This window comes from Doryrhamphus excisus, linkage group LG10 (assembly GCF_037039965.1).
Source record: "Doryrhamphus excisus strain RoL-2023G ecotype Guam linkage group LG10, RoL_Dexc_Guam_v1.1, whole genome shotgun sequence".
Taxonomy (NCBI): domain Eukaryota; kingdom Metazoa; phylum Chordata; class Actinopteri; order Syngnathiformes; family Syngnathidae; genus Doryrhamphus; species Doryrhamphus excisus.
The window spans coordinates 2,629,897-2,774,075 of record NC_136366.1 but is presented as its reverse complement, the minus strand read 5'-3'; the positions used below and the strand labels follow the sequence as shown (position 1 = coordinate 2,774,075).

Below are 144,179 nucleotides of genomic sequence, written 5' to 3'. Positions count from 1 at the left end.
GAAGGGGTGCGGGGAATTTTTCTCAACCAGAGCATATATCCTTGGCATTGCATTAGTGCCAAACCAAATTACCCTCCTGCCCATCTGCTGCCCTCCACCAAAACCACACACACTCACACGCATGCGTACACACTCATAAACAACAACAGTGATGATGAAATACTTTGACAGTCTAGCATGCCCTCTACCCCAAAACCATTTTCTGTCCACTCCACAACGTGCTTTCCTTTCTTATTTAAAAAAAAACTTTTTCAAGCACTCATTTGCATTTGCTTATTATGTTGCCTTTTTATAATAATTGTATCAAAAACAAAGTACATGTGTTAAAGGGTACTACACGTACTTATAGGCTCATTTGCTTTTATGATGACTCTAATTTTTGCTTAAATGACCACCTGTACTTGCTGATGGGACACTGGTGCCCCCATACAAATGTTTACAATGATGAAAGAATCCCCTCTAATCTTGTGACCTTTTGGATGTGTAGAAGAACATAGGTCATTAATTAACATTAGATCCTGACTGATCTTGTCGTTGTGTCAGGAGGCATAAATAATCAATGATGGTATGCCGCTGTGCTTCATGTGTAAATTTACACAGCTACACTTTCAAAGTATCATTGCTCCTCATTTCTGCTGCATTTGTTTATGAGGTATACGGATGCAAAATGGACAAAAATATTATTACTGATGATGGCTATTATTATTTTTGAAAGACATTATCATATTGCTACAAGAGGGCAATACATGACAAACACTCGGTTTTACACTTCAGCAAACCAATTCCCATATTAAGCTATGATTGCTATGACTTGAACATGAACATAAAAGTGAACATTGCATCTTCAGAGGATGAGTGTAATCATAACATTTCAGTCAATAAATGTATATCACCTATCCTGTTCAGGGTTACAGTTGAAGTGACGGTGTACACCCTGGAGTGGTCTGAAGTCAATCACATTGCGCATACTGAAAAGACAAACTCCCATTCATACCTATGGGAAATTTAGAATCAGTGATTAACCAAACCTGGTTTTACAGCACCTGCTGACCTCAATTGTTTATTTATATTCTAGGATTATCAATTTGTTCAAAAGATTTTTCTTGGTATGACTCCTGGTCTTAGCCACAGAGACAGGGTAAGGAGTCCGGACAAAGGGAAGCTGCTGCAGGTGCACCCAACTGGTAGGAGACCCCAGACAGAGTTAGAACACACTAGAGGGATTATATGGCTCATCTGGCCTATAGGAGCATCCCCATGGAGGGGTTGGATGGCTTTGCAGGGGAGAAGGACATTTGGGTTGCCTTACTCAGGCTGCCGGTCCCAGATAAGTAGTGGTAAATGGATGGCTAATGGCAGAGTGGGTGGCACGGGATGTATTAGGCTGCATTTACATTGCAGGTCCAATTTGATGCCGTAAGTATATATATATTTTTTTAAATATTTACTTTCTGCATTTCCTGTTTGATTTTTGACAATTCATTTCTGTCAGTTTAGTCTTTCTATCCCTTTTTGTGTTGACAGAGAGGAGCAATAAAGCTATCTGGACATGGTCAGCAATTAGCTCCCATCTTAAGTCCCGTGTCCACACCAGGAAGAAAGCACTTTTACACTTCTAAATCGTGTGTTGTGTTTTCTCTCGATCAGACTTCGCTCCTTAAATCTTTTATCTTTTCCCGTTCCAGTTGTTATTGATTGCATCATTAGTTTTTGATATTCACCAAGCCTTTGTAGTAGAAGGATGCTCCGATCGATCGACTACCGTCTAGTATTGGCTGATTCCCGTAAAAAGAATGTGATTGTGATAGCTGATCTCAAAAAAAAAAACAATCGCTGTACGCCGTCATGACAACACAAACATGACATGAATGTGCAAGTGTGCCGTCTCACGTAGGGTTGCCAACACCCGTATTCAGAGGACAAGGTACCGTGTTATTGAGAGAAACAACACTAGTCAGTAAAACCTCATTGGCTTCATTTTGACAGTTAGGCTGACATTTTGTTTTTAAAACAAATAAGCACTGTGGTTAGTTTGGAGCTTGTTTTTGTCCCACAGGGAAGTGGATATCACACTCATGGAGTACTACTAATTTTTTCAAGCCTTACTGAAAAAAATTGGTTTCTTGTTATTATACTAATTATGTCTTGTCCTCAAAACACAATTTGTGTGTTGTATGTTTAATGGTGATTTTGAATATCTCACAAAGGGCCAAATAATATTTTGTACTAATCTTTTAGTATTTTTTTTTTATACAGTGCAGTGTACTCGCTCATCCCTAGTTCTTACTCTACAGGTGTGTGAGGACCATTCATGAGATGGCGTCATCTGTGGGGCGGTTCTGCTGATACGTGTACTGATGAGGATCCACAGTGATGCGGATGGACTCTTTGATGTGGGCCATTATCAGCCCCCGTCTCCCACACGCAGCTAAAATAGCTGTGATTGGATATATTCCTAACTTGTCCCAACTGTCTGCAAGACAAAATTAGGTATGATTGGATTTCATTTCTGTCAACATCATTGTCTCATTTTTATTCAAAAAACTTTGCGCTTTGTCTCACAGTTTTCACTTTTTTATATCAGTACCACAGTCTCTGAGCATTGAACTACTTGGGTTGAACTCACCGTCTGCTTTTCTCTGAGTTGTCTCGATGTCCTCTAAGTCCACCATTGGTGGCGAGCAGGGTGAGGGTAGAGCAGGGGTCGGGAACCTTTTTGGCGAAGAGAGCCATGAAGGCCAGATATTTTAAAATGTGTATCTGTGAGAGCCATATGCATTTTTTTTAAACATTGAATGCAATAAAATGTGTGCATTTTTATGTAAGACCAACAGTTTTAGATAATGGGCTCTAATTACGTAGACCAGGCACACTACCCCACGCCAATGGGGTGTGGCCAGCACACTTTCGTGAGCAGCGCAGTGTCTAATAATAAATCAAATACTTGTTGCCATTAATACAACTTCTGCTGCTGCATAGTTTTGCACCGTACTCCGTAGACGTATTTCATTCTTTTGGCCATCTTCGTCAGAAGGCTTGGTTCTGCAGCTTTAGCTATTTGACTAAAGGAGGAAAGTTTACATTTACATGTTTTTTTGACATCTCAATGACCGAGGTAGACTACAGCATTACCCAGTAATAATCAAGTTTTTGGTGTTTGACCTGGAAAATATCATCAGGAATGTGATGGTTTACTTTAAAATGTTAGCAAAAATTTTTTTTTATTGTGGTAAGAAATGCTTGAGAGCCAGATACAGTCATCAAAAGAGCCCTACCTGGCTCCCGAGCCATAGGTTCCCTACCTCTGGGGTAGAGCATACCTTTCTTCTTTCCCCGTAACTTTCACTTATCTGGTTATCTGTACCGATCATCGTTCCCTGTATAGCAACTTTAAGTAGCATCATGTGATGTGTAATGGCTTAACCTGCATACAATCGAATACCGTGAACTGATCAACCAGTACTTTTGAAATATTGGATGGTGTCCGTGTCCAGACTCGGACCACCAGTTAGTGATCCCTGACATAGGGTACCCCAGTAGCTACCACAGAATGACAGGACCGTCCCTGTTCCACATAAAAAGAGACAACAGCATGTTAGCATCATAAATGGGGACGCATGTGGCCCCCTTAGCATCATCCACTGTATTATTCAACAAACTAAGCCCTCCTTCTGTGTAAAACTGGTCCCTGACCTTTTCATATGAGCCTCTTATGATCAAAATAACTGTGATTCACAAAGGCATAGGGCTTTACAGTCAGAGCGATGATTTGATCTGATCTTTCAGCCACACCGGAAGAATAGCTCCAGGGAGGACAATGTCACACAGTTGGTCAAGTATTTGGATTCAGACTGATATCTGCCAACAACTATTAGAGGGACTGATATAATATTTTGTCTCTAGATAATAAATGCTTACTTGCTGAGTGACTATGGGATTACTCTTTGTGTTCTGGTCCCAAAAATTAGTCTTGCCAAATTTATTATTTTTTGATTGCATCTTGTTTTGGCATATTTTCCCTGTTTATCCGTGGACTGTTTTACAGTGCATTTTCCTTACAAAGTCCAGAAAGTGAACCTCCAAATTTATATAGCACATTTTTTTCAGGTTTTCATCATTCCCTATTTACATGATACAAGTGTTCGGCCCTTTTGTTTGTAAAAATGTACCATTTTGATGTTAATTTTTAATGCCTAATGGAAACTAATGAATTAACCATAAACTACCGTAAAGGTGAAGTTCAAAATGTCGAAAAATGCAATAGCAAAAACATGAATGGGAGAAATTTCTGTTTACATAGATCAAGTCGACACCAAAATAGATAAATGTGTGTGGCTCTATGAAGTTGTCCCTGACACCCAGAAGCCTCATCATCCACTATGATCCAGACTCTGATGCATCGACCTGTGAGTCTGAGCCTCACGTCAATAAATCCATCCCATCTCCTCCTACTCTTCTCCATTCTTCTTTTTTTTCTCCCTCTCCTGTGACCAGAGAGGTGAGAGGTGTCCTGAAAAAGAGGAATGAACACACCCGCAGTCTATCATGGCAAGGTCAGACTGTGTCCAAAACTCTGGGACAAACTGACTCAGGGATTGGTGGAGTGAAAAATGAGAGGTGTGAGGATAAAAATAAAGACAGAAGATGGATGGATGGACAGATTTGATAGTTATGCTAGAAAAGCAATGTTGGTCTCATGGCTGTGCCGTAATTAAACAACAACTCTCCCCAAAGCTTATTTTAAAACCAGGAAGATTTATTTGTTGCAAAAATTTGAGGTCAGGTATTTCTTTTCGTTGGAACCACAGTATCGTACACCTAATTAACGATTTTGGTTCACTGCTCTTTATTATTCCACTACAAATGTCTCCTCCACAGATGAACATCCATTAAGGTCCAGAGATTGTCCTGCCACTGCGGGTCTTAATGTACTTCTTTTGGAGCCACTCCTTTGTTGCTTTGGCAAATGTTTTGGGTGATTGCCAAGCTGGAAGACCAACAATGACTGTCAGGAGGTGACGCCAGAAGGTTTTCATCCAAGATTCTACAGTAAAATGTCTAGTTCAAAGTGCTGAAGTATTCCTGTACCGTTATAAGTAAAACAGCCCCAAAGTAGAATATTTCCAGGTTTTTCATTGTCATTCCCAACATTGGGTTTGCTATCACCAAGCTTCTTGCTGAAGGGCTAGTGCTCAGTTGCGTGCTTAATGTGCACATCAATGTGGTTGTTGGGTTTATAGACCCCCGCCCTTAATTTGTTCGCTTTAATGCTTGATACAACTAAAGGAACATTTGATTGGACAGATACAGCATAATGATGATAATGACGATAACAGATGTTATTTAGCAACTTCCATGATTTTCTTGATTTTTCCCCAAAATATACTTGTGAGCTATTTTTGTTGCCATCAAACAACTGTACCGTTAGTTGTACCAGGCAATAAAATGAACAAGAAACTGAAGAAACAGTGGTCTCATATTTTTATCTTACTGTATGTACTGTATATATATATATAAATGAAACATTTTATTATTAAAAATTGGGGTTCCAAACCTTTCAGAAGTGGAATTGCTGGTTGGATCGTTGTCCTCCTGCAGAACCCAACTCCTGCCGGACATTAGCCTTCAGGATTCTTTGGTAGACTGCAGAATTCATGGTTCCATTCATCACAGCAATTCTTCCAGGTCCTGAAACAGGCCCAAACCATCACACTACCTCCACCATATTTTACTGTTGGTATGGTGTTCTTTTTCTGAAATGCTGGCTAACTTCTATGTCAGGTGTAATGGGACACACACCCTCCAAAAAAGTTTTCATCTTGTCAGTATTTTCCCAGAGGTCTTGGGGATCATGAAGATGTTTTCTAATAAAATTGAAACGATCATTAAGGTTTACATTGGTAAACCTTGTATGCCAATGTTCCATGTTGTTGCCATTTGTGGATAATGTCTGTCACTGTAGTTCACTGGAGTCCAAACGCTTTATGTATGCCTTTATAACCTTTTCCACACTGATAGACCTCAATCCATCTCTGTTGTGCTTTAACAGAGGCAATCACTTTTTCACACAAGGCCAAGTCGGTTTGGATTTTTTTTCTCTCCTTTAATAATAATCTACACATATACATATATGTGTGTATATGTACATACTGTATATATATACACATATATGTATATACAGACATACTATATGTGTATATATTTATACAAACACACACACACAAACTGGACATAAGGAAGGGGCTTAGCCAGTTACCCTGACTGAGCTTGAGCTCCAGACCGGGTCTTAATATTCTGTTGGAGTGGCAGACCCATTCTTCTGCACGACCAATCCCATCGTCAAGTCAAATTTGCATTAGCAAATGGGAAAGTAGCGACGGTCTATTTGTTAATCTGATCTTTGTTTACCCAACACTCTTGTAATCCACTTTTAATTAAATAGCTGCCCAAATATGTGCGAGCAGCAGTTTGACTTTGTCTGTGCCGACACAACCAGACTGACGCTGAAAGAAGAAAGACTGAAAGAAAGAAAAAAAAAGAAAGAAAGAAGGAATAGAAATCACCTCTCTCTCTCCGTCTCTCTCTCTCTCTCTCTCACTCACACACATATCATAAGCACAACATCCATAAAGCATTCCATTGAGCAATACAGTCTACACACACATACAGGGGTCACTTCTGGAGATGGAGCATATCCCATTGTCTGGTCAAATATGTAATTCTAACTTCACAATAGATTTGTACACACTATCTGTCCTAAAGCATGCGCTGAGTAGTTAGAATAAATCATACAATGCACAAAGTCACACATACCTGTCAGTGCAAACATAGTATCAAAAACACTTGCTAGTATTATCACCCACTACCCACACAACACCCCCACACAGACAGCACACAATATGGCTGCATAATGTCCTTTATCTATTTATAGTTTATGCCATTCGAGGCCTGATAATGCAAGCAGATATCATGTAGGCAATTACATCTTTATGATTTATTCTGAAATAAAAATTCACTGGTAATAGAAAAAAAATGGTACATAACGCAATTGAATGGATGAAGCTGGGCTGGCCGAGGCTACACGTTCCCAATAAGTTGGGCTATCCTGACACAAACCACATTGTCATTCATAGTATGTGTCTGCTCTGCTGTTTTTAGCTGTAAAGGAGAGGTGAATGCCAGCATGCTGTATCTCTATCTGAGTGTTAGAGGTGGCATCACATTATCCATGTGTGCAACACAGATCTAAATAACTTGTTTTGGGGATATTTATGAGCCATCCTCTGAGGCACTGGATTCATACACATGCGGCGGAAATAATTAATTTATCTCCTGCTCAGTTTTCCACCTTACAAGGTATTAGTTTTTTTTTTATGGTGGGTTTATTTAAATTGGGGGACACAGAATATCAACAGAGAAATCCAGAAAAAAAAACATTACATAAAGCTTTTGTATTTGGATTTGATTATTTCTCTGATTTTTTTATATGAGCTGATGTTGGGGAGATAAAGTTCCGACAAGTTCCAAACAATGCACAACGATGAGCCAATTCAAGAAACAATACAAGCAGTTGATGTTTGCTAAATACAAGGATGAAGAGTCTTGAACCAGTCATGATGTGCTATATATATCACTATATTGACACTTACTATGGTACCCATTATGTCATTGGATGCTCATATCACCTCGTACTTCGGTATGAGGTACATTATTAAAAAAAAACAACAACCTTAAACTGTATTATGGAAAGCAGGAAGTGAACAAATGTAACAGTTGGGGTTCAATATCAGTCTACAACCACAGCAGCTCGTGTTAGGGATTATAGTGCCTGTTGTGACATCATTCAAAATTGAAATACACGCCTGTTGTTCTGGTGCTTGTGTGTCTTTGTATTTTACTTCATTCTGCCTTTTGTATTCGAGAATATGTTTATGGTAGAATTTATGAAATATGCATATTTTCATGACTTATTAATATATTTTCTTAAAAATATGTATAGAGTTATTATTAAAAATAATTTTAATTTAATTTATCATTAAAAAAAGCTTAAACTGTATTATGGAAAGCAGGAAGTGAACAAATGTCAAGTCAAGTCAAGTCAAGTTTATTTATATAGCCCTTAATCACAAAAGAGCCTCAAAGGGCTTAACAAGCAGGCAACAGTAGAAGACAGACAATAGACGACAGACGACATCCCCTGATCTGAACCCCCATCAGGGCAAGGAAAAACTCAAAAACCCATTAGGGAAAAAGAAACCTTGAGAAGGGACCGCAGATGGGGGAATCCCCCTTCTAGGATGACCAGGCTGCAATGGATGTGGAGAGGTTTACATGTGACAGTTAAATAAAAACATAGAGTATAATAGTCCAGGTCCAAGATGTGATGCCATTAGGACAGTTGGGCAGCCATGGGTCTTGAGATGATCACTATCCCTCTGCTGCAGCGCCTCCAAGGTAGGCCACGTCCGATGTCCAATTTCGTCAAGGCAAACTTCCAAAACAGCCTCTCCTGGACCCGCCCCCTCAGCCGGAGGGGCGGTATGGGAGAGAGAAGGAGCGGCAGTCAAAGCAGGCGGGGAATATTTTTAACAAAACGCTAAAGTATAGAAATGAGTCTTAAGTCGGGACTTGAACATTTCTACTGAGGTAGCAGCTCTAATATTAACAGGTAGATCATTCCACAACGTTGGGGCCCGAATGGAAAAGGCTCTAGAGCCTGCATACTTCTTTCTGGCTCTCGGGATAGTCAAAAGACCGGCGTGTTGTGAGCGTAGGTTTCTAGACGGAGCATAGGGTACAATTAGGTCCACCAGATAAAAAGGTGCCAACCCGTGTAATATTTTGTAAACCAGAAGCAGTACCTTAAAGTCACATCTTAAGTGAACTGGGAGCCAGTGCAGGTTGGCTAGTATTGGTGAAATATGGTCACACTTACGTGTCCTTGTAAGAAGTCGCGCTGCAGCATTTTGTACTAACTGTAAGCTTTTGAGACTCGCCATTGGAAGACCAGAAAGCAGTACATTACAGTAGTCAAGGCGAGACGTGACAAATGCATGGACTAGGGTCTCTGCATCAGAAGTTGATAGAATAGGTCGTATCTTTGCAATATTGCGAAGATGAAAAAATGCTGTTTTAGTAACATTCTTAATGTGTTTATGAAAGGATAAAGTCGGGTCCAATATCACACCCAGATTTTTTACAGAGTCACTTTGGGAAATTATACTATTATCAAAACTCAGAGTGGTGTCCTTAAACAGGCGGCTCTGTTTAGCAGGGCCGATAATCACCATCTCAGTTTTATCAGAGTTCAGGAGTAAAAAGTTACAGGACATCCAATGTTTAATATCAATGAGGCAAGCCTCCAAATTAGAGCAGTCGTGCGGGTCAGTTAACTTTAGTGGGACATAAAGCTGAGTGTCATCAGCATAAGAGTGAAAGCTAATCTTATGTTTGCGAATGATGTCGCCAAGCGGTAACATGTAAATGTTAAATAAAAGAGGGCCGAGCACTGAACCTTGTGGAACTCCACAAGTGACATCACAGAACTCTGAAGTCATATCATCACAGACGACACGATGCGTCCGATCCTCAAGATAAGATCTAAACCAAGAGAGTACCGGACCAGTAATACCAATATATGTTTGAAGGCGTTCCAGTAGGATAGAGTGATCGACAGTGTCGAAAGCAGCACTGAGATCAAGTAATAACAATATTGTAGATGTGTCACAGTCCATAGAAAGAAGAAGATCATTTGTCACTTTTGCAAGGGCTGATTCAGTGGAATGGTTTCCCCTGAAACCAGACTGAAAAGGTTCAAAAAGATCACCCAGAGCCATGTGGTCATTGAGCTGTTGTGCTACAATTCTTTCAAGGATCTTGGACAGAAATGGGAGGTTAGACACCGGCCTATAGTGGGAAATACTCCCGGGGTCGAGGGTTGGTTTCTTCAGCATGGGTCGAATCACTGCAGTCTTGAAAGCTGCAGGCACAGTGCCAGATGAGAGTGATAGATTAATTATATTTAAGAGTGAGGGGGCTAAAATTGGGAACAGCTCTTTAACAAGTTTCCCAGGAAGCGGGTCAAGCAGACATGTTGTCTGCTTTGCTGCGCTGACAAGTTTTGTAAGCTCATCCAGAGATACTTCCTCAAAGTAGGAGAAACTAGTGGGACAGAGGCTGGAAGTAGTCCCAGCAGCGGTCATGGCGGTTGACATGTTAAGCCCATCTGGCGGTAGGGTGTCCTTTATTTCCTTCCTGATGAGCTCAACTTTATTTGCGAAGAATCGCAAGAACTCGTCGGCTGAGAAGGGGGAACTACTAGGAGAGGTCCTCTTCTGGGTTAGCAATGCAACTGTGTTGAATAAGTATTTAGGGTTATTTTTATGGAGGTCAATTAGTCTAGAAAAATAGTTGTTTTTTGCCGCAACAAGAGCCTGTTTATATTTAGTCAGACTATCTCCCCATGCCTGTCGGAAGACCTCAAGTTTAGTTGCACGCCATCTGCGCTCCAATCTCCGACAAAATTGTTTCAGCCTTCGAGTTTCAGCTGTAAACCAGGGAGTAAGTCTTTTGGCATGACACTTAAATCTCAAAGGTGCAACAGTATCAAGAGCTTTACATAACACCTTGTTGAAATCATTTGTAAGGTTGTCTATAGGACCCTTATAGGAAGGGAAGGAGGAGACCACTGAGGGCAGTAACTCAGCAAGTGCAGTAGCAGTCGAAGAACTAATATTACGACTGCTAGAGCACTGGTTCCGGTCCAAGCGCTGGCATTGGGTCAAGATTTCAAATGTTATAAAGTAATGGTCAGACACAGTGGTTATGTAAGGGAGGACTGTTACGTTGGAGGTCCTAATACCTCGAATTAAAACCAGATCCAGGGTATTACCACTGATGTGAGTTGGCTCATTAATTAATTGAACAAAACCAAAGGTATCGATTATTGTCTGAAAAGCCACACTAAGGGACTCTTCAGGAGAATTGACATGGATATTGAAATCACCCATGAGTACAATATTGTCTGCGTGGGTTACCAGGTCTGCAATAAATTCAGAAAATTCATCCAAGAAGCCCGAGTACGGACCAGGAGGACGATAGAGAAGAGCTAGATAAAATGGTAATGATGCGGTCGATCGCAAAACGAGGACCTCAAATGTTTTAATTTCAGATTTTGACCACGTGCTGAGGTTAAGAGCAGATTCATGGATGAGGGCAACACCCCCACCTTTCCTATTAGGACGTGAAACCTGAGAACTCAAAAAATTAGGTGGAGATGCCTCATTAAGGGATATAAAATCGTTTGGTTTTAACCAGGTCTCGCAAAGACCGATTATGTTGAGATTATGATCTCTTATCAGATCATTAATGAGCACAGCCTTTGAGGAGAGCGATCTAATATTCATAAGACCAATTTTCGTAAAGGTTGGCTGACTGAGGCAGTTCACTCCCAAAGAATTAATAGTAGTAATATTAACAAGATTGCTCCGTCTAGAACCCATGCCATATTTTGACTTGTTGTACACACGATAAGAAGTCAATACCATAGGGGTCTGATAGTTGTTTGTTGACTCATCACTAGTACAAGAGGGAGGTTCAAGTTTATCACGAGGCCCTACCTCAGTAGAAGGCAAGACAGACTGTGGTGCATTTATGGGTTGTGAATCTGTATGCATAATATGTCGCTTTATTCTACAGAAAGGGCTATGTGTATTGTTCAAGTCCGGCATAGCGCCAGTTAGCCATAACCTTACAGACTCCACACCCATTCTAACAGGCTCGCTAATCACCTGTCCCCCGACTTGTTCTAGTGCAGGATGTCATGTGGGACTTAAACAGTAATCTATATTTCTGGAAAGGGTAAGAGCACCTTCCCTATTAGGGTGAAGGCCATCTCTACCAAACAGTCGGGGGTTCCTCCAGAAGGAAGGCCAGTTATCTACAAACTGAAAACCCTGTTCGTTACAGAAGCCAGCCAGCCACCGGTTTAGCGAGAATAATCTACTATACCTCTCATCATTGCCTCTCGCAGGCAAGGGACCAGAGACAACTACTCGATGCCGACACATCTTTCTAGCAAGATTACAAGTCCTTGCTATGTTCCTTTTTGTAATCTCTGATTGCCTCATCCTAGTGTCATTGGAGCCGACGTGTATCACTATATCAGAGAAACTAGTGTTGTTTGCTTTATGTCGGTGTTTGGACCTGTTGCGAGTCAGCTCCCTAAGGCTAGCTTCAATATCGGGTGCTCTGGCCCCAGGAATACACATTACGGTGGCTGGGTTCTTGAGCTTAATGTTACGGGTGATGGAGTCACCTATAACTAATGTGCGGGAGCCAGTAGACTGTGACATAGTGGGGCTTTCTAAGGGAGTAAAACTGTTATGCGTCTGAATTGGCTCACCGCGGTTAGCCGGCCGCTTAGGGCTAATGCTAACCAGACTAGTAGGTTGGCTACAACCTACGCTATCCGGTGTGCCCGCCACATCTATCGTTACGAAATTACTCTGCTCTAGTTGGCGGACACGTTCCTCCAGCAGGGAAAGCCTCTCAAGGAGGAGGGAGCAGGAGTTGCAAGAAGCCATACTCACGTTTCTTGTTGATCGGCGAGTTAGTAGGAAACTTGAAGAGCAACTCCGGTGACACCGCTGGAAGTCCAACTCAACGAGCAAGCTTGGTCGAGTCAGTCGTTTTAGTTTATAAAAGAAGAAAACTAAAATATTGTTTGAGAAAAACAAGTCTAGAAGAAAAGATCTGTTGAAGATCGGAATGAACGGAGCTAGCTTAAACCAACGAGCGCGCGCGCGAGCGGTCTGTCAACACAGGAAGTGACCAATGTAACAGTTACTGATTATAAAAGTACCAGATGGAGGGGTAGGATTTAATAAGCTTTGCTTCTTCCTACTCCTTTTGGACATGTGGAACTGTGAACTGATTATGTGATGCATTCAATTGTAATCTGATGCATTTTCAAATGAAATAAAACCATTACCATTACCATTACATGAGTTGCTACATGAGTTGGATTGGACAAAATACACATTTGCTCTCTGAAGTGTCATAGAACAATCTATCCATCTTTTTCCACTTAATCGAGGCTGGGCAGCCTAAGGTGAGAGGACCACTCTTCTCTTTCTCCGGCCGCTTTGTACAGCTCCTCTCAGTGGATCTCGAGTCGTTCCTGGGCTAGTGGAAATACATAAATACATACGCAAACTCTGTGTGAAACACAATCATACAAAACACAATGTCACATACATTTGGTGTCGTGTACTCGTCATGTTTACAGAAGCAAGCATGGTTCCAATTTGCAATCTCAGTCCTGGTGCTTCTGTGGCAATTTGAAGGATTTTGTGGAACTGGAGTCACCGTTTTTACAGAGGAGATGAAGAAGGAGGAGAGCAACACTTTTGTCTATGGAAGTCTTCTGTTCTGAAGAGCGTGTGGTTGAGGAGTCTGAGCCAAGAGCGGTGGGACATTGATGTGAGCCACTTCATAACACAGATTTTAAAAATAATTTGACAATGACATGTATAACTTCCCTACATCTGTGAGTGCCTTTCCCTTACACTTGAATGGCACACCTTTTGATGACATCCAGGTTCCGAAATGTTCCGATTGTAGGAGCATTGAGTACATGCTGTATGTGATTTATGTCCACATACATAAGAGGCCCTGGGTCACATTTGAAAAATGTTCACACTGACGTGAAGAAATCAGTTACAGGTTACATATGCAACGTGAACGTAGCCAAGACTGCTGCCTTGGCACTGTCGAGTTTCATTTGAGCACAAGTCGTAATGAATAATACACAAAACCAACATTACCATCAAATATTATTGGTCAGATATTAGCTTTATTGCCAATAAACGATATCCCAATATTGCCCAACTCTCAGTTTTCGATACCGATATCGTAACAGGACACTCACCTGTGGTGGAATGAACACATGTATTGTGACACAAATGGCAAGTATCAGCAATTAATATTGTACAAAATACTTGCCATTGGGCTGAGGCTGTAACATTTATTATGAAAGTCAACAGGGTAGCCATTTAATTTGTTTTTGACCATCAAAAAGTCCAGGGATGAAAATCAAATTTCATCATTTTCATGTAGGCTGAGCACTATGTGCAGCAGCAGTGGCGGAGCCATACGTTTTTCATTGAGGTGGCCAAGGTGAGACCATTACTCACTTACAGTCAAGGAAAAAAAATATCTGTCAACGGCATTTCACACTGGACTGTTTTGTGAACATGGGCCAGTATGCAGATGGACTAGCTGACAATCTTGCTGAAGCCTGACGTCTTTCCAATGTTACTTGGTCGTGTGGAAGAGTCAGAAGGGCAAGCAGTAAGTAACAATTTATCACTGTTGGAATTGTGTTTTTTTTGTGTAAGTCATGGAGCAAAAGCGCTTGCATACAGGGAGTGTCCACATTCGGTTATCGATGTTGTAGAAAACCTAACGCTAAACTGTTAACGCTACTTACCATCAACAAACGCGTTGAAGTAACCTCTTTTCTTGAGAAACTTTGTACTGTCCAGTCCTGACTTCCGGATCAGATTCGGGATCCAACACTTAAAGTTGTATGCTAAATGCCGATATTTTAAAAAGATAAAGTGCAGTTTATTATGAACTCCTATCCCGTACGCTAACGACACAAACCGGAACTCCTTTTAAGTACTCGCTAGTGTGACAAACCACACCGGAGTTAGAGTTCCTGGAGGCGGGCCGTGGCTGGAATACATTAAACCAGACTATTTTCGCGGGAACCCGAAATTCAAAGACATTAAGCTGGAATAGGTGCAGATCCTGGAAGAAATATAAAGCTTTCTGTGCTGGTTATTGTGTGTAGCTGCTCTGTAGGAGTCCATAACTCAATACAAAGGGATGAAAAATGAGCAAAAAAGGCCCCCTTTAATCATTTTATGAATTACAGCAATCCCTCCTTTATGGCGGTTAATTGGTTCCAGACCCGACTGCAATAAGTACATTTCCATTAAGTAGGATTCAATATTAATAAACAGAATATTTTTGTGTTTAGAGCTTATAATTAGAGCTCTTTAGACATGACATATCACCGCTATCATCACCTTTGCACTCCTACAGTGTTATTCTTTGTTTACGTCCCATTGCGCAGGCTACGGGATCACGGCAGGGACATAGCAGAAGGTCGCCATTGGCATAGCTATTTAGCTATTGCGGTAACCAGTTAGCCTCTCCAATGTACTTATTTAAAAATTAGGAAAGTGTTTCAAACGGAGTGTGGAAGAAGGAAAAAGTAAGAAGTCAAAAACTTACCACTTCCACACTGAATGAGAGAACCTTTGTTCACTCAATCTCAGCCGTGGCATGTTGGCTCAGCTCTGCTGACTCAGTATCCAGTCTCCATGCTGTGTGAAAGGTAATTTATACAGTAGGTCTCATGACATTACTGATGCCTTGTGATCAAAATGTTACATATAACTTGTTTTTCAGTCATTTTTGATGAATAATTTAGGTTTAAAAAAAATAAAATAACGAGACCTCACAAATTTCTGTGCTTTACTTTCTCCGACGTTGTATTAATGCATGTCTATAGTTGTGTGTGTGATGATGCATCATCCCCTCATGACGTCGCAGCCATCTTGTTTACATATTTGTTCCACAGCTGATGAAGATTTGAGGGTCCCAGCCATTTTCACGTGTGTAATCAATCTTTTTTTTTTTTTTGGCCTGCCTCTTGCTGCTTGAGATAAAGTGAGATGACATACCACAATTAAATAACCATGTTTATATAACTAACCTATTGCTATTTCAGAAAAAAAAAAGGCTGTGCCCAAATGATTTATGACATGGAGAAAAAAAAATGACCAAGGACTTCCATTTCTTTTTGACCTTTATATCCGTGGTCAATGACGGACAATGACATTTACATTTATTGCGCCATACCAATAATAATAAAACTATCATTAGCATGGTCATGGGAGCCCAGCTGTTCTCATATATTTCTTTTATCTTTGTGTTCATGAATTATTCACATCAACAATGTTATGCTGGAGTTATTTTACTGTTCCCAGAAATATTGCTAACCCCGAGTCAGTTGTTTGGTTTTGAAAAACACCTTCCATTCTCACTGTTAAAAGAAACTGTTTGTAATAAGTATTTAGTGCCACTGAGCCATGAATATTCATTGGTGGTTCACTTTTCTCATAATGCTGCAGTCATAAAGGAGGAGCGGGCCTCTAATATACCCATCATTCCACGGAGAGAGTATTAAGGAGAGATTTAATAGAGCCGTGAGTATGGACAGACTCATTATCTTTCTATTAGCCCTGTCGCTGTACGTTCTCTGCCAGCGGGGTTATACCAACTTCTATTAGGTTAGCGGTCAGACACACACTTTTACACACATATTAACACAAAAAACAAACGTCCAATATTAGCCCATTTGATAGGCTGCACTGCCCCGCAGAAATTGTCCAAGCAAATGGTGGTCCTTTATGGGTCTTGATTTATGATATGATATTTTATGTTATTTGTCTCAGCAAGAATTCTCTCTCTTTATTTTTTTAGATCAAATAGGTGGCTTCTTAGGGCTAAAAAAAGACATAACATAACACACAACTGTATTAGGTCACAGTTACCTCTTGTCACGTGCAACCAAGTTGTGTACTTAATCGTCAATTTGAGACATTCTGCACTACCTCACTCTCTCATTCAATCTCATGTTCACTACGATAATTGGTCATTGATTCCGCACATGAAAGTTAGCTTTGTGAACATTATACTACCAACTGCACCTACACTCAAAAAATGTATTGTTAGATGTTAATACACCTTTAAATTCTGTCTGTTTACGTTTTCAAGCTAATAGCTTCTCATTGAAGGCCTTTCTCTCTCTCTCTCTCTCTATCTCACACACACTCACATAGCACAATCAAAGTTGTGCAACACTTAGATATGACTCGTAAAAAAATGCTTGGAGACACACGACACATGCATTGTTTTCTGTCACACAAGCTTAGCTCTCATTTAGGCATGGGCCGGTATGAGATTCTGATGGTGCGACGACCTTGGGCAAAAGTATCGTGGTTAAAGATACACAAATTATATACCATCAAAGGTTCTCCTATTTGGCGATAACAGAGCAGGAATGCAGGTAGATCGCAGGCATTATGTCTAGATTAGCCTGCTGCTGTGTTTAATGTAATTGTCACTTAATTTTGTGACAATTACACACGTGTAAAGGGGATTTATCCTCAACAAAAAAATATATATATTTGTTTTGTATTTATCCATTTTCTTACCACTCATGCTCTTCAGCATCTGAAGGCTTTCCCAGCTGATTTTGGATTAAAGGCAGCCTCGGACACCCTGGATTGGTCACCAGTCAATCTTTCGCTAGTGGTGTGACAGTCAGCCGAGTGAACCACAAAAAACATTTTTTAACCATTTGTTTTTATTTTGTTGGATTAACTTAAACGGTAGCTTAACTTCCACAAAAGAAGATACTGGTTTAGGACCCGAACAAAAATAAAATCAAATGAAACACAATGGCTTCATTCTGTAAATATTACTCAGAGTATGCATGACTTGGGCTCCATCGCGATTGTTTTGTCTTTATTCAGCTTGATTACGAATTGATTTGTTTGTGTTTTTTGTGATTTTGACATCTTTTCCTGCTCCTCCTCCTCCTTTTTTTTGCATTGACTCTTGATATTGTCAGTGTGCTTTTCATATATATTTTTTCGTTTTATGATTTTTTTTGTTGTTGTTTTGTTTTGCATTTGAGTCCATCCTCCTTTTCTCTCCCTCGTCTTTGTGACACCGATCCTTGGCAAAACATGACGGCCATTTTATCTTCAACATGATCCCACTTTTAGCTTAGGTGTATCTTTTGAGGTTGAGGTTCTCAATGATCACACCATTAAAAAATGTTGAATTGTATTAACAAAATGATAGCCATATATTTGGTTACTGGGATAGACTCCATCATCAACAAGGATAAAAGCACACAGAATTTAAAGTAGTTGCTTCAACCCTCTATAAAGTGAAACTTAAGCTTGTGTGCCTGGAAAGTGAAATTTAAGTTTGTGTGACAGTGAGCGTTAAGGTGGTGCGGTGGATCACATGAATGTGCTGCTCAACTCTAATTGTGGTATATGTGTGTGTGTGTATTTGTATGAGAAGCAGTTAAACTGCCAATGCTTTGAGCTATTACATAACTGTATAATTTAAACACATCCAAGATCATGACTTGAGCCTTACTGCATGGTGTTGGTATGGTTGTAAAATGTTTGGTTTCATACCCGCACACGACACCGGGGATGTGCACCGCCTTTCTTTCTATACGGTGTGCTCAAGCTTCCATCGCAAGCGTAATAGCCCAATACAGATATATTACAAAGCACTTAGATCTTAAAGCTTACACAGTGAAGGCCCTCTTATACATCCTGACCGTGATTCTCCTGCCCTCCTAATTGAATCATAAATGCATGTATATGTATATTACACATTAATAAATAAAGACACCATTTTTTATTAATGAAGTGGAAAATGTGGTGTGGTGAGACATCAATCATTTAGCATAAAAAACGTGGGTATTAGTGGGGTGATATGGTTCCGAGGGATAAAATTAGACACGTTAAATAGGGAGCTCTGTGCGTTAGTGTGAGTTTTTACATAAGCAATTATGGAAGCCTTCAATGTTAATTTATGTGTGATCAGTGAACAAGAAGAGGGAGGGAGATGGTCATGTAAGTGGGTGAGATAAATAGATGGAAATAAGAGCAAATGGGGAGGAATTGTGCAGCCGGTTGCGCGACAGAAAGGGAAGTGAGAAGACGGTGCGAGTAGTCGTACAGGATGGACGGAATGCATTAGCGAGGAGACGTGGGAAGATTGTGTGAACAACAAGCATATTAATGAGGCAATATGAATCACACTGATTACTCAACAATTAGGGATCAGTAGTCTTCCTGCCTGTGCGTGCAGAAGAAGTCGGAAGAAGAAAGCATTCAGGAGATTGTCAGTTGGGGGACAAAAATGCAGGTGCACCAGAGGTCTTGTCATACAGACCTGAACAGTCTTCACAAGGGAAGCAGATTTGGTGTATTGATCCAAAGAGGATGTGCACCAACCCAAAGTTGAATTGGTTGAACAAGTGTGAAAGCACTAATGACACATTGAAACTGAAGATGTAATCAAGCTCATTGTAGAAGGTGGAACTTCGGAGCTCAAAGCTGGTGACCATGCAGTTCAAAATTCTGGGACTCATTTTTTTTTATTATTTCCCAGATTAAAGCATTCTGGCAAAAGGTGGGACGTTACATAAATAAGTACTTCTGACAATGTAAAATCGATAATAAACAGTATATGTTGGAGACTAGACAAAGTGAATGAATGAATGTATAGAATGTTCTTCTTTGTGACTCAAACAGGATATGTCCTATTCAGTGTGTGACCTGCAGATGTTCCTCTGCCGCACACTGGTCATGTACTTAAAAGGCTCAAATGCTGCCCTGCCATCTTTTTTTCTGTCTGCGAATTCATTACCACAAAACACACACACACACAAAATAACCATTGGGTCTATTTAATACACTTGGTGTGTAGTATGATGAATTTCAATGCCAGTCAATGACTGTTTTGATCAGTGTGTGTGTTTTGTGTATCCCGCTCAGCAGGATGTGTGCAGTAATCTAATTCGGCAGTAACTTGGCCTGCCCTGACCTTTGTAACTGTGGCGAGACCCTGCTGCCGTGCCCCTGATCACAAAGAGCCTCGTCTGTTCTAAACACCCTTGTTCACATACTCGGATTGACAGACGAAATAGATACACTTTTAGGCAGAAATAATAGACAGCATTTACAGAAAGATAAGAATAATCCCTCGCAATTTTGCAATTTGATTATTGTTCCCGCACTATACAGTATATGGTTTTATAAATGGTTGCTGTTTTGTGGTATACTATGGTCTATTATTAATCAAAACAAGTGATGTGTAGTATTCCGGTCACTGGTGGCATTAACGACACAAACATTAGCTTACATTACATTACCTTAACATTGAATTAAGTCATAAAGTCAGCTATTATTGCATGTCTGATGTGATAGAGTGAAAAAAGTTATTCTCCCATTCTGTGTGTAAGTGGTATTTTTAATTTTTTTTTGCTTTTTTAGTTTAGAAGAAATAAACTCAAGGCTAACTGGTTTGCTCGCTAATTTGCTCGATTTGAAAATTATCCAAACACGACAATGATTGATTAATTTCTGCAATATAGGATTCAATGTTAATAAATGGAATCTTCATTTTTACAGCATAAAAAACATGTTTATGACTTTATAAATACAAATTTTAACATTATTAGAGCCCTGTAAACATGAAACAACGCACCTATACTCCTAGTATTCATTGTTCAGTGTGGTCACTGATGGTCAAGTGTAGCCACTGTGGGTTCAGACCGCACTTTAGCCCAGAATCATCTGGGATGCGCTCCGCTCCCCCGCAACTCTGAACGGGATAAGCGCTAGAAAATGGATGGATGGATGTGTGTTTGTTTTGTGTCTCTCTAGGGCGCACAAAGTGAGGGACACATCTGTCTGAAATCATCACTGGGGCAGAGAATAACCTGGGGTCTTGTAGACCTTCATCCACAACTCACCACGCACACACATGGACACACACAAAAGTACATGTATACACGCGGAAACACATTTAAACACATGCCCAGAAAGAAAAAAAACACTCATAGTGGAAGTATGGTGTAGAGAACAGCCTTGGGAACTCACTGGCCTTAAAATATATTTTGTCAACGTGACTTATTATTTGGCTACAGTACTTTGCATTTTCATTCTTGAACACTTATTACATATTACACAAATTCCAAGTACAGTAAATATTCGGCTTTGAACCAGAGAAGTATTTAATGATCACACAAGGTGAAAGGCTTTGAAATAAGGTTGTATAGAAGTGAGAGTTAAGCTTGTATAAGTGAGAACAATGCATCTATTGTGTTTCCATCATAAGTATTGCACAATTCTGATTGTGATTGTGCTATGTGAGTGTGTGTGTCAAGAAAACCTTCCATTAGCCTAACAATGCACAGAGGTATTCGACCGAATCTAAAGTTTGAAGACCCTGAATATAAGATGTCTGAGAAAAAAAAAAGAATACAAAATCAAAGACAGAATGAATCATACGGTCAATATCAGTAAAACATATTATATTACTTGGATTTCTCAGATGCTCGACTTCTCCACCTAACACTTAACATTTGATTCGTTTGAGTGCACTGATTTGTGCCCACTTTTCCTCTTTTGGCTCGACTGGAAGAGGTAGGCCATTGCATGTACTTGATTGCATGCACTGATGATCCTAAAGACCACTGATCAACATCACAAGTCATTTCATCAATTTGATCACTCCTCTTGCAAGTAACCTTCCACGGTACAAATAATCCGAATCGCAATCAAAATAAGTGAAATTAAACGGTACAATATTAGTGATAGGACAAGTAAACCAGAAGTGTCTCGATTGTACAAATGTGAATACAAGGTCTATGAAAAAAAGTATGAGTACCTCTGACTGGCCTTTGACAGCTTTACATTGATAAGGGGGTCTCAAATTTAATTTATGTTGAGGTAGGGTCCATTGTGTGTTTACTTACCTGTTATATCACGATTGTAGCTAGTGTTCTTTCTAGTGCCCCCCCCCCCCCCCCCCCCCCGTTCGTTTCCATTTGTGAGAAGCTTACTGTTAGTTCATTGGTGGTGTATACTCCCTTGTTATGAATAATATTAGTCAAGCCCAGATCTTGTGTGCCGCATTCACACTAATCATCCATGTCAATTCTCGGACCGCAATATACGTATGATCAAGCGACCTGTTAGTTTGGGACCCAGTCGTATGATGCATGTAATCATTTGTTTTAACAGTCATGATTAGTTTTGTTAGATTAATTTGTCCAAAGCAATTTTTCCTTGTCCAGTATCCGCCATCTGCTGTTGAAATTGCAATCTTTTTTTTTATGTCTTTTCAATTACATAAGATTTAAGAGAACAATCTATACCATCACCGATACAGAATTAAAATTGTAAAAAAAAATGAAAACACAAATTTAGGAATGGTATCCATAAAAAACTGTGGCCTGGGTTGTATACATAAATACAGTAAAGTCTCGTTATATCGATATTCTCGGGAGTCGAGAAAAATACCGATATAACCGGACTATCCATATATCCGATCCTGCGCCGAACTGCATTAAAAGTGGGCGGATCTTTGATATGGCATGTAATTTTCTCCTTGAGTTCATGGATTGCGTATCTAGCATGCTTTTGTACTACAATAAATTTTGTACTACAGTAAATAAAAATAAACTTACGCTGTAGTGATTACCGGTTACCGGGACATAATTCACCCCGGAACTATCAATAGGGAAGGTGTTGCCACCCGGAGGGGTAGGCGTGAGGGACGGGTGTTTTCCGCTGTGTGTGCTGCACTCTGGTGGTGGAAGTGTGAAAAATAAAGTTGACTGGAAGCAGCCGTTCGCCGTGTTCTTTTTTGGTATTGAAATCCTTAAGCAAAGATTGATTTAAGCTGCTTTTGTATCGATATAAGCAGACCAAATTGGCTGGCGGGAGATGAAAAGGGCATCGTAGTAACCGGATTATCATAATAACCGTGTATCGTACTAACGGAGCTAATTATATCATAAAAGACTAGAAATTTGCCGGGAAATGAAAATAGTATCGTAATAAGTAGTAATTGGTTTTAACCGATATCGATATAACGAGACTTTACTGTAATCTTTACGGACAAACAACTTTAACAATTTTATCACATTTTCTTTACGCTGACTGAATAGTTGACAAATACAAACAAAACACTCAATCTCAGTGCAGAGAAATCCAATACTAATGTACTGGTTAATAATCATTTTTTTCTAGTATTTAGAATTTCTCGGTCTGTGTGCATGACAGCGTCCTCAAGGCTTACAGTTCCAAATATATTTTTACAGCCATCTGCGCCAGTTGGCTATTCTTAATCTGCATGTGTGTTTGTGTCTGCGAGTGTATGTGTGATTTTTACCAACCTTACATACTGCAGTGGATGAAGAGAGTCATCAGCAAGACTTGGCTCAGGCACTGTGCCTCTGTGGTATACATAGTGATGCCAACATAAATGCCATTGGAGCAGTGTAAATGTCAGTCATGCACGCACAGACACACATGCAGACTTTTTGAGGGATAGTCTTGATGCAGTAGCATGGGGTCCTTGGCACAGACTCTTGCCCAGACTGGTATGTGGTCTGGGGTAAGTGGGGAGGCGTTAGCTGAGCTGACACACTACCAGACGTGACATACTGCACTATATTCTCTCGTTTTTGGACTGTTGTTCTATCTCTTGTTTACTTAATATAAGCGTCAAATCAGAGAAAATAAAAAGAACCAAATCCCCGCTGAGGATACATAGAAATGTAAATATGCATTGTATTGTACAAAGATATTTAAGATGCGGTTTGATACTTAGTGTGCTGCAGTAAAATGCTTCCAAACGGAACTAATGTTCTGCACCACAGAGCCACGTTTGTCACAATTGTGCTCCAGCCGTGGGGGTGGCCACTGGAGAGTGACCAAGGCTAAAGTCCACCCTTTACAGCGGTGGACTCTATCATCAATGAGGAAGATCGAGGATGGACCCAGAATGAAAGTCCACAGTCTGTATAGCAATTTCTGCCCAAGAGAAGGAACAATGCACCTGTTGTGTGTTTGCCTCTTTTCCCAGTATTTTTCCAAGAGTCATATCTAAGTGTTGTGTAACTATGATGTGCTTTTAAGTAGTTAATTGTGTCACCTACTGTAAGTTCTCGCTGAAGGCCCGGCTGCAAAATGCACTGCTGTATCAAAAGTGTCCCAGAGTCAAGTAGATCTTAAAAGAGAGTACTAAATGAAGAGATGTTTTGATGTCCTATTTGGAAGACATGACAGACTGAAATAAGATGACTGATAAAAACCTGTGCCTACTTGTTTGAGTTTGAACCAAGAGAGACAAATGTTAAGCAGTCCAATGGCTGTTGAACTGTAAGCCTGTCTCTCCATGATTACCTAGCCTGCTGTCCAGCCCTTCCCTCAGATGAATTAGTTATATTAGAGGGATATAGTGTTTGGCATAAGGGAGCTGTTACCAGAACCCTGTGATGAAACTGCCAATTTAGCCAAGGTCCTTTGTGTCTCTCCATTCAAGCCGAGCCCATTGGGCCATGCCAGGCTCAGCCACCCTGGCACTGCTCCCAGCTTGGCCAGTGGATTACGGACAGCTACCAGTGATTGGAGGCGGATAAAGTGGGGGGAGGAGAAAAGATAAAATATGCAGACAAAGTAAAGAATAAAACCATGAATTGGGGGATAAAAGACACGTGTGATCAAAATGAAGGCAGTACAAAATGCAAGGGTACGATGGAAGTCAAGAAACACAAAACCCTCTCTCTTTCTTAAAGAATTAAGTACAGATATGTTTTAGATTTCCTAAAAAGCAGCCATCCAGTCTTTTTCTATGCGACTTGAACACAGGTCAACACTAACTAACACTCAAACTTATCTATGCGCTAGAATGTAACGTTGGAAAGACGTAGGGCTTCAGCAAGTTTGTCGGCTAGTTCAGCTGCACATTACACATTACCGATGCTAAAATGCAAAGCTACTGACCACTGAGAGACGTCTTGAAGCAACCTCCTTGGCGTGCCTGGAGGCGGGCCGTGGGTGGAATACATTAAAACTGACCGTTTTCGTGGGAACCACGAAATCCAAAGAAATACAGCTGAAATAGGTGCAGATTCTGGAAGATCTAGAAAGCTTTCTGTGCTGGTTATTGTTTGTAGCATCAGAATTTTTGTTTTGCAGTTAAAAATGAAAAGTCCTAAAATGTAGACATCATTGAGATGTAGCTCATGAATTAAAATAATGAATTAAAATTTATTTTTCAGCACCCTCCAGTTTTAACCCTGTCTTTCCACCATAAAGGCTGTAGAAACTTCTGGTAGAAACCAGAATTGTCCTTATTAAAAAAAAATAAATATACATATATAACCCTCATTTAAGAATGCAAATGTTGACAGACATGGGTTGGCCATCTGTCAAATTGAAGATACGGGACTTCACATCGAAATGTAGAAAATTTATTTCAGGAATCTGACTGTTGGTGCATGTAAATGTGGTGGCTGTCACTATTCAAATATCTCAAAATGCCAAATATATACACTGCCATTTTTGAGGAATCAGAATTCTTTGTCCAGTTGTCTTGGAGGGCACAATCTTTCAGCATGCAACATTTGCAAAGAGGGCTAACACGTTCTGACACCAAAGAGGCAGCACCGTTTGGACCCTGTGGCATTAATGCATGCCTTCAACTTTAATGGTCTGAATGACCATGACGATCCTCACAAAGTCGTCTTGAGCTTCAGCCAAAGGGGAAAAAAAAACAAAACTAAAAAGTTGTTTTGACACTCAGGACTTAATGAGGGGGATTACAAAAAATATTTCATCTTTTTGCTTTTGCAGTTCCAAATGGTCATCATCTTTCAGTTTGCAGAAGTGATAAAAAAGCTGTTGGAGACTTCTGACCATATTTAGTTTCAGAGGCTCATCCAAAATTGAGAAAGACAAATGGTGTTAATGAGAGGTGGGAGGTGGCACTGTGATAGAGAATGATATCAAGTGGGATTTTCAACTTCACACACAACCTCAGCTTTTGCAAATACAAAATGGCAAGGGTGCTCTTGCGAAGCAACTTGGGTATTCAGTATATGTGCCAAGTGTACAGTACATGTGTCATCTCTGTTATTTTGGATAAATGGATCTGCCAATATTGTATCTGCTTACAGCATTGTCCATTATTTACTCTTAATGAAACTTTTAAACTCGTCGCCTTTTATACTTAACATTTTATGATGTTTACTTAAGTTATTTCCATTAATAAAGAAATAAAAAATTCGAATTTGAAGCAGGGAGGCTGTATTTTCAAAAACAAACAAAAAACTTTCCTAACCAATAGCAACCTGTTTGGCAAAAATTGTCAATATCATAAGTATTTGATTCTGATACTGCAACCTTTTTCCAAAACCTCCAATTTTTAAGGACAAAAACATAAGTTTGTGTGTGGCTTCGAGGCCTCAATGCAAAGAAAAATATGCATTTTTGTGTATAGTACAGAGTCCAGTATTGAAATAATGATGTCATAAAGCCCATCTGTGGTCACTCCCAAGAGGACGACACTTTCTTGTGTAAATTCATGATTTCATTGAGATTTCGGCAGCAATCTTGTGTTAAATAGGACCAGTCGGTCTATATAGTTGGAAGATGCAAAGCGCACCTGGCTCCTAAATTCCTAAATAAGCATTTTTGATGCTTACCTTGTCCTATTACGTCTCTTTAATGGGAAAATATTTACAATATTTATTGTTTCAGATACATCCAAAAATGACATCATTTTGACTCACTTGTTGTTGCGTCTTATCAGCTCTTTTTGTGCTCTGTGTGGTTGCTGTTAGTGTGGCGTCTCCATGTAGACGGGGGAATCTTCTTAGTATTTGCCAAAGTCGGTCGCCAGCTGTAGAAGTGGGCTTTGAGTTGGCCTGTAAAGTCATATTCCATAGAATTGTTGAGTTCTTGTTCTTGTGCATTTCTAAGCATTCCATTATCCAAAAGCATGGCACTGAGACACAGACTTTCTTGTCGTCAGTCCAGGAAATGCAGAGGTTGGTCTGTGGCAAACCTCCCATCAATGCCTGTTTAACCATGCCATGTCATTTGAACATGAACATGACACATAACCATTATATTTGCTATCTTTCACATTTCTTTGATACTGTTACTTTCAAATGACTATTAAGGAGGACCACCACTCGCTGAGTGTGTTAACACACACACACCTAAATGACGATAATGTCTTGATTAAGGATGTGTATGTATTTTGTCCAGGTCCTCTGTACTCTGTACTCTGTGGGGAAGCGTTCCATTAAAGTTGGCAAGAGGTTTTCATAGGGCTCTTGTTCACCCTGCCCTCATGCAGCGCTTGTTCTTACTGTGTGATGAAAAACTCGCCCCACATTAAATGACCGGATTCCCACTGTTTACGTGGCATACAGAACATAATGTAGGAAAGGAAAAATGTGAAATACTCCCCATGTACATGAGACAAAAGGTACAAATTTAACATGAATAAAAAAGTGTATTCAGTATCCATAACCCAGCCTGGCTTCTTCCTTAATCATTTTGTCGATTATTATACTATTATTATTATTATACGCTCATCTGTTGTTATCACAAAACCTCAAATCTTTCAGTTCTCTCAAGGAGGTCAATGCATTCCTGCACCGACATTATATTGTCATGCTTTTTGGTGTAACCGCTTACTTTGATGATATTATTGTTTGGATGACCTGGTTAAGGTTTTGGGCAGTGCTATGGTTTAACCTGCACTAGCCAAAATTTAGAATATTTCCGGTTCCATCTACATGGCATGAACTGCAGCGGCTCTTGGGGATGAAGCGTTGTTATTGCAACCCTATAAATGGACACGTGATCATCAGCATAGTTTTGGATCATTCAAAAGCCTCCTTGAGCATGCATCGATCCTGCTTGCGCCAGGGAACAAGCATCCATTTAAGTTGGATGTTGACGCAAGTGACGCAGGAACAGATGCAGTTTTGATGTTTGTAACCCCAAGAAAAATATTCAAGCATTGTGAAGGGAGCCACAATAAAAGGCCTGAAGATCCACATTCAGCTCCCGAGCCTCGGGTTGCCAACACCTGCCTTGAGACCATGCGCATATTCTGCCAATTTGAATGTGGGATAAAGTATGCTGTACTTTAACAGCATCATAAGCTTGGTAAAAAGCTATTGTGTTACCAGACTGCTTATGATCTCAAGGAGCATAAGGTAGCTCCTGTTTTTTATTTTATTTTATTTTATTTTATTTTATTTTATTTTATTTTATTTTATTTTATTTTATTTTATTTTATTTTATTTTATTTTATTTTTTATTTTATTTTTTATTTTATTTTATTTTATTTTATTTTATTTTATTTTATTTTAGTTTAGTTTAGTTTAGTTTAGTTTAGTTTAGTTTAGTTTACTTTAGTTTAGTTTAGTTTAGTTTAGTTTAGTTTAGTGTCCCGTCCAGCCACTGGGGCAGATTGTATTGTTGATCTAAATGCCCTTACATGCTAAACATATTTGCTCTGTGTCAGGAAAGGTGCAAGATACAACTTCCCTGTACTATGAAATTTTATTTGCCGTTATTTGATGTTTTTGTTACCGGACCGGTAGCATAAGCTTGGTAAAAAGCTATTGTGTTACCAGACTGCTTATTATCTCAAGGAGCATAAGGTAGCTCCTGTTTTCTAACTTCCTCAATATCGGTTCAAGTTTGTCTCATATAAAGATTTTTTTCTCAGTTAGAAATCCTAGCTGGTATCTTGCACTCAGTGTTCCATCATTTTTTATTTATTTTTTGTTGGCTGGTTTATGAGCTCCGTATGTCTTTCACTCCCCCAAGGCTGTGTGAAACCCCCACGGAGATGCCGGCGGTCAGTTACACACCTGATCTCACATAAACCTTGTTCATGTTGGTCTTTTGAACCGCAAATCACTATCAAACATTCACAAGCAATGTGACAGTTGTGCCTTTGAGGTGATGTCAGCTCGAAAAAGGTTGGAAATGTTGAGCTTGCGTTTGAAATGTGTGTGAAAATGTGAAAGGAGAGTCCGTTTTTTTTTTTTTCCCCTTATTGACCTTGCTTAATTTTTCAACCTGCACTCCGTGATGTCATAAAAAACAAATGTGAATACTTTTGAGCACACATTTGTGTCCATTTGCGTGTGTCTCAAGTCATGCGTACGTGTTTGTTTTAGGTGTATTGACATTGCGCCCTGTCACAGGCGATTTGAGGCCAGTTCAGTCACTGTCACGGCCGAGGCCAACCGGGTTGTGAGGTGTCTGTGTTTATCAGCTCTGTTAGATGCTGTCATCCACCAGGCTGCAAGCAGTGCACAGGGGGGTGATCGTCATCTCCTTCAGCAGGTAAAGAACATTAAAGTGACAGGAAGGCACCTCCAGCCACGTTTACATGTGCACACATAAAACATACCACTCTGTCCGAATACATGCCTGTGCCAGGAAAGAGGCCTTCTATGGACTTGTTTCACCTAAACTTTGATATATATTGTGTGGATAAGTGGATGGGGAGCTTCACTATGTGGCTAACATTGTATTTGCAGCTTATAACAAGGTGCACTTAATGCTCTTGACCTATACACGGTCATACAGCCTTGGCACACCTCTTGAATGTGATAATGAGATGGTTGCTCTTAAATAACATCATTTTAGTGGCATAAAGTTGACATGTGTTATTTTCTTTCAAAGCCCTCTTAAAAAAGAAACAAACGGAACAACATAGTTGGATTTTTTTTAAATTATATTGCGGAAAAGGTTATGCAATGAAGAAAAAGTCAAAATATTATGGGAATAAAATCATAATTATCGGAAAGAAATGTAGAAAAAGAAAGTTAAATGTATATTTTTTTAAAACAGCAGCAAAAATGGAAAAATAACTTATTTTACAAGATGAAAGACAAAATATTAAAAGGGAACTATTATGTTTTTTTCCACTTTTATGACCTATAAATGTAGTTAGAATGTTGTAATCCTATAATGTATAAATCCTATAATAAATTAAAAAGCGGGGTTCATTCATAGTGAGGAAGCACTTTGGGTGTGTGACCAATCACAGCAGAGTGGGTGTGTCTGGAGGCGGGCTGTGGGTGGGATAAATTAAAGCAGATTCTGGAAGATCTAGAAAGCTTTCTGTGCAGATTATTGTGTGTAGCTGCTCTATAGGAGTCCACAACTCAATACAAAGGGTCAAAAAATGAGGTCCCCTTTAAGAGAAAAAAAATGTCATTTTGGTAGATTAAAGTTGAAAAATTAAAAAAAAAATGATGGATGGATGTTCTCTTGAAAAAATAAGTCCAAATGAAGGAGATTTTAAGGTTTGGACATCCCTGTGTTGGAACACAATAATTTTTATTTTTGCAAATATTTTTTCAAAATGTAACATTTACAGTTTAATATAACATTCGAGAATGTAGTCCACGTTAGAGTAAAGCCAAAAATAAAATAGACATTATGAGAAAAAAGAATGAAATGAGTAATATGGAGAAAAAGGAAGTAGCTGTAGCGGTCAGGATAATTACTGTGGACAGGTCCAGAGGAGCAGAACACCAAGCCGTGAGTTCCCCACTAATAGGATTAAGAAGGATGAAATTCTCCCTGGAGGACTAGACACACACACACACCAGTGAGCGGTGAAAAGAGCGACATCCTTGCCTCACCTGGTAATACATCCTCAGTTTGTATGAGTGTGTGTGTGTGTGTGTGTCTGGTGGAGAAAGATGTAAGGAACAGAATATTCTCACATTAGTAGAAATATGGTAAAATAAGCTCATCCTCCAGTGAGAGAAGAGGACTTTTCATAGAATGATTTTCAGTTTTTATGTTTAGTGCTAAGACACGCTTATATGTATGTAATACGTACATACATTTATACAGTGGTCGCAAAATATGTTAGTGAGCATTGAGCACTGAACACAGGTTGCAAATTAGACAAACTCAGATTATATACTCCTTTCTAAATCAATGCGCCCAGGAAGGAAGTTCCGCTAATGCTTACAATGACCAAAATACGGCAAAATACAAATATAACATGTGCTTGCAGCATGTATATAAAATCATTAAAACATTAGTGGAGGTTTTTTGTAGGCATTTTAATATCAGGCTTTGTGAGCAGAATAGGTGTGGCCCATTATGTGCATTAATTACCTGTCTCTTTATAACTTTTTTATATATTTCTTAAAATTCGGAAAAATGTGCAGTTTTTCTTTAAAGTACTGTGGATTGCCGTACTTTTACAATTCAGCATTCATGGCCCTGTTGATGACTCTGTTGATAAAATTGGATTTTGTTGTATAAATTATCCTGAGGTCTGTAAAGGTTACATGAATTGTGATTTTTTTTTTTTTCTCACCTACAGGTATGATTTCGTGGATGGACTTCGGCTCCGACGCTTGGCTATGTCAGCTCACTACCTCGCTTGCTTATTAGCTCACTAGCTAGCAGTCGTCTCGAGTACCTGCAGCAATAAGAGTTGTGCAATAGGTTGTTAATAAAGAATGAAAGATCGCCTGTGAATATTCTCGTTAATCCAGGTCACTGTATTCTCAGGGCAAGAATTCAACGCATTGTAAATGCAATGATTTTCTGTCAATCACATGACAGAATGCAAAGAACCAATGAAGCTGAGAAAATTGCTACTAAGTATAAATAAACTGATATAACCATGCGTCTTGTATTGAACTAAAACTATATGATCCGTGATGCCTTGAGTGCAGTTTCAGTGAGTAGTGACGTGGGAGTGATCTCTGACATATTGTCAAACTTAAGTAAGTTTGATCAAGGGTGAAAAGGAAAAGGATAACTCAGGCTAAATGGCCAAACGACAAAGAGTGGTAATGAAAGCAAGAGAGAGGCTGACAAAGTGTGTGACAAAAGAATTGATGATGGTTGTGATGGTTCGTGTAGACAATTTGAGTAGTTTTAGTTTCTAGGAGGAGGAGGAAGAGGGGAGTGATGAATGGATTTTCTGCACATTTTTCATCAACTTTTTTAAAAAAATATTTCTGTCATATTGTATTTTATGATGTGGACAGGTGCACTCTATAGTTCTAAATTTTATATTCTACTATTCTACTTATTACAGCAATATCAAATGGCTCACTATTGATATTAAAAAAAATAAATAAATACATGTTTGGGTTGATAAAAACACCAAGTCAACACAAAAAAACGTGTTTTCATCAGAGGAGAGCTCATTTTGGTGTCCTTGTTTCAGCTTCCAACATTTATGACAACTGGAATCAAACCGGTCCAAATTGCGACTGCAAGACAGCCATGTGGTAGACCTCATACTTTTTTACACCATTTTGCTCTATTTGATCACCCCTCTTGAAGGAGAGAAAAAGCAAGAAGGGCGGGAGGAAGAGAAACACAGGACTTTGGTGTGATTGCGAGTAATGGTGACATGAAGAGCTGCCTGGGAGCCTCTTCACAGCTCGGTCTGCAACATCACAGCTAGAAGACAGCCAGAGCCCTGCAACCGTTCTCTACAAACACACACACACACACACACACCTGTGCTACTATATTTTCATTTAAGAAGTCACAAACACAGAAGTCTATTCAACATTCTGACTGAAGCAAAATTAGTTTTCCGTAAAATGATGTGTGTGTGACTGTGGAAATTGTGGTGGTACGGTTTGTGCATAACAAAATATCAACAAAGAAATGTAAAATGGGTGTAAAAAAAATTGAAATAAAAGTTATAGATTGATGTGTATTTGGTTGAGTAAAATACCGGAAGTATTTGGTCACCAAATAAAACGTGGGTCGTTACTCCTGTTTGTTTATTCTGCAGTGTTGGACAACTTCTTGGGGTTTAAATTAATGTTTACATGCTTCTTCTTGAGTCACATCTTTATTAACCAGTCATATGTTTTGGTCACTGTCGTGCATAAGACCCGTGTATGACCTAGTGTTCTGCCTAAGGCTATGATGTCGTAACTACCAAATTTTACAGTGGTGAAATCGTCCTGTATTCTTAGCAGAGAAACAGCCCCAAAGTACTGCATGTTTCCATCACCACAGATATTCATGGGTATTAGGGTTGAGCGAGTACACCTGACTATCTGGATCTGTTTACCCATCTAAATTATCTGTATCCATCTCTCTACTTGTGTGGATAACCATAAATGGTCAACATGTATTGATGAGAAGTTCCTATATATATTGTTTATTGACCAGTTATATGTGTACTGGGTATGTGTAAAAGTGATCTGTCAGACTTTTTAGGTTTTAGTATCAACTCTTCTACAACTTTCATTTCTTTCATAGTTACTTTTTCTACAAAGTGGCGTTCACAGGCGCATAAAAATCCTGGTTTACAAGTCGCACACACAAGGTTGCGGTGCGCTTCGTTGGCAAGCCTCTTGTTAGGATTACAGAGTTTGCTTGATGAAAGAAACACTTAATCTCTTCCTCTTTTAATGTGTGTTGTGTGGGAAGTTACGATGCATACATACAAACTCTTTTTAACAGACGAGTGGGACAGCACTGATATCATCCCTAGTATCGACTGACACTTAGAATACCATTCCCATAAGGGAATATCTGGAACGGATATTCATCTATAACCAGCATCCGGCTCATCCCTAGTATTTACTGACACTCAGAATACCATTCACAAACAACCGTCACTAGGTCACTACATAGTAATCGGGTCCAGACCTGACTTGTTTATGACTGGAATAGTTTTGTAGCTAGAACATAGAAAACCTGTTTATGGTTTTTAGCATTATTACAGCCTTCAAGACATGATATAACACCCCTATATTCATATTTACACCCCTACTACCCAATATAGTGGACAGAAAAAAAGAAGAAAAAAATATTTTGGACTTTTGCATGTTGTTGTATATGGGTTAGGGTCCTTGGGGGAGGTCTGTGAAGGGAGGACAAGAAGTGACGTCAGGATTCAGATTCAAATTTTAACTTGAAACCTCAAACCTGCAATAAAGGCCTGTTGTTCCAGAGATCAAGTCGAGTGCTTCATTTTAAGCCATGTTTATTGACTGCCAATTTTGCAGGCCACGCCCAGATTTAATTATCAATCGGCATTATTGCGATAGAGATTTTAATTTTTTCACCTGTTAAATATTATTGCACAATTCAGTCTAAAAGCTCAGTGCATTTTCCGTCCAATTATCTTCTCATAGAAGGCTTTCTTGAGACTCACATAGCACAATCAGAGTTGTGCAACACTTAGACATGACTCATGGAAAAATATTTGGAGATGCAGACACTCAATAAATTAATTGTTCTTAACTTCTCACACAAACTTAAAGGGATGGTTCAGATTGTTTGACAATGAAGTTTTATGACATCCCCATCAGCAATTCGGTAAATCAACTATGACGTAACCCCCACTTGTTACCGTGAGTCCAGTTTGGGTCAGAGTTCCTTGACAATAAACAAAATTCCATCTTCATCCCATATACAAGAATGAACAGGCAACACAGGGATTCAGACGGAGACACTTATAACAGACACAGAGACGGAACTACTGTGTGTTCATTGTCACGGAAATCCAACCAGAACTGAACTCATGTGACCAAGCAGGTGGGGGGTGGGAAGCAGGAAATAAAATACCGACCATGACATATTGAACATTTTAATTGCAGCAGATTCAATTTGTATTTGCAGAGAGCATGACATTTGGCTCTCACAAAAATAACAGTACAAATTGACAAACATTTAGATGCACACGGCCTGTGGGTGCTATGTTCAAAGAACCCTTCAGCGCTAAACTTAGGGAACATATGCTGGGTGCTGGGTCGCTCTGTCTTCTGGTGCCCGTGGGTCTGAGGTACCCTGCCTGCCTCGTCTTCCTCTTTATGACCAGAGCCAAGTGGACAGGACTGACGGATTGGCCCCTGAAGCAAGGGGCACGCAAGGAAGAAGGGAGCGGAGGGTGTTTGTTTTGGGGGGATGTTTGCACTCATTCCTGGGCAATTAGAGAGAAAGAGTGTGCAAAGAGTGTGTGTGCACGTATTGTGTCGCGGGCAGACATGGTGTGAGTTGGACTTCCCTAATCCATTATCAGTGGGCCTCGCTCCAGGTGGCGTTATGTCGACATGCTGAATGGCGAGTGTGTTGTGATGTGACAGGTTGGGTGTAGGCATGATCCACGGAGGCATCTGATGCGCGGTAATTGCTTCCCTCTCAGTTAACAGTTACAGATTGTCTTGAGAGGGGAAACTTGGTCGAGTCAAGCCACATTTTCTCACCACTGCTGCCAAGCTCAACTTTTTTCTTTAGGGGATATTCAGGCTGGAGAAAAAATGGGTAGCGAAGAGAGAAGAGTCAATATCCCTGCTTTGCAGTGGTCTCACCATCAAGAAATACATGCTGCGTTTATCCATTTCTTTGACTCATTTGGATGACACAATCACTTATCTTATGTCAGATATTTTGACATTTTAGGAAATCAGCATATCTACCTGCTTACATAATAAAAAATCAAAGCGATGACGCATGGTTACCTCTGCAAGTTCCCAAGGACCTTGTTACTTTGTGAAATTGTACCATATCATATCGGATTGCATTGATTTGAACTAAATGATTATCGCATTGTGTCACATCGTATCGTGCATCGAGATGTGTATCGAGTCGTCGTGCGGACCAAATTGCACGTAGGAGCACATGCATCGGGGATGTAAAAACCGCTTCAGGCAGGATGATCCGTCACAGAAACACTATGGCTGCCACCGATGCCTCACGGAAAGAAATATGGTTGAAGAAAAACAAAGCATAAACAAGCTAAGAAAATAACTCACCATTGTTATCCAGGTTGTTATTATGATGGCATATTTAAAAACATGAATTAATAAATGAAAACATCTGTCAAGCAGCACTAAATTTACATTTGTGTCATGTTGTATTAATTATTTAGCCGTATATCCCATTAATTTGATGCCACTCAAGGCCAAAGCACTGATGAATGTGAAAAAAACATACATACATTGTAAATTAACGTCAGTACGACCGATAATCATGTCGAATTAAACAGGTTGCTCTAGTTTAAATTCATATTTGTTTGGCAAAATGTCATGTGCACATGCAGTAACTATCATTTAATGAAAAATGTATGGTTGAGCTCATTAATGAGAATAGGATTATTATATGCTGTACCCGACAGTGACGTGCAGAATGTTGCACATGACATGTTTTACAGCGTGAGGTTGGTAATCAGTTTTAAACATATTGGACATGATGTTCCTCATAAATGTACGGCGCTGAAGTGAGTGCTTTTGTGTGTGTTGTTTCATAGAGACTATGTATAGGAGGTGTGGTAATTATATGTCCATGTAATTAGGTCACCAATTGAAATAAATAAGAGTGTGTGTTTTACCGTTTGTGATAAAGTAGTCCTTAGTGGCCCATATCTGTCACTAGGAAGGTTGTTCTTCCATTAGTTAACCCAGCAATACATTTTTCACATACGCACACACACTTATACATCTCCTATACTGCAACAGACTCATTTAGTATTCATGCAAGGGTGCGTGCCTTCAACAAAACATTTGACATTATGGAAAAAAATGGAAATGGACATTCTTACCGTGCACAGTACATTTAAAACAGAACGCAATAATGCACACACATACCTACACACGCAAATAAGAGTTGTCAGATTTAAACATGCCCACGACATGCTCATACTTCTGCCCGTGATCGGCGAGCCACAGATCAGAAACACACTTACACACTCAAACAGGCACAGCTCCCACTGCTTCTGGGCCTTCAGAAGGTATTTTCACTCTCTCTGCCTCATCAGGCCCCGTAGCAAAGGGCAGGCAGTAGCTAATAATAGGTATTGACTGGTTCAACGTGGGATGAGCAAGGTTCAACCGCTGGATCTCCAAATGCGCCCGGGGGTCACTCGCACAGCGAACAAGTCTCCCCGGACCAGGCTGAAAGAAAAGGCATTTTAAACTTTCATGACTTCTCTGAAATCACGGCTGTTTCGCCTTTCAGGCCTTAACTCTTTGTACTCAAAGCGCTCGGCCCAATCGATATCCGCGAAGGCGAGCGAGAAGAGGAGAGAAAGTGAGGAGGGGATGGATATCAGACGTCTTTATTTCAGAGTCTAAAAGTGTTGTGTTCAAAAAACGCAGGCCATGGGTTGCTTGGTCACGGCTGGGGTGAACTTTGTGGGCACGTTTGCTGTATTTGCAGTCAATACAGCGATGTTCATTTGGAAACGGACACTTTGCTTGCAAAACCTTCTTACTGAAACAAAAACGCTCCCGGTCTTCGATCTGCATGCTGCTGATTATGCCATTTTTTTCTTGATTGATGTATCTCTAGCATGGAGTATTAATGATGTAGTGGCATGCGGTCGTGAAGGCAGGTCACCCAGAACCTCACATGTCATGAGGAAAAATAATAATGATAATAACAATAATATTCAATTGAACTGTATTCGAAATATTTGCTGTATGATTCCAATGACATTCATTCATTTTCTACCACTTGTCCTCACAAGGGTCGCGGGGGAGGGGGTGGGGCTATCCCAGATGTCTTCGGGCAAGAGGCGGGGTACACCCTGGACTGGTCGCCAGCCAATCACAGGGCACATATAGACAAACAACCATTCACACTCACATTCATACCTATGGACAATTTGGAGTCGCTAATTAACCTAGCATGTTTTTGGAATGTGGGTGCTGTGAGGTCTGCGCGCTAACCACACGACCACCGTGCAGAAAAATAATAATGGTAATAATAATTATATTCAATTGAACTGTATTCTAAATGTATTTTCAGTATGATTCCAATGACATTCATTCATTTTCTACTGCTTGTACTCACAAGGGTCGCGGGGGGGTGCTGGAGCTTATCCCAGCTGTCTTTGGGCGAGAGGCGGGGTACACCCTGGAATGGTGGCCAGCCAATCACAGGGCACATATAGACAAACAACCATTCACACTCACATTCATACCTATGGACAATTTGGAGTCGCCAATTAACCTAGCATGTTTTTGGAATGTGGGAGGAAACCGGAGTACCCGGAGAAAACCCACACATGCACAGGGAGAACATGCAAACTCCACACAGAGCTGGCCGAGGGTGGAATTGAACTCCGGTCTCCTACCTGTGAGGAATTCATGGAAACCACTTGACCGCCGTGCAGCCTGATACTGTATAATGGAAAAAATATTAATATTTATTTTATTATTTGCTATAATTTTCGACTGTTTAGCGGTTGACTCTCACCTATTATTAGTCAAAAAATACATATTTAAGTAAATGAAGTATTGGCGGGCGGCACGGTGGTCGAGTGGTTAGCGCTCAGATCAGTCCAGGGTGTACCCCGCCTCTCGCCCGAAGACAGCTGGGATAGGCTCCAGCACCCCCGCGACCCTCGTGAGGAAAAAGCGGTAGAAAATGAATGAATGAATGAAGTATTGGCCGAAATGAAGTATTGTCAAACATAAAAATGCTCAAAATTAACAAAATATACTTTCTAATGCGTTGTTGACTGTACACTCCAACTAGTTCAAACCAGGTGAACTACTGAAATGCAACACAAGACAGTGTTGGCTCTGTGTACTATATTTGTGTGTGCATGCATGTGTGTGTGATGCCTTCAGGTACAATGGGTTTTTCACCACAGAGTGATTCCAGCTGCTATAGAAATAGAAGTTAATACCCAGGGCAGAGGGGAACATGGGAGTGTATTTGTGTGTGTACAAAGGGCAGTACAGCTGTGGCTTCCGCAGATCAGTGTGGCCACGAGTGTTCAGCTCACAGTCATATGTACTGTAAATGTCGATGTTGGTATCGAAATATACAGTATGCTGCCTTAAAAAGGTTAATGCTTCTATGGTATGCATGCATTTTCTTGTTTATTTTGTATTTTGTAACAAGTAAACACTGCCTTTGTGTCATTTTATCAATGTGTCATGTTTTATGGAGAAAATATATAGAATCCTGATTAGAAACTACAAACGCACATTGAAGTCTTTAATATGTCATGTCATGTTAAAACTGATTCATTCATGCATTGCAGTTATCATTGCCATTACAATAATATATCATTGTATTCATTGATATAAATGAAACTAAACTACTTTAAACTATTTCCAGATTACAGGCCTTCAGAGTCGAGTCTAGTCTAGGTGCTTACAGTATATATTAAGCTTGATTAATATTTACATAATCAAACCTGCCATTAGCAGTAAAAACACCCAACTTTGATTGCTACAACCAGTTTGTTTTTCTCCCAGCACATCTGCTGATTTGTTTTAAAAGTCAACAGCCCAAAAGGTCAAGAATTATCTTTTGTTTCGTTTTGTTTTGTCTTTTAACTCTCGGTACCTGATAACAGAAACCCCAGCAGACAGTTTCTCTTTACGTGGGTCCAACACATATACGCCCAGTGTGGGCTCTGACCCCTTCAACTGTTGACAATAAGTTGATGGGCTAAAGCCTCCAGTAAACATCTCTGGTGCCACATCCACCCAGATGGAGATACTTATCGAGAACACACACACCCTCACTTGCGCTCTCGTTCACACACACACACACACACACACTTTCCAGGGCTGTGTTTCATTAGTCAGTGTGTTTATGTCTGCGTTCATGTGGGCAGGCTGAGAAAACTCCCTTTTTCAAGGCTCTCATTGGTTGCCTCTGCAGGGTTTTTACTTTGAGCAGAAACCAGAGGGAGTGACCACAGTCACGGGTCGGCATTTCAAGCTGTCCGGTTGTGTGTGTTTGTGTGTGTGTGTCTATTTGTATGCAATTGCACCCGGTCACCTTTGATGTTAAAACACGCGGTACATGCTGTTCTTGTTTCTGATCCCACCCTTCTAACCATGCTGACATTGCCGTCCAGCCACACCGGGGCAGATGGCACCCCAATCTGTGTGTGTTGGTACTTATGCCTGTGTGTGTGTGTGTACATTTCAACATTGCGAGGAAGCAGATGACCCACGGGTCATCGGCCCTAGACAGGCTTAATTTTTCAACAATTAATCTCTTTCAGCCAGGAAGGACCGAATGAGTTTAAAAACTCTGTCACACACCATCTGACAAACGCAGTCACATACACACGCTTGCTATGACAGCCTTCAAACCGCTGTGTGTGCGCGTACATGCGCGGGTGCACGTTAATCTGAGAGGTGAATATGAGGAGATTAGATGGACCCGGGGATTAAAATCTGGCCTTCACCCCAGAGGATCCATTCCAGCAGGGACAGCATCATGGACACACAATGCGTACACAAACACATTTTAAGGTCCAAAGAGCAAGACAAGACATTTTTTAATCACAACAACCCAAGTGAAATCATATTCAATTAATTGCTAGAACATAAAATGAAGAAAATGAAGAAAAATTCAGAAGTCATAGTCACTCACCTACTCCCAATAAGTAAACACTGATGCAGTTCTGGGCATGCACAGTGAGTTTGCCTTCGATTTTTAAAACCTCCTCACTGGGTTGGAAAATAACTTCTGATGCTCTGTTTATCAATGAGGACTCACATACGCATCAACATACAAATAAAGTGGGAGAAATCATTATTTATCTCCTGCTGATTTATAACTCCAACCCCTTAACCCAGGGGTGTCCAAATGTTTTTCCAGTGAGGTCCACATACTGAAGAAATGGAAGGATGCAAGAGCCACTTTTCTGCAATATCTAAAAGTATTTTTTGTAATATTATGACTTCATGCACATAGTATTGTAACTTTTTCCAAAATTTCAAAAAAATGTATTTCTCATAATATTACAACTTAAAAAAAACATGTTTTGCAATATTTTATTTAATTTTTATTACTAAAGTAATATTTTTTCATAATATTACAAGGTTATTCTCTGAAAATGTTGTCTCTTTTTCTCTTTGTACTGCGATTTTATTCTCGTAAAAAAAATTTTCCCTTGCTGCTTTTTTTAATTTTCCAAATATTTCAACTTTCTTTTTGTAAATGTTCTTATTGTAATTCAGACTTTATTATGTTCAAAATATCATCATTTTTCCCCCAATCTAATTTTCCAAAATGCACAACTTTATTGTTGTGTTGTTCCCTCATACTAGTTTTTCAGATAAGTTTATTTTCATAAAATTGCGACTTTTTTTCCTCATAATATTTTGACTTTATTCTTATTAAATTGGGACTTTTTCTCTTAATATTTTGACTTTATTGTGGTAAATTTACAGATATTCTTTTTTCAATTTCTGTTGTTTTTTTTTAGATTTTCCAACATTTTCAGCTCTGGTACATTTTTTTCTCATGATTACGACTTTATTCCTATAATATTTTGATTTTATTGTCTTTTTCTGCAACCTAATTTTCTTTGTTTTTTGTTTTTCATATTACATTAAAAAAACATCTACTCTTTAATATTTCAATGCTGTATGCTCCATTTTATTATTACAATGTTATTCTCATAACATTAGTTTTTCTCAGATTAAAACTTTTCCTCTTAATACAGTATTTTGACTTTATTCTTCTAAAATCACTGCAAATATTTCTAATTTTCTTACTACATGAAATTAATTTAAAAAAATAGCCCCAGGGCTGCACTTTGGACACCCCTATTTCACAACAACACTGACAGCTTAGTCCATTGCAGGTTTGCTTTAACAGGCAAAATATCAGGGAAAAACCATTAAATAGAGTTTTCAATTAATTTGTATTTGAGTCTGACCTCCACAGGCTGGCTTTGTGCCCATGAAGCACACAAATTAGTCCTTGTCCCTTCAATAAGAAGCTTGGTGAGAAAGCAGACTGTTGGCGGGATAATTAGAAAATGGAACAAATACAAGATAACAAGTCAATCACCCTCACTGTGGAGCGCCATGCAAGAGCTCAACCCGTGGGGTAAGGGTGATTCTGAGAAAGGTGAGGGACCAGCCCACAATTACACATAAGGCACTTGTTAATGATCTCTAGGGATGTGCGACCACAGTCAGCAAGAAAATCATTGGTAACACATTTTTTCGTAATGGATTGAGATCCTGCATTGCCTGCAAGCTCAGGGAGACAGCTGTTCATGCCTGCCTGAAGTGTTATAATGAACATCTGAATGATTCAGAAAAAGCTTGGGAGAATACGACGTGGTCAGATGAGAGACAAATGAGCTCTGGATGTTGAATATGACTCCCAAAACACCATACCCACTGTCAAACATGGAGGTGGAAACAATGACTGGGGCCATAAACCAAAGAACAATGAGTCCTAGCCTAAGAGAGAACACTGAAGAAGTCTTCCAGTATGACAATGACCTGTAATTTCTGATTACTCGCATTTTACAAATCAATTAATCATGATTAATCAACATTTGGGGCTGCACAGGGGTCAAGTGGTTAGCGCGCAGACCTCACAGCTAGGAGTCAAGGGTTCAATTCCGCCCTCTGCTATCTTTTTGTGGAGTTTGCATGTTCTCCCCGTGCATGCGTGGGTTTTCTCCGGGTACTCCGGTTTCCTCCCACATTCCAAAAACATGCTAGGTTAATTAGCGACTCCAAATTGTCCATCGGTATGAATGTGAGTGTGAATGGTTGTTTGTCAAGATGTGCCCTGTGATTGGCTGGCGACCAGTCCAGGGTGTACCCCGCCTCTTGCCTCCAGCACCCCCGCCCTTGTGAGGGAAAGCGGTAGATAATGAATGAATGAATGAATGAATAATCAACATTTTCATCTATATGTCTGAAATAGGCTAATCTCCTCGTTTATCTTAGTGAATTGGTTCCAGACCCAACTATGATAAGTCAATTTAATAAGTAGGATTTCTTATTTATGAATGGAAAAAATATTCAAAAATATGCATGTTAAGTTATTGGCGAGTGAGGGTGAAACATTGATTGCAATTGGCTGGCAACCAGCCCAAAGTCAGCTGGGATAGGTTCCAACATAACTCCATGACCATAACTCAGCATGGACTAAGTGCCATAGAAAATGAATGAATGAATATTTTCATAGTTTTTGCATAGAAAACCTGATTTGAACTATAGAAATGTGTGTTTTAACATTGTTAGAGCCCTGTGAATATTAAATAACACCACTATAGTCACCCTTACATGTCTATTACTGAATATAGTAGACCTAATATGAGAAAATATGACAGAAATAAGACCTGTGTGTTGCTGTGAATATGTCCCGGTGCTGAGTGCTGGGAGCTGAGTGACGTCAAGAGTTCAAAGTTTAGTTTTAATTTGGCACGAGTTACGACCGCAGTGGTAGCCCGTGTTGGGCATTCAAACCTGCCATAAAAGTCAAATTATCAGAGTCTTTGACTACTGATAGTGCCGTATTCAAGCACAAAACAGCAGGATTTATTGATATATATTTTTTAAAAAACGTGATTGTGCAGCCAAGGTGCTTCAAAGAACCACTAATGACCATCAAGGGATGCGATGCCCTTGAGAGAAGAAAACAGAGCTCATTGAGCAGGCGGAAACAAAACCACGGAATGTAATGCCATGTACGGAGGATAAAGCCAGTGGTGGGTAGGGAAGCTGTGAAATAAATGAACAATGCAACGGTTCTCTTTGTGAAGGAACACAAACAATCTACACATACTGATCTTGATGAGTGGTGGATGTTGTCAGGATGTTGACTTCATTTGCTGTCAACGCTGCAAACGGAGCTTAAATGCGGTTTTGAGCATCAGCATGTTGGATTGGTGGCTCCCCCAGCAAGACATTGCAAAGCACAATGTGTCCACTTGTTTTTAGGTCAAAAGAAGACATTACTAAGAAAAGTCACGTAAGTTGTTGCTGCAGGGTTGATGAACCGGAAATAAACAAATTACTTAACCTCATTATTTGACACTAATGGACTACTGGATGGCTCATTCAACCGGCAAATTTCTCTTTTTGAAACTTTGCAGCAACTAAGGTTTTTCTTTGAATTTGTATGGAAACTGTAAAAATATGCAGATGTAGTATGCATTAAAAGTCCTCTTGTCTCATACTGGTAATTGGGACTTAAGCTAGTTTAGACAATGACTTGTATGGAAAGTCAACAAAAGAAGAAGGTGCGGATTTTCTTGTGATCAAGGCTGCAAAACAAGCCAAAATTGAATCAAAGACAGTGCCAACATTTCGAATAAGAAGAGACACTACCTAAGGCTGCACAATGGTTGAGTGGTGAGCGCGCAGGCCACATAGCTTGGAGATCCAAGTTTGATTCCACCCTCGGGCATCTCTTTTTGGAGTTTGCATGTTCTCCCTGTGCATTTGTGGGTTTTCTCCGGGTTCTCCGGTTTCCTCCCACATTCCAAAAACATGCTAGGTCAATTGGTGGCTCCAAATTGTCCATAGGTATGAATGTGAATCCTCTTGCCCAAAGACAGCTGGGATAGGCTCCAGCACACCTGCGACCCTCGTGAGGATAAGCGGTAGAAAATGAATGAATCATGAAATTAATGAATGAAAGAATGAAGAAACACTACCTAACTCAAGAAATAACTCAGCAAAACACCAAGGTGGTGTCTGTTTTTGTGTCTGTGCGGTGTCTTGTCAGCCGGTTTCTGTGGCCAGATCCTTTTTTTTTTTTTGTTCTGTTACATTTATTCAATCAATATTTTTACCTGCACTTGAGTACCATCACTACATCCCGAGGTCGTCACCACAAAACACCATGCACGTTCCTGTTTCCATTTATGAGCAAGCTAATGGACTGTTGACACAAACATGTTGTGTTAAAAATACATTCAGAACACAGTTGGAACATGACAAGATTGTACGCTAATCAAAAAATGTATGCAAACCAAGGCGTACATTTTTGGCTTTAACCAAACAGCACATCACAAGAGCGTTCACTAACCGAGACCGTATTTAGTAATAAGCTTTGTTATGAGAAAGTAGAAGCATGAAACCACTAAACATTTTGAAAAAGTAACATGCCTTCCCTGTTTTATTAATAATATGGTGAAAAAATATGAAACTTTGTTCATTTCCTGTCACTTGTCGAGATCATGGCTCAGCTGAAGCCTGTTTCAATCTGACTTTCAGCTGTCAGCGGTGTACACACCTAACAGGTAACTAGTCAATGACAGGGCACATATAGCCAAGATTCAAACCCAGAACCTTCCCACTGTGGGTCAGATGTGCAACATGGGGGGTGAGAGTCGGGGTACATCCTGGGTACACCCTGGACTGGTCGCCAGCCAATCACAGGGCACATATAGACAAACAACCATTCACACTCACATTCATACCTATGGACAATTTGGAGTTGCTAATTAACCTAGCATGTTTTTGGAATGTGGGAGGAAACCGGAGTACCCAGAGAAAAACCACGCATGCACGGGGAGAACATGCGAACACCACACAGAGATGGCCGAGGGTGGAATTGAACCCTGGTCTCCTAGCTGTGAGGTCTGCACGCTAACCACACGACCACCCTCTTCTAATATCATTAATCACAATTAAAATGAATAGCACACAAATGATTGGCATTGTTAGAATAATAGACCTTTTTGAATTTGATATATATTATTTTATTTTTTGTACGGTATGTGTGTATTATGCAGTATGTGTGTCCAGTCAGTGTCAAGCCGGGCTACAGGAGGAGACAGGGAGCATGTTGGAGCTGACAAGGCCTGTAGGGTCAACATCAAGCCAAATCAACTGTAGTCGGGATCAACCACTGCTCCGGGTCTGTCAAATTAGGGCACCACGCCAACACACACAAACACACACGGACATGCACATAAACAGCTGTCAGGCACACACACACTCGTGACTGCCCACTGCCCTGGAAACATCAGAGCACATCTCTGCCCTGAGGTGAGAATTGCAGTTTGTGTGTGTGTGTGTGTGTGTGTGTGTGTGGGCAGTCACAAGGTCTGTGTGGTGATTGCTTTGCTGGAACATAGAGCCTAAGCAGGAAGAGATTTCTGTTCGTTTGCGAATGTGTGTGTGCATGACAGGGGACATTTTTGTGGAAATTAAGTGTTAAGTGCTGTTTGGACTTCGGTGAGTCATCCCCTACCAACGGGCGTTCACTGTGCATCAGCAATTATACAAAGAATAGCGTCACAGCTGTTTGTGTGTGTGTGTGTGCACATGGTTGTGTCTATGTGCTTAATTCTATATATTTGGGTATTAAGCGTACTGTATGTTTATGTGCTATATTGTTTGTGTGTCAGTGTTATGCCCCGAGGGTGTCATCTGCAGGGCAGTAAATGGGCATCTGTGCATGGTCCAGTGAAAGCCAGCCGTTTAACTGGGCTAACTGGGCCACCTCTGCCGGCTTTTGCCAGCTGTGTCACCGAATGTCAGCTCTACACTTCAAACATCAGTTATTCTCCAAACAGCCTACCTGCCATGACTAAAACAACATGCATCTAGTTCAATTCTTTAAGTACCTTCTCGTATGTGTAAAACCTTTTTCAGTTGAGTCTCTGTGAAACCGGTGCATCAGTGACGTAACATGAGCGCTGCAATTTCTTCATATCATATCTTCTTCCCATATCTGTAACTCCCATGATCCCAAAATTCAAAGTGTGGTGACGTTCATGCCACCATCTGGTGTGACGGACACAGTAATAGTTTTATTTCATTTGAACATGCATCAGATTACAATTGAATGCATCCCATAATCAGTTCACAGTTCCACATGTCCAAAAGGAGTAGGAAGAAGCAAAGCTTATTAAATCCTACCCCTCCATCTGGTACTTTTACAATCAGTAACTGTTACATTTGTTCACTTCCTGCTTTCCATAATACAGTACTTGTAAGACAGCATTGCTCTGAACAGAAAAGGTCCCGGTAAGGCGACATACCTTTCACAATGCATCTACGGGATAATTTTGACTCTGTGTCAGATCTTTTTACACTGACCTGCAAACCAGCCCACTTTCAGCTTTAATCAGTAGTGCGAAATTGACTTAAAATTGACTTAAAACGACTTCTTCGGTTCAGACTTTTGAAACCAATTCTTGTCATTTTAGCTAGTATTCAGTCAGTTAAAATTGAGACATTAGAACAGAGTCATTGAAGGGATTTTAATGTACTACTGTAGAAAAAAAGGAAGTTAATAATTAAAGTTGGATCTCTCCCATCCAATAGAGATCCAATGCATGAGCAGGGATGCGTACTGAAAAGTATGTATCAGAGTGGCACCAGTGTCGACATAAACCATAGCAATCAGAGTGAAAAACTAATTGGCTATAAGTGCCTCACTTGGGTGCTAAATTAATGCAGACTACCACAAGTGCTTGAAAGGTGGTTGCTCATAGCATGGAGACGACGTGCTACTGACCTCGAGATATGGTTCACCGGTGGAGGGAATTCTTCCAAGACCTCCTCAAGCCAACCAACAGGTCTTCCGATGATGAAGCAATGCCTGAGGAAGAAACAGTGGACTCTACGTCTGGGGCTTTTGTTGCCAAAATGGTGAAAAAACTTCTTGGTGACAAGGCCTCAAGCATGAATGAGATCTGCCAAGAGTTCCTTAAGACCCTGAATGCTGTGGGGCTGTCTTCGTTGACAGGGGTGGTGCCTCTGGATTGGCAGCCCGGGGTGGTGGTCCCCATTTGTGTCCCAACTTAGCCTTTTTGGTAAGGTCTATTAGAGGGTTGTGGAGAGGACGGTCCACAGGATAGTTGAGCAGTGTGGCTTTCTACCTGGTTCTGCAACTGTGGACCAACTCTACACTCTCCACACGACCATTGAGGGTACGTGGGAGTTTTCCCAAAAAGATGCGGTTTGAGGACTTTCCTCAAGGGATCCTTCCTCAAGGGTACAGGACTCGCTTCCTGTATGACCGCTGTCAGAGATTGTTACACATTGCCGGCAATAAGTTTGACTCGTTGCCAGTGAAGATTGGACTCCGCCAAGGTTCCCCTTTGTCACTGATGTCATTTGAATTTCCAGGTGAATCCAGGAAATTGAGGGGATCCGGTTTGGTGGTTGCAGGGTTGGATTTCTGCTTTGTACAAGTGATGTCGTCTTTCCGGCTTCATTGGTCCGTGATCTTCAGCTCACACTGGATCAGTTTACAGGAACGTGAAGCAACTGCGATTAGAACCAGCACCTCCAGGTCACATTCTCGTTGAAAAGGGTGCCATTTCTGGACTGGGGATAAGATCCTAATCCTGTCCACAAGTGAAGGTAGGCCGGAACGCAAGATTGACATAACCAATTCCCGAAAACACCTCCCTTCCCTGACCTCACTTCAGAGATGTAGTTTGGGGGGAAGTGGAAATTGAGTGACAAGTTCGGTCAGAAAGTAGTCAGGTGGTGTTGCTTCCAGACCAGGATCGCACTACCTGGTCTTACACATGATATTGACAAAATATCATTATAATTAATGAAAAACTGAAATACTGTATGTCGGATACTATTCATGGCAATAGGTCACTGTGATGCAAGTGGTGTGTGCGTATTTCAGCCACTGCATTTGTGGTTTTGTGTGTGTGTCAGTGTGTATTGAGTGGTCTGGCTGCCAGGGCCTTATGACAGATCAGGGCATTCAGGCCAGTGACACTCCTCTCGAGCCCCAGATGCATCATGGGGCAGCGGTGTGAAAAATGCTAGTCGGCCTGATCCACTCAATTGTAGATGAATGGAGCACTAGGTGCACTCACCCGTAGATGAATGGAGCAATTTGTCTTGTCAGCAGAGGTCGACCAAGAGGTTACAGTATCCGGCGTATATACAGTACCTGTGTTTGCTGACTCTGGAAAGAAGCTTGAATACAGCACGCATACTTTTTGAGAGTAATACAAATGAAACCACAAAAATATAAATAAAAAAGATGGTCATATGTAGTACAGTTCAGTACATTATAGGGTATAAATATTTTCTTATAGGCCTTTACCTTAATATCGATTGACACATGAAATGGTATTATAACTATATACAGCAACCATCCTTCCAAAATCACTTATATTCTTACACAAATAACTATAACATTGTACTTCCAAAAAAATTTACTCTTATGAGCTATTTTTGTTGTCATCATTATATTTAATGTAATGTAATATAAAAAAATACAACAAAAAAACAACAAAAAAAGAAAAAAACCTTAAACTGTATTATGGAAAGCAGGAAGTGAACAAATGTAACAGTTACTGATTGTAAAAGTACCAGATGGAGGGGTAGGATTTAATAAGCTTTGCTTCTGTGTACTTCTTTTGGACATGTGGAACTGTGAACTGATTATGTGATGCACTCAATCGTAATCTGATGCATGTTCAAATTATCTTTATTATCACATATTACCGACCTTTGACAAATGCAAGGTGTTTTCTGCAGAAATAAACATTTTCTGACCAAGAACGAACAAATCTGCAGTAGATAAATGCTGAATTGTGAAATTCCAGGGCGCCACTAAACACAGTTATTGTGCATGGTATGTGTGGAATATGCATGAAACAACATTGGTTGGATATAAACGCCACCTCATTTGTGTTCAGACCAAAAGAGTTGCAAAAATTGCCTACTTCAATGAAATAGTAATTTGCTTCAGAAGAGGATATGACTCGCAAAGATGTGTTTTGGCCAAATGACCTTAGCTCTGTCTATTCAATACCTGTTCCACAATAAACAAAAACTATTGAGTGATATCAAACCAAGCAGTGGTGCTGCTTTAGCGATCTAATTCGTCCAATGATGCATCAGCCCAGAAGTGACTGAACAACAGCCAGAGGTTCAAGACAACAGCCAGAGGTTGAAGACACTAATCTGAACATTGCTTGGATTGACAAACCGATGTTACTCAACGTCCCACACATGGTTGCTTGAGTAAACAAATGGAATTGTCACGATATGGGCGTTACCCTGTCGTGACAGCTCTTTTAGGTTCCTTATTTGCCGCTGTTCCTGTGTCCATGCCCTTATTGTGTCAGTACTTTCTTTGTTGTTCCCTTTTGAGTTTAGTTTCTACTTGAATGCTCTTATTTTGTATTCACTTCCTGTCTTGCCTGGTTTCCGTTTCCTATCTTCCACACCTGTTTTAGTTCACACCTATTTAGTTCAGGTGTGTGCTCCCTCCATTTCATTTGTTGGTTCTTTGTCGTTTACCTTGCTTGGCCAGTTGGTGTGTTTTCTGCTTATCTGCAATCATTTTTAAAACTAATGCTTTTTACCTGCTGTATGTTCCTGTCTGCATCCTGGGGTCACAATCACGCCAAGACATAACGGGAATAAACAGATTAGCTTCCAAAATAGTTAATCCTGTACATCACAATGGAGTTCATATACTGTATATATATATATATATATATATATATATATATAGACACACTTGCATTCCGTGCACAGACACACACAAATAGCCAGACCATCTCCTCAGACAGAGCTCAGCCGCCCCGAGCAGTGGCTTTGACACGTCTATATGTTTTTTTCCATCTGACCTTTTGCCGTCCTTTCTGCCATAGCCCGTAAACCATTAGCTGATATATGAAGGCAATTTTTAGTGGTGCCACTTGTATCTGAGTGATTGCGTACACTTTGGGGTGCCTGCCATCTTGCCACCCCACCTCCATGTGAGCTTACTATTTTGAAGAGCAGTGGTTTGAGATGGGTCGCAGAAAGGTAGACCGCCAGGCAATGAAAAAAGGCTAAAGGTAATAGCAAATACACAAATCTGCCTTTTAGTAGCTGTGTTGTAGACTCCTGTAGACTTTTAAAACTGCCCTCAGGGGAATGAATATGAATACCAAAATTTTCATATGGGGTGAGTTGGAGGACGGAAATTGGCAATTGTGACATCATTATTAACCCTTAAATACATAAGTGGGTCAAAAATGACCCGGTCAGGTTGTTTTCTTGAAATATTTTCGTAATGAAAATTTTTTATCATTTCATATTCCAGGTATTCCTCAAAAAACACATTTTTGATATCATGCCTTTCACATTTTTAACTTACCTTTTATACATTTTAAGATTTTTTTGTTTTTATGTTACTACCCCAACCTTCCATAAGTGGGTCAAAAATGACCCGGTCAGGGTGTTTTCTTGAAATATCTTTGTAATGAAAATTTTTTATCATTTCATATTCCTGGTATTCCTCAAAAACACATTTTTGATATCATGCCATTCACGTTTTTAACTTTTATACATTTTAGGAATTTTTTGTTTTTGTGTTACTACCCCAATCTTCCATAAGTGGGTCAAAAATGACCTGCATGCATTTTCTATGGAATCCAATAGATTTGATTCTTATCAACTTATCAACTCCTAAATATAATACTAAATATCATACAATTGATTATTTCTGACCAAAATGGCAAAATTGGCATAAAAACGCATTGATTCTAGTATGGGTCATTTTTGACCCACTTATGGAAGAGTGTAGGGTCCAGTCACTCATGCATCTCAGGGTTAAAATAATTAAAACAAATCTGTGACAATGTGTGATCAGTGGGATGTCAATATTTCATGTTAAAACAACAATTTGTAAGGTTCCAGACAAATGTTTATGGACGTTTTGTTGGCATTGACAGCAACATATAGCTCCTCAGCATTGACCACATTTTTATACTGGGTCTTACTGGTGATGAGTTTGGTGCGGCAAGCAAAAGTTCATGTTCCAGTAATGGACTGAGGCAGCAGCTCGTTAGCATTTTAACTCATGTTTGAATAGGCTGCAATGTGCCCCTTTAGGCCGTTATCACAGCAGCAGATTGAGCTCATTAGCTTGTTACCATGAACTTATGCTATGGGAGCTATATGGCATGAGGCCATGTTACATTACAGCAACGCAATGACACTTGTTAGCTTATTAGCATAACCCTCCATTGAATGGACAGAGAGGGAGCAGTGCATTAGTCCATGCAAGAGTAATGGAAAGACTTTCTTGGCTTATTAGCATGCAAAACAGGTTGAGTCTGCAGTTGGTAGCATAGCCTGTGTGAGAGGAGAAAAATTGGCATTCTCAAAATCTTCCAGTGTGTGTCAAGCAGGGGCGTCACAGTGGGGGGAAACATTGAAATGATATACCAGGCCCCCGAGAAAAGGGGGCTCGTGAGTTTGTAGATTTCAGACAGTAAATGCTAAGATGAAATAAATGTTGCTGTGAAAGTTCTATAATAAGTCTGAGATAACTAAACTATTGTATCATAAAAAAAATTGCAGATGCAGCAGTGGCCTCAGTTCGCTCTCCTAAGCAGCCCACCACCACAGCTTCAAAAATTGCTGTTCAAAATGCTGTTCAAAAATTGCTACAAAGAAAACAGACGTAAAAAAAAACACTGTTAGTGACTGATGCACAACCGTGCCCGCTGTCTTGTGAAAAACAGTGTGTATTTAATGAAACATGTTTAAGATAGCAAGATGTATTCTGCATCATTTTCAGAGGGATGTAATATTTTAGTACGTTTAGGATGCTTGATGCCGTCTTTGTGCAAATGTGTACCTAATGCTGTGGCCTATTAATTCAGGTCTGCACAGCACTGTGCACCGCGCATGTTACGGAAAAAGAAAACCCAAGCATGCACAGGGAGAACATGCAAACTCCACACAGAAATGGCCCAGGGTGGAATCGAACTCGGGTGTCCTAGCTGCGCGCTAACCACTCGTCCACCGTGCAGCCCGTATCACATTATGTTACATTAAATACACCTCACCTCCAAGCTGTATTTCATGCAACATTACTAACGCATGCCTGCCACCCCAGTCCCACGCCACCAATTTTGGCATTTTCTGTTATGTCAACCGCTTTAATAAACAATTGTTTGTGATCCACAATGGAATCAATCTCGCCTGGTGCCTGGGAACCCCACCTTGTCCTCCTGTGCAACCTTTCACAAATTCCCCATGCTTTTCAATTATGAATGGCTGGGGTGTGGGCTTACCTTTCTACAGTGGGAATATTTAATCTCACTGAGGACAGACAGCACAATGCAGATGCCTTTATGAAAACTTCATTATGAGAGAGGATAATAAATATGTCATTAATGATGTACTTGCTTGCAGTTTAAATAATTGAGATGCGCAACTTTTGATGTGTTGATATCGAGATAATTTCATCATCACCAAGACCCTGTAAATTAGATACAGTATATGCGTCAACATGAATTACTGGGTTTCTATATAAACCAGCTTTTTATTAGAAATGCTCAGAGCTTGGATCAGAGGCTTGTCAATTATTGGTCCAGAATTAAATCAAATGCATCCTTTTAGGTCATTTACCTACAATCACACCAATTACAGTGCAAAGCCCTTTGTGTGTAATTTGTGTGAGATAGTTTGAGTGATGGCTTTTTACTGTCAACAACTGTGTACTTCAATACTAAAATAAGATTCAGTATATAAGTTCTTAGCCTATCTACATGTGTAGCCTTAACAAAAGTAAAAGTGGCCCTTGCGCCCTTTCATTTTTCAGGATGTGGCCTTTGTTGGAAAAAGTTTGGACACCCCTGGTTTAGGATAAGTACTGCACACAACATGCAACTGTGATTGCCAGTGCGTAGCAAACCATGCATTCTGGAGGGACCATATTTTGAGCGAATTTTATGAGTCTCTAACGTTTTTGACTGGCCGTCACATGTGGAGGGAATATGGGCATATCAAAGTAGTTCAGAGGAGGAAAAGGAGTCGGTGTTAATATGTTAATATGTATGTATGTCCAGTGGGCAACATACAGTATGACACAATGAATTATATACAAAGAAAATTCAAATTGCCTGACAGTCCAGTTCCTAGATGTAGTGCCATCAGGAGAGTTGGTCAGCCGCGGGTCTTGGGATGATCATCAGCCAGGCCCTCCGTTGCAGCGCCTTCAAGAGGTGGACCACATCCTGGAGGTGCGTCCCATCTGCAACCACTTCTGACTCTATCAGCACTCGAGAGTCAGTTTCGGCACATCCCCAGTTTGGCTGTCCAATGAGTGCACATAGTTCATTTCAACCACTTGTACCTGCGATCTTGTACTTGTACCTGTAATCCTTTCGGTCACTACCCAAAGTTTATGACCATAGTTAGGTAGATCGACGGGAATTGGCTTTGCCTTTTGGCTGAACTCTCTGTTCACGACAACGGACCGATGTAGAGTCTGCATCACTGTAGATGCCGCACCAATTTGTCTGTCAATCTTGCATTACAATCCCAGGATATTTGGTGTAATTGGCTTGCCCTTGGAATCTTCACACCGACAGTTGTATGTCTCTCTTGTACAACTGTGCGCCCATGGCTGTGAAAGCTTTGCTGCTTGGCATCCTTGGATGAGACCAGGCGTGATTTGTGGTTGTTTCTGGGGTATCTTTGAAATATTTGGCATGTTGAAGGTCCAAGTTCAGTGTTTGCCCTTTGATTGACTGCCGACCAGTCCAGTGTGTACCTAATTTGCATAAACCCCAGAATCTAGAGACATAGCCAGGTACAAATAATTTCATCTGCCAAGCAGGTTTTGGTGGTGTGGGCGTGTTACTCGCATACCTCAATAAATGAGGTCAGGCACTCAATAAGTGTAAAACTGAACCTATTTCCAGCATTTTGCTGTCAATTCTAGATAGAGGGTCAATGTTTTTTTTTCTTAAATATATACAGTAATTTATTAAGCCCATCTTGCTAGCAGAGCAGGGATTTATAAAGTAGAGGCCAGTATATTACTCCAGCTAGAAAATATGTGGCTTTTTGTGTACCCTCATACAACCACATTGCCATTGTATTGTAAATATTCTATTATGCTTTGAATTTTGTACATGCAAAATAGTATTTTACAGTGAGGCAACAACATTCATTTAATTTATGAATTACACATCTGTGTCTTAATTCCAATACTTATTTATTCTGTCTATATATGTTTATTTTATTTTCATTCATTTTCTACCGCTTTTCCTCAAGAGGGTCGCAGGGGTTGCTGGAGCCTATCCCAGCTGTCCCTGGACTGGTGGCCAGCCAATCACAGGGCACATATAGACAAACAACCATTCACACTCACATTCATACCTATGGACAATTTGGAGTCGCCAATTAACCTAGCATGTTTTTGGAATGTGGGAGGAAACCGGAGTACCCGGAGAAAACTCACGCATGCACGAGGAGAACATGCAAACTCCATACAGAGATGGCTGAGAGTGGAATTGAACCCAGGTCTCCTAGCTGTGAGGTCTGCACGCTAACCACTCGTCCGCCGTGCAGCCCTATTTTATTTTTGAACGTTTAATAAATATATTCACTCCTATTTCATTCACTGTTATTATTCAATTAAGAATTGTGATTTATTTTTTTTGTCAAATTAATTGTGCAGTAGCATATTTCTAGTCCAAAATAACGATTCCGGTATTTCAAAATAAAGGACAATGATATCTTAAATAGTTTTCAAACTATTTGTGGTCAATATGTGCATAAATAATAATCTATATATGTATCTATATGGCATGTGAAGTATATACATATACGGGTTTATTGTGTATTATGTAGCGGAAACCCTGAAAACCTTGGATGAAGCTTTAGTTTTGTTTTTGTTACCTGATTTATGATAATATTCTGGAAAATCAACATTGTTCCTCAAGTGATGTGTGAGAGTATTTTTGTATGGGCGGATAGGTCACAGCTGTTGGACATGGGCCAAGGTCACGTGGTTCTAAACTAGCCTTTGGGTTACTGTACCTCTCACACTAAACAGGTCATTGCTTGCTCAAAGCCTTCACCTGGCTCCACATACACTCGGAAAAAAACACACACGGACTCCCTGACAAATGTGCCAAAATGTATTGTTTATTTACTTCCTTTTTTCTAGGTCTTCATCTACACACAGATGAATCCATGGTATTTTATTTAATCTCACCTCCTCTTGCACACACACACACACACACACACACACACTTCAAGATGTGTGTGTGTGTGTTACCACTGTAAAAAATGCAAATATATCACCACATTTTTTTATAGTAACTTAATTAGTGAGGAAGAGGAACCTCATGATGAGCTTAATTACAGGCATGTCTATGACCAACAGGAGCTATTTTCTCCTGACTCAACCTAATCATCGGAATATCAATATCCTCATCACGGCCCTCCTCTACACACCTCCACATACCCACCAGGCTCAGAACAGATGAGGCTCTGTGAACAACATGCATGTACAAGTTAGCACCCAAGCCGACGTTTGCTCTGAATGAGGCTCTCCAAGATGTGACTCAGGGATGTGAAATGGTTAAAACAGGGGTGGGGTGGTGATGGGGGATTGTCGAGGAATAATTGCCTTGAGACGGTGCAGAAATAAGCCCTAATGGTCAGTAATCCAAGCCTGGAGAGGCCCTCTCCACAGTGTTCCACTGAATGTCGGTAATGGGCTTCCAGCTCTGTCACTTACATATGCATAGATCTTTCTCCATTAAAGCTTGTTTGAATGACAAATATGGGTGAGTGTAAAAAAATAAAAAAGAAAAAAGTAGAGGGAAAATGAGGGTGGAAAAAGAGAGAAGGAGATGAGTGAAGATTTTATCTTGGCTGGCAGTAATTTGGCAACCGCTCAGGCCTCCATCCTTGAATCTCATTAGCCAATTGTTCGCATGATGCTGCCTGGGTGAAGCACAGGGGCAGGAGATGCAGTTAAGAGTGGGTTGGTGGATATTTGCACCTGGCATTTCTTTTTTTTTTTATCTGTGTCTGACAATGTGAGAGACATTGAATGCTGACACCAGTATTGACGCTATTGCTTAACTGTGCTAGTGAACAGAAATTACTAATTTGACTTTGTCGTATTATGTAAATTCTTCATAGTTGTGAATGTTTTTTTTTATTTTAACGGTATGTTCTAAATGCAGACTTACAATCTAAAAGATGGAAGGAACTTACTAATTATGAACTGACTTCCACAAGTCACTCACCGCAGAAATCAACAAGGCTGTGCACCAACGCTTGCTAGAAACCTTGAATTATCTTTCAAAAATTAAATACACATATTAAAAAAAGGTTGCCATGGGTGAAAAAACTCTAATGCAGGAGACTTGTGTCGGGTGAAGTGCTCTATTGTTGGGTTGATCCACATGACACAGAAGCACTTCTGGTGTTCACTTGGAGGACAGGCTGTCAATACACCGTTGATCAGTTCAATCTGAATTTAATGGAGGAGTTTTCACACACAGAGAATTAAAGAATTATTTATGGAGACATGTAGTAACATCTTTGCATAATGTTGTGTCTATGAATTAGACATAACGGCCAAGAAAGACAATATTGGATTTACTAGTGCATGGGTAAGTACTTGAGATGCTCCAATCATTCAATTTTCGTGAAAACCCAAAACAAACTTGTCTACTTTATTGAACTTCAGTGCCATTTCCGAGTGTGATGATCAATCAAAAAGCAGCCAAAATGCTGGACAACACTTGCTTGTCTGTGCAAATAGAAAAATAATTCAATTCTTTGGACAAGTTGATCAGCCTCTTATCGGTGGAAGACACCAGGTTTGCTGAGTACACTGCTGCATTATACTTGGGCGTTTTGCTAAAACGCCATCAAACACAGATGCTGTCTGATGTTTACTGGACTGCACTCGTCCATCAGTAGCAATCTTCATTTGTCCCGATCCTCGGCATTTCACTTTTTTGTTCCGTAACCCTCAAGATCTTTAATGGAGTTTCAAATGACACATCTGCAAATTCATATATTATGTGCGGAGTTCCCCAGGGGTCAATACTGGGGCCAAAATTGTTCAACTTTTACATCAATGATATCTCCAAAGTTACGGAAGACTTAAAGCTGGTATTATTTGCGGATGATACCATTGCTTTTTGTTCTGGAGGGAGTACAGACAAAATCAGTACAAAGGTCAGAGAAGAAATGGTCACACTAAAAAGATGGTTTTGATGATAATAGATTGTCCTTGAACCTAAGTAAAACTAAAATCATGCTGTTTGGTAACAGCAGAAAGGACACGCACCAGCAAATACAAATAGACAGTGTGGATATTGAAAAGGTGAACGAAAATAAATTTCTGGGGATCACAATAGATGAAAATATGAGCTGGAAACCTCATATTACAAATAAACAACATAAGGTGGCCAGAAATATTTCAGTATTTTCCATTACCATTACTGTCTTACGGCACCTCAGCAGCAAAGACACGTCGCGAGAGGCCTTGCTTATGCAAAAACAATGTGAAAGCATTCAAACAGAAAAAGCCCCTTTTCCTTTGCCATCGAGAGATCATGACTGTGAATATCTGACATAAAATGACATTAAAACTCCATTTTTGTACAGATTTTTTTTTTGGCTCCAAATCATACAGCAGACATGGTCCCTGCATGCAAACTAATCCTTCATCATCAACACACACATTTACACACACGAAAAAATATGATCAAAGAAAATGTATTTAATTCAAAAGTGTTCATGAATTCTATAATTGAATTGGCAATGTGCCTGTTTCAAGATGGTGCATCAAGATGCTTTAATGGGAATGAAATCTTCATTTTATTGAATAGAATGGATAGTTATTTTCAATAATTATTCATTGAAACTTTTTCACCCTCAAGAAGCCTATAAGTAGGCTCTCTACAAAGTGCATTATTTTGATAATGGGTGCTGCCGTGGTGAAGCAGGTTGCTACCACGCAATGGAAAAGGGACTGTAGTCAAGTAGGAAGGCTACCTGCGGTAGAAAATGAAGCGATGAATGATGCAACTCCCCAAAGAACATAGCAAAATGCGATCATGAGCTTAACCTTTGAAAGCAAAGCTGGTCAAATGTTTATTCTTGTAGTGCAGGTGGTCCTTATCTGGCTGACTGCCGTGACCCTTCTCCCCTGGCACCTTCAGTGATACAGAAGACAACACTGATGCAAACACCACATTCGCACATCAGCAGGTCAGGCAGATAGCATCACATAATTCTCTCAGTCTGAGAGACTCTGTGTCCAGTCTATACAGGGCTAATGATACTCATATGGGCTGGTACTGGTACTCTGTGAAGTACAAATACTAGATGATATGACACGTTAAATTGTTTTATATACAAGAGGGGTGACACATACTGAAAAATGAACACTGAGAAACCGACTGTATGCTAAAAAATATGAATTACTAAAAAATTTATTATTATTATGGCATTCAGTTTGCAATTATTTTCTCTATTTTTTGCAGATTTTTAACTTTTTAAATTTTCTTCTCATAATATTGGGTTTATTCCAATGATATTTTTATTTTATTCTCATAATAAACTTTTTCCACAAACTAATTTCCGGAAATTTACAACCAATTTTGTTTTGTTTGTTTTACGACTTCGAAAAATAAAGTGTTTTGTATAATTTCTTTCTCAAAATATTACGCGTTCATTCTCGTAAAATTTTGCTTTTTTTCTCTTGTTTGAATACAACTTTTCTTGATATTTATAATTTATTTTCATGAAATCGGGTTTATTCCATTGATATTTTAATTTTATTCTCATAATAAACTTTTTCCACAAACTAATTTACCAAAATTTACCAACAATTTTGTTTTTTTTTGTCATTTTACAACTTCAAAAAATAAAGTGTTTTTTATTATTTCTTTCTGAAAATATTACGAGTTCATTCTCGTAAAATGTAGCTTTTTTTCTCTTGTTTGAATACTACTTTTTCTTGATATTTTTAATTTATTCTTAGAAAAATTACACCTTTGTTTTTCCCAACTACAGTATTTTAACTTTGTTTTTGTAAATATAATATCACAATACTGTATTACAACTTTATACCATGATACTCTATATACGTATTAATAATCATGCCATACTGAATATATGTAGACTTTAAGAAAATAACATAATTTTCTTTAATGTTTCACCTTAATGTTACTAAAATAGATGGTTTTATTTCATTGATGTCGTTTTTATAAAATTACTGCTGATTTCTGCTGAACACTCAACACAAATAAAATAAAATGCACTGCACTGTTTCTGTGGCTTTGAGTGATTACCTTTTTGACAAGTTTTGTGGACCTACGATAAACTTGCTGGGCCATACCCATCATGTTGTGCCCCCCTCCTGGGAATTCCATGCAGTGAAGCCAACTTGCTCCTGTGTGTCTACAGGATCAATTCCACTTAAATGATAGCATTTACTGACCAGGTGGCATTTTTGCGCAGTGGTGAGCATTGTCAACACACAGCAAGAAGTTTTTGTGTGCAATCCTTTTCACTCTCTGGGTCCTCCAGCTTCCTCCCACACACCAAAAACATGCAGTAAGGTTAATTGATGGGCATAGTTTTCTGTCTCTAGGTGTCGGCCCTGCGATTGCCTGGCAATCTGTCCAGGATGTATCCCAATGGTATCCAGCTGTATAGATAATGGATGGATATTTACCCTCCATCACTGGTCCTCGCGGCCCAAAAACGAGAACCATTAGCCACACCAGGCCTGCCCTCAGCTCAATACCAAAAAATGTCCTTCAGCTTTTGTTCCCCCGAGGAACTCTAGAAACAAGAGTGTTCCTTTTCTGTATGAAGAACTCATCTCACTGTCTGCTTCAGAAAGCAGGTAGCAGTCGTACATTTTTATATTTCGTGATTCTATATTGTGACATCTTATTCATCTCCCAGCCTTTCATCCACACGGAAACAGCATTCTCCGTGCCTGAAATTGTATTTTTTCAAAACAGCTTCCAGAGTAGGAAAACTTCATTGTATGGGCAGAAGTGAGTAAGAAGACGATGGACCCTGTGTGCATGCATTCGTTTTTCTATAGTTTTGGTTTTGGTTTTCATTTGGTACACTTTTTATTTGCGTATGTATGGATCGGTTTAACACTCGACTCCAAAAACTGATACCATTCATTTAAAATACGTGTAATGACCACATGAAACTTTGGGCTGTCCAGTCTGTACTTCTGGATCGGATTCAGGACATTTTCAAAATATACATCAAAGTTTATTATCAACTCTGATACCGCTTATCCTATTAAGTTGAGTTCGGCAGCTATCCGGAAGTCCTCCGGAGCACTTCAGGGAAGTCCAAAGAAATACAGCTGGCATAGGTGCAGATTCTGGAAGATATAGAAAGCTTTTTGTACTGGTAATTGTTCTATTGTAGTCCATAACACAATACAATTTTTTTTAAATAAATTATTTACATTTATATATTTTTATTTATTATTAAAAATATTATTAAAAATTATAAAAATATTATCAATATTTGAATATTTTAATTGGTATAAAAATATACCAATTCAAACAAATCCAAAATCAAAATGTTCAGCTACCAATTCCAACATTTATAATTTTATATTTTCTGTGAAAATTTTCCCATGAAAAATGAATGAGTAATTTACATGGCGCCCCCCGCTGGTGAAAAGTCACTTAAAATTTTCCATTACTGAATCACTTTGTCCTTTTGACAGTGAGGGCATGGCTTGGTTGATAAATACGTGCTTCCCAATCCAAGGTACATGGTTCGAGTCCCGCTTCCCAATTTCCTCATTATTGTTGTGCACAGTTTACACCAGACAGAAATCATTGTCGTCTTATCACTGCCATCAAGTAAATGGGGCAATGGCTAAACTGACGTGACAACTGATTTCCTGATAACATTAATTCGTGATTGCAATCATTGAATTGACTTTTTGGATTTTGGATTGCATAGGCACACCAACAAAATGTTGTCCACACTGTATTCCACCTTTTTCTTCATTCTTCATGTACTCTTACTTTCATTCTACGTTTTAGCGCATTTCCACAGCATTTCAGTCCAGCTTCAGCTTCCAAACTCATATGTTCATTTTAAATTTAGATTTTCACACCATATCAAAGCGTTGCAGTTTTGCTTCAGCTTTTCAGCATTGCTGACATTGCATCATCTCGTTCTACTTGGTCTGGTCATTTTAGGAAATAGACTCAAACTGTACATTGAATCTATAATGTGATCTATTATTTTGTTCTTATGTGGATCCAGTTAAAGTGTCCACATACGAGCATATTTTTGGATTGAATCCAAACTTTGAACATTCCGATGGTAGTGATCTATATAAACAATTTATTAATACATTTTTGCTTTTGTCTTTACATATTAAAATCATTTACATTCCAAAGTGTTATCAATAGTTAATGGCATTGTCTTTACTATTTTGTGGCTCAGATGTTGGTCCAAGTACACAGTCACTATTCCTACTTTTCTGTTATTCCTGTCAATGCAGTTAATTTCATAGCCAGTCGTGATTTATTTTGTCTTTCGGACAGGACAATAAAGTAAAAGAACTAATTTAAGGCAATAATTATTCTAGAAAAAATTGCAACCATCATGGTCGTATTTAAACTATTAATTGCTGTGCTTAAGTAAGCTGAACAATGTTGGTTTTGTCTTTCTTTTACTAAAAAAAAACAAGTCACATGACTCCAAGCAGACAGCGTTGTGTGGAGTTCACACTCTTGCGCCTGACGACAAATGGTAATGGAGTGGAAGTAGGTGAACAATAGCAGGCCCGTTTTGCAGCATATGTCTATCTGGCTTTGTGTGAGTGTGTGTGTCTTGAGGGGGTAAGGGATACAGAGGTCTACTGGGGTTGTAGAGGGGGGCGGAGGAGCCATCATAACGGGAAGCCCCCCCAGCTTCCTCATCCTCCTGAGCTGCCAGATGGCACATACTCATACCCCTCTGGAGGGAAGTGCATACACACACTTACATACACACACACGCACAGTCACAGCCATCATGCAACCCCCCCGAACACAGGTACACAGGTGCATAAAGACTCTAGAAACATTTTAAAGTCATTTATAACCTGTAAAGCAACCACAAATCAAGTGAAGAGAACATGTAAAGAAATTGCCTCATCATTACAGAAGTCAGTGTCATGTCATCATTATTTCACGGCTCTTCACCAAATATGCTGCCGGTTATTTCCTCCCTGATATCAGCAGGTCTGCACGCCGTCATTGAAACGTGCCACGATATGGACACAGGGACACTTTGGAAATGCATCACTTTGTGACGTTTTTTTTCTCGCTCGCTCTCTTAGTTCTATTTCGAGACCAAATGTGTCACTCTTTGAGACCATAAAATGGGAATATGGACTGAGTGCTAGTTGTGTGTGTGTGTGTGTGTGTGTGTGTGTGATGCAGAAGTTCAAGGACATACGCCCCGACATGCAGGGATGAATGTACCTGGATTGAGAGATAAAAAGGTTCATATTTCACAATTGCGTCTCTAAGTGCCCCTGACTTTAATAGGAAAGATGGTTTTATATGATATAAATATGAGAATATGAGTGACAAGTTATTTTTTGGGGGGGTGGGGGCTGCATGCTGTTTGAAACCCTATTGGGATGTGTGTAAGTGTAAATGTGTTTGGATGAGAAATTTGTTCTTGAAGACATTTGTGTGCAACCTTTTGCTTGGATATCTCACGCACACACACATTCACACACACACACACACACACACACACACACACACACACACACACACACATACACGCACAGTACCAGCAGATATCCAATAGCTGGGAGCTGTGGAAGGGTCTCGCTACATCTGTCAACGCTGCCTGGCAAAGGCGCAGCAAGTTCAGATGTTATCTGTACAAACGGCTGCATCAAAAGATTTTGTGTCCTTACCATCACTCCCACCCTGAGGTGGACTATGCGGCGGCGTCTGCCGGGCAACACAACAAGAAGGAGGGGGCGGGGAGAAGAAAGACGGCAGGCAGGGGACAGATAAGAGGGAAGCGACAGCAATATCAGCCAGGGGGTGTGAGGTGGAGGACATAAGAAGGGGTGGGTGGGGGACTAGAGGTGGTGGCAGAAACCGAGAGAAGAGGTTCTCCTTTTTCATGAGCCCTACTCGAGAGACATACACTTTTAATAGTCTTTATATTCCTCTGTCATGTGGTTGTAATGACAGTCGATTCGGATATCCATCCTTGGTTGATGTACAGTATACATACACTACTTAAACCAAGACCAACAATGCAGACTAGACAATGGACAGTTCACTGAGTAATTTCTTTTCTGAGTAATTTCTTTATTATTTATTACTTTATGGGGATTTATGCACAGGGGCCCAGTCATGTTGGCACTTATAAGGCCCGATTATTGAATTAAGACTTGTGTCCCTCAGTGAAGATGGAGAAATGAACTTCTGCTATATGTTTCTAATGGAGGTTTCTGAGGTAGCAACTACCAGATATTGGCCTTACTTATTACAGAGATGTTTACATGGTGTGATTTCTCTACTGGCAAAACAGATGTCATAAATGTGTTATCACTGTTCAAACTTGTCATGTAAATTACAGTTTGTTGATATGTAATTCTATGTTACTTCTAACAAACCAACAAATTATAATTTAGAGCCAAACCACGCAAATTACAAAGATTTTGTTACAAGAATATCACTACATGTTTTGGTTATTTTGATCATTCATTCATTCATTTTGTACCGCTTATCCTTAAGAGGGTCGTGGGAGGTGCTGGAGCCTATCACAGCTGTGTTCGGGCGAGAAGCAGGGTACACCCTGGACTGGTGGCCAGCCAATCAAAGGGCACATATAGACAAACAACCATTCACACTCACATTCATACCTATGGACAATTTGGAGTCGCCAATTAAGCTAGCATTTTTTGGAATGTGGGAGGAAACCGGAGTACCTGAAGAAAACCCGTGCATGCGGGTACTCTGGTTTCCTCCCACCTTCCAAAAACATGCTAGGTTAATTGGTGACTCCAAATTGTCCATAGGTATGAATGTGAACATGCAAATTCCACAGAGATGGCCGAGGGTGAAATTGAACCCGGATCTCCTCGCTGTGAGGTCGGCGCGCTAACCACATGACCGCCGTGCAGCAAGTTATTTTGATCAATTTATAGTCAATTTTGTCACAGTATGTTAGTTGATGTTGGTCTTATGGATATCTACAGAACACTACATTATATCAAAAAATGTATTAAGTAGGGCGGCATGGCGGTCGAGTGGTTAGCTAGGAGACTAGGGTTCAATTCCACCCTCGGCCATCTCTGTGTGGAGTTTGCATGTTCTCCCCATGCCTGCGTGGGTTTTCTCCGGGTACTCCGGTTTCCTCCCACATTCCAAAAACATGCTAGGTTAATTAGCGACTCCAAATTGTCCATAGGTATGAATGTGAGTGTGAATGGTTGTTTGTCTATATGTGCCCTGTGATTGGCTGGCCACCATTTCAGGGTGTACCCCGCCTCTCGCCCGAAGACAGCTGGGATAGGCTCCAGCACCCCCACGATCCTCGTGAGGAAAAGCGGTAGAAAATGAATGTATTAAGTAGAATTAGTCATTAGTGTTTCATCACTTCATCACAGTGTTTCGGTTAAAAAATACAATGCATAGATGACATGTATACTGCATAGAAAGCTTATGAGCTTTTACATAACCATCTTTCCCAGTGTAGCTTGAGGTTACATTTATTTGGTAGTTAGCCTTTTGTTATGATCCTTTTTTAAACTTGACTTATCAAGCAAAAAAAACCCTTTTGGCTGTGCATGCAATTTATATTGACTTGGCACGAACGTGGGGACTGGGACTCAAAGAAGGGGAGGTGTGCTTCTCATTTCTCTCCCTTTGGGTCAGCCGCTAATCACAACTCTCCAGAGACCCCACTTGCCCCACATCCCCTCCGAGCACACACACACACACACACATCTGAGACACAGAATTTGCTCTTGAATAACCTCACCGGGGTTGAGTGACGATGTCGGGAAATGGGGCAAAATCACCCTCCCTATTTTTGCGAGTGAGGCAGGGTGTGTCGTTTGAAGCTTTCCTCACTTTACTGCCACACCGCTACGAGGCTGTCAGCTCGTGGAGGATTTCTCCTGGATGTGTGCGTTGAAAGACCTTCCCATGGAGAGAGGGAGGGAGAGAGCCGCAGACCTGATTAAATGCTGGAGCCGTCATGCCTGCGAGCCAGCCAGGAGATTAATATCGGCGTAACCTGTTACTTAATTCATTATGGGGATACAGGCTAATTTGATTTGATATTATTTTAATAAAGTTCTGTGATATCCAAGATTGTTTCAGGCTATCAAAATAATTTTCCAGTTATTACAGTTCGTCAGGCAGGTCCCTTTGATAGCAGTGGTTAGCCAGGCCTGTCCTGAATACATTACTGCGTCCCCCCACCCCCAACTCCCATTTACATAGTTCTTTCGTTCCTGAAACTCAATCTCTCTCTCTCGCTCTCTCATACACACACACACTTAAACTCTTGTGCTTCTTAGGAATATCACAGTAATTTCTGATATATGCTGTTCCGTTTTCCATATTCCAAAAACACAGCCATTGCTGTTATGCCTTTTTCAGCTCTTTCTAACAACAACGCCATGGTTGTAATACAAGCCCTAACCTATCCCAACTGTCTTGGGGCAAGAGGAGGGGTACACCCTGGACCGGTCGCCAGCCAATCACAGGGCACATATAGACAAACGACCATTCACACTCACATTCATAACTATGGACAATTTGGAGTCGCCAATTAACTTAATTTTTGGAATGTGGGAGGAAACCGGAGAATCCTGAGAAAACCCAAGCACACTCCAGAGATGCCCAAGAGAATCCAACTCAAATCTTCCCAATTTCCTGACTGTGTGGCCAACGTGCTAACCACTTGTCCACAATGCGACCCCTCAGTACAACTCATAATGAACAAATATTGTACCAATAAAATAATTTTGCTTTGTAAATAATAATCTATGAGATAGATGGTGATAACACCATGGCAATGACACAACAAATATATATAATATATTAATAAATCAAGCTGTTTTATGGTTGAATACGGCCTATTATTAGTTACATTTGTATTTCTAAGCAAATGTCATGGATTTGTTTCCCAAATTTCGAACATTTGTACGTTTATATATACATAAGTATTTTTATTTGTATTTATTTTGGTTGGTTTGTTTTGCTTTGGATGTTTTTCATGTTCGAAATAAAAAAGGAAGAAAAAAAACAAAACAAAATTAATAATTTTCAAGCATAAAAATGACTAAATGGAGTAAAATACCAAAATACACAAATTTCTACACTTGTCACTAGTTGTCAGTAATGTTACGGTAATGTTGGGTGAGACACACAAGCACCTGAGCATCGCAACGATAGACTTTTATTCCAAATTTGAATAATTAATATAATAATAATATTAACATAATCAATAATAATCAGAAAAAATATAATTGCAGACCTAATCCACTCCAGGGTTAAACTTATCTCTGAACCCCTGATCTGACTACTTGTTCTCCTCATATCCAGAACACACATTATTGTAACACAAACGTCTTATTTGGGGCTGCACGGTGGTCGTGGTTAGCGCGCACGATTCCACCCTCGGCCATCTCTGTGGAGTTTGCATGTTCTCCCCGTGCATGCATGGGTTTTCTCCGGTTTCCTCCCACATTCCAAAAACATGCTAGGTTAATTGGCGACTGCAAATTGTCCACAGGTATGAATGTGAGTGTGAATGGTTGTTTGTCTATATGTGTGCCCTGTGATTGGCTGTATATATATATATATATATATATATATATATATATATAAAATCAGCTTTAATTAAATATCTCACTTTCTCTCGAGCTTCCTCCATGCTTCACTTTTTCCCATCACCAGCATCATCCATTCATTATTAAAGCTCCCCTCGCCTCATCTCTCCTGTGTTCTGCTCTATTATAAACCCTTGTATCAACTGCTCCGGGCCATAGAAGGACAGAGGAAAGAGGGAAAAAAATAAAATGAAGACATGTTCAGTTCTTTGCAGGGGGCGTGTAAGTCGCCTGTCAGGCTGTAATCACTGTGTCCACGACTCTGTATGCTAATGTATCCCTCCATACTGCTGACTAGGACATGTAATATAAATGAAGTTTGTTGGACTGCACAAGGGCTGACTTGAATAAAAGATCAGGGTCCTGAGGAGATTCAGGGCTGTTATTAGCCATGTGGAACTTCACAACCCAACCACCAAAGACCTAATGTTATAATAAACGCTTTGTACATGGAAACTTGCATCTTTATCCCTGTCAGATTGGGATTAGGAATGATGGTGATAAGTACGAGACCTGCGTAACTAATGCATTAAATTCTGAAAGGATGCGGTACACTCACTATCAATGCATCATGGGGACGCACCTCATTTTCTCCATGAAAAACGATTCATTGTGAACAGCAACTTGTGTTTAAAATCAACTTAATACAATATTTTGCCCTTTTACGCTTACGCTTGTACAGTTTGCTGCCCTCCAGGTGCACAATTCCTCACAATCAGTTGTGTCTAAAAGCAATTTGTATTAACTCCGCTCATGTTGCTGTTTTGTTTTTGGTCATTTAAACTTTCATTCATTCATTCATTTTCTACCGCTTTTCCTCACGGGTCGCTGAAGCCTATCCCAGCTGTCTTTGGGCGAGAGGCAGGGTACACCCTGGACTGGTGGCCAGCCAATCACAGGGCACATATAGACAAACAACCATTCACACTCACATTCATACCTATGGACAATTTGGAGTCGCTAATTAACCTAGCATGTTTTTGGAATGTGGGAGGAAACCGGAGTACCCGGAGAAAACCCACGCAGGCATGGGGAGAACATGCAAACTCCACACAGAGATGGCCGAGGGTGGAATTGAACCCTGGTCTCCTAACTGTGAGGTCTGCGCGCTAACCACTCGACCACCGTGCAGCCCATTTAAACTTTCTTCTCAAATAATCTTCATACATTTTCTTCTTGTAAGATTATGACTTTGTGCTGGAGCCTATCCCAGCTGGCTTCGAGCGAGAGGAGGGATACACCCTTGAGTGGTGGCCAGGGATTATGACTTCTAGCATGTTATAAGTTTTTACACTACCTAATTTCCTAAAATACATCTTTTACTTGGTTTGGTTGGATTCTCATAATATTGTGACTTTTTTCTGTAATATTTTAACGCTATGCCATTAAGAATGACATTGTTCTTTTTTTGCCATTTTTGTAGTTTTCTTGTTAAAATTTATTTTTAGAATGTGCTGCAAGCCAATTAAAAAAAAGTGCAACGGGCAGCAAATGTTTCTCAAGCCGCACTTTGGAAAACCCCTTGATTAAGCTTTTTAATTGTACAGTAGTCTTGTATTAATTGACATTGAATATTTATATTTGACAGAAACCACCTTCAGGCTCCATCTACTTCATAATGTTTACTCTTGCCAGAGCTGCGGCCTGACTTTGGGCAAATGGCGGACGTCACCCTTGACTGGTCACCAGTCATCACAGGACATGTATAGAGACAATCGTTCACGCTCACATTAACCCATCGAGACATGAAAGGTCTGCTGTGGTATCAATAAATCTTTAGATGCTGAAGACATTTGGAAAATGTTGAAACATTTCCATAACAGGAACTTCACGTGACAAAATAAAGGACTTCAATCTTCCAGAGACTCTAATTGCCTGCGCTCGCTTCATTTTATATTTATTCGTCTGTATTTGCACGTATCTGTTGTATGTTTGATATAAATATTGAGGGATGGTTGTGCTCACTTTTTCACGCAGGATATGTGATGCGTGACAGTGTATTATCACACTAGCATAATACATTTATGAGAGTCTGTGCATGACAGTGTAATATAGAAAACAACGGTAACTCAATTCCTACACATTTGTGGATTGTAAGGCATTAGATAACGTGATGCAAAGCTTGCATTTGTTCCATAATAGTATTTAAGTGCACACTCACAGGCTATAGGCTTGTTTAAAACCATTAATAAGCAAGTCAACCAGGTGGAACTAATGGCAGACATGGTTATAAAGGAACCAATGGCACAGTAAGAATGAACAGATACTGAAAAACTGAACCACAGGTGGGAGACACAAAGGTACTGCAGGGGTAGGTAACGAAATGGTTGACTAAAATGTTTTGTAAGACCCTAGACGTTTTTGCGAGATTAATGGAGTTTTGCTTGGTGTACGTGGATGACCTGATGAATGAGCGATCCTTTCAAGTGGCATCGGGGAAGGTGGCAGCTGCAGGTCTAAATCCTGCACCCTGACAATGATTCTGCGGAGAGAGGTTCCTGAGCCATAAGTTGGCATTAAAAGGTATCGCCATGACCCACCCCTGCGAACCCAAACCCAGCTAAAAAGCTTTCTAGGGCAGGCCTCCTTTAGTTGCAGGTGGGTGTCCCCGGTCATCATTCCACAACTGCCGCTTTGTTACACTTCATGAGATTCTGGCTTTTGTGAGGCACTTCAAATAATACCTGTGTGGTGCAACCAGTACTGATCCTGATGGCCTGCAATGGTTGATGTTCAACGAGCCGAAAGGTCAGGTTGCCCGCTGGCTGGAAGAACTGCAGGTTTTCAACTTCACTGTACCGCACAAGTCAGAAGTGCACTGCTGAAACGCAGAGTCTGTTTTGCCACTCATGTGCTGCCACAGGTTGCTGCGAGAAATGGGAGGAAAGGGAGTGGGAGAAGGAGTTCATAGAGCCAGTCAAGACAGCACAACTCCCCCGCAGAATGCTGCAGGTGATGAATGTGCCTGAGTGGAGAGTGCAGCAGGAGCAGGAAACAGACCTCCAGCCGGTATTGCAGTGGCTTCAGATTGGACGAAGGCTGCCATGACACAATGTCACAGGGCTTTCCATCACCACCAAAGTACAGTAGGCTAAATTTGAAACAAAAGAAAGGAGTGCTGCTGGCAAGGAGTGGCGGTTAGAGTACAAAGATTGCTAAAGATGGCTGTGTCAGAGCATTGCTATGGCAGTACAGGGTCAGCTTAGGCCACTTCAGGAAAGGAAGAGCAGGACTTACTGTCTTAGGTGTGAAGTCTACGTCTCCCGGGTATGAAAACCTGAAGGGCCCGATGCACAGCTCTAGTAGCAACCTAGTAGGCACCCGTGTAAAAGGTGACTGTGGGCCCCAAACGTTATGTGTTTGCAGCAATGGACTACTTTTCCAAGTGGTCAGCAATGACCAGATTACTGACCAGCCGTAACGTTTCGTCCAGGCCCTGCAAATAATTCTGGGACACTCTTGCCCCATTTTCTTGAACGCATATGTGCATATGCCTGTTCTTTATACATACATTGCAGTAATTCCCGTACCAATCGGTATCCCCAGGAGGTTAAAGAGGTGACATCGATTACCTACCTACCTCAGAGACTTAGTTGTTCCCTCAGGGACTTGGGACTTATGTTGGAGGGCAATGTAATGATCCGTAAAAGATGTGTCTGATTCAGTTGGCTTCCACTGTTACAGCGATACTATATGCTACTGTCTTGTTAAGATGGGTGCAAGGACTGTTGGGATTCCTGAGAAGGAATGGGTACTGTAAGGGAAATTGACTGTGTGAGAATTTGTGACAGGTTCTCGCTGTGAGTATATCAACGTGTAATACGGCTAGAACTGTAGCCTGTATTACTAGGTTATCTCTTCAGTAAATAAAGCTGTCCTGGTTAGAAGGCAAACCGATCTTCATTGATGTTTGTGTGGTACACCATCATTACAGAATGTTGCACGGAAATGCCAACATTGTATATTTTGTTTATTATTCCACAACATCGAGTGTGCATAAATTAGACTGTCAAAGTTGGTCAGGGGAACTATCCTTGTGTGAAACATGAACACATATTTATTTCCCTTTTCTGTGCATTATAACTCCAGAAAACAAGTTAATATGAGCTAGCTAACAATGCACTTCATTGGGACACACGTAGTTCGACTACAAAAACCCTATAACAACATTTCATCATTTTATATACATGCTGTGATCATACAGGATAGTACATTCAACAGCAAGTACAATGGTGATAACATGTAATACTTACAGTATCTTATTATATTTTGAGGATTTATAACATCACCAGAACGTCTTTTTTTGGCGCATTGATTTTGATCATACGGGAATGCACAGAAAAGAGTAAGAAATCTGTTTTCTTGTTTCATATAAGGATTGTGAAATTTGGGCAAAATTAAAAAAAAATGTGCAGTTCCCCTTTTGTGAGGCTCAAAATCCCTGTCTCCTGAATTAGAGCTCATCAAAATGTCTGATCCATATTCTTCCCCATCTCTCGTGTACACCCAGCCATCATCATCAGCTGTATCACAGCACTGCTGAGTCATAATATACCTCTGTTATGACATAAATAGATACAGTAAATACAGTAGTATGTCTCAGATTATAATCATTCTCAATCAGTTATCAGTGCATTTTTTGTTTGAGGACCGGCTATGCCGCGATCCCCGCGAAAGTATATGCTGCGTGTGGATTGTGACGGCGGACTCGCTGGCGCAAATATACGGTAGTTGGAAGGCTATAACTTCCTCACTTTGCATAAAACCATATTTGCTGAAATGGCTTTTTATATTCAGCAATATTGCTTATTGCAATTTTGCGACTTCGGTGATTAAAGGATATGTCAAGAGCTTTTTTCCCTGACATGCGTTATTTGCACTCCCCCTTGCTCTTAGTCAGGTTGGCTTAAGCTTTCCACTGACCTGATCCTTGGTCTGGTCTTCATAGTTGGGTTACTGATTTAGTTTTTACAGCTGCATTCATTAGTAATTCACATACAGTGGTGGGGCAGGCAGTGCATTTGGTACCTGGGTCTTCAGTCAATCTGATTTATTTTTTATTTTTTGCCATAATAAGTGTCAGATCGCTTCCACACCAATATGTATTGCTAATAATCTAAGTCAAATACATCGCCATCAATACGCCTGACCTACAAAACTGCTTTCAACTTCAATTTTAAAGTTAAATTTCCACTAGTGATCGGCAGTACTAATGGTTGCAAAGTTGTCGCTCAACTAAATAGAAGAATATAGCTTCGTGATTAAGGGTTTTTGAAGGGTTTGATTAAGTAATATTTACATAATCACCTGAAAAATACAAAACCTTTAAAGAAAAATACATTTCACCAGAGATGCTACTTTCTCCTCCTCAGTCAACCAACCAGAGGGTAGAAACTTGCTGATGTCACTGTGGGCCGGACAGGTGGCCTGGTGGTGCAAAACCAAAGTATGATTGGCTTAAAAAAAACAAAATAAACCTGCGCCATTGACATGGAACAACACTCCTGTGGTCAGACTAGATTAACGTCAAAGCTGAAATATGAATTTTACTGTTTTTTTAGTTATAAATGTATAGCAGGGCTGTTGAAATGTAGGAATACCGTCCCAAAACTATCGTGTATACACTTCATCCTCCTATGTTCAAATAAGGAGTTAATCCAGCTAACAGAAAATCAACAGACATTGGCAAAGTCACACCTTAAATCAATAATTATTCATACATGAATTGAATCAATAAGTGCAATAAAAATTAAAAAGGAAATGGCAATATGGAGATGAAGCACATTAATTTTTCTCCCCTGTCGAATGAATATGTTTGGATTGCAAACATTAGCATAGCGGAGCATCTATTTGTCTTTTATGTGATGGGACCCAGCATTTTACTTTAGCACATGGTTCAATATTTGAACAGTATTTAGAGAGATAGAGAGGATAAAAGTGCTTGGAGTGATAGTGGTAGTAATAAAGAAGTTATTGACCAAATGATATTGATCGACAGCTCCTCAGGCAAAACGAGCCGACCTTGGTCTCCCTCTGTGGCTTGCCCTCCCTCTGACTATCTTCTCTCGACTCGCCTCCCCCGTATTCAATAATATATGATTTTACACAGTTTAAAACTAGACAACAAATAGCTGCACAAGGTGAGGAATTGCTGCAAAAATTTGAATGGCTTTTCGCCTGTAGGAATTTGGCAAGGGATGATGTGAGTGTGATTAAAATCAAGACTGTAGTTACGTCTCAGTTTTGATTAGAGGTTGCCATTTAACATAATAGTCATTAAGAAGAAACCACTCTTTTCTGATACTCAACTCTGCATTAATAACCTTGAAGTCTTTCCAAAAAACAGGTCATGGTAATTTCATCCAAATACTGTTCCCTGCTTTATGCACAAGGTCAAAGCAGAGACAAAATAGCCATTGATTTAACGGAAGCGAGCAGAGGAAAAGCCCAGAGATCATCATGTTACACTCTAAGTCACCAGGTGGCGTGAATGAAAGTGGAAATGGCTTCTGGCTTCATCTATAAAGTTTGTGGATGCACAAAACAGGGAAGAAAAGTTGCAGTTTTCAACGCAAAGTATGTGAGTTATAAAACCCGACCTGATGTGAGAATGTGCGGACATTGTAGCTGCGTACACACTTTTTGGAGGCATTAACGGTCATTAACAGTCATCGATCATCTTACATTATTAGTTTTATACTTTAAATGTGAGTGAAAATACTTATGGATTACAGTTGTCCATTGTTTATCGCGGTTAGTTGTTTCCAAACCATAGTATGGAAGTGTGAAGAATACAACTGAGACTGACTCTAATCTAATATCTTAACAGTTGCTACAATTTAGTTACTAGACTGAAATGAAGATGCATATGGTAATGGCAATGGTAATGGTTTTATTTCATTTGAACATGCATCAGATTACAATTGAATGCATCCCATAATCAGTTCCCAGTTCCACATGTCCAAAAGGAGTAGGAAGAAGCAAAGCTTATTAAATTCTACCCCTCCATCTGGTACTTTTACAATCAGTAACTGTTACATTTGTTCACTTCCTGCTTTCCATAATACAGTTTAGGTTTTTTTTTTGTTTGTTTAATAATGACCAAACAATGACATAATGGGTACCATAGTAAGTGTCAATGTATTGATATACATATATAGCACATCATGACTGGTTCAAGACTCTTCATCCTTGTATTTAGCAAATTTATTTTATTTATTAATTTATTTTATTAATTTTTATTAATTTTATTTAGTTATTTTAAATTTTTTAACTTTTTTTATTTTTTGTCACATACCGAAGTACAAGGTGATATGAGCATCCAATGACATAATGGGTACCATAGTAAGTGTCAATATAGTGATATATATAGCACATCATGACTGGTTCAAGACTCTTCATTCTTGTATTTAGCAAACATCAACTGCTTGTATTGTTTCTCGAATTCGCTCATTGTTGTGCATATAGAAAAGCATCACCTTGTCTGTCAGAAGACCAGAATGATCATCCTGGGCAATAAGTGAGGATGCAAAGAAAGGAGGCAGCGGCAGATCATCTATGACACGCGCCCTCACCCCCTCCTCGGTTACTGTGTGTGAAAACGATCATCATGTTCGTTTGCATGTCAGAGATGGTGATGGAGAAAGAGATGGCGGTTATGCTCTGTAAAATATTCATCCTGCTTGCAGGCCAGCCAAGTTAAACATCCAACGACTTGGCAGACAAGGCAGTTGAAAAAAAAAGAGGAAGATTCATACATTATTTAACCGCTAGGATGTTATCATATTATACAGGGTCAGTATAGAAGATTTTATATCGTGCCCATGTCAAAACAAAATTGTCACACATCTTTCTTACTTATCACCAAACTTGCTCACTCTACTCAGCCAGTCACTAAATGTACTCAACATCGGTGGCATGTTGGATTACATTGTCCTGGTTTTGTTCTTAACTGCATCACTACTCTTTTAAAGCTTGACTGCATGATGGTACAAGATATGACCTTACCTCTGACGACTTAAAATTCAGCCCACAAGTCTGTTTCACACACACACACACACACACACACACTGAAAGAAGGACAGATTTGCACAGTGTTTGCCGTGGAAGAGCTCCTCATTTACATCAATTATGGATATCCAACTTCCATCCTTGTGGCCTGGCACTGCATATTTCATAGAGAAGGGGTATTTTATGAGTTAATGTGTCCAGTTGACATGCCTCTGAAAGCACTGGCCTGTCCCTTACACTGTGTGGAGGTTTGGAGAGAGCACGCAAACCAAAATTGTGTGTTTGCGTGTGCGTGCGTACCCACTCACCCTCTTCCTTGCCACGTTATGCATCCAGCATACAGTAAATGTGTTTCAGTATCTCAACAGTTTGTTCGCAGTTAGGACTTTGGAAATTCTTTAGTGTAGACGTTTAAGTCATTTTTTTTTGTCTGTGCAGATTCTCAAAAGGGTTGAATTGAGGCAACATCTTGTTTGTTGAAGATGGCCAAATTTTTTAACGTTTACATGCGGTTGCTGTTGCTATTGAATGTCCTCCTTAACTATAGGTTGGTAGCCTGCTTGGTGGCAAAACAACTTTCTTTCCACCGAATGAGACAATCATTGCAGTAGAACTGGTAGGACATTGTGATAAGCATATGATACCGTATATATGAGCAGAGGTTGTTTATGCATTTATGTAATGAGTAATGTGATGACATATACATAGGCCTGTCACAGTAAGACATTTTACTGGACAGTAATTGTCCTACAAATGATTTCTAATCAACTATATTAATATCGACATTTTTTTGAGACCATTTTTGATGGATTGATTAGAAGTTGCTCAATGTATTGTTCATTATTCCACTATATGTGTACTGTGTATGCGCGTAAGTGATCCTTGAGACTTTAGTGTTTAATTATTTTCAATGAGCTGTGTGAAGTTGGTGATCTTGTTAATTTTTCTCAAATGCACTGCGTTCGGTACTACAAGCAGTTTTCCAACTGACTCTAAAAACCAAACCAAATGAACCAAGTGACAAAAAAACCCTGTCAGTGACTGATGCACAATCGTGCTCTCTGCGTTTAATACGTTTAAGATTGCAAAGTGCATACTGCAAAGTATTAAAAAAAATGTGACTCTGTCTGTTTGCAAAAATTGCACTTAAATCCCAATCAATCACAATATTGCTGATATTGAATCAGTGTCACTTTCTTTATTGTCAAAAAAACAGACAAATAATCCAATGCAGACATCAGTTCATTTGCATATACACTTCCGTGATTGTCTTTTAGCAACAATGTGTGCAGTATGCTGTTTATGTTTAATCGAGTGTAATGTTTTGTTGGAGTCGGGTCAAAGTGCATGTTTTGGATGCACCAAAAGGCATTTGGTACACAATGAGATTTTCTTACTTTGGGCTTCGGGAATCACAGAAATGTAAGTTCCACAGTTTTGCATTATTTATTTCATTGCCTTTTTCGTGCCACAAAATGATGATAGGCAAACAGACTGAAACTGAGGCTCTGAGCTCCTCTCGGATGGCTGATCTCCTCACCCTAGAATCCACCTCACCCTCAAAGAAGCCATCTTTGTCAAACTAGAGGAGGAGGTCTGCTTATAATATATATCATCAAATCTCAACTCAACTGGAAGAGTGGCCACTAACGACCTATTATGCAGGACGGTCCTTCACCGGCAATGCCAGGCCACAATAACAACAACATCCTTATTGTGACCACCACCCACCAGGGACATAAATAGGACAACTCTGAAAAACGATATCGGAACTGGACAAAAGGTGTCAACAAACAATAAGAGCCCACTTGCATCAATTCAACTTTTGCAGATTAACTTTTCTTTTTAACTTTTGAGTTAGTGAGTTGCCCAAACTCAGTGTACAACAAATGTGTGAAACAGCATGGAAGTTTGCCAACCAACACAACTTTTGAACCCCTGTTTTAAAAAATAAAAGAGCTGATAACAACAGTCATTACACTCATCACACTCTCCTCCGGTACTGCTTTTTCCAACACGCCCACCCGCCCATCCATGGTCTCCCCCCTTCACTGCCCAACTAAGCATTATTTCTCTCTTTCGTCCTTCCCAGCCTGTTGGGGAGGTGTTACCAGCAGCTGGTGCCTTTGCATAATGTGAGAGGTGTTTATGTGCATATTTCATCTTTACTCGTCCTCAGCATGTGTATGTGTCAGGCAAAAAACAGGGAAGATTATCTCTGATGGTACAAATTGCTTTTTTGACCCCATAATTAGTAGAAGAAGACACTCAAGAAGAGACTATGTAGAAGTTTCGCTGGTTGAATTTTAACACTAATGCATGAATGATCATTTCCGGAGCATAATAGCCCTTTTGAGATGTCCTCTCAGACCTTGCTGGGCCACAACAGTGTGACAGTCCACACAGAGTCTGCATGGTTGTGTTGTATTTGCTATATGTTTAGTGTAACCAACCATGGCAGGGCTGGTAAACAACACTACTTCTGTTGCCTCTACGTTCTGCCTTTTCATTAAGCCAATTCATACTTTACATTCCCGAGCTTCCTTCATCTTACATTTTTTCTCCATTATTTCATCTGCATGTATGCTTTCCCTGTTTCTCTATCCTTTTGTTCTTTGTTCCATTCTTACCCTCTCCACACTCTCACTTGTGACATTCTTATGTCTTTTTAAGTATTTTCCGCTTTTCATTATAAAAGTACACTCCCAGATACGCTTTCAAACTCAAATGAGAACCACTACAAAAGCGGTATCAAAAATTCTCACAATGTCAATGTCATACTTTGACAGTATGTTTATGATTGTGTGTGTTTGTTGTGGTGGAAAAAAAAACTGCACTGTATTGTTAGAGTTTGACTTTCTTATACAACATCAGAGATCAAGCACAATACATCCTTGCCATACATTTTCCTCTTTGGCAGCATCACCAGGGCCCTTATGTAAAACACAAAAGCCAAAGAAAAAGCAAAGTAGACTTCTTGAGTTCTTGAGTACTTGAGAAATCTAGAACAACTCCACCTGTCAATCCAGTGGGATGGACTGTGTTGTGTTGTGGGGTTTTATTCCTTTATATTCCTTTAAAACGAGCCTACTGCATCTTCAGTAAATGCATATTTTACAGTGCAGTTGCTGTTAAAATGCTAATTTTATTTCTTCTTTTTTTTTAATAGCGTTAGTAACACCATATTTGTGTGAATACGAACTTCATTGTGATGCATCCGCCTCGCTTTTGCCCCCTGCACAGAAGAGAAAATACTGCATGAAAGATCACTTCTCTAGTTATAGAATAGAATAGTCCTTAATTGTCCTTGTAACAAGTACAACAAATTCTGAATGTTTTACATTATTTGGTCCAGGGTGTACCCCGCCTCTCGCCCGAAGACAGCTGGGATAGGCTCCAGCATGCCCGTGACCCTTGTGAGGATAAGAAAATGGTACAGAAAATGGATGAAAATCTTTGCCAGGTTGTTTTAGAATCACACAAACCAATTCATTCAAACCCAAAGGCTTACTGGGTGAGAGGCATGCCCCCTAATGTGGGCCACACTTGACCACACTAAAATTGGACAAGGTTAAGATACTGTTCCCGTCAGCCAAACCAGTCATCCAAAACCTTACTCGCCCCTTCCACACTGCCTAGTTTTTGGCATTCACTGGACCAAATGAAATGCTTGAAGTCGACTTGCAAATTTTACATCTTTGGGTGTAGTATTAGAGATGGGACAGCAGTTGTGTGACAGGGTATTTTGAAATTTAAAGTTTAATAGCTGAAAGTAAGTCATTGTATAGTCACTCCATGGCCACGTATTTAATTATCTGATATGGGAAGCTGTGTTGCTCTGTGAATGTATGAATACAAAAATGCCTTGCTTTCCTTGGTTCATACAGGACAGGACAACTGTCATCAAACTCAGTTTACAGTTTCACCACTGAAATGTCCTGAAAGAGGTTCAGAGCAATAAGGAAACAGCTAAGTTGTATTTACATTGCACTCTTAACCATAAAAACAAGTTAAAGTATATAGATATGTGAGAAAAAGTGGTGTTAATACTGGTTGACTTTGTTACGCACATACAGTCACAAGGATTTTATTGCATGAAAATGACCAAAGCCCAGTGTGTCCCTTAATGTATGTGTGTGCATGTGTAGATTTATTGTATGTTTTATAGTGTTTGACACTCATTGGGGGAAGGTTTGCCCTTAAAACAGCTGTCATTACAGAACAGTGTGGAAGGAATGCAATTAAACACGTCAACTCTGAGATACATCACTGGCTATTATGGCCTCCACAAGGTGAGGAAAGGAGAGAATGGCCAATATATATGTAATACACGCCGAGATACGTATATCTTTCAGATCAGAAAATCTTAACAATTTACAATGTTTGTACAGCAAAACAAAACAAAACCGCCCCAGTTGATAACGTATTAAGTAAGGGTTTGAGCAATGTCAGAAGACTAATTGAAATGTTACAATAAGAATTTACTCTATTCAATCTCCAGTCTGCTTGGCCTTGTCTAATACAGGAATACTCAAGAGCCTTCTCGTCTGAAGTTCCATTAGCTGAAAGAGATGGAGACAAGAACAGTTAGATGACTTTACCTCATACAAAAGCTACAACTGTCCTTTTCATTTCAGATGTGTTATTTAGCCACAGGTTGGCTAAAACCATCCAACATTTTGTTATTTTGTTTTGACAATTATGTAAACAGTATGAATGAGCGGGATACTCGTTATAAATGAGTATCCGTTACGGATAATGCATTTTTGCCAGATAAGTACATTTCCTCATTATCCGTATTCATGTATAAATAAAATGCTCATTATGTATTCGCTCTTCACGCTCTGTGATTGGCCAGTCACACGCAGTGACTGCCTCTCCCTACACGGACTATGCAAGTGGCGTTCACAGAGGAGCTGAGCGGTGCCTCATTCACGTATACGGTGCAATTGGTGAGGTAAAAACTGCTCATGTTGTGTTGGTCACACTGCTTTCACTTTATTAGATTTTTTTTTCAGCTCGCCGCTATGCCGGTTTATATCTGAAGTTACTGAAGTTTGTCTGCATCAGCGGTACCATGACCGCTTTTTCCCTTGAAATGTATTTTTGTCTTATTCCATGAATAACATGACCGCTTTTTTCCTTGAAATGTATTTTTGTCTTATTCCATGAAGTCATCTTAAAACTTGTGTGCTACTTACAATATAATTCATTCATTCATTCATTTTCTACCGCTTATCCTCACGGGGTTCGCGGGAGGTGCTGGAGCCTATCCCAGCTGTCTTCGTGCGAGAGGCGGGATACACCCTGGACTGGTGGCCAGCCAATCACAAGGCACATATAGACAAACAACCATTCACACTCACATTCATACCTATGGACAATTTGGAGTCGCCAATTAATTAACCTAGCATGTTTTTGGAATGTGGGAGGAAACCGGAGTACTTGCAATATAATAATTCTGTTAATTTTCAGTTAGCAGTACACAGACAGTGGTAACATTAACTGTTCAAAATAACGTGCAGACGTAAGCACCATGCAGTACATTTCCATTTAAACCATGTCCACTTCCAGTTTATGCCCCGCCCACTCCAAGATAGCAAGGCTACCCTACCAAGGTCACCAATTTTGTTCCTAACTTTTTAGGTAAAAAAAAGTAAATTTCTACGTGCAACCTGAGTCAATATTGGGACCATGGTCAAAAACATGGTTCTCAGTTGGAAAAGAGGGGATTACACCCTCCGGGTGGGTAGCGAGATCTTGCCCCAGATGAAGTTCAAGTATTTCAGGATCTTGATCACGAGGGAGAGAATGTTGCAGTGTGAGCTTGACCAGTGGATTGTCTCAGCGTCTGCAGTAATGCAATCATTGCACCGGACTGTGGTGGTGAAGGGAAAGCTGAGTCGGAGCGGTCAATTTACCGGTTGATCTATATTTCCATCCTCAACTATGGTCATGAGCTTTGGGTCGTGACTGCAAAGACGAGATTGCGAATGCAAGCTGCCGAAAGGAGTTTCCTCCGTAGGGTGGCTGGACTCACCCAAAGGGATAGGGTGAGGAGCTCAGAGTAGAGCTGCTGCTCCTTTACATCGAGAAGAGCCGATTGATGTGGGTTCGGCATCTAGTACAGATGCCTCCTCGCTGACTCCCTGGGACATGCTGGAGGGATTATGTCTTACATCTGGACATCTGGTTTGGGAATGCTGGCTGGGGACTGGGAAGTCCGGACTTCTCTAATGAGACTGCTGCCCGTGCGACCCTGACCTGGATAACCGGAAGAAAATGGATGGACGGATGGATTAATGGGTTTCTCCTTTTTGCAGATGATGTATATCATATCGAGTACGACTGGCTTCATCAGGACATGATCTCCAACTCTCACTGAAGCAATTGAAGCAGCCAAATGAGAATCAGCACCTGCAAATCTCAGTTCATGGTACTCAATTGGAAAAGGTTGCAGCGTCCTCGGCGAGTCAGCAATGAGATTATGCATCAAGTGGAGGAGTTCAAGTATGTTGGGGTCTTGTTCATAACAAATGCAAGAATGCTCGGGTGTCTGGGCTCCCACTTAGTGAGAAGCACAGGCATGGCTCGGGCAACTGGTTAGACCGCCTCCTAGACACCTTTTTCTCCTTATCTGTGACCTCACCCCAGATAATGGGAAGAGGATGGGTGGATAAACAAGAATCTGTAAGAATGGAAGCATGGCTGTTGAAACCAAAATGAAAGCATTAAGGACAATCCTTCAATTCTATTTTTTGGGAGAAATCCTTCATAGAACATATGGTAATGGTAATGGTTTAATTTCATTTGAACATGCAGCAGATTACAATTGAGTGCATCCCATAATCAGTTCATAGTTCCACGTGTCCAAAAGGAGTAGGAAGAAGCAAAGCTTATTAAATCCATCTGGTACTTTTACAATCAGTAACTGTTACATTTGTTCACTTCCTGCTTTCCATAATACAGTTTAAGGTTGTTTTTTTTGTTTTGTTTTTTTAATAATGCACCTCAAAGTACGAGGTGATATGACCATCCAATTACATAATGGGTACCATAGTAAGTGTCAATATAGTGATATATATAGCACATCATGACTGGTTCAAGACTCTTCATCCTTGTATTTAGCAAACATCAACAGCCTGTATTGTTTCTTGAATTGGCTCGTCGTTGTGCATTGTTTGATTTCCTTACTCAATCCATTCCATAGTTTGATTCCACATACTGAAATGCTATGGCTAGCATAACGTAGTCCTAGCATAGAAGTGTTTCAAATGTACTTCTTCCCTGAGATCATATTTCTCCTCTCTTGTAGAGAAGTATTGGATGACATTTTAGCTAATTGGTTATTTTTAGCCTTGTGCATTATTTTAGCTGTTTGAAGATGAACTATATCAGCAAGTTGAAGTATTTTTGATTTTAGAAATAAGGAGTTAGTATGTTCTCTGTAGGCGGCATTATGAATTATCCTTACTGGCCTTTTTTGCAGTACATTTAGCGAGTGGAGATTGCTTTTATAGTTATTAGCCCATATTTCTACACAATAAGTAAGATATGGTAGAACCAGAGAGCAATAAACAGTGTGGAGTGATTTCTGATTGAGAATAAGTTTTGTTTTGTTCAATACTGAAATATTTCTGGCCACCTTATGTTGTATATTTGTAATATGAGGTTTCCAGCTCATATTTTCATCTATTGTGATCCCCAGAAATTTGTTTTCATTCACCCTTTCAATGCCCACATCGTCTTTTTGTATTTGCTGGTGCGTCCTTTCTGCTGTTACCAAACAGCATGATTTTAGTTTTACTTAAGTTCAAGGACAATCTATTATCATCAAACCATCTTGTTAGTGTTTAGTGTTTTTTTTTTAATATACAATCCCAATCTAGTGCGGTTGAGGACTCAATGCTCCTTTCCCTTAAACAGTCTTATCAAACATCTGTAGTAGAAACAGGAAGTGCCCCTCTTTACTGAGAAATGCTGTGTGAACTGTGCATTTACACACGAGACATTGTAGCATCATTGATTTTTCTTAATCACGACAACACACCGGATCAGTAAGGATCTAACTCTGTACTCTTCTACAGATCCAGAGGCTCACACGCAGTCTTTGTTTACACAGTAAGAGCCTAATTCTCAGCAGCTCTAAGATGAACACTGCAAACATTCTTGTTCAGTTCAGTCGTCTTATGTATTGATTTATTGTCGTATCGCTTGCGATTAGAAGGACTGGTTTCTCTCTGTGTATAGTATTTCTGTTACGTTTTCTTTGGAAAATGTGGTCTAAAAAATGAAAATATCATGAAGCAAAAAGAAAGACAAGTAAAAGAAGGAAAGCAGGGTCTCAGAGTGGGCTGACAGGGGGCCGCAGCACCTCATGGACTGTTTTAACTATCAGTTAGCAGCACTCTCATCATCTTCAAACATATTGCCTTTGTGTGATGAGTTCCACAAAGAGGTCTGTGGTCTCTCTGCCTTGAAAGCACCCTGATTTTTGCCAGTGTGTGCACTTTTAATTGCACTCCCATTGCTTACCCCACAGCCCCTCCAATCTCTCCCCTTCACACTCACCACTTCTCCACGAGACCCCCGACAGCTCACTCCTCCCCCTTGTCTCTTTCTCATTCTGTCGTTTAAGCCCTTTTTCTCTATCTGACCATTCTTCAAAGGCAAACTTTATTCGCTTTATTTTAATTTCATAGACAAACCCTGGGGCCTGAGTGAGCGATGACTGTGGTATTGGGAGAGGGATGGAGGAAAAAAATAAGAAACTCAGCTTTATTTTACTGATGGTTCGCTAGTGGTGGGGTAAACCTTTGATGATTGCTTAGTGTCCAGGCATGGGTGCTGCCTAATAAAACAATCCATCCATTTTCTCTACCGCTTGTCCTCATTAGGTGAGCTGGATCCTAGCCCAGAGGCAGGGTACACCCTAGACTGGTCTCCAGTCAGTCTGGGTGCATGTATACAAACGATCCTTTGCTCACATTTACACCTATGAACGATTTAGAATCTAAAGTCTTAAATAAAAAAAAGTCTTAATCTAAAATTTTTTGGGTTTTGAGAATGGGAAGGAAGACGTAGTACCTGAAGCAAACCCATACAAACACAGGTACCTCTTTTCCAGTGTAGAAAACTTGTCACAGTTCTGCTTCTGCCTCCATGTTGCTAGTCCCTTCCTTCTCCTGGTTTGGTTTTCCATGTTTTCCAGATGTGCTTGAGCGGGCTGGAGGCGGGAGGACTTTGCACACCTGAAGCCCATCAATTCTACTGCCCACTTAAGGCCGCCGCTTGCAGCCGGAGTCGCTGGTTTCTCGTTGCAGATACCTGCTAGCCCTCTGGCGCTGAGGTCAGTCCCAGCTCTCCCTTGCCATCCAGCCAGCCTCCTGCTGGACGCTAGTTATTGTTTTCCCTGGCAGTGCCCAGTGGTGAGATTCTTTTGTTAGTCTCCTTTTTACCTCGCCACCACCTTGTGCTGCCCTCTTGGAAGTTGCCTTGGATTTTTCCTATTAAAAGACTGTAACTGTATCTGGGGCCCAACCCACAACACACCGTGACAAAACTTTGGTGTTGGTGCTTAAGGCGCAGTTTGAAGCCCGGGTGTTGTCTGTGTTGCCACACAACTCACAATAGTCCTTGACATTGGACACTATTTACAGGTAAAAAATATGAATACAAAGGTGCAAAAATGTAAAAATGAAGGTGCAAAAGTCAAAACATTTTAACATAAACCCAGGCTTTGGGTATGTGGGGCGGATGATCGTAAGGGGAGGATGATCCATCTCATCTTCACTGTTTTCTGACAAAATATTTAGGGATGAGTGAGTACACCACCATCTGGATCTGGATCTATCTGGATCTGGATCTATCTGTATCTGTATCTGTATCTGTATCTGTATCTGTATCTGTATCTGTATCTGTATCTGTATCTGTATCTGTATCTGTATCTGTTCACCCGTCCCTACTCGCATTGGTCAGGTCATAAACCAGAAGTGGGTATGTTTCCATTACCAGCACTGTGGTATTAACCCCACCAGTAAGTGGGCACACCAATGTGGCTCAAAACTGTGCCGAGCTCCTCTTTGTCTTGGTAGTCCTTTTTTGATTTCTTAAATTTATTATTTAATTGTTTGAAAGATCGATCAAAACCCGTAGCAGCCATCTTGCCTCATTCCAGTATTGGCTGGGGTCTTCATATTTCTTCTGCACTTCTTCAGATGTCCAAATAGACATGAGACAGCGGGTTTCCTTTGGTTGCCATGTTTTCACATTGTTTTCCATTGCTGAATTGGCAATGTCCTTCCTAAAGATGGAGGTAATTTGCTGACCTTTTTTAGGTAACCCCGCCTATATCATTATTATCATTAAACAGTTCACCCACTCGGCCCATCAAGCTTTTGGAGCCAGAGTTGAACCAGAAAGGACAGCTTAAGTTCAAAGCAATTGTGGAACCATGACAATGGAAAAGCAAAGTTCTGAGAACCAGCTCCAAACCAGGCACAGTGGAAAAGGGGTAATCGGGTATGTGTACACCGTATTGGTTCTCTACGGTGCTTGTCATCCTGATAACAGTGCATCCCATATGTTTGTGTCAGTATGCAGGTGAAGAGGATGAGTGAAAGATGAGGCCATCTTCTTTGCCCTTTAGTTATTTCTGTACCACGGCTTCCCTGACAATGCTTGTGCAATGATCTGCGAGATAGAGGTGGCTCTTTGTTTTCTCTGTCAGCTAGAACTGGGCCATGGTGCCAGAAGGTCAAGTGAACGGAATAAGAACAGGCTTACACAATACAGACAACACAGGCTCAACTTTGATGTGCAGCAAGGTCTCTGTGTGTCTCTCAGCTTGAAGGCGGCCATTGATTTCAGACATTTCAGAAATGTACCTGTGCAAAAGTGGATTTGTGTTTTTTACATAATGCTTTACAGGTACACAGTATATGCACATAATGAGGGACATTTCTAATGCGCATTGGCATCCATCTTGGATGGATTTCTGTTTTTTTTTCTTTGAATGTAATACAATGCAAAGGTCAAATGTTCAGGAAGTAAATATGGGAATGGTCTAAAAACTAATTAGCATTAAGCTTAACTGTAAACAGAATATATTGCATTGAAAATACTTGCAGATCATGCCAGTGTGGAATGAAAGATTTTAATACTTGCTAGAGCTTTGAATATTGAAGCTCTGCAGTACCACAATTTTTTTTCAACAATAATGTATTAATTAATAAATCATGCTCTTTTGTGGTTGATTATGGCCTATCATTAGTTTTTAAAAAGGCATATTTAAACAATTTTTTAGCATATATCAATAATGTTGTAAAAATGAAGTAAAATACAAGTAAAAGTAAAATACAAATATAAGGCTATTCAGAAGACGCTGGTCACTAGGTTTCAGTAATGATACTGCAATGTTGGTTGAGACACACAAGCACCAGATGTGATCATCGGAACAAAAGGCCTTTATTGCATGTTTTAATTTCCCACAACAGGCACAATAATCCCTAACACAGGATACTGCTGCACCAAGCTAAACCTCAAGCCCGAACCATTGATTTCACTTCCTGTCCCCTAGTATCAGAATACATTTACAGAAACACACACAAGAATGAATGTCTTATTTTCTCATGTTATGTCTACTTTTTCTTTTTAATTTGGGCTTTATTGGCTCTGATCACGTCCATTTTGTCAGCGACCTATCCTGCAAAGAAGTGAACCAGCTTCGTAGTTCTACATATTCATAGTGCAGGCCTCTGGGCTTTGACGTCATTAAAAACATATTGACAATTTGTAATATGTCATGTGACATATGTTATCCGAGGTTGCAATTACCGACTTTTATGATCAGGGAAGATTGTCTCATACTGCCCAGACACATAAAACCTTGGAATTGATGAGTGCACTGTATTTCACATTAAGTATTGGGCATATGCACATGGATGCTTGACGAAAGGTAATATACTTGGTGGCAATGCCCAGAATGAAAGTACACCGAGTATGTATTTATATGACATATGCTGGCCCCCAAGAAAGAGAAAGTGAAAGTTAAGCTTGTGTGAGTGTGTCTGCGTCTTTCAGAATTTTTCCATCTGCAAGTGTTTTGCAACTTCGATTGTGCTATGTGAGAGTTTGTGTCATGAAGGCCTTTTATGAGAAGCTCTTCGATTTAAAAAGCGTGAGCTTGAGCCATTAGACTGAACGCAAAGATGCAATAATAATAATATCTAACAATACACTACAAGAATAATGAGCAAAGCTTTACTGGGTCAACATACTTTGTTTTCGGTCAGGGGTGTCCACATTTGTTTCCATCAAGGGTCACACACTGAAAAATGAATTATTATGTTATGTCAGAAATTCATTTTAAACAGCAACAACAATTGCAATGACATTTCTATTAATTTTGAACATGCATCGTTTGTCCTGTAATATTTTGACTTTATTTTTGTAAAATTGCTGCTGATTTTTAATTTTCTGCTATTTTTTTTCAGTTTTCTTGTTTAATTACATTTTTAGAATGTGCCTAAGTATCATCCTCGACAGCCCTGTCGTCAGTATGTGGACTTGTATTTTATTTGTTTTATTAATGTAGCAACAAATGTTGATGAAGGCCCAATCAAAGGTTCAAGCGGTGCTCTGTAGGTTAGAAATATAGAACATTTGGCAACCAAACACGCACGCAGCACGCCTTTGAGACAGAAAACCGCTCAACTTAAAAAAAGGATGAAATTTACCTGTTTGATCATTACTTTGCGTTTGTCATTAGCAAGAAGTGAGATCAGCGCTGCAGAGGAGATTGAGAGGGGAATGAGAACGTGAGGAACAAGAGCTGAAGGCACAAATCCACAAGGAATACAAGCTGTGCATTGCCAAATACAAAAACAGGCCGCCATTTCGTCTTTCTTTATCCTTCTATTTTATTCCCTTTGTTAGAGGAACTTGGCGTACAGGACTTCAGAGAAGGCTGCAATAAGCACATCAAAGCACACTGACAGATTGTGGCCCAACGGACACACTCGAAGTGGGCATTATTTTTCTTGTTGAAAATGTAGAAAAGGCGAGTACAAAGTGGGGAAATGAAAGCGGCTTCTCTTCTTTGGTTATTTTTGCCTCCCTCCTCATCTTTCACTTTTGTTTCCGTGTTGTTTTCCTCTCAGTCTCTACATGTCGAAGGTCAGGCCAGCACCTTGTTTGTGTCAGATGCTTGTTTTGGAGATCTCCATCCTCCTGACTGTCTCTCTTCCTTACTTTCTCACTCTCTCCCTTTTTGCCGACTTTTTCGACAAGCTCTCTTTGAGTTCAGCCCACATGGCTCTGGGCGAAAATCAATGCCCATATGGGTCTTCAGCTACTCTGACGAAGGTTAGGAGAGAGAAACAGATCAAGCAAAATCAAGAGACCAAGAGTCGTGTGATTGCAAGCAAATTATTAATCATTCTATGCATGTGTTTACTAAAATAATGAATGAATAATTAAACCGGCAATGCTCTTTTGACTCTTTTTGTGTTTTTCATTCTGTGCGCCTCGGGTTCCACTGATAGATGAGGTGAGGGCACGCTAATTGTGGAAAGTGTCAGGGCAGGAATTAAAGATTATTACCAAAGGAATCATCCGGGGATTCATTCAGACCGGCATTCAATGACCATTAGCCTACTCGTGCGCTGCTTAGTTCACTGACCTCCGGTGGTGAATTGCAGACATGCTATTGATCGCCATTGCCATGTTTCATTGTTTTAGTGCCATGGCTCGAGTACTCATTTGTTTAATTGTTTCCCGTTGAATTGGAAAGTACTGTGAGGGCGGTAATTCGTGGAAGCTATGGAAGCATTTTCATTTCGACATTTCATTTCGAGCATGTTCAAATATTGGACAAGCACAACAAAAATCTCGAATACAATCCAAACATACCACAATTTTACACTTCCATAAGTTGGAAGAAGCAATATGTCGCTCGGATACATATTAGATTTATATCTATCCAGATACAAATGAGGCCTGAGTCTCATTTAAATCTGAATTTTATTTTTTATGAAAAAATGGTAATGGTAATGGTTTTATTTCATTTGAACATGCATCAGATTACAATTGAGTGCATCCCATAATCAGTTCACACAGTTCCACATGTCCAAAAGGAGTAGGAAGAAGCAAAGCTTATTAATCCTACCCCTCCATCTGGTACTTTTACAATCAGTAACTGTTACATTTGTTCACTTCCTGCTTTCCAGAATACAGTTTAAGGTATTTTGTTTGATTTTTTTAAATAGAAGATGAAATTGAAGATGAACTATATCAGCAAGTTGAAGTATTTGTGATTTTACAAATAAGGAGTTAGTATGTTCTCTGTAGGCAGCATTATGAATTATCCTTACTGACCTTTTTTTTCAGTACATTTAGCGAGTGAAGATTGCTTTTATAGTTATTAGCCCATATTTCCACACAACAAGTAAGATAGCAATAAAGAGTGTGGAGTGATTTCTGATTGAGAACAAATTTTGCTTTGTTCAATACTGAAATATTTCAAAATCAGACCCAGGTCACATGTGAGCAAAAAAATATATATAGATATATAACATTCAGCATTCGGCATGTCATCTAATATGACAAATTAACTGAAGGATAGACCCCTAAATTTGGTGTACTGTATCTGATAGATTGTCCATATAAATGATAAAGTTTAACATTCTTGTGTCCACTACTGGTCATCACGTTTCACACAGTTAATTTCTTTAATGCAAATGAACCAAATGTTGGCTCAGTGACCGAAAGTTATGTATCCAAAGCACGGGAAAGCAACTCCGGCATCACAGAAAGTTTGTGCCATTGGACCTGTCACGGCTCCTGGGGCTGATATTTGAGTCCAGTGTCCGGGTGCTGACAGAATCTCACAGCTGCGTGCTCGTATTGGTTTTGATGCCTTTTTTTCTCCTTTGTAAATGCTAGAATACAAGATACGAATACTCACTTGGACTGTAGCTGTTCCACACATTCACTCCACGTCGACCTCTTGGACTCCTTGATCTCCCTTCCCTCACTCCTCGGCCCCTGGAGGGAGCCAATGCAGGCTGAAGGGGCTTCCAGGGGGTTTCAAGGGGCCTTTCAATCCTTCATCCAGGTCTTAGTGTTCAAAGACCTTGGCCAGTCATCCAGATACACACACACACACACACATATATGCAAGCACACACACTATTGTGTTGAAATGCACATAGCTACTCTGATAAAAAAAAAAAAAGACAGGAAGACAAGAAAATGTCAAGAGAGAGAAGGCAGTGGTAGAGAGATGGACTGGGAGCTTATCTGAATTTCAGAATAAGATCAAAAAGAACTCCTTTGAGATGTGGCCTTAGCACCATCAAAATGAGATTAAAAATGTCAAATGAGTACAATTTAGAGCATGCGTTTGGAATATAGTCAGTGTTTGGTTGCTATAAACATGCACACATTGATCCACACTTCACCTGCTCCATGTGTGCCTTTTCTAGACACGTATTTGGGTCTTGTAAGATTATATGTTGGCATAAAGCTGCAGTGTTGCCTGATTTAACACAGCCAACCGGTACCTGTACAAAACGTAGTTGACCAACCAAGCATAAAACACAACAGCTTACCGATTTTCATGGCAGCGACGGGCAGGGCAGGAGGAGTTCCTGTCGTCGCATCTCAGAGATCCATCACCTGTATGCATTCAGACCCTGTGGGCATCTGGGATGTGATTTGGGCAAGTGAGAGACAGCTACGTAAGTAGAAAAAAAATGGAGTATATGTGTGTTTGTGTTAGGATTTGTGGATTTACTTTGATGTCTATGAATCTTCAGTTTTGTGTGCAGATGTTCGGATATCCGTGTCAATGTGTGTCACGTTTAGAGGGTCCGTGGGATGACAATGTGTGCACAAGGCTTGCTGGACCTTATCTACATGTCCGTATTGATTGGGAAAGATATCAGGGTGAGTACCTCCTCACGTCCATCCACAACACCCCCCAACCTTCATCAGCGTACCTGCACTCCAACCAATCAGCCCTCCTCCTGTGATATCGACGACTTCATTTAAAGGACTCCATTCGAACCTTGTCCAGTTTAAAATTGGGTGCAGATGGGGAACATGAAATGTAATGTTGTTAATGTAGTAATGGCTACCAAGACTTGCCTATACATCCATATGAAGGTGGAATTTGATCGTGTTGCTGAAAAAATATGGTTTCTATTCAATGTGCCAGCTAACAGATGACAAAACATTTCATTTCTAATATTATTTTGGGCTGCCATTTTTAACATAATGAGGCATATATACTACCACAAGTGACATACTGTAAAAGAAAAAAATGAAGATTCATATTTTTGTTATGCAGGTTGAAAATAGAAGAGATGTAGTGTCTATTGGCCACCATGTCACGTCACCCTTATCAGCATCAGGTTTGAGCCAGTCAAGATGGTTTTGCTCTGCGGTGGTCATTTGTCTTGTTTTGCCATGAGTGCTGTTCTTGATCAATAATCAATATGTTTGCATCAGCAATGGGTCATATACTGTAACTATCAGCACGTAGTAGCAACACATTGCATTCTGATTCAGACAACCTCTAAAGCAATAGGTGTCACATCTTAAGAATTCAAATTGCACCGACCAAACAAAAAACAAAACCCAAGACATTTTCCTCATAGAAATAATGGAAATCCAATTAGAGTTGGAAGAGTCAGGAGAAGTGTTTATTCTGGTCTTCCAACCAATGCAATTGCAACCTTTCCATGTAAATAATAAGAACACAATGCTGTCAAATGTCATCTTGATCCTCAATCCAACATCCAGTCGAGTCGACTCACACGTACAGTAGTGTAGCGTTCCGGTCTGACTAGTTCCAGACCGAGTTTTATGTTTGCAGACCAAAATTAAATTCTTAATTAATTTATGAAACCACAAAATCTCATAAACCGAGGACCTCCTTGTTTTGTGAGACACACAAGTCATTTACCTGTCGGTATCGAACTTCTTATCAGCCTCATCGAATATAGTGTGCATTAAAGATTTAAGTGTGACATGGCTTTTCTTTCCATCACGGCTGCAAAACTGAGCCAAAGAAAGTTTCAAGTGGCAGCATTTTGATAGAGAAGATGAGAAACACTTGAATTTAAGAAATAACTCATGGCAAAACAGGAAGGTGGTGTCTGTAATGGTCTCACGGCCACATTGTGTCATTGTCTTCAATGAAGGTGAACGTAACCTTCAAAGTTAATTCATCCTTTTCATATCATGATTTATATGTATTAAGAATAGTTTTATAAATGTAAAACTATGATTTTAAAACTATAAAAACGTTTTGGGATTTTTTTTGAGAATCATTGATAACATCGTGGATGGGTGACTGAGCTAATTTCTGCCGAGCTAAGTTCCATAGGATGCTTGTGAGGACGTTTTGCGATTAAAATGCATTAGGAACCCAGTGGACTACAACAATATATTAATAACACGGCAAGACGTGTGCCATATTGTACGCTAACCGAATAATTGACTCAAACCAAGGCATAATTTTAATGTCAATTTTTAATGTTAACCAAAACACACACAAGTGTAGGCTAAACAAGGTTCCATTGTATTCGATTTGATTACACAGCCGAGTATAAAGCAAATTAATTGATTATTATGTGAATTCAAATATTGTTAAATCAATTTTATTACGTTGGGAAGGTTGCTTAAAAAGGTGAAACTTCCATTCACAACGATAGTAGCTCAAATATCACCTTCCATCCATCCATCTATTTTCTGTACCGCTTATCCTCACAAGGATCGCGGGCATGCTAGAGCCTATCCCAGCTGCCTTGACTGGTCGCCAGCCAATCACACGGCACAAATTAAATTTTTTCCCTGAACCAGTTACCATGACCTCTTATTATTGCATAGCAATGACATTTTCATGACATCAGAACCAAAAGTTAAATTGTTGTTTTGTTTTTTTTTGAGAAACAAACTCACAGCATGACTTACACTTCAGTTCACATTTCACATCCCCAACTTCAGATGCATTTAACCCTTCGTCTCTTAAAACGGTCCCATAAAAAGGTCAAAGGATGATTCATGCAGTAATCACATACATACACTGGATATATTTTTCTCTCTTTTTTTCCTCTGCCATCCTTTTTCACGGCTGCTTGGGCTCCTAACAGGAACCTGTTTGTGTTTTGTAGCGTCACGCTTGACTTCACGCACCTCCTCCTCCTCCTCCTCCTCACTAACCGCTGTCTTGTTGCTTCTGCCCAAGTGGCTCCCTTTGAATGCACAACTTGGTTGAACAATTAATTATTCTAATGATAGGCTGGTACTCGGTGGTGCTTTAAACAACAAAACAGAAAAAAGTGAGAATGGTACTGATAGAGATAACGCCTTTAATCCCCTGGAGTGGAAAATGTAAACTATCTGCACGTCGCCATGAGTTCATATTGTGATTGCTTTTGATACATATATATGTGCATTTAAACACCACTCAAATAAAATGCCACTCATGCATAATACGTCTCCATTTCACAAGGAGTTTTTCTGTCAGGACTTCCGCAGCACAGCTTGAAAGCGCATCACTTAATGCTAACAACCCTCAATAACTGTATGATCCACTTTAGCCCCTCTTTTGCCTTTATCCTTTCTCACACATGCATTTAGTCTTGTATTTATATATATTCACTTGTTTTTCTTTCTTTACTTATTTATAATGTAGTTGTGTTTTTATGTATTTATTTTTTGGATGTATTGCTTTTTTCCTTCTCCATCACAGCATAAACTATCTATGGATTTCAGTCGTCCATTTACAGCGGTTCATTGGTTTCAGACCCGACTGCCTTAAATGAATTTCCATGATATACGATGTAATGTTAATAAATGTAACATTTTAGTAGTAGTAGAGTATTGAAAATTTGTTTATGATGTTGCAAATATGGTTTATTAAAGCACTACAGGGATGAAATAGCACCCCTATAGTCACATTCATAGTCCTATCATTTTTTTATACGTATGCTGCCATCCTATTGCAAGGACTTCTATTATGACACATTATTTATCCTTTTGTTTCCCGACTAGAAAATTGTTTTTATTGCTACTTTATTTCAGACACGTCAAATTATGTAAACATGCTTATGTTTGTTATTACCATTTTACTTGGCACTTGCCGCAGTTGTTACGAGGACACAATGTCTATTTTTGACATTTTCCCCTCCAAACCACATTGATGTTCTTTCTCAATTTTCCATCAACTTACAAAAACAAATCTGAAAAATATTTTTTTTACTTTGCATTACCTGGTATTTTAATGAATCGTTGACAGTAATTATTTAATGGTGTATTTTTTCATAAATTAAAGGCACCTTTAATAACATATGTATGTATTTAAGTCCAATTGTTTTATTCAAAGATAGATTTATTAAATTTGATCCTCCATAGTAATGGCTTCCCCTGCTTCTCGTCCATTTCCTTATTGTTCAGATACGCCCCTTTCTCGGCTGCCATCGTGTCCTTTTCCTCCTCCTTGCTGGCTGTTGAACAGCAGCTGCCAAGGGTAGCAGAGAGGAAGGAGAGACGATGGTAAACATAAGGTTAGACACAAAGGGCATTGGAAGAACGGGAAAAAAGGTGTCACGTTCAAGCATGTTGTCATTGTCAAGGCAACGCCAGGCAGTCAGTCCCCTCGGCTTCAACAAGATAGATGCTCAGGGCTCAATTTGCATATGCTATTCAGGGCATGGCCGCACCATCTCGCCCTCTCGCTCACTCTTTTTTATTGTTTTTAATCAGAGGCGAATGTCAACAAAATAAATGAAGTTGTGCGGCAAAGTGAAATTTTTATCACATCAGTGGTGGTTGGGTGAGTGTGGAGCAGAGGAGATGATGATGCCTCTCTCTCCGCACCCCCTGATACGCCACTTCCCCACCACATACCCTCCTCTTCCATTCATCACAGGCCATATTGAGGGAGTGAAATTCTGTGGCGGTGCCGGTAATCAATGGAAGGGCTCCATATGGCGGGGATCAAAGGTGTCACATAGTGTGTGGTTCTGCTTTATTGCCAGCCAGCACTGTTAATTGGACAACAAGATCAGAGGCAATATTAAAATCCAATTAAATTGATATGAACAGATTGCCAAGTGATGTACGCTAATGTATAATTGAGTATCAAGCAAATGCGAGTGGCCCATCTCGAGTGCCGAGCTGCTGAATAAATGATGGCCTCGCCGTAGAGGACGGAAACAAGTTTGCACATTAGCCCCCCCCCCTTTTCTCCTTTCCTACCCTTCTCAGTCCCCTCCTGTACTCTCCGGGCCCTCAAATATGGAGGGACATGGGATATTTTTGCCTGTTTTTTTCCTTGGTCGTGAGCCAGAGTGTGGGGTTTGTCCACATTTGGCATTTGTCAGGGCACGGGTGTGGGGGTGGTGAAGGTGTTCACATGCGCATGCAATCATCATGCACTTTATGTCAAATTCCATCACACGCACACAGCTTTAATTTCAGTGTAATCAAATCTGCATTATTTATTGCCTTTTTTTTATTTCTGGAGCAGGAAAAAGTGCATGTTTTGGCGGTTTGGCTAATCAGGCAACAGTACCCCCCCTACCCGCCCCACCCCTCCAGAGAGTCCCCGTTACAGAGTGCTCTTTAAAACAAATAAATGAAGAAGCAGATAAAAATGGGTGCTCTGACACCATTTAACAGATCAGCGAGGTTCACTCCAAGGTGACATTCCGTGATAAGCGGGACTCTTGGACTGCGGCCCAAAATAATCACAAGTTCATCACAACTCATTCATTTATTAATTGAATATTTTTCGCCTTGATTTAATGCGTTGCACTGCTGTGCTAATTTGTGTCATTCGTATGCTGATAAGGAGATTTACATTTCAAATTTTAATGATATTTTGGCTCTACTGATCCCCCTCCATTTTGGGGGCTAATTATTTATATCTGTTGTTTTGGTTGAGGTCCAGCATATGTATTTTAGCGCCCTGCCTCCCCCTTTTTCTTGCATTAAGCTGCCTTCCTTAATTAAGTGGGCATGGGGCTCATTAGCTTCTATGGAAATGGGGTGCCATGATGTACCCATCCCTGTTTTCGCAGGCAATGCCCGGACAGCGCCTGGGGAGCAGGTGCTGACAAGGTCGCAGTGGCAGTGTGCCATCTGGACCGAGGCATCGGGCCCTGTCGATGCCTAGCTCTTTGTAGCTCTGGCTGTGGCTAATGCCATCCACCAATAACCCTGACTCAAAGACATCAAAACAGCGCTTCGGCTCTGAGGAGATCTGTGGACTTAACAACTGCTAAAACAAAGGCACAATAATTGGTTTTGGCGCAATCTGTCCTTCGTTTGCCACTCAAGGAGCTTTTGTGGTTATTAAGTGAGTTTAGAACAGAAGGCACATTGAAGGTTTTCTTCAATTAAGCATGATGCACCTCCATTTGCATGACATAGATGTGCACACAAATACACACGCATGACAACAATGGAGAGTAATAACCCCTACCCAGGGAATGTATGTGAAAATGTACGGGAGGAGAAAATATCGTTTTCCTTGAGATGACAAGGGGACTTTTCTTTGTGGCGGACAATGCCACATTTATTATATTTGATCAATTCCACAGTGTATAAAGTTGCAGGTAAGCGACCACATGTTTAGTTCAAATACATAAGACTCATTACATTTGACACAACATTTTGAATCAGATATTTTTGAACTGGATATTTTAGCATGTGTTTCACCAGGATGTGCAGCAAGCTACGTAAATAATGTGTAAGTGCATAACCTCATATAAACGATTCGTCCCGCTTTATTATCTTAAAAATGTACAGTTAATTGTATTGTGCATTTATAAAGCTGACTGAGTTCGGTAGAAGTTAGGTAGACGACAAATGTTACTACAGCTGTGTTATTTTTGTCATTATATTTTTATTCCATATGATGCACCTTCCATATCATTTTATTCCATATCATGCAGCTATTACAATTTTCCAAAATATATCTAAAAAATACACATATTTAATCATATTTAGTGTATTTTTTGGCCGAAATTAAGCATTTTCAAGCATAAAAGCATAACATTTCTGATGTTCGTGAATGCACCTCACTGTTAATGTCATTGGTGGATAAGGTTGTTGTGGGAGAGAGAGAGACAGCTGACCTGTGTTGTGTGTTGATCACATTTATCGTCATTAAAGTTGGCAATAAAACTCTAAAAGAATGACGCTACATTACATTCACCATGGAAAATTATTCTAACATGTCGATATCTGCATGAATACATTCTTGTATGTGTCCATTGCACTGTTGGGCAAGGTGTAACCTCCAAAGCTGGACTTTAAAGACTATTTCTGGGCTCTAGTCTAGAGTTCAGACTGAGTGGTATGAGCAAATGATGAAACGATAGTTTTCCATCCATTTTCTATGCTTCTTATCATGATTAGCGTCGCGGGTGTCTTTGGGCGTGAGGCAAGCTACACCCTGGACTGCCAATTAACCTAACATGCATGTTTTTGGAATGTGGGAGAATCGAATCCTGATCTTCTGACTGCATGGCCAACATAACATGCTAACCACTCGATCACCATGCATCTGAATCTATAGTATAATCTATAGTTTTGTAGATTATATAAATATACAGTAAAGTCTCGTTATATCGATATTCTCGGGAGTCTGAAAAAATAGCGATATAACCGGACTATCCATATATCCGATCCTGCGCCGAACTGCATTAAAAGTGGGCGGATCTTTGATATGGCATGTAATTTTCTCCTTGAGTTCATGGATTGCGTATCTAGCATGCTTTTGTACTACAATAAATTTTGTACTACAGTAAATAAAAATAAACTTACGCTGTAGTGATTACCGGTTACCGGGACATAATTCACCCCGGAACTATCGATAGGGAAGGTGTTGCCACCCGGAGGGGTAGGCGCGAGGGACGGGTGTTTTCCGCTGTGTGTGCTGCACTCTGGTGGTGGAAGTGTGAAAAATAAAGTTGACTGGAAGCAGCCGTTCGCGTGTTCTTTTTTGGTATTGAAATCCTTAAGCAAAGATTGATTTAAGCTGCTTTTGTATCGATATAAGCAGACCAAATTGGCTGGCGGGAGATGAAAAGGGCATCGTAGTAACCGGATTATCATAATAACCGTGTATCGTACTAACGGAGCTAATTATATCATAAAAGACTAGAAATTTGCCGGGAAATGAAAATAGTATCGTAATAAGTAGTAATTCGTTTTAACCGATATCGATATAACAAGACTTTACTGTACTTCGAGTCATTTTTTTCTGTTTTCAAGCTCCAATTCAATTTTCGAACTTTTATTTTAGTATAAATTGTGCTTGTTGTTGCTCACTCTAAACTGGAGTGGAATTTCCGTCCTGGTTTCCTGAACCTTTTTCTTATTACAATAGACTATCTTAGTGTTAGCACTTTCCGAAATACATATTTGAACTATTTTCACATGTGAGAATGGTGTATGTATGTAGTATTTTTGCTGTGATATTACATGACTTCTAGTTACGAATACACATTTATGTTGAATGCAGGGCCAACAACAACGGCATGTGATGTTACGTAAAACCCAGCAATTATGGCTTATTTTCTGTTATTATGTCTACTACATTGGGTAATAGTCATGTAAAACTGTCTATGGGGCTGTTATATGAGGTCTCTAATAACGGTTTTGTTTGTTTCTTTCGGCTTTTTGCATTCATGGACAATTTTAAAAACACGTTTTCTCTCCTCTACCGAGAAAAATATTGAATTTATAAATAAGGAATCCAAAGTCATGGATATTCACTTATCAGGGTTGGATCTAGAACTAATCAACCACCATAAATGAGAGACGACTGGATATGAAACTGGATGAAGTTGTTTCACAAATGTCAAGGGATGCCACCAAGACTGTTTTTTACTCATACTAATCACAAATATTGAAACCCTGGAATTTGGATGGTCGTACCGAAATACGTCGGAGAATTTAATGAATGGCAACAGGAAAATGTTGACCGCAGTGGGATGGCAAGTCTACAATTTGTCATTTATTTCGACCCAATGTACCATTTGTCATTTCTTTCTGTGGGTGGTTTAGAAATAGAATCGTTCTCATCCTCACCACCGGTGTGGCATCACCTCCCTTTCCACCAACTGGCAGGTTGTCACACGGTTCTCAGGGTTTGACTTATGAAGCTGCTGGTCGCACTCTATTTGAGGCGGCCGTTCCACTGAGGGGCTCAGTGATCACAAGGCCTGAACACGCATAAAGACACATAAATACCGTTGGGAAAGCCATACTTACGCACTGGTCATTCCCACTCTCTTCCCACATTATTTTACAACCTCTGTGGCCTCTTTGCTAGAGACCTTGGCTGTCATTATGTGGTCCAGTGTTTGGGTTTGCAAGCACTCAGCTTCTGATTTGATGAATGGATGTTTTCCCTAAAGGAAGGAATAGAAAAACAGGTATACAATGCGGTTTAATTCTTTTTACTTTAAGGTAGAATGTTCTAATCTTTTAGGGACTTGGACCTGTAGATTCGACCGCAATGGGAAAACCGCATAAGGATGTTAAGTCGTGCTCAAACTGAACGCTGATGTTTATTTTTATGATTTCTGGGAGGCTGGGTTGTGGTCAGCCATGTGGTGACATGCCTTACATGAAAGGAAATGCTGTGTTTGAATGAAGGGTTACGGACGGACCTTTTGCACACAAACACGCACTGCAAAAGGAAAAAGGATTTCAATCTGAAGAAGATGTTTGTTGATTTAACTAATAACCATCGTACCATATGAAACCTTGAGGCGTCTGTAGTCATTTCGATATCATATGTGTGCGGTATGAAGTCGGTCCCATAACATGATTTATGTCCACAAATCACATCATATTTTTTCTATCTTTGACTGAAAAAAAAATCTTGCTGTTAATTAAAAGTGTGTAAGCACTTAATGTACTTTGACCACCGATACACACACAGTTCACAAGGATAAACAGAGCAGACTCAAAAGGATTTTCTTGAAGTCCCCTAATTTAATCCCCCAGCCCCTAATCCAGTGTGAACCCCTAAACCCTTCTGTACACAAAAGATGACCAACATAATCCCTGGCGCAGAGAGAAGGGCGTTCATTCCCTTACTTTCTGACAACTACATTCAGCACTGTGATTTTTTTTTTTTTATATTTATCATCAATTTGCTGTCAATCAACGTCTGCATTTGACCATTTGTTGTCTGTATTGCTTCTGCTGCAAACTATCTGATATGGGAGGATGCCTGCTTTCTTAAAAGATGAGCTTCGAAGGACAACACAAATAAACATACCAGATTAAAACATGCTTAAATCACGGCAAAGTAAAATAAAACTGAGAAAATGCATGATTTTGGGTGAAGAAAATGAAGGCCCCGCAGTAAGGGGGCAAATTGGTGGAAGCGGGAGTGGTGGAGGTGGGGAGGATGGGGGGTGGAGATGGAGGGGTGGGAGAACCTCAGTAGGGGGCTAATTCTCCCCATGCCCTGCTGCAGCTGTGCCCCTGGAACTGACTGACAGATCCCTGAGTGTGGGTAGGGGGGGACCTTCGGCATATGTCAGAGCAGTGAGGGGCCTGCCAACTTCCTGTTACAATTTTCATAGGTTATTTAGCAGCAAGTCTAAGACTTACTCTCTGGAGAATGGCACAGAGGAACATAAATATGTTTAGAACAAAAGTCATTTTGCCACCCGTATGAGAGCAGTAATGTCAGGACTATTTGAGTGTGGTGTGCAGGCACACAGATAAAAAAAAACTGCAAAAAAGTATGAAAAATCCACAACTATGATATAGTACAATGGCATTTTCTTTGCAATTTGTAAAAGATCCCTATTGACATTGTTCAATATTATCATAACAGATTCAGTCTATTAGCTCAGTGCATTTACTCACTCACATAGCACAATCAGAGTTGCGCAACAGTTAAATATGGCTGTAAGAGGCAGACACACAATAGATACACACAAGCTTAACTTTCAATTCTACACAAGCTTAACTAAAAATTTGAAATATCCAATACATTTTGATAGAGGACTCATTATCTTAAGTACACGGTGTGCTACTTTAGAGGTTTTGAATGTGATGCAGTTCTGAGCGCCAACATCCTCCAGAGGCGAATCGTCTTCTCAGACAACCTGGAATGTCCACTTGTGATTGATTCAATTCCCTGAGAAAAAACACAAAGCATTTTAACTTCCAGTTTTTGGACATACAAAAAAATGTTCTGCTGGGAATTCAGTGAACTGTATAGATTATATTACTACTGTTTTAATCCCACATTTGTCTTTTAATTGACTGGTAATACAAATAGACCAGGGGGTCCAAACTTTTCCACCAAGGGCCACATTGTGAAAAATGAAAGGATTCTCCTAATATTATTACCATCATAATATAACTTTTTTTCCTAATTTTGCAAATTTTACAACTTTATTTTGTTTTGTTTCTCAAAACATTATCAATTTAAAAATAAGGTTTAATAATGTTAATTTTTTCTACTTTTTTACAACTATTTTTTTTTTACTAAAATGACATTATTTTACTGTTAATATTACATAGCAACTGTCAATGAATTTTGAATACAACTTTTTCCTCTTAATATTTGTACTTTGTTCCCATAAAATGACAGCTGTCAGTTTCTGCTGTTTTTTATTTTTTTCTTCTTGCAAATATGACTTTATTCTGGAAACTTAACTTTTTACTTAACCTAAATTTTTGAAAACATATTCATTGTTTTTTTGGAGGGGGCTTTTTTTGTTTAGTATTTGAACTTCATGCTACCTCTCGTATTATGTTATTTCTGATAAAGTTACGACTAGATCTCTGACTGTGAAGCACCAAGCCATTGTGGTACTAACTAGCAATATATTACATTTTTCAAGTAACTTACCCTATATTGATGGAATCTCCTCAGTATGGGCGTTTCAAACAGGAAGGCGTAAAACATTGCTGTGAAGGAGCAATCACGCCTCCTGTGGCAAGACCTTAAACACAGTGACCTTCTATCAAAGCTTGGCATGTAGCAGAGCTGCCAGGGAGAAGCACATTAATTATTAAGGAGCATACGGTAACAAGCTGTGAATGCCAGTGACCACCTATTGTAAGGAAGACTCTGCACCTCATGTCCGATTAACTTGTGTTAACCTCATTTTTTTGCCCCATCTGTGGTAAGCGAAGCCCTTTGTATTTACCGTCTTACTGCAATCAAGTACTTTACTTTTACACAGGTAAATATGCAAATGGCTCTGTACTTCTCAATGGCTCACAACATCCAGAACATCATCCAGCAGTCACAAACTGTACAGTTGCAATGTTCAAACAGTGGAATAACGTGTCAGCCTCGGGGGATTTTCAGCCAAGTACCCGCTGTCGCTTCTTCGCTCTTTGAAATGTGACAAGCCTCTGGCTGCTCTTCACTCCAAACACAGCAATGTTGATGCGAGGAGATGATGATGAGAAGATCAGAAGATGTAAGCTCAGACTTCTACAGTACACTGTGTTTTTTTTCTGGATGCCCATCCTTTTTTTTTCTGTGCCGCTTATCCTCACAAGGGTCGGGGGTATGATGGAGTCTATCCCAGCTGACTTCGCGCGAGAGGCGGGGTACACCCTGGACTGGTGGCCAGCCAATCACAGGGCACATATAGACAAACAACCATTCACACTCACATTCATACCTATGGACAATTTGGAGTCGCCAATTAACCTAGCATGTTTTTGGAATGTGGGAGGAAACGGAGTACCCACAGGACCCCCACATGCAAACTCCACACAGAGACATCTCCAACATCTAACAAAAACAACCGAGAACCACTGCTTTAATTAGAGACTCTAAATTGTCCATGACTATTATTGTGGGTGTGAATGGTTGTTCAGCAAGAATGTGGCAACAATCTGGTACAATTAATGCTGCACTTCAGCCAATAAGGAAATTCCAGTAGCAAAAAATAAAATCATTTCAAATTCTTATTGTTTTACTTTTTCCATTGTTAGATTTTACTAATAAGAAACCTACTGTACCAAAAATTAAGTGACCTTAAAACTGAGATATATACGTGTGCTCATTATGTATTCACTCTTCACTCCGCCTTTCCCATAGGCATCGAGCCATAAGAGGAGCTCAACAGTGCCTTATTCAAGTACGCAGTGCAATCGGGAAGTTGAAAATGGCTAGCCTTTGTCACAATGCCTCCACTTTATTACGTTTTCTTCAGCTCGCCTCTATTTTGGTTTATAGCCAAAGTTACTTGGTAAACTTGTTCCATAACTTGCATGGTGCACAGCACTGTGCAGACACTCAACAACCATTAAATTGGGGGTAACATGACTGCATTTTTTCCTTGAAATATGTTTTTGTCTTATTCCATGAAGTCATCATTAAAAACAATAATTTTGTTAATTTTCAGTTTGCGGTACAGAGACAGTGGTAACGATAACCTGCATTGGCTGGCCACAACATAAGGTACACTTGCACCGAAGCGCAAGAGCGGCATCAAGTATCCTGCATGTATGGCTGACATAAACGTGCTAAAATATATCAATTGCGTTATAGTATGCAATCGTAAACTTGTTTCATAATGTAAACTGAGCTTTTTTTCAAGACATTGGGCACGATCGTGCATCAGTCACTGACTGTTTTTTTTTTTTGTTTTGTTTTGTTGTTTCGGCTAGTTTGGCTGGTGATATACGGTAAAGTCAGTTGGAAAACTGAGAGAAAACACACTCAAGATGGTTGACAGATTACTTCTATGTTTTCATTAATCACCAACTTCACACATATCATAAAAAATAATTAAAGAATAAAGTCTTAAGAATCACACACGTATCCTGCATGTATGGCTGACATAAGTGTGCTTATGTCAATATATCAATTTGCGTTGTAGTATGCAATCGTAAACTTGTTTCATAACGTAAACTGAGCTTTTTTTTTTCAAGACAGTGGGCACGATCGTGCATCAGTCACCGTTTTTTTTTTTTTTGGTTGTGTTGATTTGGCTGGTTCGGCTGGTGATATACGGTAAAGTCAGTTGGAAAACTGAGAAAAAATACAGTCAAGATGGCTGACAGATTAGTTCTCTGTTTGCATGAATCACCATTTTCACACATATCACAACAAATAATTCAAGAATAAAGTCTCAAGAATCACTTCCACACGTACAACTGAATAATAAACAATACATATAGCAACTTGTCATTGATCCATGTCAATTTTAGACTTATAATGTATTGATTTAAGCCCCGCCCATTTCAACACACACACACCAAGTTCCGATACGGATAATTTAGATGGGTGACCAGATACTGATACAGATAGTGGTGTACTGGCTCATCCCTAATATATACTGAATATGCTCATGGTCAAACAGAATTAGCTATTTGCTTTATCATCAGAAAGTAGTGACCCTGTTAAAAATGGGCTCCTCTTTTTCTTTTTTTTCCCCATCATGACAGAATTGTGTCTCGGCTACTCAGCAGACACAGCCTTGAGCTAAAATGAGAACAATAATCTGAGATGAGAGGAAATAACCTCAATAGCCAACATTATTCTCTTACATTAATACATTATTTTTAATGTATAAATGTTGCATGACAAAGCAGATAATTAAAAGTAGTTCTGAAATTCAACTTCATGCCACCGTGCAATTCTGTGTTTTGAATAAATTTCAAATATAATATAATCCGATCTATAATAAATAAATGACTGTTATGACTGCTTGACCACAAAATCCATTTGTGTTGTCTGTCTAACACTCAGAGCTCGTAAACGTAAAGTTAAGCAGGGCTGACCAGTGTTCATTTGATCAGTGGTTTGTTTCCTGAGGCCGAGGACCTCTGACCGCTAAAGGCAAAAGGTCAAGTGCCTCTACACAAGGCTAATGATCCATTTAACACCCTTCAGCTGTGTGAGTGCATGGTATGCAGCACCAGAGAGCGAGGGAGGGAGAGAGGTGACTAAAAGACAGGCAGTTATGTACTTAAACACCACCAAACGTAAACTGACACGAGGTGAGCTCTCGCTCGTATTCATTTTTCAATCCCTGTTGGCAACCTTAGGATGCAAACATGATGACGGTCAGTAATATAACCATTAGTAATATCTGATAACCTAACAGACAAGAATGATATACAGTAACGCCTCGTTTATCATGGTTAATTGGTTCTAGAACCAACTGTGATAAGTGAATTTCTGCGAAGTAAGATTCAATACTAATAAACAAAATATGTTCATAGTTGGTTTAGCTAGGAGGCCGGGGGTTCGATTCCACCTTCGGGCATCTCTGTATGGAGTTTGCATGTTCTCCCCGAAGCACTCCGCCTTCATTCCAAAAACATGCTAGGTTAATTGGCGACTCCAAATTGTCCATAGGTATGAATGTGAGTGTGAATGGTTGTTTGTCTATATGTGCCCTGTGATTGGCTGGCCACTATTACAGCCCGAGATATGAAATAATATGATAATAATATCATAATATGACACCTTTACACTGAGTTTACTCAACATATTAGACATAATGTAATATATAAGATAAATGTATAAGATAATGCTCATATGTGTTGCTGTAAATAGGGGCCACAAAGTCATGTTGGGGGTTCAGAGTTGAGTTTCACTTTGCTGTGGGTTACTTATTCTATTAGGGATTATTGGACCTGTAGTGAGATCATTCAAAACTTGGGCAAAAAACACGTAAAAATCGCTTAAATATGCAAATTCAAAGCAGTGGCAAAGTGTCATTTAGCTCAGTATAAATTTAGCTGGTAAACGTCAGATATTGCCACAAGAATGGAACATTTTGTCGTTCTTTCTAACAAGTTAGGGCTTTAAATTTGGGCCACATTTACATGTACACAAATTCATTTTTAAAGAACCCCAAAATGTTTACTAATTAAGAGTGCATTGCTTTTCATGGAAAATCCTTGTGAGAAGAGAATCCTCAGACAAAGGGTAAAAAAAAAACATTGTTTCAAGGCTACCAACTCACAGAAATGTCCTCCATCACAGAGCATCTTTATTTTATTTTTAATACCACATTAAAAGGGATGTTATTAATTAGAGAAGAATCCACCATGCCACATATTCAGTCCCTTCTTACATTTTGATGTGATTTCTTAAAAAAAAAAAAAAAAGAACCATTCCCAAATGTGACAAATCCCTGCAGCTGTAAAAAAAAAAAAAAAAAAAAAAAAGAAAGAAAAGAAAAGAAAATTGCAAAAACAAAACAACAGAAACAGCCATGGAGTCTCTCTCACTGGGGGCCAGAGTCCCTTTTCAAGTACAATCGCAACAAAAATGTTCAAAGTGGAGCCAAGCAGGGAACCTTTGTTTTCCTCCCAATACGCACGACTTGAACCTGACCCTGTTTCTTCAAGCCTGGTGGAGGATAACATGTTCCTACAGTTTGATAGCACAAGAGTACATTTTCTTATGACTTATTCATCTTTTCCCGCTCTCTCCCTGCTTAATTTATAATTCATTTGATCTAAAATTTCATTAATTTTCTAAAATGTTCCAATTGGGGGCAGTGCTGGGCCCGGGCGGAGTTTTTTCTCTTTGTCCAACCCTCTTTTGTAGCAGGCTATTATTCTTTTATGTAACAGCCTTGTAGAGGTTATCATCTTCTGAGGGCAAACAGCGCTCACTTGAAAAGTTGTAATCAGCTTTAATGAGTGGGGTCAGTGCTGGAACCAGCGAGGGAGTGCGAGACACACAGACAGCTGGCCTCTCCGATGTATGCATGACATTTTTATCTCTTTACACTTTCTTTCTCTGTCATTTGGAGTTTCTCTCCCGGTCCCCGTGACAGCCAGATTTAGCCCTGGCATCTTAGCCAAGGGGACAGACGTTAAAGAATAATAACTGAGGAATTCCTTTTGGCTCGATATCTTCCCAGAATCAGACACCGCAAGGCACCGAGCAATTAGAAGGTGAAATTCCCGCCAGCGGCCACTGAAATATTCCAATGTGTGGCTGTAAGGGCTTACAATAATGTGTAAAATCCTCAACCTCATCTGCCTTAAATTCCCCCACAATGATAACACTAGTTGAGACCTTCTGCTCCGACAATCCCTGGCTTTTTATCATTCTTTGAAATCCTCAGATATCCCAGTTCTACCTTCTGCGTCTTAAAGTTACCTTGGCTTTCTCCGCTCAGACTTTATCAAATGTTACTGGCCTTTCTTTTGGCTTTAGCCTTGGGCTCTAATCTTCTTCCAGAAGAGTTTAATCCATTCCATTATTAGCATTTTACAGCCAAGACTGAATCGCTCACCATGACATGGACTGTGTCTCCTTTCAGGCCACATGGCAAAGATATGACTTAGTCCGTTTAGCTTAAAGGCCATTGCAAGGGATTTGCTGTTTCTGACAAAGTTCTTACACCTCGAATGACCCCGGAGTCAGCTTGTCAGGACATCTAAAATAAATCTTCCATTTATTTCAACTTAACATCAGCGATCCGGTTTGGGCTTTAACGAGGGGCGTCGCCATGTCTGGCTAGATCAAAATGTGATAATATTGTAGTTATCTCGCGAGCACCGGGCAGCCAGAAGCCAATGATAATACACGAAACATGGAAATGGAGATGTGCCGGACAGGGTTAGAACCACGTATTAGGTCCTTTACACACATTATAAACCTTGCAATCCAACTTCCCGAGGTGTTCCCTTCATCACTTGCTTCCGATGGGTGGCTATTTTTTTCTTTGGATTTCAAAAGCTGCCGTCGCATTGATGCCCGTGCGGAAGCTGTAGAAATTCCACATTTCATCAAACTCACTTAAGATTTGTCAGCTCAATACACAATCACTGCATAACACACAACAATTTGCGGAAATATGTTATACAGTGAAAAGCATCATGCTTAGGTCATACATGCAAAGTTATAAAACATTTCAATAAAAAAGTCAGTTTGTTCATTCCTATATTTCAGATGCATCTGCTTGTATTTACTATCTCATGTGCAATATTGGGCATGTGAGCATTATGGGCATAAAAAAAGTAATTTATTACTTGTTAATTTTAGCAAAAAAAGTGATGGAATTACTCCTTCATAAATGTAATTACTCACCAATGAAAGCAATTATTGCATTACTTTATAAAAAACTTTCAAATATGGCAAAGATTTCAAATGGTACGTAATATCATTGGGAGATTTTCCGTGATATTAGTATATATCATATATATCATCATGGATGCCGACAAATGCTCGCTCTGGGACACAATGTGTACTTCATATGCACTGTGTGTTCTTGCCTTTTACATCAATGACTGCATGTATTGCAGTTTTAATTCAACAGACCACTTCAGACTTGGCGTTGTTGCATCCAGTTGGAGTACCGTAGTAACGTATCGTACCGTAGTAACGTATCGTATCGAGTATCGTAACAACGAGCTGAGAAAATGGCATCGTTTTGGAGCTAAAGAGGCAACAAGGTACAAATGGCTTGTATTACAGCAGACCCATCATGACATGAGATGAAGGGAATGTTAGATGTTATTATTACACCTTTAGATTCAGTCTATTAACTTTGTGCATATTCAGTCTAATAGCTACACATAAACCGTGAATGGGTGTGATTTAACAGGAAGTGGGCGGTGCTTAAATCTATACATCATTTTGAGTATGAACTTGACTTGGATTGATCATAAGTTGCTATGTGTATTGTTTATTATTCAGTTATATGTGTACTGTGTATGTGCATAAGTGATCCTTAAGACTTTATACTTTCATTATTTTAATCAGCTGTATGAAGTTAGTGATTCATGCAAACGTGGCAATAAACTATTAATAATGTCAGCCTTGTTGACTGTACAACAAGCAGTTTTCCAGCTTACTTCACCAGCCACACCATGTGTAGCAAACAAACGAAAAAAAAAAACAGTCAGTGACAGATGCATGATCGTGCCCGGTGTTTTTAAAAAAAAAACAAAAAAACGCACCGTGTATGTTATGAAACAAATTTAAGATTACAAGGTGCATACTGCAACGTATTGAAAGGGGTGTAAAATTTTTGCACACCTATGTCAGCCATCCATGCAGGATGCTTGATGCCGCTCTTGTGCTACTGTGCAAGTGTACTTAATGTTGTGGCCAGTCAATTACTGAAAATGACTACAATCGCTGCTTGACAAAGCGCAGGGGACACTATCAGTATGATTTTGATTGTTTTGTTTGTATATGTCTGATTTCATTTCTAATTGAGTCACAATTTCAGCTTTACTGTGCTTAAAAAAATCCCTGGTTAAAGGGTTTGACCCGTTGACAGACTGCATCAGTGGTCAGCTCTCCACACTCTATATACGTATGTATATTAGATGGAGAAGTAGGAAATTCCAGCCTCCTCACCTCACCTCTTTCACACCATGAGGCCGCAAAGCTCCATTGATCTTCCTCTTGCAAGCATTAACATGTTTCCCTCCCTTGTATGCCACGGGAAAAGGTTAGCGTGTGTATGTGTGTGCATAATATGCATGTGCCCATATCGCCATCATCCCTATTATCTCCTTCTCCATATATCCAAATGTCATTACATCTTTCTTGCAAATGTCTTCCTGACTGCGTCGTCTTTCAATGTCTCCTCCACATGTATGCATGTGTGCATCACATTCCGGTCTTTGTGTGTGTACTTCAGTTTGTTCTGAATCTACCACAGGCTGAGCGTGTGAGCATAGCAGGGTGTGCACGTGTGTGTGTGTGTAGTTGCAATCAGATCGTGATGCAAGCGAGACTCACCGGGCTCCCAGTAGTGCTGAAGCCTGAGCTTAGAGGGCCGGCGCTTAGCCCCGGTGTCGATAAGCGGCCGCTCTTCAAAGAGCACTGAGGAAAAACGGCTCGGCCCTGTCAAAGCTGGACAAATTCCCTGCTAACACCCTCAGCCTCGCTGCTTGAACAGTTCAAAGAGCAAGAGAAGGAAAAGCCAGGAATTGAAGGGAAAGGGGTAAGCGGCTTTATAGATACAATATATAATTAGACGCATATGGAGATATAAAACATCAGCAGGTCTTAAGGAGAAGCCCAGGTGGACGTGACACACTGGGGTCATGATATACACAGTAGTAATTAGGATTTATTTAAACCCTTTAGAATTTGAATTCTTGAGACGCACGTCCGTCTAAACATCCATCCATTTCTGTACCGATCCACTTCAGGGTCATGCAGAAGCTGGATCCTGTCCCAGCTGACTTAAAGCACCAGTTAATCGCAGGGTGGACCTCAAAAGCCGAGTTTCTACAAGGATGGTTTAGTTCATAGATAGATGATGACTATAGATTTGTCATTTCCTCATACCGCTTCACTCAATACACGGCATAAACATCGCAAAACGATTACAAAGCCTGCTCTGTTGTATGAAAATAAGATGGCAAAGTAACATCGTTCTTCACACTAAACTGCAAGAACACACACCTTCACCTGTTTAAAACTATATATTTATAGAAATAAAGCAGAGCCATTTGATCTAATATCAAATATGGAGCACTCATATCAACTGCAGGCAACTAGGAACTTAAACATGATTGTGATCACATTGTTTATTTCTGAAATTACACACAAGAATTATTATTCACGGACGCTGACTGGGTGTAAGAACGCAGATAGACATGTTAGAAGTGCTATTTTCATCTGCTGGATTCGTTACATCTGACGTGGAAGACAAGCTGTGTCGCCTGTTTTTTAACTACTTGATGTCTTCATGCAACACCTACACTCACAATCGATGAAAATGATATCTACAAGATGCTCCGTTTCTTCACTTTAATCTGCCCAACGTTGTTCTTGTCCTCACATAAAACACATACTATTCAGTAATAAATATACAATAATAAAGTAAAATGAACAGCATACATGTAGCACTATTAGAAAGCCCATAATAGTCACAAGATTATGTCTTTATGTTTTTGAGGTATTCATTTGATGGCAATTGGACTATTTTTAAGACGTTTGACCTCTCATCCAAATAAGCTTCATCAGTTTATGGTCAAAGACTAGGTTGGACAAACACCTGTCAGATTAGATAGGACAGCTTGTCTGAGAGCTTGGTCCAAGATCCAATCTGTTTTAGTCCTAAAGAGAAGGCAAGTCAGTGGTGTCAAATGACGATCATTACGGTACAATGGACTGCGGCCCTGTGCCCACCAACGATGGTTGTTTCATGAACATCCCATTCAGATGGAATGATGGTCATGGATCCACCTGAAACCAAGGTGGCTATGCCTTGTTTATTTGTTATTTGTTTGTTATATCATTCATTAGTGGTGAGTATCTATACAGTTTGCTTTAGTTTGTGTGCATTTTTCAATTAGCGTGCAACATTGTGTGCTTCTTGCAGTGTTATTAATAGTGCGTATGAGTGCAAAAGTGTTCTTAACATATTTTATCATCCCATTTCCTTGATAGAATGTGGAATTGTGTTCATTGAATAATATATTTCATTGTAACTTGTATGCATGTTCAAATAAAATAAAAAACATTACCTTTACCATATTAGCTTGTTAATGCATGGAAACGGAAGTCAGCTGTGTTGGCAGTCTATGATGTCATCAGCAGTTGTCTTTGTAGTTCTTTGCTAACACAGTTACGTCACCAGTCGCTGCTTTTCTTTAATCACGGCTACGGGAGAACTCACAATGGAGCCAAAGAAGCAAACTGCAAAATAAAAAAATCACAGTCTTTGTCAATAATTACATCTTCAATCAAGGTAAAAAAAAGTGCATTTCAAAGTGCATGTGAAACTATAACTTTAAAAATTATTAATTGGATTCACATTCTATGAGAAAAAATGTAAACTGTATTGTATTGTACTGGTTTGAGTGGAATGATTAATGATACTTAGTTGGTTCCAGTGCATATTGTATTTCATAGATTACGAATTGCACTAGTCTAAAATCAAGCCAACTGTATTTCTACAGCTTTACAATTGTAGCAGGTCTAGAACCAGGTCTAGAACCAGGTCTAGAACCAGGCTCCTCATAAATGGTGGACTGTATTGTCCTGCTGTGTCAAGTCCATTCTGTTCTGCAAGAAGTACATGGTGTGTCTGCAGGTCTCCTGCATCAGACAATGAAATGACCAGCTACGCTTCGTGCACAGAACAAAAGAAAACGTAATATGCCAAAGAACAAAAAGCAAAGGAGGATAAAAAAAAAAATGTGGCCTCAGCAGCTCCACTTTTTATCAGTTGTGTTAATATGTTCTCCAAAACAACAAATTATTCTCAGCTGCTCGTTTTTCTTTTATCTGCCTCTCAGACATGAATTATATATTTATATGTAGAATATGCAAAAAAAGAGCTGAGGAATGTTGGGTAAGCCAAAGTGATTAAAAATTAAACAATGCAGAAAATCACTCTGTTACCTAAAGGGATGCTTACAGTAGAGCTTTCTAGTTTTTTTTTTTTTATCTCTATCTTTACTCCCTCTATCCCTTGACGCTTTCATTTGTTTTTTTATATTTTTTTGGGATAGATATTTCTTTAAAGTTGTTTGCTCCTGGGGCACGCATGCTTCCCAGCCCACAGACAGAAGCAGAGTATGTGTTCTGCATATGCCTCACTTCTCTGTGTGTCCATCTGTGTGTGTAGGTGTGTGTGTGTGTGTGTGTGTGTGTGTGTGTCTGTTCAGCAACATCCAGGCTATTTGTCATGGTGCAAGCTGTTTGCTGGGTCAGTCCAGATAAACTAATGTGTCTGTGCAACAGGGCTCCACTGCTGACCAGAGAGCTTGCAAAATGCAAAGACTTTGAATTATTTCTTTGCCCCATGGCTCCTCAGATGAGTACTAAAAAAAATGCAAACAGATCAAGACTCGGGGAAAAAAATGAAGGGACTGGAAGAGAGCAATTGGGATTGGGGGGGACAGAGAGAAGAAATAAAGTGTGATATTGTTGGGCAGTGATATATGAAAAACAAAAGAGGGATTCTGAGCTGTCAACCGCTGCAGAAAGAGAAAAACACAGAGATGGAGAGTGTGTGAAACCGACAAGAATAATAGAGGTGGGAGACAGTTTGTGCCAGTGTTTGCCCTCGGGGAAAGCATTAGTCGGCTTTGAAGAAAACGTGAATGCTACAGTCGCAAAATTGAGACAACGCTTACAAGGTCAAAGGGCTACTGGACAAATAGATGGCTTTGAACGTGAGTGTGTGTGATCATGGAAAACCCCTGTAACCGAAAAAAAGTTCCTTTCAAATGCATTGTCATAACAAGGACTACATTACAGTAACCCCTCACTACTTGGCTTTTTTTCAATTTTATGGCTTCACTCTATTATGGTTTTTCAAAAATATCAATACATCCATCTTCTATGATGCTTATGTTCTCTAGGGTCGTGGGCAAACTGGAGCCTATCCCAGTCGTCTTCGAGCGAGAGGCAGGGTACACCCTGGACTGGTCGGCAGCAAATCACAGGGCACATATAGACAAACAACCATTCACACTCACATTCATACCTATGGACAATTTGGAGTCGCCAATTAACCTAGCATGTTTTTGGAAAGTGGGAGGAATCCGGACTTTCACAGGGAGAACATTCAAACTCCATACAAAAATGCCCAAGCGGGGATTTGAACCCAGGTGAACATGCTAACCACTCATGCACCGTGCTGCCCTTTTCAAAAATATATGAATTTATAAATTTAGAAATCTTGCTGAATACGAATATGGCCTATTATTACCACTGGAACCAATTAACCGTGATAAACAAGGGATTACTATTACTATCACTATAGTATTAAAATGTTGTACAAGTTGTACATTTATTAGTGGAGAGTAGATTAGAGTAGTAGTACATTGTATACTCCAATTGTGTATGAGGCATATTTAGTGCTTAGACCTGGATTGTGTCCTGAGTCAACAATGGTAATTGAAGAGAAAAGGAGAAGCTTCTGGAGCGGAAGCAAATTGTATAATTATTACAGTCACTTTTATTGCAAAAGTTGATCTGAAATTAGAGAAGAACTTCAAGGAAGCAGGAGAATTTGGCAGCGTTTTTTTTTATTACTGTAATTTTCATTGTATAAGACATACTGGTGTTTAAGCTGCACCCATTAAAATTTGAGAGAAAAAGTAATTTGAACATTATTTGACAGGGGCTAATCATGAACTATATGGAAACTCAACATCAACCCATCGGAAATCGCAGGCGGTCATTACATCATTACGCTATGCAACAGTCACTTTGTCATTTACAAACAACACTAAAATCATCACTCAGGAACTTAACACTCAAAAGGTTCTTTATAAGATGACAAAGTGAGTCAGACTGTTCCATTATAGACCAAACCAAAGAAAGAGCTACCGTTTCCTCACTGACTCGCAAGTGACACAGTATTTAAATGATTAGTAGTACTTCAGAAATGTAGGGGATGTCACAAGATTAGAGTGTGGTCTGAGATCCAGGGTTCAAAGTTGATGAATGTACACTGGAAATTAGCAGTCTCAGTTTTTTGCCATTCATCAACCAGGTGGCCCTGGTTCCTAGTGGTTACCTTTTGTCAGGAACAACATATGTTGAAGGCTTGTTGATAGCAGAGGGAAAATATTCCCTTTTGAAAAGAAGTCAACCCTCCCAAAAAGCAGGAATCTACTGTTTAACACTAAAGGTGATTGAATAGTTTAGGAAGGTGTAATAGTGAAGGACGGTGTATAATTACAAGCAAGTGTTGATACTCCCCACCCACCTTACAACACATTCAGCTCTGCAGATGCTCATGATCATTCTGGTCTTGTGTTTCATTAAAACTTCCATTTGCCTGTTTTGCCTGAAGCTGACAGTCATGTGAGATTTTTTTTTTCTTCACTTTTTTGGCAAAGGATCAGACAAGCTGCACTGTGGTATATTACAAATGTCAGCTTAGAATGAAAATAAACAAGTATGGGGAGAAAAGGTTTGGCAATCCTGTTATCATCAACCTCACCCCCGGACTGCTTGGTATGGCCCCGGGGTACGGTGGTGATTGACAGCTGGGCAGGCTGAATCTCACCGCTGCAAGGGGTTTCCCTGTTTGAACGGCAGGAGCTTTAGGTCTCACTTTGAGACCTACAAATAAACAGATAATGTGCACAGATGTTTAGTGTCTTATGTATATCATTAGGTGGAGTATGTGTCACTGGGAGGGTTTGTGATTAAAAATTCAACTCAGAGCTATGCGGTGTGCTTGAATGCCTTATCTTGTGTCCCACGCCTGCATAGCACAGGGAGTACAGTGCAGAGGAAAATAACCAGTCTATGATGTCATCATCAGTTGACTCTGTAGTTCTTTGCCAACTAACTCTCGCCCCAAGTCAGCTAGGATAGCTAAGTACATCTGTGCAATACTTTTTATATTCGATATATTTATTCCAGACGCCATTCACTGTGCAATATCTGATCAGGTTCCATGTGCAATATCAAGCTCTAAGTGCAATATATTAAGTTCTAAGTGCAATATTTATAATGCCTCATATTTCATATTCAATTCACAAGCAAGATCTGATATATACTGAGATAGACTAAGATCTGTATATACTGGCCATACATATATTTATTTTCATATTTCATATTATCTTGTAAACTGTATTTGTATATAATCATAGGTAAAATTGTAATGGTAATGGTAATGGTTTTATTTCATTTCAACATGCATCAGATTACAATTGAGTGCATCCCATAATCAGTTTGCAGTTCCACATGTCCAAAAGGAGTAGGAAGAAGCAAAGCTTATTAAATCCTACCCCTCCATCTGGTACTTTTACAATCAGTAACTGTTACATTTGTTCACTTCCTGCTTTCCATAATTCAGTTTAAGGTTTTTTTTGTTGGGTTTTTTTGTTAATTGTTAATTTGTTAATACTTTTTGGTTGTTTATATTGTTTATTTTTAGTTTGTTTATTTTTTTACTGTTTAACTGGTTCTGTCCTCTTTGCTGCTGTCTAATGCACGAATAAAGACATATCTTATCTTATTTCTTATCTTAGTCTCCAGCATACCCGCGACCCTAGTGAGGATAAGCGGAAAGCTTACAGAACTGTAAGCCACCGCACTATGCCTTTAATTAAAAGCTGATCAAATGTAAACATGAATGATCACGTTAAGCTTTTTTAAAACTTTTCTGTTGTCAGTAATTTTTGGCACCTCAAACATCATTACTCTAAAAGAAAATAGCAGCATCTCTTTTTGCTTTCACTCTACCAAGGTGTGAAAGAGACCCAGCATTTTTAATATGTCCTATTGCGAATAGGGTGAGCAGCTTGGACGTCTAACAGGATTCAGCAGTGGAATCGCTGTCTAAATGAGTGCGTTTGGGCAAGTGGATGGGTTGCCTTACTCTAACAAACAGGGGCAGATCCTGAACTTGCTGGAGGGATTATACATGCCATCTGGCAAGGGAATTGGAGGCTGGCATTGTTTCCTGTGAGTTATGAGATGGTTGTGGGACCGGATTCAATTTCACTATTCATCATGTGACAGGGAAAGAGGAATATATTCAGCAGGTGTGTCATGGTCACAGTAATCCGTCTTTGTATCGACAGTGCTGTGCAAAATAGTTGCAGGCCACTATGGGTGGTGTTGTTTCGGCCAGTGTTTCCCAAAGTGGGGTACACGTAACCCCAGGGGTACGTCAATTGCCATAGGGGGTTTGTGAATAAAAATGAAAAACAATTAGCACCGAACACTCAATATTACGGGTGCGCCTGAATGCCTCACAGTGAGAAGAGACCGCAGCAGGAAGTCAGTTGTCCAAACAAATAAGTAAGTTTGAATGATGACTTTGTTTATTAATATTTTTTTAAATATTTGAATATTTCATTTATATTGCCGTTAGCATACATTACCTGTCATTGTGAGTGGAGATTCGACAATGAGTCTTTATTTATTGTATTTTTGTTTTTCAGATACTATTAAGAAGGGCGTAGTGTTTATTTTAGAGTTGGGACACCATGGAAAGATTCCAGTCAGATAATGGACACTTCATACTCAACACGCAGAATCAAACTAGCAAACTGCTATCGGTACGGCGCCAGCTTTTTCTATAAAAAAAAAAAAGTCAGGGGCCTCACGTAACTTCTGGGACACAAGTTTCCTTTGCATTCAGGGACACTTGGAAATCACAGCAAACACACCCACACATGCACATGCAGTCCAGAGTAGGTCATATTTACAAACGCAACCACTTGTTGCTCATACAACAATAAAACAATGTTACAAAATGTTCTACTTCTAACAGACATCAAGGTTAAACAAACCTTTGGACAGATATTGTTTTATCATGATTTCCCATTCAATTTGGTCTGAAATGAATGTGCTATGACTTACATTTATTCATTGAGTGTTTATCTTTTTTTCTTTTTCTCTCTGTGAATGAGATTCCTGAGATCAGATAAGCTGATTTGAAAAATTGTGTTCCAAATATGTGTGACGTTGTTGATCTGACATCAGATGTGATGGGACAATTAATACAAATTGTACATGCTGGGTCACACGCTTACATTAAATAGTGGTTACTGTGATTGTTTATTGCATTGAAATGTGCCTGACTCCGAGGGTTTGGTTATGTGTGTGCACTGTGCATCTGTTGGGTGCGCTTCACCTGCGCCATGAGCAGAACCAGGTCGGAGCTGGTTGGTGGGCTTTAAGTTTTGTCATGAAATTGTCCCTGCGTCAAACAGCAAATGTGGACATCTCCCCCTGGTGCGCCACCACGACCATCTGGGCGTAGCCCGGTCTACCAGATTACCAAATTGGCTGTGGATAGTGGTGCGCTGGATGAAATTACCACTGCATAGGATGTAACACGTTCCACCACTCTGCGCCACCCTGCGCTGCACAATGAAAATACATGTTTTCTTAATTTTCAGATTTTTTCCATTCCTCCTTCCAAGTTTTCTTACTTGCTTTCTTTCTTTTAGCAATTGTATGTACAGTATGTGAGAGTGGCGGATGTGTATAATACTATGGATACTTAGTTGTAAATCTCAGTCAACATAAAGGCAATGAAGATCATCACATTATTCTCTCAAGTTGATTGTTGCAAATGCATGTCATTATAAAATGTGCACCCAAGTGGTGTGTGAGTTTGCTTGTGTGTGTGCCCGTGTTGGCGTGTGTGTGTGTGTGTGCGAAGCTATGTTCAGGCTAAACCTATTGGTCTATTTTGGGTGCCTGGCATTCAGGAAACACTACCAGAATGTCACAAGAAACAAATAACCCTCCTAACCGCCACCCCCTGCCAACTACAGAGACAAAAAGAGAAAACTTTTTCTCTCATGAATATGCAAATATATCACAGCGGACCCAACACTTGTTTGAAGAATTGCTGATTTTGTTTCCAGCAATTAATAGCACAAACAACTTCTCCCTCTTTGTTCGTCTCCATGTCTGTCTCACTTGGCCTGTGAATGAGGTGAGCAGAGTGGATGCAGCTCTCTCAGAATGGAGAGATTAGCAGTGTAAATAGAAAATGCTAAATATGTGATATTATTCTTGTCAGAAGGTTAGAGTTTGAATATCATGAAAACATTTTGCAGCCAACTTCTGAACTGTTCCAAATTGTAGAATGTATGACAGGTTTTTGGTCCTCAGTATTGGCACTGGAGTAATGTAGTAACGTGATGTAGTGTATGTATTAGATGTATTACGTGCCCCAACACACCATCATTGGAGCTCTGTTACATTTGTTCACTTCCTGCTTTCCATAATACAGTTTAAGGTTTTTTTTTTTGTTTTTTTTTAATAACGTACCTCGTAACGAAGTACGAGTTGAAATGAGCATCCAATGACATAATGGGTACCATAGTAAGTGTCAATATAGTGATATATATAGCACATCATGACTGGTTCAAGACTCTTCATCCTTGTATATAGCAAACATCAACTGTATTGTTTCTTGAATTGGCTCATCGTTGTGCATTGTTTGAGGTCCTTACTCAATCCATTCCATTTACAATGAACAAAAAAAACCATGTTTAAGGCTTAACTAAAAGAAAACCATAAATAAGCCTAATGTAAGGAGAAAGTTCATACTAATAAGACTATATTTTTCTTGCTAGATAAAAAAAAACTATTACATTGGATGTGTTGGTTTTTTGTTTTTTGTGTATGCAAGCTGGGAAAAAAGAAATCACTGCTTTTGCTTGAATTCAATTACAAACAATGACTTTTTAAAATCATATTTATTAAATTCAAACCTCCTGCAATAGGCTGTTATTGTCTGTGATCAAGGCCCCAAAACTGCTGTCAAACCTGACTTTTTCCTGGTTTAGACACAGCTGCCCTCGGTCTTCATATTGTGATAAGCAGCAGAGAAGGACGAGGACATGCCCTGTCACATTTCATGAGAAGCTAAGTGCTGAGAGAACAGGGCATCTGTCCGCCCTGCACAGGCTACTCCTAATAATAATAATGATAATGAGCTAAGGGCTGACCAGGGCCTGGGGCCCACAACTTGCATCTTCTTATTAGAATAACTCTGCCAACACACACACGCACACACACATGCACACGCTCACTCAAGTGAATTTTAGCATGAATACGTGCACATGGCAGAATGACAGGCAATATGCACATGTATGCACATGCAAATGCGAGAAAGCTAACAAAGACATATTATTCAAAAATGGAGATTGGAGAGTTTGCGAGTACGCGACACACACAAACGGGACAGACATGCAAATGGACACCCAACGGGAAGTTGATTCCCCTCTGGCCAGAGAGCCCATACACAGAACTCCTAACCCCTTCTGACCCTTGTCGCACACAATCAACCTCCCACTCCAACACACACAATGTATCTTTTAAAGCCCTCTCCAACCACTGTCTGTGTGTCTGTGACGCGTGTACACTAACACGAAACAGTGCTGGAGCCTCGCCTCACCCCTGGACCCCATTGGTCATTTGTATGGCAGTCTGTGTTTGTTTGGCTTCTTATGCACCGTTTCAATACAGAATATTCACAGTAGGGTTATACTCTGGGACACCACGGACAGCATGGACGGCAATGGATTTTTTTGCTTAAGATTTCACTGAGGAAGTTGCAATGCTTTCTATCTTGCTCAGTTATTCATTCATTCTAATCAACCGTTGCATTCATTCATTCACTATCGATGCTGCTAGCCCTCGCTAGGGTTGCGTAGGTATGCCGGAGCCTATCCCAGCTTACCCAATGTGTATAATGTGGTTAATAAACTTGGATAGACACACTGATTGTGGTGAGAAATGGCTATTAGCAACCCCGCTCTCTGTATGCACACTCTATAATGCTACACGGACACACAGTTAGGATACTAACTAAATGGTTATTAACTGCTTGCTCTTCTGACTCTTTGACACGACCAAGTAACGTTGGAAAGGTGTTAGGCTTCAGTAGTTATATACTGGCCCATGTTCACAAAACAGTCCTGTATAAAATGTCCTTGACAGATTAAAATGTTTCTTTTTCCGGGAATCAGGAACTCCAACCTCTACTGCCTGATGTTTGCCTTATTCAGTTCTTATTCAAAAGAACCAAGAGCGCATTTAGCAAAACTGAGTGAACATTTTAATTGTGTGTGACCTCTCACTTTTTTATGTGTCGACCAAGTAACATTGGAAAGGTGTCAGTTTGTCAGCTAGTCCAGCTAGTCCAGCTTCATACTGGCTCATGTTCACGAAACAATCCGGTGTGATATGCCATTGACAGATTAAAAATTATTTTTCCAATAGGGAATCAGGAACTCCAACCACTTGTGCCTTGTGTTTGAGTCGTTAGGAATTGTTGCTTAGGGGATGAGCAGAGAGCGTATCAGGCCTACAGCGCACGACCATATAAGGAAGCCCACCCATGTGTGACATCACACATCTCCAGCTTTACCACGCCCTCTGAAACCAAGCGTTTCAGGGCTAACTTCCAAATGAACAAACCTCCTTATCTGAATCTTAGACATAAGAATACAACATTATAATTACATATATAGGTCAGAATAGTGGAAAAATATTATTTGTGTATTAAAATGTTGTGACTGCTGTGTCCACAACTTACTTGAATGCTGGTTTGTTTATACTGAGAGTACCGTATACTTTATATCCTGCATGTGTGTGTGCTATGTATGCTCGTGTATGTCTAAGTGAGTGTGAAGTGTGCCTGTCAGTATGTGTGCACTTTGTGTGCGTGTGTGTAGCTTGTGCGCTCAGTGCTCCCTGGGGGGTGCTGAGGAGGAGGACGGCCGGAGAGGCTGCTGGCCCAGCGGGAGGCTCCAGATGTGGGGCTACTGAGCTGACAGACCTGGGCCCCTCTGGGCATATGTGTGCCAACCACAACCTCTCTCGCTTTTCAGCAGCCCCCTTTGTGGTCTGGTTATAATGTATGGGGAGGTGGGGTTAGTTTGAGCAATTGATAGAGAGACCTTTGACCTTTAACAAGCCCTGTGAAAGTACGAAGCAGTAAATAGCATTAAAGGTGTATAAAGAACAGTAGATTATATACAGTACATGCAGGCAGCTGCAATTTTTTTCTAGCTGTGAAATGTTATATGTAAAAATGTAATAACAACATGAAAGAAATACACACAATTTTGCATTGTGTTTTTGATGTGTACAGAGATTTACTGTATCTGAAGTCTGTTGCATGGCTACCAGTGAATATGATCTACTCTTATCTATATATGTGACAGGTCTGGCATCAGCGCTATACACTTTATCACAGGGGCAGGCGGCATCATCTGCAACACACACACACACACACACACACAGTACATTGCAGAAATAAAGAAACATTGCAACTCAAATAAGGCTGTAACCCATGCTTGTACTTAATAATTACACAAAATTTCATTTATGTATTAAATTATACATGTTTTTTTTTTTTACCAAAATGATGATTTCCTCTGTTTGACTCTGCTTGGATACATTCAACATAGAAAACCTGCCTTTTTTATGCCCTGGATTTCATAAGATTCTGATTTTCTGACAAAAATTGCTGCCATTGGTCTGTGTGAAGAATGTACCATGGTTGTATTACAGTTATGACACTATAGACAGACTCCGACCAGGGAACCATAATATGGACAAAGTGTGTCTATGTATGTTTTGTCTCCTAGTTTTCTTCTAGTAAGCACTGATGTTAAATTAACTGTATGTGCATCATGTCAAAGCACACCTCTCTGTTATGATGGCAGAATAGCATCCCCACCGAGTCACATCGAGTCTGTAACGCTTTAATAACTTTATTCTGACCTGAGCATATCAACATGCAATTCACCACCATACCAAACACCACCAAAGACGATACAGCATATGTATCCCCAACTCACCAACTCTGGTCCTTGAACGACACTTCCTCATTGTCACAAGATGCCCCTGAGGTGCATTCAGGGAGAGTCCGAACATCACAACAAAGTCTTTATTATGCATGTATGTGTGGTCTGAATACACAAAAAAACAAAGGAACACAGTAAGTGGATATTCTTATCATTCACTTACTTCAAACTTGCTGCGGAAGTACACTTTGCTGTATTTAGGTATGCTTGGATATCCCAGAAAATAAACCTATACTCAAAATATGTGGAATTATCTTAAAATATGTGTGTCTTTGAATGCAAGCTTTCATTGCTCAAAAGAATGCTGATAAAGCGAGATTCAAATGTTCCTCTACTATTGAAGAGACATGTTAAATACATTTTCAGGCTTTTCTTTTTAGAGTTAAAATGTTCAGTTCATTTGGAGCTGTTAAGTTATGTAAATATATATACTGTAATCCTGTCCTGTCACAATCTGTTTATAAAGTAAAAATTTGCATATGATGGTCATCTTTTTTGGGAGTTCGGCACGGGATAATTAGATTTACATTATTTTTTAATCTGAAATTTGCTTCAAAAATGTTTTTTGTACATTTTTTCAGCCCTTTTGGAATGGATTAAAGCCGGAAAACGAGTTGCCCCAATAGGACGTTCATTAAAACGAAAGAATATGATAAGAAAATAAAAAATGTGCCGTCTCTTTTTCACGGTGCAGCCCAATACACACACACACACACCGACATGTAGAAGAGCACTTTGTTGCCCCTGGTGAGCTGTGGGCAGGCGAGGTGGGGGTGAGGGGCAGCACCCAGGGCCATATGGCAAAGACACAGACATTTACATAATGTCATATTTTATTTAATTAGTCATTCTAAATGCAATCAAAAGCTGATGAGGGCTCTGAGCGGCCTGGCTGATTGGCAACATGATCGTGCTCTGACCCCCAAAACCCCCAAACACAATCTTGTTGCATCCCAGTGATGCACAATTGGAAACTCCCAATTCAATTCCCTCATGTAATGTTTGTAGCTTGTGGGAGACAGGAAGAAAACAATGTGTGAAAGATGTGTGCTATAGTGTTCATGTGTTGCTGTTGTATATGCATGTAAGAGAAAAGTAGCTTTGGTAATTAGTAACTGAGACACTAGAATGGACAAAAATTTGGATGCCTCTGTAGATATCGTTTTACTGTATTTGTTAGATATTATTATTATTACACTTTGTGATTCTGAGTGCATTGTGAGTCTAAGAAGTTACTTCAAGACATCTCTCAATGATAAGTTGCATTAACATTTTAGCGTGTAATGTGGTCAATACATGTTTGTTTTACCTTTATGATACCTATGTAATAACATAATAAAAACTTCACTACTGTATATGACATGCATTTCTAACGATCAGTACCTTCTGTAATAGAGCAGTCCTATTGGATCACCAGATCCAGCCAAGTCAACCACAAGGAAGGAGTGTTGTTGGGTAAAAGGACATAATGGCTAGTTGATGGTTCTCCATCCCAATCATTGACGTTGTGTACTTGGGCAAGGTACTACGACCACTTTGCCTCATGCAGGGATGCTTCACTAACCAAGATGCTGGACCTACAACCCAGACCCTATCACAGAGCGGTTCCTCCAGAGAAATTTCGCCAGGCATTGTAAATGTGATGTTTTTAAAAAGTTCCATTATTCAATCAGATACACAAACAATGGCCACTCGCATGTACAATCACAATGCAGTTGGCAGATGAAAGTCGCTTACAGCATGAACAGCATTTTTCTTGAGAAATAAATCACCACTGATGCTGAGCTGGACCAGGCCAGTCCAGGGTGTAGTCCACCCGTCAATCGAAGTCAGCTGGGATAAGTGCCAGATCACCTCTCACTGTAATGAGGGTGATCGGGACACAAAAATAATGGCTGAGGACATACAGTATGTGTTCCTTCTGTCATTTATACACTATTAGTGAAAAAAGGTGATTCATTTTCTTTTTTCCTTCATTCTTCACATAAATGCCTATAATCATTCAAATGCACTTTATTCTTTTGACAATTTTATATTTTAAGGGAGAGAAAAAAAAACCCGACATGGCTCTTTGTGAGTGTAAGTGTAAACGGTTGTACAGCCATTTCTAAAGCTTTGGGACTCCAATGAAACACAGCACGAGCCATTATTCACAAACGGTAAAAACATGGAACAGTGGCTGGCTAACCACAATTACCCCAAGGGAGCAGCAACAACTCATCCAAGAGGTCCCAAAAGACCCCACAACAACATCCAAAGAACTGCAGCCCTCACTTGCCTCAGTTAAGGTCAGTGTTTATGACCATAAGAAAGACACTTGGCAAAAACGGCCCTCAGAGCAGAGTTCCAAGATAAAAACCCGCTGCTAAACAAAAAGAATATCTTGATGATACTCACGACCTTTGGAAAAATACTCACAAGTTGAATTTTTGTAAGGTGTGTGTTCCATTACATCTGCCGTAAAAGTCAGAAAAAGAACATCATACTAACGGTAAAATATGGTGGTGGTAGTGTGATGGTCTGGTGCTGTTTTGCTGCTTTAGGACCTGTGACCTCAAGTTGAAACCAACCTGGGTTCTGCAGCAGGACCATGATCCAAAACACACCAGCAGGTCCATCTATTCACTCCATAGTTCCAAATACAGAAAATCCAAACATAAATACAGAAAAGCCAAATAAAAAGCAAAAGGTCCAAAAAGACCTTTTGTGAGAGAACTAACTGACCATTTATTTTCCCACTCTAGGACCCTCACACTTAATTAGAACTTCCTATCACATGACTTGATCAATGCCACTCACCTTTTGTACTCCAATCAGACTGGCCAACATGAGTACACGCTTTAAGGCTGGTTGTGTTTCCCATTGTTTGTGGAGCAGCCTTGCCGTGGTCATTGTGTTTGTAGAAAGGGGGTGGAGGTATTTGGGTGGGGGGGTTTGTCTGGTTAAGAATTGATTTAGTCTGGGACTGAGACAGGGGTGGAAGGTCACAGCCTTGATCGTATCCCCCTCAAGAGAGTGGATGTCTGGTTTGCACTGTTGATATAATTGTGGCGAAGAATTTGCTGATAAATAAAGCACAACATAATAAATTGGTGCTTGAATACTGTGAAATTATACTGTTCAGACTTACAACTGCTTCACCTCCACCCCCATTTACCGTTAGTGTATGTGCATGTGTTGGTCCCATAATGGGGCGTATCTCATTAGGCCCAGGAGGAGGTGCTGGGTCATTCCAAAGGGAGACGGGAGATCGATCAGGAAGTATACCCCCCACCTCTGCCACCCGCTTGTCACCTGCTACACATGCACACACTCATACACACAAACACACACACCATTGGATAACTCTTTCCTATGTAGCCTCCAAACCGAAAATGTGTATAACTGCATAATTATGTATACATAAAGGAGTCCATTACTCCTTTAACTGTGCTCAAAATTAGAAGTAACATGACTAAATGATGCACACTGTGTCCTTTGTGTATGTCGCAGTATTTCAGGTAATACCTCTGCAATGACATGTGATAGACAGGCGCATTAACAAGTAAATGAATACATAGGAGATGGAGGCACACATCGAAGGACAAGCAGTGTGCAAAATGACCTCAACATTCACACACACACACACACACACACACACACACACACACACACGCTCCAATCTAAATTACGGGTGCAAATTGGGTGAAGGGGGAGATGCAGAAGGGGGTTAGGAGTGACTGAAATGGAAGAACTGGACTGATCAATACTCCTGGAGATTTCCCTCCCTCCACTCGCCTCTCAATTGTCATGCTCCCTCCATGCAATTAAAGGCTCCCATTCTGTCCTTCTCACTCTACCCTCTTTTTTTTTTCTTCCTTTCCTTCAGTTGATCCCTTGTTTCCTGGCGCTTGCTGAGGACTAGTTCTCCTTGATACTCCACCCTCAACTCTTAGACTGTACTTTCTATCCATGGATCTAATTGTCCTTCCTCATTGCTCCGTGGAAGTAAATGACAGTACTTGTACTCTTGGTGTTTTTTCAATACATTTATACAATAACAACACTGTAAAATATGTAAAACTTGCATCGTAGTGTGTACCCTGAACTTTTTAAAATATCCTGTATATTAAAAGCCTTGACAGCAAGCAACAATCTGCAGAATGACGGCATTTAGCCAACACAGTCAGGAGATCGGGATGACGTGGGTTCGATTCTCCGCTTGGTCATGTCTAGGTCTAGGCTCAAGGCTAGGTCTAGGCTCTAGTAATGTTTCATGATTGAGACATAACATTAGAATACCATCACACTGCATGAGGTCAGCCATGGCACGTCTGACATGATAAAGTGGAATAAAGTTCTCCACCCATTTTGTGTGGAAGTGGTAAGTTTTTGGCTTTTTTGTCCATTTTCCCCACTACATTTTAAACCCTTTCTTAAGTATAGAAAACAGTAAATACATTGGAGGCTAACTAGTTAGCTTTCTAGCTTGCTAATACCATGGTTTTTCTTGTGCAGCATATATTTCAATGGAAGAGATGCAGGCTAAGTTCTTATAAAATGCACTTCTGCCGCTGGTGGCCGTGTTTTTTTGGGGCCCAAAGTCAGCTAGGATAGGCTCCAGCAAACCTCTGACTGTAGTGATGGCAAGTGGCATCGGAAATGAATGAATATTAAATATAAAGTTTTATTTTGTCTTCACTCCCATCAAATTCAACCTATACAACCCTTTCAGCACTCGTGCACTGGAGTCTCCTATGTCAAAGGGAAATTAAAAAAAAAAATCTTGTGGCTGTGAAACTACAAAGTATCACTTTCCAAATGATGGTTCATTCTGCTTTTGTAGCCTCTGTGAATAGCCTAAAGCATCTAGGGCTGAACTGTCTCTAATTGATTTGTCTGTGAAGGCGAGCGTGCGGCAATGCAATTCTCTTTCTCATAGTGACATTGCACCTCATTCTCCACCTCAGGGATGTGTTAAAGAATGTTAAGACACCTCACACAAGAACAACCATGGGAAGCTCGTTTCTCATCGCCATGGACTGAGAGGGTGCCAACCAAGAAAGTAGCCCCTGCTCTGTAATGGAGACCATCAAACTTAACTAAAAATTAACTAAAACCTGAAAATTCCACATATCTTCTTGACAAACATTTGATAGTCAGATGAGATTAAGCAATTTGGTCATTTGCGTACTATTCCAACATGAGTATTTATGTTGCAAAAAAGTTTTAAATTTAAGATCAAACTTTGTTTTTTGAAAAAAAATCTATCAAATCTATCAAAAAATCTCTCAAATTTAGATAATTATTACAAAATAATCAGAATTACACATGCATGTTAATTTTGATTCCAAATTGTCCATAGGTATGAATGTGAGTGTGAATGGTTGTTTGTCTATTTGTGCCCTGTGATTGGCTGGCGACCAGTCCAGGGTGTACCCTGCCTCTCAGCCAAAGTCTGCTGTGATAGGCTCCAGCATACCACCACAACCTTAATGAGGATCAAAAATGAATGAATGAATATTGTTATGTTTACAGACTGCACGATTGTCTTGTGTTTGACATGTCGGCCTCAGAGTCAGGAGAGCAAAGGTTCAAATCTCCAATAGAAACAGTTTGCATGTTTTCCCTGTGCATGCACCCCGCCTTTCACCCGAAGTCAACTGGGATATGCTCTAGCTCATCTGTGACTCTAATGAGGACAATTGGGATCGAAAAACGGATGGATGGAAATATGTAGCATGCTGTGTGTGTTGAAAATAGAGTTTTTTGGTGCATGAGTACAGAACTAGGGATCATTGTAGTAGTGTCATTTTTGTCATTTGTGTGACTGCTATAATACTCTACATGATCCAGAGTGTTGCACGACATCACACATAAGAATCATAATCATAACATCAGAATCATAACATCAGATTGTTGAACATGTGGTGGTCACTGATGTTTTATGATGAGCACAGTCTCTTATTAAGTCTGATCATATTTCCTGTTTTTTCGTTTTAGTACCTGGTTTAGTATGTAGTGTAGTCATGCGCTGGCAGGTTCTTTATTTAGCTGATTGCAGGCCAGCGGCCAGTGCCATGCTAGTTGGTTAAATTAAGAATATTTTAACAAATGGCCTGGTTTTAAATGAAAGAAAATGGCTGAATCCAAAATGTGACAGTTAAGAGTCGCTGTGGAGTCAAGTGCTTCTCTTAATTAATTTTGCTCTCTGTCCATTCATCTTTTTAATCTGGGAATGTTACAAACAATATTTTTTGGCCAGCTCAAATGATTTTCCTCATTGCATAATATCTGATTCCTGATTCTTTTTAACAGCAAAACAAAGCACGGCCACTTTATTTGCTACTTTACGACTAAATAACTTACCTATTTCCATCGTTCACTGAGCAAACTGCATGTATTTGATGCTGAGTGAGTGGCAGCCTTCTGCCCCATTGAACTGAAGTTGCAGCCTGTCACCTTCAGTACGTTTATTTTGTATTTTTTAATTTAATTTAATTTAATTTATCATGCTGATTATAATCCCTCAAGCGGAAATTCAATTTACACTCTGCTCTATACAGTATATTGTGTTTCTCACCACACAGAGATACGGATCACATGCACGCAGGCATGCAAGGAGAGATGTCAGAGTGAGGGGGCATGCAAACTGTGACCGCTGAAGCCAGGGTGGAGAAAGTTGCACAGTGCAATTCATAATAGTTGTGATGAGGTGAAACCATCCCTTGAATTGGCATAAACACCTGAAGCGTGAGTGGTAGCAAAAGCATCCATCACAGTTGTATCGAAGCTGTGTTGACCTGTGGTGGCGTGAAAGGTGGGTTTCAGATTTCATAAGGATTTAATAAGCTTTGCTTCTTCCTACTCCGTTTGGACATGTGGAACTGTGAACTAATTATGGGATGTACTCAATTGTAATCTGATGCATGTTCAAATAAAATTAAACCATTACCATTACGTTTTTACAAATGTGTTGCTGTTATTTGAAGCCACATTCAGCAACTGGATGGGTTTTCCAAAGTTTTTCAGCTCGACCCAAATTAGAAACTTTGCCTTCCCATGGGACTCAAACTAATAAAAAATGATTAAAGTCCACAGTCCAGTCTGAAGTCTGAGGTCCAGTCTGTCCAGTGCTGTCAGAGAGGCTATGCAGCAGTATAACAAAAAGATGGCCCACTACTTCAATGATTGCAAAGACTCAACGTTTGTTTACTTTCAGTCCTGCTGCAAAATCAAAACACTTTAAGATCAAGATGGATGACTGAGATCATACAGATGAGGGGCTCATTCTCCAATCTCTGATTTAAAAAAAAGGCAAAAATTGTACCTAACCACATTTACAAATGCACTTCAAGAAATATGGAAAGCCAAAATATTTACACACAGAACATACCAGATCTGAACAGAACTGACCTGAAGCATTTAGGGTAGTGTACTTATACATTAGATACTTATTATAGAAAGCCTTTGATTCATGCTATGGAAGCAACAGAACAATACGACATGATAGATGACTATGTTCAGCTGACTGGTCCAGGACCAGATACAAAGCCATTTGCCTAATATTACCACAGTTGAACGGTCTCCTGCATAATCCAGTTTCAAAAAATAATAAAATTGGCCTAATAACCAAATGAAAATGGAGCCTCAAGTTTGGGAAATGCTGGATAAAAGCAGTTATTTAAATATATCAAGCAGAGGTTTGAATCCTGACAACTGAATGGTTAAATCCAGGTTCAACTTTTAACTTTTCAACATTTAACAAGGCAAAGTTAGGGTTTGTAACCCCCCAAAAACAGAATATCATAATTGGCTTAATACAACATAGAATATAAAAAGTGTGTATTCTGTTTTTGTGTTTTGCTATGTCTTTGTAAACTATACAATGTGGTCCCGGCATGTTTATTGTTAGCAGACATGTTTTTACCTTAAATTACTGACACATGCTTTTGCATACTCACAATGAAGATCGCTCTCCACTGTCTGAGGATTATTTGAATAATTATGAATAATACATGAATTTCTCTCCTCCCCCCGCCTCCTATTGCTGGCTTGTATTGCTTTGGCACATTGCCACTCATTCAGAGGTTTGGGCAGACTGGTCTGTCTGTCAGTCTCTTGTGGTACCTTGTGGTACCTTGACACAAGATGTGTGTCCAACAGTCAGACCTCATTTTCCCTCATAAAAAGATCAGCAAAGACCCACAACAACAGCAATTACATTAGGAAAGCCCTTTGTTATGGGAATAGGCCAGGTTTTGGGAGTTGGATGGAAATTAAGAAATAGTCACTCGACAAAACATTATTTGGTTGTTCTGTGGACTGGAGCTGGATCTGTGTTAAACTCATGTTTCCTCTTTTAAAGGTAATTATTAAGTTAAATGTGCCCTATGTACTTTGGTTTGATGTAGGATGCCAATGAGTCATTAATTCCCTCGAATTATGTTTTTTTCTGGCCAGGGTAGACTGGCCACTCCCCTAAGTCAGCTGGGAGAAGTGCCAGATCTCCAGTGAACAGGATCAACGGTAAAGAAAATAGACTTGGTTTTGTTTTTTATTGAATGTAATATTTCCAGCCTGCACGGCGGTCGACTTGTTAGCGCGCAGGCCACACAGCTAGGAGACCCAAGTTTGATTCCACCCTCGGAGTTTGCATGTTCTCCCCTTGCACGCATGGTTTTCTCCCGGTACTCTGGTTAATTGGCGACTCCAAATTGTCCATAGGTATGAATGTGAGTGTGAATGGTTGTTTGTCTGTATGTGCCCAGTGATTGGCTGGCCACCAGTCCAGGGTGTACCCCCGTCTCGCCCGAAGACAGCTGGGATAGGCACCAGCACGACCGCGACCCTCATGAGGATAAGTGGTAAAAAAATGAAAAATGAATGAATAACGTTCCCAGAACAGTACTTAAGGAACTCCAGGTCAAAAGTTAGGTTGTGTTTATACTTGGAGTTCAATACTCCGTCCAGATATGGTGACTGACATGTTTGAATTTTGGTTGGCCCTGATAATGCTCCTTTACAGCAAGAGATCAACCACCAGTCTTGGTCAACTAGGTCAGTTTTTGGTATGAACTACAAGGTGTGCAGCAGGGGTGTCCAAAACTCTTTCCCGCCAAGGTCCAGATACTGAAAAATGAAAGGCTGCAAGGGCCATTTTGATATTTTGTAAAGTATTTTGTAATTAGATATCCTAAGAACTGCATCTCAGCTTTGTGGTATTGGTTAAACAACCTATTATTAGGAGGAACGCCATTCTTTTCCACATTTCTGCAAACAATCTTTGTAAATTTTGTTCTTGTGATATTATTACTTTATTCCCATCATATTTTTAATTTATTTCCATTGTATTATAACATTTTTCTCAACCAAAATTTCCAAATAGTACTACTTTATTTTGCTGTCAACTTACAGTTCATTGTGTCCAGTGTTATGGCCAATGAAGTGACTGTCCTGGCACAGACTGTGCCACATGGCGGATTTGCACCCAAATAACCAACGGGCTTATAGGTGACTCAGGTCACTGGATAGTGTATGTGTGTGACTGTCATGTACATGCGTAAGTACGGGGGTGTAATTCAAGCTTGTGTACTGTACAAGAATGAACACACCCAGACTGTTAACCCGTTAACTGAGGCTTTAGATGCCAAATGAGGTCACCTGTGTGACCGGGATCAGGCAACAGTCTGGCGTCTGAAATGAACACACACATCTTGTTCTTCTTTCCCTCGCTCTCTTTATACTGACTGGAAGCTCTAAGCGGACATAATTATGCCACAGGATCCATTTTCTGAGTTGACAGGACCATGTAAAATACATGGTGCTTGTCTTGGTTTAATGTATTGCTCTGGAAGCAGAGGAGACCAGCCTAATGACCACGCGGCTTCATTATTTTAAATATTAATGCAATGTCTCTCCTTTGTGTCTCCTGCACATTACCTGCTGTTCAACGTACAGAAATCAGAACATTTGCTGTACAAGCACGTTTTATCACATCATCATGTGAGTCAATAGATTCATGCAATCATTTTAAAAAAAGAGTAAACATAATATCAGAAGGCTGTTTGCACACTCACACCCCTTGCATCAGCATATAGTAGGATCTATTGCCGGCAAACAACTTAAAAGTCTTTAAGCAATCAATAGTGATTAACTTACACTTCAGTATGTTTTACTTACACATTGAATGTCAGTATTGAGCTGTAAGGGAAGTGAAGAATAAATGGATGTTTGCAATGGTAGACAAAGTAGTCAGGAGTAAAATTATGGGGTCCTTCTATGGACTTTTTATCCAAAGGTTTATGTACCACTTTCCTTCCTAGATTGTGATGTTAGGGGATTTTTGGTGTTAGTCGACTCTCATAGCTAAAGTGGAACCTTGGTTAGCGTCGTTCATTTGTCCCATTATGTCCATTATTATAGGAAGGTGGTGTCCGTGTTGTGTCTTGTTGCCACATCATATCTTTGGGAATACTCACATCAAGAATCAAGTCTTCAGTGAAGGTAAAATTTAAATTTCATTTATATGCATTTTTATGCACGGTTTAATGCATGTAAAGCTATAAAAACTTGTTTTGTGTTAACATTCTGAGAGTCAATCGCTAATATAATAGGGTGGCTATGTAGCTGACTGTTTCTGTTTTGTTGGTAAGCTAGCTCCTTTGTCAGAAGCTAAGGACATTTTTGATAAGAATACATTAAGAACACAGTTGCATGCAATTTATTCATAACACGACCAGACGTAAATGTACATAAACTGAGGCAAAATTGATGTGTACATTTTTTACCTTAGCTGAAAAACACGCTAACCAAGGCGGACGCTATTCAAAGTTCCACATGAAGAACTTAAAATACAGCAATAAAACACTAAATACAATCATTTGATCATATGTGTACTGTAGTATTAAAGGGGACCTATTATTCTCATTTTTCGGCCCTTTGTTTTGAGTTGTGGACTCCTATAGAGCAGCTACACACAATAACAGGCACAGAAAACTTTCTAGATATTCCAGAATGTGTACAGATTCCAGCTGTGTTTCAGTGGATTTTCTGCTGTTGTTTTAATACGTTGCTCATTATCTGAATCAAGAATTCAAAAAAACATAATTTATAATTTTTCATATCGGCCTGATAATAATCAGTTTTGAGTTAAGCAACTGAAAGAAGTGCGGCCAATATGAAGTGTATTCTTCTGCGACACACCATGCTGTAACTTTTTCTCTCACAAGTGTTGTGTTTATCGACCAAAATTAAGTTTTTAATTAATTTATGGGTGTGCTTACCTTCACCAACAAATGCCCTAAACCAAGCACCACCTTTACAATATATGGACCTCACTTTATCTTTCCTTAACTATTTCCAGAACAGTGAAAACACAGCATTTCTAATACTTTTTAATGATACAAAAATATGCACATTTGTCCCAGATGCAATCTGAAAGCACAACAGAATAATCAGCATCAGCTTTTTGTTCTTGTATTTTTATAATAAAGTCATCTCTAGACCACAACATGATGATAACAAGCTAGATTGCCGAATGACTCCGAAAAAAAATGACATCTTTTTTTCAAAAATCATTTGATTTGCAAAGAAGCAATCACAAACTTTAATCAATCTCACCAAGGTTGATTGTCTGACTCAGTTATACTTGGCAATATTGTCACACACCTAAAGTGCATTTGGCTATGAAAAAACACAAAAGAAAGACAGAAAAACATCAGTATGCCCAGAAGTTATTATAACAGTTGGAGATTTATGAAGTAAAAAGTACCTCATCTACTGTGCAAAGATGCTATATCAAGGGAGGCCCAGGGTAATTGCTGAGACTCTTTAAAGCTTAGCTTGTAAATTGAACCTCGTCCGCAATCATACTTCAAATATAGTCAGAAAGGATTTAGAGCTCTCTGTATCTCAAGGAAACATTAGCCTGTGAGCCTGGTTGAGAATTCCAAAACCTAATGCCCTGACCCGGTACAACCCATGTAGGGACCTTAAACCAGCTGACATGGACAACCGATCCTTTGTTTGATTAAAGGACGACAAAGGTTGCCTTAAGACATAACGCTGTCAACACAATCTATTTTCTGTCTTTCCATTTTTTCGCTCTTTGATTTGACTCTTCTTGTGATTCTTCTTCTCCACGTGACCTGCTTTCATTAAATTTTCCTCCTTATTCTTCTGCCTGTATTTCTGTAACAAAACATTCTGTGATGGCACTCCGATATTTGCACATGGTGCACACATTGTCATGTGCACTTCGATGCACATGTTCTGCCTGCAGGTGTGATCAGGAGGCTGTGTGAGACCTTTTCTCCAGATACCACTATTAGAGAATCTGACATTCAAACATTCATAACCCCTAGACACCGAGACCCCCCCCTTGAGGACCCTTTTTTTACACGCATAGTTTACAGAATTTCATCAGTCAAAATGACACACCTTTTATCGTTGATAAACATTCGTTAATTTTCTACCGCTTGATGCTGGAGCTTATCACAGCTGTCTGGACTGGTGGCCAGCCAATCACAGGGCACATATAGACAAACAACCATTCACACTCACATTCATACCTATGGACAATTTGGAGTCGCTAATTAACCTAGCATGTTTTTGGAATGTAGGAGGAAACCGGAGTACCTGGAGAAAACCCACCCATGCACAGGGAGAACATGCAAACTCCACACAGAGATGGCCGAGGGGGGAACCGAACTCGGGTCTCCTTGCTGTGAGGCCGGCGTGCTAACCACTCTTAACACCGTGCAGCCTCGTTGATAAACAAGATGACAAAATGTTCTTTAATTATTCAAACTGTAGTTCATGGAAGGTTGGACTTTTGTTGGTTGAAGACGTTTCACCTTTAATCCCAAAGGCTTCCTCAGCTCTAAATTTTACTACATCTGCACAAATTTGCATCTCCAAATGTTTTGAAAGAGGTGTGACAGAAGTCATCTACCTCATTGAAAGGCCCTCTCGGAACAGAGGAGCAGGTTTACGCCATCTCCCCCGAAGATTGTCATGTTCTAAGGGAACAAATGGAAAAGAGAAGTGAATGAGGTATCAAATTGAAGTTCAAGTCATGTCGATCAGATAAAATTAATCACAGATTTAATTCAACTTGTTAATTCATTCATTGTCAATTTCACCTGAGGAAAAGAGAAAGACATGGATGATGAGCAAAAGTGCAGTTTTCCTTTCGTCACATGTGTTTGAGTCTACAGGTACATTGCCTGGGAGCTGCTGGGACTGCAATGAGAAGGCCAACTCACCACACTGTGAAGACACATTGGCTCCATGTATCTCCTCAAAAGGTGTGAAGAAAAGTCATGCTTAAAAAAACAAATTAACACAAATTGACAACTTGTGCCAAAAACTGTTCCCTGGAGGATGTACTGTCATATAAATGTGCCATGTGTCTGTTCCATTTGGTGCCGTGTGTGTAATTTCCAGGCTTTTGCAGGCCACAGAATGTCACATGCTGAATGACACATGCTTTACTACCGTTTGCTTAAAGTTGTTTGCACTTTGGGGAATTAAAGCATTAAACCCTGGACTTTTTGACCAAAACACAACTGGACCATCATATGCTGAATGGATTCGCCAACCACTGTCAAAAAAACATTACAATCTACTGTAGGTTTATATATACAGTATATTCTATAGTAAGTGACATGAAGATAGAAACTGCAATCACCCAAAACTAACAATGCATGTACTGGGGATTCACCCATACTGCCTATAAAGCAAAGAAGTTGCGCCTCAAATGGACGCCGTGTATGACGTTTATCTGAATGGTTACTTGCAGAACTTGCAGATTTTACTAGTTGAGATTCAACAAAAAAGATCCATCCATCCATTTTCCTCCATTTATCCGGGTCCGAGTCGCAGGGGCAGCAGTCTAGATAGGGAAGCCCAGACCCCCCGGCCCCCTCCTCCACATCCAACTAGTAATGACCTCCTGCAATTTCCAATGGGTTTGAGTTTTCTCATTGATCATGATCGGCTCCTGTCAAATACAGAGCTGCCTGGTCCACAATGTGTCTTTTTGCGGCTCACATACTGTATGTACCAATCTGTTATTCTCTCTAAATTTAGTGGCTGCGACTTATACACCAGAAATAACGGGAATTGGAGGTTTTTGTCCCACCTATACACAATAAATGTGTTCCTCCATTAATCTTTAATTATGTTATTTATTAAAAGTCCCACTGTGTGGATGAATGGGCGAAAAGGTACATTGCTTAAATCGTGGTGATTAAAGACATTGTTATGGTACCTATGCATATTAAATGTATTTCAAATTTGGTTATCATTCTTGACATATTCATGCATATTGTCATATTTTGTGGTGGTGGGGGGGGGCACGGGAACTCTGAGATTAAAGTCATAAATCATGTAAAGGCTGGGTGAGCTCAACACACAAACCATTCTTAGAATGGCAGGCACACATGTACTTTGGGGACCCTTACTTTGTGCAGATGAGCTACGTGGTGTGACATATCGGTTCTCCTTTGATGAACTTGCATGTGTGTGTTTGTGTAAGTGTTTGCACTCATTTAAACAAAGAGTCTATCTTTCAACGCTCATTTCACGTTTAGGTGTGGTTGATAACAGTCGTCTGAGTGTGTGTGCATTAGTAGGCCAGTAAAACAGGTCAGTATACGACCAGTGCTCCGGGACAGTTTCTGTATGCATGTGTGTGCAGACAGCTAGGACATCATTTGTTAGAACACAAATGTTACAGTACATGAAATTCTGTAAATAGAAAGTGCAGACAAAGGCATCTAATTTTCTTGCAGGGAAACAAAAATAAAAGTCACTCTGAAAGTACTTCAGTCAACTGGGACAACTGCTTTCTTAGCAGCATAAGCAGTTTCAAATGGTAGAAATACCACAAATTAAGTGCTGTAACCACTTCATAGCCGCTTGAGCAGAAGGAATCCATCACTTTAAATGGATTTCATCACAGTTTAGAAATTTACAAACCATCAATAATACTCAAAAACAGAATATAACAAAGCGTGACATTACAGAATTGGGTGTGAATACCATAATTACTAAACCAAGTTTCCCAGTTAACACTTTTTGATCTTTGAAAACTTGGTTTCTGAATAACACCAAACCTCTACACTACACCATCTGGAGCAGTTCAGAATCAATATGTATCTAATAACATGACAAAATCATCAACAATCACCAGCATATTCCTTTCAAGGCTGTAAGCCAATTGCACGGCTCACCAGCACTGGTCTGGAAGTGGCAAATAAACAAGCTATCTCGCTTCAGAATAGGTCGACCTCGTTCTGCAATGTGCAGCTTGTTTGAAAAAGTCCACCTTGAAAACAGATTTTTTTTAAATGCCCAACAAGTCAAGAACAAGTCAATTTTTTTCTCTTCCTCTATCAGCCGCCAGAGACTCTTCTTCTGTTTTTTACTGGCGGATCAACCAATCAGAGGACAGAAATATGTTTCATATCAGACAAAATACATATAAGTTGTATTAGTTGAAGATATAAGAAGCACCCACCAAATTTTATAGGATTTTTTTTTACATACTATGTATAGACTACACCATAAGCCACAGGTGTCCATGTTGAAACACAAGATATTTACACAGAAACACACACTATAAACCTTGCAATCCTATCTACACAGTGTTCCCAGTGTCACTCATTAGCTCGGGTGAGATGTGTGCTACTTTTTTTTTATCCAACGTTTACAGTTACCGCTGTCCAAGCAGTTCAAGTTTACTTGATCAAACTTACTTAAGATTTGTCAGATCAAAACACGCAATATTGGCGTCTACTTTATAAATTAATAAATAATAAAAATACATTGAAGATGTGATTGTTGCCAAAGTGGCAGCCAGAATTACATGGACGCCACAAAAACACGACAAAACTCGCACCGTGTTGCACTGCACATTATTGATGTATTGAAATTATAAAAAGGTATTGTTTTTGGGCAAAATTTGTATGTTTTCTATTTTTTATGCACCAGCACTCTACCGATTTGGCCCCAGTATTGTATAATATGTAAATGATACCCATCCCTACTTTTTAAAAACTTTAAAATCAGTGGCAATATGCAACATGAAGCGTGTCAGGAGATCACAAAGCTTTCAGCTAGGATGAAACCTTTTGTCTGGGGGGGTCTAGTGGTCTAGACACAACATACAAAACACACCCACACTTGAGCTTTCACACACACATATACTTTTAGGCTCTACCCCCTACCCTGCAGCGAGCAACAAAGGTGTTGAGTCATGTGAAACTCAACTCTCAACTGCATGGTGACCCTTGACCTTTCACAGACAAAAATATGCACCACGGAAGTGGTTTGGTGAGATTAAATGAAAGGATGAAAGACTTGTGTGTGTGTGTGTGTGTTGTAACAGGCTTGAAGAATTTCAGGAAGGTCACAGAAACATTCCATCCCCAGACATAACAACCAAATACACAGTGTCCCGTAACACATCTTTTTTTTTCCCACACACCTGCACACCCAAATGCAAATCCGCATACACTTCATTACATCCGGAGTTTCTGCAGTTTCCCTCATTCTTCTGACAATGGTGACCCACCCCCCTCATCTGTGTAGCTGTAATTAACCTCCCGGACCTTTGTGAGTGTGTTGGGAGATTTTTGAACTTGGTAACACAAGCCAGGCAATACACACCCACAGATAATCCATGTCTTTCCTGGACATCCTATTATCCAGCTCAGGCCTGGGGGATTTTCCTTTGACTATGAGGCGTCTTTTTGGGGTCAGAGATCAGAGCGATGCCCTTCATGACCCTGGAGGATCCAAGCATGATACAGCCCATACAGCCGTCCGCCTTTGTTGAGTTATGAGGTCACCGGGTTAACAGAGTCACACAGAGGTTGATATAACACAAATCGTATCGCGCACCGGAGCAGAGAAACTCATGTTTTAGCATGATTCAGTTACACTCCGCCAATAAGATCATATAAAGCAGTGGTTCTCAAACCTTTTTTTTTTGCAGCGTACCCCTTTTGGAGATAAAATTATAAAAAAACGCAGAAGTAGCCACAACCACGGGAGAATGTGCTGCAGAAAATGCACTTCTAATAGGCTAGAAAGCAGCGGTGGGGTTCAGTATCCCACTGTAAATGATGATGATGATGCTTGTGTTCATGTGAGAGAGGAGGAAGAGTATGAAAAGTGGATCATGGTGACATCATAATGCTAATTAGATGAGTGAATTTACTCTCATTACAAACTTTGGGTCATACTGATGATTTTTCTTTTTTTTTATTGACTCGCAGCATATTCCAAAAATATAATTTAACAAGAAAAACTAAAATAACAACAAAAAAGCTCAATTTTAATTGTATTTGTTAACATGATTAAGTCCAAGTTTACTTGACCAAACTTACTTGAGATTTGTCAGATCAAAACACGTGATATTGGCGTCTACTTCTTAAATTAATAAATAATAAAATACATTGAAGATGTGATTGTTGACATTACAAAACCCATCACCATTCACTTTATACACTTTTCTCAGACAGGCTTTAACATATCCTCAAATTTCTTCAAATTTTGTTAGAATTTTAATGACAATCTAAATGGTTGGATACAAGAAATTATTGACTCACTGACCTTGGCTCTTTGCCATTCGGCTGTGGCGTTTTTGTGTCCTTGTTGAAGCGTGTTGCATCTGTTGTGTACTCAGTGCTTGCCTTGCTTCGGTAATGTATTGGCACCAGCAACAGTTGGCCGCAATACAGCAAACTACCTATTTGCTAGCTGGTAATGACCACACAGGAAGACAATCTACCGACAATCAGGACGCAGAGACTACAACGCTCAACTTTCCACAATGCAAATCTTCTTAAAGGGCCAGGCATGCACTAAAATTGCAAAGACCAAATCTGGAAAAAGTGAACCGCGATTAAGTGGGGGAACACTGTAATATTACGAGAATAAAGTCAGAATATTATGGGAATTAAATCACAATTCTGAAAAGAAAATTTAAAAGAAGGAAGCTGAAATAGTTGAACATTTTGGAAAATGACAGCAGAAATAAAAAAGGCAACTGTAATTTTACAATTACAGTTGAGACAATTAAGTCTTATTCTGAAAACTAAATACGCATTTAGCATTTTTTTCTTTATGTCTGTGACCTCATGACACAGTACACATTGTTAAATAAAAAATTTCACATTTTAATTTCCTCTACTATTGCTATTATGAAAACATATTTAAGTGTATGACTGCTGCAAAGTTTGAAGGTTGCCAAGGAAAATGGACTTGAACTTGTATCGCAACATGTCGCCCCTGTTTGATTAGCTTTATACATCTTGCATTCCTTCACTGGTCGACAATGTATTGACTTTGGATTATTATGCCCCGACTAATCTGTGTGTGTGTGGCCTGCTTGTCTGTTATAAGTTTTTATCCTTCTCCAGGGCAAGGTTATCATATTGTCAGCAACATTGTAATAAAGATGTGTATTTCAATATTTTCTTCACTGAATTTGAAGTCTTATAAAGAATGATTTAGGGATCTGAAGCACTGATATATGACAATAGACATTACTTTTAAAATAGTTTTTAGAAAAAATTAAAAATTAAAAATTAAAAATTAAAAATTAAAAATTAAAAATTAAAAATTAAAAATTAAAAATTAAAAATTAAAAATTAAAAATTAAAAATTAAAAATTAATTAAAATAGTTTTTGGAATAAACATTTGGTGAATTTAAATTTGGCATCACTTTTATTTGTTCTATTCCCTTTAAGACGTTGTTTTAGACATATGTTTTGTGGCTCCAGGCTATTTTTCTTTAGTGGGCAAGGGGGTAAAATGGCTCTTTACATAGTAAAGGTTGCCGACCCCTGTCCTGGCAGATCCTGAGGTGTCCCCAGGCTAGTTGAGAGACGGTCTCTCCAACACTTCCCCATGGAGCGGTCTGAGAGGCATCCTTACCAAATGCCACCTCTCAATACTCCTAAGTTTCTCCAAGATCCCAATGCTCCTCACCCTAGGTCACAACAGGTTGTACAAGTATGCTGATTTTTGAGTCGTGGACTGGCCGCAGAACCGCAGAGGTTTTTTGTCATGTCAAACAAACTCTAAGGGTGCTGATGTTTTTTCGGGTTGTAGGACAAAGCCACGCACTTCATATGTCTTTGTGTAAAAGACATCTGTATAGCGGATTTGTGAAATGGGACGTCTCCAATGCGGTCCGTAGCTTGTGAACAGGGGCCTATGAGTCCATACAGTACAGTACAAAATTTATACCAATTAATAATCATTCCCTAACAAACTACCCTAAAATCCCAAAGCATCCAAAAATGAATCTTTACATGCCATGAGATCAACGCAATGTATTGGACACCTCATGGAAATAAAATACCAGGAGCCAAACAAAACTGAAATTCACATGTCAATGCAGAGGTCAGCTCATTTGCATATACTCTTCTAATCAATTTTAGTCGCATTGTGTCTGGAAACCACGCGGTTTACATTAACGAGGTGCAGCGTTTCATCTGAGTTTGGTGCACATTGAAATGTTATACTTTGCAAATCACAGCAGCTGAAACGCAAGTTCAACCATTTTTTTATTATTTCTTTCATCACTTTTGTATGTCAGAAAAAGGTGACGCGCAAACAGGCTGAAATTGAGATTGTGATTTATACACAAGAGACAAAGAAAGTATACAACACTGTTCACCCTGCTTATTCAATGTATTTGCATTATATTTATATATGGTTCTCGCTTCAATCCACTGTAGTCTAAGCATTATGACCCTCGAAGTTTTCACCCGAATATGTTTTCCACAAAAAAGTCAAACCTCACAATCGCACAGGGCATTTTTCTCTTCCTTCATATCACTGCCAGTGTGCTGCCAGTAAGACACTGCAGACACAAGTACACACAGAATATAAAAAAAATACAAAACGTGCATTATTTTCTCATTCTTTTGGAACAGTGTTGTGTCAAGGCTGACAATAGCAGTGAGAAAAAAAACGCAGGACCTCTTTTTTTGAAACCCTGTAGGCCAAAAGCGAATGCAGAAGCATTTACAGAAGACTGCAGGTCACGGTTGTATACGTTTTATTACAATGACAAACGCATTATGCTTCTCATATAAAACCACAAAAGGAGTCCCCATTGAAAAGCTTTAATGCTTGTAGGTTTACAACAATGAGTGTGTCACAAAATCAAAAGTGAAAAAATATGCCGTGGATTTCTTTTACTTGCACAGGTGGTGCAGCCAGTGGCTAGTTTGATTCTTTAATGGAGAACAAAGGGGAAACTATTGCCACTTGTAGGTTCTGTGGTGGCGAATAAAGTTTTTACTATTTTCATGTCCAACACACTTGAATCTTGAAAACATGAGAAATTAGCAGAATATATAAAAGTTCAAAGTCATCCTCAAATCTTACACTCAGCTTTCTCTGAAAAGCACCCAACTGCAGATTGGCGTAAGAAAGCGGTTTCAAAAGTTAGACGGAATTTTTTTTTTTTTTAAAGTGCAGTTCCCCAGTTTTAAGACTTATTTAAGACTTATTTTTACACTTTCCCACCCGAGTACCTTTTACACACACATGCATTTTGTCAATAGTATTCCTGGCCTGTTTGACTGCCGCTCCTTCCCCCCACACTCATTGGTTGATATGTTTATTCTGCAATACAAACAAATGCAAATAGATATGTATTCTAGTGAGAATACCCCACATGCAGCAGTGAGGCAGGTTACATCTTCTGGCTCTTTCACCCATGTCCACTGAGGCATCCATATGTTTTTTTCTTTCACTACAAAGAAAAACACCACAACAGATGGAATAGTGCAGGATTCTACCATTTATTCCTAACCAACAATACTGCTTTTTCGGTGGCTTGCCCAATTATTTACCTTGATGTCCGTATGTCTCATTTGCAGCGAAGCGCCAATTGTTGTGGCGGTGGGGACGCACACAGCTCTGCTGGAAAAAGGCGCAACCTTATGGCGTCGCTTTACTATCAGAAATACGACCGAGCAAACTACATAAAAATGAGCGTATAAACTGAAACTGGAGAAAAATAATTTGGAGGGAGCAAAAGTATTATTGTGGACCCAAAAAAAAGAGACAAGGCGCTAAACAATGGAATACAAAAAGAATACTAAATTCACACCAAAAAACTAATTATGGAAGATAATTGTGGGAACTGAAAATAAATATTGGGTGTAGTAATAAATAGGACCGATTTGTAGATAAAGATAATATTCAATATGCTTTATGCTGTCTAGTCTATACTGGTAATACAAATAATAGCCATGTAGGGAACGTCGATTAAAAATATCCAACTTCTTAAACACTTAAACCTGGAAAATATGATACTCTGAGAAATTATCGTGGGAACAGATTCCATTAAAAAAAATTAAATTTTAACTTTTTTTTTTAACTATTTAGTGTCAAAACGCATGACACTGGACAGTTAACTGTGGACAGATCTTTATTTCTTAAGCAATATGTGTTGGATCCCGAATCCAATCCGGAAGTAGAGACTGGAGAATCAAAAATTTCTCAAAAAAATAGGCTAAAATAGGTTAAAAAAATACTTAAGACGTCTTTCAATTGTAAGTAGGTTTTTTACAAGATTGGTAGCGTGTAATGTGGTCATTACACGTTTTTTGCAGGATTACCAGTATTTTAAAAAATCGGATAGATTTACTGATTGTGGTGTGAAATGGTTATTCGCAACTCCAGACTCGGTGAGCTTGTAATTAGCACCCCTCTCCCTGTATGCGCACTCTATATTGCTATACGGACAACCGCTTTTGTTCCATGACTTGCACAAAATAAAC

The 144,179-nt window shown here is 39.8% G+C and overlaps 1 protein-coding gene and 1 long non-coding RNA gene across 3 annotated transcripts; one reads left to right on the top strand and one right to left on the bottom strand.

Annotated features, from left to right (window-relative positions):
• Positions 1-11,810: 11,810 nt before the first annotated feature.
• Positions 11,811-12,648, bottom strand: LOC144901044 (uncharacterized). The gene has a single exon (XM_078793853.1). It carries the CDS (start codon positions 12,582-12,584, stop codon positions 11,820-11,822), a length of 765 nt encoding a protein of 254 aa, XP_078649979.1. The 5' UTR covers positions 12,585-12,648; the 3' UTR covers positions 11,811-11,819.
• A 35,123-nt stretch (positions 12,649-47,771) lies between these two features.
• LOC144901181 (uncharacterized) lies at positions 47,772-135,956 on the top strand. 2 transcript variants are annotated; one of them, XR_013629326.1, is made up of 3 exons: positions 47,772-47,791; positions 132,786-132,866; positions 135,581-135,956. It is a non-coding gene; the product is annotated as an uncharacterized LOC144901181 (long non-coding RNA). The 2 variants fall into 2 exon arrangements; XR_013629325.1 differs by lacking the exon at positions 47,772-47,791 and adding an exon at positions 130,678-130,889.
• Positions 135,957-144,179: the final 8,223 nt, after the last annotated feature.

Coding starts and splice junctions, on each gene's coding strand:
- LOC144901044 (XM_078793853.1), bottom strand. CDS start 12,584: ATGGCTTCTTGCAACTCCTGCTCCCTCCTCCTTGAGAGGCTTTCCCTG.